Below are 142,183 nucleotides of genomic sequence, written 5' to 3'. Positions count from 1 at the left end.
TTAAGAAGATCCAAGTTTGGTCTCACTAACTAATAAGTAATAAACTATCTTGTTTCCCTCCTGCTCTCTGAGATTGTCAAAGTTCACCAAATCTACAACAACCCACCCTGGCTCACAATTAAAGTATTTTAATATTGCACAAAGTTTAATACCTGTTGCTGGACCTATAATGCAGTATAAATTAAAAACACTGAAAAACTAAACATTATAAAAGTAACATAAACCAAGAGCTGCAACAACAAAACTACATACTAAAAGTGTTCAATGTAAAGCATCAATCCTCTCATTCCACCTGCACAATATTCACAACAATAGTATTGATACCTTCATTTGCAAAAGGAAAACAAACCTTTTGTTTTTATGGCACAGAGGATTCATCAGGATTACTAATAGAAGGAAACCAAGAGAGACCTGGTTTCTCATGGTTGATATGATAAAAACAATATCATTTAAATGACAGATTCATAACAGTATATAATAAAGTATGGAGTCTAATTTTGTGTGAGCAGAAACAACAGTGATGTTGAACACATTCACATAAATATGCAGATGAATAGGTTACATGAAATGGTTGGAAAGATATTTGGTCTTGCTCTAGAGTGCATGCTCTTTAAATCAGCAATATATACTGATATGTTTCTGACTAAAAGAAAACAGCTCTGTTGTTCTGTTTCCACTTTGGACTCTAAAGCACTTTCAGTAACAATAACGAGTAAGTAATTTGGCCTCAACAGTAAACATTAGTTTTTTCATATTTTGAAAAGAAACTCAGTTAGCTGTATTTGACACTACATTTATCTGGCAGAAAGGACCATGACCAGTAAATGTGTGAAAGACGCACACTGCTCACAGTCACACAATGGCTTTAAAAGTCACACTCTAGTTCTTTTTACAGACTGTCACTGCAATAACACCAGCAACATTAATTACTATACACACAACAAAAGAGCGGATCAAAGAGGTGTTAGGAACCCTTTTAAGTCAATAAGATGTAAGTGCTAATGAGAGAACTCACCATTCATCTAAACCAACCCAGGTAGCAGTGATACACAAACCGCTGCAAATCTACAAAAGCCACTTCACAGCACCAAGTGATACAAAGCTGTCTATCCATATTAAAAGCTGCAAGAATACAAACAACTTGATTGTGTGTGTTTGGTTTCATAAATATGTGGATACAATAAGTGTATGTACATTCTTCATGTTGGTGGCTTCACATTGTATTTAACAGGAGATTTAAGAAGGCAGCTGAAGCCTTCGTTACCCTGTGTGAGTCCATTGTGCTTTAATATCCCTCTATATAAAATATGGGCAGGTTATAAAGCCTGTGTTTAAAGGGACTACATTAAAATATGGCTGTAAAATACATTTTGAATTCTCATCAAAATAGTACACGGTCAGTGTTTCAATTTATTATACTTTTAATTTCAGATAACTTCTATAAAGAGTCTGTTCTACCCTGTAAAATGTGTCTTATTGTAAATATTTAAATTGATTTATATAAAAAATACAGGGAATTTCATAGTTTGGTCAGTTAACATCCTGAATGTGACAGTGAAACATATTTAGAAGCTAAGAATTGATCAATGCCGCTCTCTAGTCTACATGTATTTAAACATCAGGGGCGGAAGGCAGTTATGGCTTTATTTCTGTATTTTTGTCTGCATTCACCCTGATGTAAGTACCTCTGCTAACCTTTGTTTGTGTCCTATCGAGAGCGAGCAGAGAAGCAGCGCATGTACTCAGTGAGCCACGGGTTGTATTCCTGTTGAACCAATTTTCTAGACTTGTTCGGATCAGCAGACTTGGCCCTCCGTCGCTCGGCCCTCTGGGTCTGGATCTGACGCTCCACCTCTCGCCTGGTCTTGGCGCGCAGGGCGGAGTCATGGATCTACCAGGAGAAAATACGCTATTCACTCCTGTTGTCATAACACAGCCTGTACAAATACAGATCTACAAGAGGACAGGGAGACATTACCTCATTAGTGGAAGCTGCAGGGCCAACATTGTGGGTCTTCCTGCTTGCCATGTCTGCATCCTTCTCTCCTGAACCGTACAGAGCGAAAGGATGTCTCGACTCCTTAGTGTCCTCTTCTGGCTTCCGGGGTGGTGCAGGCCGCACACGCTCGGCACGCCATGTTTGCTTTGAGGGTTTACTCTTCTGTCGTCCTCCAGTGTCTTTCACTAGAAATAGAAAAGAAAATCAGGTTAAAACTGCACCAAAAACCAAAAAAACAGAAGAGTCTGTTGTGGCTGTTACACACTCATCTCTTCGGCAACGAGCTGAGCAATCCAGTGATGAGCCTGCTGTCAGCACTATAAATCAATATATAGTGACGCTGCACCAGTTCATTCTGCCCACACAGTTTGGTATGCTGTATTGTACTTACTTAAGACGACAGTAAAAATATTTGATTGCAGTCATTTTGTAGCACCTCGATATTCAATTCATTTTTCCATGATGATTGAATCAAACCAAAAACATCCTCCCAAGGATTACCTATAGTTTCAATACCCTACTTTGAGGTTTACAAATATGTTTTATCCTAAATATATAACAAGTGAAATAAAACTGAATATTAAGTTCTGTCTAAACACAAGCAGCACTTCAACACAATAGAATAGAATAGATCAACCTTTATAGATCCCACAACAGGGACATTTTCAGTGTTACAAATAGGAAAGAGAAGAAGCACACAGCGCACAATAAATATTAAACACTAGAAAATACAATACAGTGCACAAAATGGTTGATGTGGAAATGCACATTGCAAGTATTATTGCAGATGAGTATTGTGTTTTTTAATATATGTATCGCACCTGATAACAGAACAGAGATTATTTTCAGTTTGGGTGTGTGCTTTTATTCTTCTACTGGGAGCAGGCTTGGCAGGCAATAATACAGTCTAAATCCGGCTTCAGCAGTCATTTGATAATTGATGAAAGGAATAATAAACTAGAGTAGAATCTGACTAAGCATCTAATGCCATATTTAGTGACATGGCAGGTTGTCATACTTGGTGTGTTTGAGAAGGAACTTAAAAAGGACTCAGATGTAATACTCAGTCCTGTTCCCTTCTTTTCATTCCCACCCTATCACATTGTTGATTATAACTTTTATATTTCAATCAATATCAAGAAGCTGACAAGCCATTGTTTGATGAAATACATATGATACCTTAAAAAGTAATGCCTAGCACTGTATGTTTTACTATGTTTTTGTTTTTCCTCTTAAGGTGGAAGTGGCTGGAATCTCTGTCATTGCAGACTACATTTTTTGTACTTCCTTTCATACCCTACCACATATACAACACCACCCAAGGGATTATGCAAATTAGCAAGGCACCGAAGAATGCACAACAGCTACAGTCAGTATTGATCTATTTGAATTACCTCTGTTTTGTCCCCTGTGAGGGAGTGTTTTCTGTTTGCTGCCTTGACTGCTGGCTCTCTCCTCCTCTGGTACTCCTGTCTCTCTGGCACCTTCAAGCTGTGAGCCTGACAGACGTGACAGCCATGATGCAGTATAGTGAGGAACAATGCTACATACTAATATGTTTTACAATCTTTCTATCAAATGTAATTCCTTTTTACCATGGTCTGCAGACTCCTGTTCCTCCTGAAGAGGCAGCCTGGGTACAGGCTCTGTGTTTCTGCTCTGCTGCTCCTGCTCTCTGTCCTTCCTCGCCCCCTCACACTCCTCCAGCTCAGCCTCCGTCCTGTCTCCGCAGGGCTCAGTCTGTACCTGGTTCTTACTGGGAGGAGGTGGAGGAGGTGGGCTTCTTCCTGCGGAGTCGGAATCACTGTCGGAGCCAGCCCAGAACCAGGGGTTGTGTGTGTGCTCCAGCAGCCTGCGGGTCAGCCTGTACTTCAGCATCTCCTCGTAACACTTAGTGTAGGTTTCCCATTTGGGGTCTTTGAACTTCTTCATGTACTCCGAGCGGATCCTCTTAGTCACCATCATGTCAGTTTTGAAACTCTTTGATCTGAAACCCCCAAAATAGAAGCTGAAAAACGTATCAAATGCTAGCGTTGTTGAACACGCATAACATTTCTGTGACTACATTACAAAACATTGTGTCGTTCGCCTAACCAAAGCCCTCACAAACGTATTTTCCTCATATTTAGGTTGAGGTTTGGCATCACCGCCAGACATTTAAACCATAACGTGAAGACCGTTAGAGCCAATGGCAGAGCAGCTACAAGGCTTCCCCCGGCTTTAGGATCCGCCTACTATCTCTCCTTACCCAGGGAAAGTTCACCTTTCTGAACCGGGGGTGAGGATAAAAAGTTAAGTTTAAAGGAAATTACTACATTTGATATCTTCTTAATAAACTCAATCCGGATTTTACAATAAAAATGGCCTCAGGTGGAAATGTTATGACCGAATCGCTAATGGGTAGTAACGGCTAAAAGTGATGACGTAACGTGGTCTCCACCTCTGATTGGCTCGAGTCTTCTAAACGTCTTTAGAGTACTACAAATTAAAGGTCAGCTGCAATCACTGTATCAAAACAATCGATTGGCTAAGCATTACCCCATATTGATGACGTAGTGACTTTGTATCTCATTGCTTCGAAATAAGACGATATTAAATCATCATCTCGGACTGAAAAACTGAATAACAAGCTATTACAGCGTTAAAATGAGGCGATTAATAATGTAATCGTTGCCCTAATCTCTATCAGTACGACAAATGAGTCTGTGTTGTTAATAGAAGTCTGTTAATCATAAGGTATTATGGGGTGCAGATAATCGCCTGTCATTGCTCGCACATATAGCCTGAACGTAAGACCTCAGTGTCAATCTATCTAATCTCACCCATACTACAACAGTGCAAGGCTTGACAGCAGCAGTGATTCAGGGCTGTAAGAGTCTAAATTTGTGTACAGTAAATATACTTACACTGGGGTCGGATTTCACGGAAGCAGAGAAGAACAGATGGCGTTCACGCTGCAGCCGAATGTAATCACAGGCTGCGTCTCTTAGCTCCGCCCGCTCGAGGACGTTTTTAAAAAGCCAAACACACCCGCAACAGGTGGCCAGGGCAGGAATGCGGTCAGGGTGGTTATCCATGCGGTTGATGATGGTTTCCATCAGACGGTAAAAGAGGATAAAAAAGACAATTTGTACATTGTGTCTACACGCTTAAACACATAAAACCCCCAATTGAGTAGCTAGTTGCCTGGTAAATTAGGCCACACAGTGCGTAGCCATTGGTTCCTCGTATAAGTAGCCAATGCCCAGCTGAATATATCCACATTTGCTCTAAAGTCTGGGTGAAAAAATGAAAACGGCTGTCATTATGTCAAAAATGTCTTATTATAGGTTATTACATTGTAGGGGTGTTGGGATGGTGCGCGCTCCAGACGAGCCCAGCGCACTCCTTTGTGCTTTAAGCCCACACCCGGATAACCTGACGGCCTTCTATGCATATAAGGTAGGAACCACTGTACGCACAGGGGTCTGGTTTTGTCTAAACATGGTCCTGGTCCGGGGCTGCGCGTCAAGACGCACAGGGCAGGCGGCCTAACAGGATTCATACCCAGGTATCGGATGTCCCATACCAATGATCCGCTCGGTCCAAAGCGGAGCTGCTGCTGCTGCACAGGCACATTCCTGGCAAGTCAAACTCCGACTGTCGGAGCCTGAAGGCGTGTCTTTCTCTACCTCTGTCACCCTGCAGCCCCCAATCAGAGACAGACACCCTGTCTCATCCCTCTCACCCATCCAACTGTCATCCAAGGTGCAGTGCCAAAACCCCTCGACCTCTATGAACTCCCCCTTATAACTGAGCCGTTTTGCTAAAGGGATTGCTGTAGTGTGTGTTATACAGTGGCTTAATTTGTGTGTCAATTACGCTTCTGCAGGGCTGTTAGGGTGATTTCAGGTATTCGTCCTAATCTTCCCCCTACTACTGCCGGATTCCTTAATATTGTATCTTAAGATTACATTGTTTTTGCATGGGTATTCAAGCAAATGGAACCCTTTAAATTGTAGAAATCATCTAAATTATTTCCACTTCATTTTCCCAAAAGCTTTAGTTTTTCGTTCTGTCCCACTATCCTCCCTCTGATAGAAAAACAAGGCAGGGGTCCAAAATACCAAATAATGGACTTTAATAAATTATCAATATGTATATACACTTACATTCACATGTGTTGGGCAACATGTTGTTCTTATTTTTTTATTAAAGTTTTTTTTGGATGGATGCATGGTTCAGTGGGTGTTTTCACAGCCTCTCTCCGTGCAACACAGACAACATACAGCTTTTAAAATATGCACATTTTAAATTGATGAAAAATGCATATGAATGTCAACAGCGCAGACAGAAAGTCCATTGACAGAAGATTGTTGCTGTGCCGCAGAGGTCGATCCTCCTTCTCGCATGATCTCCAGATAGCTGGTGGTGTAAAGGATGGAGATGATGGAGAAGCTGGAGAAGAAGATGGAGGATTTAGAAGCACTTCCTGTGGACAATGCTGGGGCCTGCCTCGTCGTACTCCTGCTTGGAGATCCACATCTGCTGGAAGGTGGACAGGGAAGCCAGGATGGAGCCACCGATCCAGACGGAGTACTTCCTCTCGGGGGGAGCAATGATCTAGAGGGGAGGGAGGGGGAGAGAGAGAGGATCAGTCAGGTGCCAAAGTAGCTTCCTGTGCGTAATCATTTTGAGAAGTATTGAAAAAAGGGGATAAGTTTTTGTTTTCATATGATTTACCTTGATCTTCATGGTGCTGGGGGCCAGGGCGGTGATCTCCTTCTGCATACGGTCAGCAATACCAGGGTACATGGTGGTACCACCGGAGAGCACATTGTTGGCGTACAGGTCCTTACGGATGTCAATGTCGCACTTCATGATGCTGTTGTAGGCGGTCTCATGGATACCAGCAGACTCCATACCTGGTCAGGTGAGAGAGACAAGTGTTTAGAGGAGGTGGGGGGCTATATAAAGAGCTGTTCGTAATGAGAGAAGATGAAGGATGAGCTGACGTACCAATGAAGGAAGGCTGGAAGAGGGTCTCAGGGCAACGGAACCTCTCGTTACCGATGGTGATGACCTGACCGTCGGGAAGCTCGTAGCTCTTCTCCAGAGAGGAGGAGGAGGCAGCGGTGGCCATCTCGTTCTCGAAGTCCAGAGCCACATAGCAAAGCTTCTCCTTGATGTCGCGCACGATCTCACGCTCGGCTGTGTGGGGACAAGTTGATAAGATTTTAATCAGAGAGACAAACAGCGGAGACCGCAGACATCGTGCGTAATGGCAGACTAATTAGGTGGCTTACACTGCGAATGTTACTCTGAGTAACAGAAATGTCTGTGGCTGAAAAATGAATTACTTCCTTCTACTCAACACACAGCTTCACCCGCTTTTTACAGTGGATGTCAACACATTTTAATTATTTAAGCGTAGATTTTAGGTCCAATATTATTAATTGGTGCATGAAGCTTTGCTGTTGTTGGTCAGATTGTTGTAATGTTGAGATATGTATAGCTAATTTGTCCAAAACTGCATGTTGAATAATAATTGAAGTGATGATATTAATTAAGGCTCATATCCTGATGTTTGTTCTTTCTTTGAGGTGTTGTTGGAGTAGGCAAAGTTCCTCACCGGTGGTGACGAAGGAGTAGCCACGCTCAGTCAGGATCTTCATCAGGTAGTCGGTCAGATCGCGACCAGCCAGGTCCAGACGCATGATGGCGTGGGGCAGGGCGTAACCCTCATAGACTGGGACGTTGTGGGTCACACCATCACCAGCATCCAGCACAATACCTGGAGAGAGGTAAAGCGAGAGTTTAGTAAAGTCCAGCCGAGAAAATACACCTTAAAGATTTAATGTTTGTGCGTAAAAGTGCAGATAACGTGGGCGCATGAGGGATGATTTACAAACACACACTGAATGTGTGTATCAAATGTGTCATAAAAAGCATAAACAGTCCCAGTAAGGCTGGTTGACTATGCGTAAAAGTTGTGCGTAAAATGGGATTTCTTCTGTTATAACTATGTGTTGCTTTTGTTTAAATGTGTCACCAGTGACATTTGTCTTTAACATTAAAAGGCTTGTGTGTCTTTGTGTTTTGTTTAGGCAGCTGCGCATGTGTTGTGAGTGGCAGCTGTTTGTTGTCGTCAGTCTTACCGGTGGTACGACCGGAAGCGTACAGGGACAGCACAGCCTGGATGGCCACATACATGGCTGGGACGTTGAAGGTCTCAAACATGATCTGGGTCATCTTCTCTCTGTTGGCCTTGGGGTTCAGGGGGGCCTCAGTGAGCAGGGTGGGGTGCTCCTCGGGGGCAACTCTCAGCTCGTTGTAGAAGGTGTGATGCCAGATCTTCTCCATGTCGTCCCAGTTGGTGATGATGCCGTGCTCGATGGGGTACTTCAGAGTCAGGATACCTCTCTTGCTCTGAGCCTCGTCGCCGACGTAGGAATCCTTCTGACCCATACCGACCATGACACCCTGAAGGTGGGAGAGAGGGCAAGATGATGGAAAGGTTACTTTAAATAATCCAAACAGAGGTTGTGACCTTCTTCTGGTCAGATTAAAGTCTTTACTGTGCGGTGCACAAGGCACGTTGACCATTGCGTAAATGTGCCAAATGGCGTGGGGCACAGAGACAGACACAGTGCAATTATGCAACTGTCAGTTCATCTGTGACTAATTTAGTCTCAAAGAGTTAAAGGCCACATTTCTGGTGGCAAAGGGAGCCAAAGGGACATTGCCCAGGTTACATAACCCCACGCTGTTATCGCCGAATAGTTGCTAATTTTACAAAACAACGAAATTGTAACACTAAAGTAGTTAAATATATATTATTAGATCCATTAGGGTACTTCTGCCAAAAGAGTGAAGGCTCCATTTGTCTGATAGAAAGGCCAATTTTTGTCTACATTTGTAAAAACTCTATTTGGCAATAATTTGGCTGAAGTTTAGTTATAACAATAATTTTGAAATTGTTTTTTGATAACCTACATCTAAGGCTTTCAATTAGCCTCTCCTATTATTCTTTGGGTATTTTCTCCGCTGTTTACCTGGTGACGGGGGCGGCCGACGATGGAGGGGAAGACGGCCCTGGGGGCATCGTCTCCGGCAAAGCCAGCCTTCACCAGGCCGGAGCCGTTGTCGCACACAAGGGCGGTAGTTTCCTCGTCGTCACACATGTTGGCTTCTGTAAAAGAGGAGGGGGAGAGAGAGGTCAGATCCACGTGGCGACACAAAGCTGTATGTGACAGAAATTACTTCAAAAGTAAAACTGTGGCTCAGTCTTTTGTTGCTCCTGAGCTCACACCAGGTGTCTTAAATATTTAGACTAAAGTTGTTGGTAACATTTACTGGAGCATGAAGATGATCAGGTCCTTGCCTTGCGCTAAATGTTTCAATGGCACACTGACACCGGGCCATTACGCATGACGCATAGGCCAGTATAAACCTATGAAAATCACATTACAAGTCAACAACACAAAACTAAAGTTCCCCTCATCTATCTGGATTTGATAAGTTTCAATTTATCACCTGTTCTTTGTATTTTCTAATTTTGAGCGCGTAAATCTGTGAGTTGTAAAGCAAAATCAAACATTAAAGATGTGCTAAAATTCAGGTTAATCTAGCAGAATTCTCCGTCTCACTATCACCTGTCTCAGGTAAACAATCCTGGCTTTTAATTAGTCTGAAGGCGCATATCGTTTGGCTGCATCAGCACCTTTCCAGGAGTCAGTATTGATCCTGTGAACATGCTGAAGTAAACCTGTTTCTTATCTATCAATTTAGCTTTGTCCAATTTCTAGACCTGAAAGCACAGATGAGAGCTTCTCCTCTCCAGCTCTGTAACCTATCAGTCTACTTTCACAGCTCTACTGCTTCTTCCTCAGTCTCAGGCCTCTGCTACAGTCTACTCTATCCTCCAGTGGAGTTGCCCATGTTGCCTCCAGTAGTATCTGGTCCTGTGCGTCCTGTCCCTGGCAGTCCTGCCTAACTTCAGCTCCAGTAGATGCTCCGGTGTTTCTCTGCTCAAGGCCTAAAGTCTGGTGTCCGAACCCGGGTGTGAGTCTTCAGGAGTTGTCGGTCCCAGCAGGGTCTTACCTTGTGGGGGGGAGTGTCTGCGGCTCGGAGAGAAAGACCCAACTAGTGCTGCTGCTGAACCAGCTACGTTCTTCTGCTCTGCAGGTCCAGCTTATATACCCGACCTCCACCATTCACAAACCTCAGCACTGGCCCCCATCCCGGCCCTCTGCCATATTAGGACGCTGACAGGCCGAGGAGGAGGAGTAGGAGAAGGGGGTGCAGCAAGGAGGCGCGCCCCGCAAAGGGACGCAGGCAGCTCCATCCATCAGGCTTCAGGAGAGGATCAGGAGTGACGCTGCGCGTCCCCGACATGGAGAGAGCGCGCGCCATATATGGAACTGTCGCTTTGACCTCCCATCGAGCTACGCGGTCCCACCTAGAGGGCCGTATAAGGAGCGCGCGGGCCGCAGGAGTTTTCTAGGGGAGACGCCAGTTGCTACCAACCAGGGTTATAGATTTGCTGCTAGTAGGCCTCATCCAGCCTTAAAATGGGAAAATGCTGCTCTCATCTGAACAGATTTAGACCTCAGAGAGAGCCAGGGTCCAAACCTCTGACTGACAGGTCAACCAGGAACTGAGCTGCAGCCCGAGAGAGCCAATTAACAGTTTAATTGACATCATGGTGATCAGCACAAGATAACACAGAACAATGTGTTAAAAGCTAAGGAGTATCTGTGGGTGAAGAGAGACACATGTGTGCTCCATCATTTCTGTCAGCAGATTTCAGTCATAAAATTCCAAGAAGCTTATTTATAACTGATTGCATTAAATGCTGCAGACAGGTTGCATAAAGCTGAGCCCAATATAGAAACATGAGGAGGAACTGGAGGCCTTTTTGCATCTATACATTATAAGTGTATTTTTCCCTTGGTTGTGATAAAAGCGCTCATCACTGAAATTATCAGTGAGGGTGCAGAGACGATCTTTGCCAACTGGTACTGCTTCTCCCGATTACATAACACGTGTACACTCACATTAACATTTAGTTCAATTCAACATCTTCTTCTCTGCAGACCACATGGCCTGACATTCACACAGATCTGAGACAGACATGTTGAATCAAAAAGGAGAGAAGCTCCCAAACAGCCAACAGCTGAAACCTTATCTGCAGGAGCTACTCTGCTCAGTCACTGGAGCAGATGGATTAATTATAACTCTGATGGAGGAGGGGAGCGAGTGCACGTGTGCACGTCAGAGTGAGAGACCCAGCGTGTGTACATGTGTGTTTTTCTGTGTTGTGGCATGAGAGACAAGATGTAGATCAAGATAAGGTGCCAAGGAGGTTATGATAAAGGCAAAGACGATGGAGGATTGACAGGGGAACATGGAGGAATGTAGATAATAAAGATGAGATAAAATGGGCTTGATTTGGTGACTAATGAGCAGAGGCTGTGAGGAGAAAAACACAGAACTGGCAACTCCAATGACACATGCTGACAGCTGGGGATTCCCTGTTCTAATGTTTGAATGACATGAAAGGAGACTAAATGAATAAGGAACTTTGGCAATCATACATAACAAGAAGTGGGAAAAGGGCACTTTTTAGTCCATATAATCTTAGTTACAAAAGCCACACTACTTGTATTGTGCTCTCGTATCACAACCCTAAAGCAAGATAAATATGGGAGCAAATACATGTTAACGTATAGCCTTTCATGACCTGTATTCTCCTTTTAGGAGCAACAGAAAGCTTCGTATGGATATCATGTGGTTGGAAATGAGCCACAGGATTTACTCGCTGTGTAAACATGGATTTATGGAGAGGGACAAGTGGAAGATAAAAGGGAATAAAAACTGAGGCCCTCATGTGTCCTGTAAGTCTTCAGAAAATATTGTTTCTTCACTTGAAATAAAAAGTCAACACTTTGGAGATTCAACCTGCTCATTAAAGTGTCAATAAAATCAGGCGAGGAAGAGGGAGGGAGGAAAATCTTAGAAGTCTGCAGCCCCAATGCTGCTAGTGTGTGTGTGTGTTGTTGGGGGAGGACGGGGGTGTGGGTGGAGGGAGGGTGGAGGGGCTGCACAGCAAGGTACAGCTACTTTTATGCACTTGTTGTGAGCCATTCTGGATCCGAGGGGTCTGAGAAACGCCTAAAATGTAAAGGAGCTGGCAGTTGTCGTGAGGGGAGGGGAGGTCAGAGGGGCTGAGGGGGAGGAGAGCGGAGGGAGTCTCCTGGAGAGTCTACTCGGGGAAGGGGAGGAGAAAGAGGGAGGTGAAAGGGCGCGTGGGCAGCAGGTGGCAGAAAGAATGAGTCCAGTTTGTCAGAAGAAATGTCACGCAGCCAGCTGAAGGAGACACTCTGGACGAGGAGAGGATTTTTATATAGCAGAGATCACATCTTAGCGAGTTAGATAAAAGGGCAGAGAGGAGGACAGGTAGACTAAATGGATCTTTTTGTTTTTAGTTAATGTGTGAGCATGCTCAGTTATCTACCTTTACTACTCATTCAGTCAGATCTGTATTTCAGTCCACACAGCCGCTCTCTCTTACACTCTCCGGAGAGCACAGAGGGTGAGAGTGTCAGTGTGAAAGTGTAAGAATAGCAACAAGCCTCGGCATTCAATCGCTGGAACCAATACACTCGCTGTACATGAGGGTCCTACCTTTTTAAGTGTGGCTGTGGGCTGCATGTACAGAGACAGGCAGACAGAGAGAGACAGAGAGCAGGCAGGAGGCTGGTTGGAGATGTGAGTTAGTGTTTCTATCTCAGGTGTAACAGCAAAGGATACTGAGGATGTTGTAAAGGGGCAGGTAAAGGTGCTTTAAAGGATAGTTTCACTTTTTTAAAAGTTTGTCCTAAAACAAGAGTCACGCTGAAACTGTCTCTGTTTTAAGACAGACTCTTCCATCCTTGAATAACTTTACAAGAGCAGGCCAGAGTACATCAGTGAACTTAAAACACCTTACTGTCCAAAAAGGCATCTTAGATCTGCAGGGTTAGGTTTGCTAGCTGTTCCACTGTTCCAGGTACATGCACCTAAGCTTTGGAACTGTTCAATCTGAATTCAATCTTTTTAATGATCTAGATGTAAATTTCAGTTCTACGGTGTTTTAAATTGTGAGCCTGACTTTAGCTGTTTGTGTGTGTTTTTGAATGTATATGTGGTTGTTTTGTGTGCCCTCGTTGTAAAGCACTTTATACTCCTAGCTTGAAAAGTGCTATTCAAATAAAATAATCATTTTATTTGTTCAAACTGTGTGATCGGATCTCATAAAGTGTCAGGATACGTTCCTCCTCATTTTGTTAGCCATGTGCTGCACAGGTCAGTTATCTGCCGAGTGTGCACTGCTCTCGAAGGCTGCTTTCTAATGAGGACGCTGCCTTCCCAAAACAATCCATCTCCTAATGTTAAAACGTGTTTTAATTGTAATAGAAAGTGTTTGGTCTCTGCATCATGGCTGACATGAAAACAAGAAGGGGACAGTGTTTTAATACTGGGGGAAATCATAGAAAACACCAGTGTGTGTGTGTTTTAAAGTAGTGCCTCATATTGACAGTCAGTGTTACTTTAATAATCTGCTTAATGAGACTCAACACTCTCTCCATGTGTTAACTGCTGCATGGCTGAGCTTAACGTTTTACTATCATATTCTCTTTCCTCTCAAACGGACAAATAAGGCTTTGTTTTTCCAAGGCATTTTGTTGCGTAAGGCCAAAAAAGGGTCAGAACCTCAGTTCCTCTCGTTCCTCAAATAGCCCGGGGGTAGATACAGAGAAAAGAGAGGGGAGCCGCAGCACATGGAGCTGGAATTAGAAACCATCGCAGGGCTGCGCAGCACCTGGTCAGAGCCAGCTGAGCCGTCCTCTGCTGGACAGGAGAACACAAGTGGTGCCTCTGCTGGAGGCCGCGACCTACTGCTGGGACAAGAGTGAATGATCGCAGAGCGTGTTCAAACTTTCTGAGGGAAGATGGTGAACAGAGTCTAAAGACTTTACAGATATACTCCCACTAAAGGTCACAAATAAATCACTCTTCTATCATATCAAATATCGGCTAAACATTGTTGTAAATATCTAACCTTCTTGCTTGAACAATGCTTGATTAATCTCGACAGGCTCGAGTGCAACAACCCCTTAGAATAGAGGTTAAATCAACTGGTTGTATTGGCTTGTGCCTGTGCCAGGAGCTGTGAGTGTGCCAGCAGATGAGACAATGAGCAGAGTCTATTTGCATGAGGAGCTCAGCACACTGTCAACACCACCTGCCAGCAGCTGCAAACACATTACTCATATCAGAGCCACAAGGTTTTATTTAGGTCTGATGGACTCGACGACGAGCATTGATCCTGCAGTGTGAGAGGTGAAGGCCTCCGAGCCCGCTTGCAGCTCAGAGTATGAAGCAACAGCTCCACCTGCTGACAGCCCGACACACTGCAGGGGTCATACAAACTGACTCAGTGAGTTGTTTATGTAATATGACAGGATGTAAAGAGTATGTTCAGCCAAAACTTAAGAAGACAATCTTCCCATTAAATGAAAATTTATAATAATATTTCACTTTATTTTCCTTTACATAGACATATAATAATAATTTAACAATCACAAAAAACATTAAAAATCTATCATACATCATTTAGGTCATATTATTTATAACTCATAACATACAAAAAGTAAATAATCAGTCTTCTGTGCAGCCTTCAAGCATGTTTACTTTATCAAGCTTCTTTCTGTTTCACTTTTACAGGCAGGGCTGGTAAACAATGAGCCGCTTCTTCCTTGCACAGGAACCACAACACAACTCTGGATGTGTCAGAGACGCTAACCTTCAAGGCAACTGTGTGATGAAGACTTACATGTTGTGAGGATGTTGAATATGTGGTGAGCCGTGTAAAAACAACCTGCCTTTTGGCTGATGTAACAGGAAGCATCGCTACAAGACAACGAAGAACAAAAAAAAAATCATCTTGTATTCAATATATTCATTTAGAGAGAGATCAGTGCTCTGGTGCTATACAGTCTGTACACAGTAAAAATGTATAAATCATCTACATTTGCACTATAAAACATAGACAATAATAGTCAGCTATTCAAACAGCTAGTTACCAATGATCAATGCATAGATTGATTGATCCTGCCAGCATCCCTTTAAGTAATATAAAGACTATTTTATTTAAACTTCTGCTGTGGGCCTGCAGACTCTTAAAGCCTCACTGCCTTCAGAGTTTGAATGAAGTTACATTCATAATGATTGTGTGTCTAACCACTGTCAAAAAAACAAAAACATACAAATGAAAAAACTATCTGACATAATGCAAGTGGATAGATTTCTGTGTATCAGTGTTGCTTGTTTCTTAGGGGCAGAACATACATCATAGTTCAGCTTGTCAGTCATTAGCGCTGTTTAACCAAACTGAAAAGTTGATTTAAAATGATAGCAGATCATTTCCTATTTACCAACTGTGGTATTGAGCCACAAATGTGCCTGTAGAGTTTGTCACAGCTCAGTCTACAAGCTCTTTAGGGCTGTCATAAAATAAAGCTATGTGGGTCTGGCGTAATAAGACACAGAAATCCTTCTGAATCACTCTGGACTGAGCTCCCTCTGAGCAGTGAAGTGGGCATTTAACATCTAAATATTTACTGAAGAGAGTCATTACCTCCTAGTCAGGCTCTCAAAGCCAGCTATAATATTTAGCAGGCTCAACAGCGCTGTGGTTTTTAGGGATGTTTAAGTAGGATTTAATGCTGGCCGAGTGCACATCCTGTAAACACCTACAGCAGTGAGCAGCAAACAGCCAGAAGTATTGTACAGTTGTAATGTAGGTTTCTGTTTTCTGATCATTTAAAGATTAGACACAGAAGGATGACTTGGATTTGATTTTGTTTGCACTACTGTGTTGCTTTTTGGAAACGTTTAGCAGTTTTGGGGCTCTCAGTCTAATCCAAAGAAAACTGAATTAAACATTTGCAAAGAAATCCTAGTTTAAATATGAGACCAAATCCTTGTGAAAAAATCCTTGTTTTAGGATGTGTATCACCTCAGCTGTGAGGTTTTTTTTCATAATGTTGAGCCCTGTTTTACAACACAGTGTAGACAACAAAAACAGCCTTTTCATTTGGCGTGTTTAATGCTCTGTATGCAAATTTCAAGTTGAAATAGGTCAGTAATAAATAGACACAAATTCATGAAAATAAGCAGTTTTGTAGACATCATTCTGGACTGTTTTTGGTCTGCTTTTGAAAAATAGAATCAGTTGGACATTTTCTCCCTTGCGCCCAAACTCTATAAAACAGCATTTGAGCTTTCCCCCTAAATGATGCAAAATGAAGGTGGTGATTTAAGAACGCTTTCTGTGTGTCGAGTGTTTCACTTTCACTCCCAGTTTCTTGTTTTGTCCTCTTCTTTCAGTGTGAAATTAAATATTCAAAATAAAGTCTCTGTTGGAAGTCTCTGATCCACATTTCAGCTCTCAGGTCTTCACCGTGGTTCACCCTGTCTGTGATGCTACATTATCATTCCAGCAGTGAAAGGACTCCCTGCTTTCTTCAGCTTTTATCCACTTTCAGGCAGAACCTTGCATGTCCTCTGCCCTCAACACCCTTTGGGAGCAAAGTTACTATTTCCCAGGCATTGACCTCACCTCATTATTTCTCCCTCTTCCTCCTCCTCCACTCGTCCGCTCAGCGCAGCGCTTGTTTCTGCACTTCTTGTAGGAACGCCTGTTTCTCCATCAGTTTCCTGAACAGTCCCTGCCTGTTGCCCAGCAGCTCTGTGTGCCGGCCACACTCGGCTATACGCTGCTGGTCAAGGACAGCAACCGTGTTCGCATTCTGGATGGTGGAAAGGCGGTGAGCGATGATCACGACTGTCCTCCCTGATGATAATGTGAAGGGCAGGAAATGATGGACAAAGAGAAATAAAGTATTAAAGAAGAACAGAAAAACAATCAAAACACCACCAGCTTTATTCTTCATAAAGACAAAGATGTTTACCTTCCATCAAACGCTCCAAGGCTTCCTGGACCAGGAACTCATTTTCAGCATCCAAGGCACTGAGGAAACACGGCTGTTTAGAATTTCTTTTAACAAAAGATCTAAAGATGTTTTTCTATCCAGCACAATAAAAAGATGTTTCTGAAGGTTGTAGCTGTCAGCATAATGAATATTACTATTATCAACACATGTACAGCCAAACACAAAAAAGGAAGTGAAAGTATGACAATAAAAGCAGTTCTTTTGACTGATTTCTGCAACAACTCTTGAATCACGTCTCTCACCTTGTAGCCTCGTCTAAAAGTAGGATCTTCGGATCCTGTGGGGAGAGAACAAATTGTAATATTCAGCACATACTCATTAAGAGTTGTACAGGTGACAGGTATGAAAGTTTGGCTCTCTTTCTGATGAAATGAATATACAATAAATTAACCATGTTGCTTAGCTCACCTTAAGCAGAGCTCTGGCTATGGCTATCCTCTGCTTCTGACCACCTGAGAACAAACACACACGTTAAAGACGTACACGCACACATTAAGAGGTTTGCCTCAAGGGCCCCATTTGACTCCTGTAAGCACAGAGACATGATAGTTAACTGAATAGTTTTAAAAGCTTTACAAAAAATCTACTATGTGACAAAAAATATAATAAACACTTCATACAAAAGTCAGAGGATCACTTCTGAAAAAGCCTTTGAGATGAAAGTTTTAAACAGAAGGCTTTTTTTTCTTCTTCATTCAGATTTAAAACACTTCACACGTATCTAAAATCAGATTGGGAATGTACCTAATGTGCCAATGGCTCATATGGAAAGTAAAAGCAAACTGTTGTGATCAACATGTTACCATAACTTACCAGACAAGAGCACGCCCTTCTCCCCCACCACAGTGTCAAAGCCTTCTGGAAAATCCTGGATGAAGTTATAGGCATTGGCCACTCTGGCTGCTCGGTAGATTTCCTCTGAGGTGACAGCCTCCGGGTCGACTGCACCGTAAGCTATATTATCTCTGATGGAGCAGGAGAACAGCACCGGCTCCTGGGAGAGGGGGAAAGAGGAGGGAGAGAATGTGAAGGCAGAGTCGAACAGTCGAAGGCTCTCAATATTTACAGTTCATAGGAAATGCACATGTTGTTGTAGTTTGTCTGCATGTTTTATGTGTTTGTTGTGAGAGGTTAACATTCATTTATTACCTGGCTGACTGTTCCAATGTGACTCCTGAGCCAATAGGGATTTAGATCCCTAATGTCATGACCATCTACAGTGATGATACCTGGAGGAAAGAGGTCATTCGTATTGATTAAACAACAATCTGATAGACTTATTGTTGTAAGAGTGTCTAATAACTAAGCTAATATGTAACTGAGAAAGAGAGAGGACAAAAAACGAGCTTGTTCTCACCAGCATCAGCATCGTACAGCCTGAGCAGCAAAGAGACCAGGCTGGACTTTCCAGACCCACTGGGACCCACCACAGCCATAATGGTACCGGCTGGGACCAGCAGACTGAGGTTCTGGAAAATAGGAGCCTCCTTACGGGTGGGGTAGGCAAAGGAGACATCGCAGAACTCCAGCCGACCCTTCAGCTGGTCTGCAGGGAGCACGAGGCCTTCTGTGGAGGAGCAGAGAAAGAGGGACACAATATTTACTGATAGAAATATTGTTTTTTTCATTCATGTGGTGAAGTAATACTCTTCTGCCTGTGAGTGTACGAGTTAGAGGTCTTCACAGGTCCTAAATGACCAACTAAACCCTGATACGCCTAGGAATTTCCAAAAGGACCTGATCATTTTTTAAATAAATACATTTACAGTACATACAGTTTTGGCCTGGAATATTACAGACACAACCCAGACCCAAGACAAGGGACAGGTCTAATCTAATAATAGACATGTCTTTCACCTACTTTTTGTCTTGTATTCTGATCCTGAGTAGGCGTATTATCACGCTTGTTACGTACACAGAGCTTGTTTCTCTCGTGATCAGCGCTAATCAATGGTTTTCTCAATCCATCTTGGTTTTAAACAGACCCAGGACCTGTTTTCTTAAATTATGGGTCCTGGATCGGGTTTAAATAGACCCCTAAAGACCTCTTGTGTGTGAATGTGTGTACTCACCATTTAGTGGAAACTCTGGCTTTCTGTCCAGCAGCTCCCACAGTCTGGATCCTGCTCCGAAACCCTTCATCAGCTCAGAGTAGAATGAGCTAAGACCTATTCATCAAGCAGACAAACACCAGGCAATGAGCCATCACACAGTCAGTGCTTACAAATGTAAACGGTACAGAAATCATATAGTAGGAAAGAGCACATGCAGCTCAGTATGTGTGCATTACCTGCAACACTGATGCCCACCCAGAAGGTGTACATGAGGAAGGAGGAGAGCTCTCCCACGGTCATGTGCTGGCTGGCCATCAGAAGGCCTCCTTTGTACAGCACTGACAGGATCATTATGTTACCACTGAGCCCAGTCTGAAACACACACACACACCGCCCAATTATTTAATTACTAAATCATCTGACATCACTGCTACTCCCTGACACAGCACTGATTACAGTCCCTCTGAGCAGCTGCTGGAAAACTAACTGCTGCCAGGCACTCTCTCTGTATCTGTTGGTGTTGCAGCACAGTGTGGAGACTGATACACTTGAATATTATTGACCTGATAACATCAAGAGCTTGTTTTTCCTTTAAAGACTGAGTTGCCAGGTTCTATATCTGAACTACTGTCCCCTTATAAACCAGTGCGAGCGGGAGATCCTCATGCAGGAACCTCCTCACAGTCCCTGCGTCACACTTACAGACTAAAAGAGACCGAGCGTTCGGTGTTAGGGCTCCTCGGCTGTGGCACAACCTACCTGAGGAATTCTGGCTCCAGACATCTTGTAATTTAAATATTTTATCCATGGCGCTTCATTTATTTATTGTTTTTTTAGTCAACCCTTGTTATGCATCGTTCCTCTTATTTTATGTAAGTTTTCCTTTTTTATTCCTACAGTGTTGTGTATTTTATTGTTGGGTTTTTATGTTTTGTAAAACACTTTGTAGAAGTTATTTTCTTTATTACACCAAAACAGAAAGCACATTTTGCAAGTTTTCACATTATTTTTTAGGAGGTGCTGATTTTCAGGCGAGTCTGATAAATATCTGTTTGGTTCTTTGATCTCTGCTGGTAAAAAAGCGATCACAAGGTGCTGGTTGCTTCCTTAAAAATGTGTGGATGGCAGGGGAACTAGAACTGCTTTGTATTGATGCACTGTAATATATATACTGTCGTCCCAAGATAAGGGCTAAAAGAAAAAACACATTGTAAAGCTGGTTTTGATAAGTGCCATACAAAAAAGCTTTAATATTTATTTAATATTAGACACACCTAGCTAAATCTTACCCAATACAATGTGTTTACAATGAATGATACCTTATCATGCAGCTTTTTTGCTGACACTGTTGATTATGGCCATTTTGATGAATTGCATCTCATGATATCGAAAGTGCTCATATTTTGTTTATCACCATGGACCAATAAAGATTCACTTCCTCTTACCTTTGGGACTACTTAACATAAAATGAATGCATGGGTGTCCAGAAAATACAATTAAAACACAATTAAAACATTAACAGGAGAACCTGTTTAAGAGCTTTAAGGCCTGCCAAGTTGTTTCACTGAGTTGTTTCAACACTCCCTTAACCTTTCAAAAGTACAGAGTGGTTTATGTCTGACCTGAAAGAGGATTGGAAGATCGTTTTTTTAATGGTGAAACATCCTTTAAAAACAGACATGTCCTGTACTGCGGTATTCTATAAACCCTGACATGCAGGAAAGCAGAAGCTTCTATGCAACACTTTCCTAACGTTGGATTTTGGTTTGCACTACGGACACACAAACACAAACTTACCACTCCGAAGAAGCCAGCTCTTAGTACAGCCTCCTTCCTGGCCAGGCTTAAAACGTAGTCTGTCTTCTGTGTGTATGTGTTGACCTCAGATAGCTCTTTGCCAAAAGCTCTGACTGTCCGCAGGTTGCTGATACGCTCCTCTGCCAACTATACAAACAAAGATTTATAAGTACTTTATCTGTTGGCAAGCAGGTTATCAAAACAGCAAATTTACTCTGTCTGCAAATTGAATTAAAGCTACCAGAGGCAGCGCTGCATTGTGAATCAGATATAGGCAACACTAAGGGAATAGACAAACAGTGCTGATTAACTGTTTTCACTGTGCAGCTTAACTAAAATCAATACTTCCTTCTTTTAAATATCCACATCCTCAAATTATATGTTATAAATCTCTACTACATCTCCGTTAGCTCTTTAGTCTGTATGTTTGTGTGCACTGCACCTGTGTGGCCTGTGCGAGTGCGTCCTGTGTGCGCTTGGAGATGGAGCGCAGGTATCTGCCGTAGACTATGGCAAGACCGACCATAGGAGGAACAATCATCAACACAAAGGTCGCCAAACTTGGGGAGACATAAAACTGGAAATGGAAAGAGAGAAGAAGCAATTAATGAGGGTAAGAGGAAAGGAAAAAAGGGTGGCAGGAAAGGTTTCTTTGAAGGTTCAGTACACCAGGAAATCACTTTAATTCCTTGTAAAAAAAAAACTTGTCTTGAGCATGTGATGTGTTTTATGATTTTCTGTAACACAGCTGTTTAAGATGGAAACAGGAAAAGGACGCCTTGGTTAACAGACCTGTTGGACAACAAATCTGTCATGCATGAATACTAAAACATGAAGAAATTACAGTTGAGACTTGCTACAGAATATAATCAGATGAGTGTTATTCAGATTAATAGCAGATAAGTAGCACATTTAGGCAACCTTTTCCAAACATACAATGCTTTGTGCATGCATCTACCTGAGATTGGCCCGGGTGTGGCTCATTCAACATAATCTACCCATTTCTTTGAATGGATCTGAGGTGCTTAAGTAAACCTGTTTCCCAACATCCTGGATTCTATAAACAGTACCATGCAGGGAAACTAGTGTCAGCTCACATAACTATAGAACTACTTCCTTATACTGAACAATACCATGCTAAACATGCTCATACCTCACTCGAGTGTTAAATGACAGCAGGGTTATTTAAAGGAACACTCACAAGAAGATTTTTCTGTATTCAGTGCCCCATGCAGCTACCTAAACCTAAAAGTATCTCAGACGTATCCGTAACACAGAACGTAGTACATTCATTCCAAAAGATATGTAACATTAAGGATACCTGTTAATTCATCCTTGACTACTCTGAGAGACGTACTCACCATCATACTGACACCAGCAACAGCCTGGGCCACAGCCCTCAGTCCGTCTGACAGGTTGTCTGTGATGGAGTTGCCCACCACAGACGTGTCGGCAGAGAGGCGGTTGATGAGCTCGCCGGTCCTATTCCCATCAAAAAATGCCACTTCCTGTCTGAGGATAGAGGAGAAGACGCCGGCACGGAGATTACGAATAATCTGTTCGCCTGAAGAGGAGGAGAGACATTGGAGAGAAGATATGTTAGTGATGAAGAAACACAGCTAGCCTGACTTTGACCGAGATCAACAATACACCTTCCTGCATCTCTTAAGCTCACTAATTATAACATGCTGTATCTCATGTGTAATAATCCATACACAAACAGAGATGTCCTCTCTGTAAGGTTGCCACCAAGTCACTGCCTAGCTACTGGCCACCAAGACATTATTGAAGCCCCAACATGTTGTTTGCACATCTCTGCTCGTGTACGGATTAAACAAACAAGACAAATCTTGTTATTAAGAGCGCTTCAGAGTAGCCAGGACAGAGGCAGGCTACTAGTTTCTCCTGCTTCCGGTATTAAGGCCAAGCTAAACCAAACATGTCCTGGCTCCAGCTTTATATTCAACATAATTTAATGGTCAAGAAATATATAGAATGCACTGATATTGAATGCAGAAAATTATTGTTTTTTATTCTTTCCTGAACAGGGACATTAAATATCTGGAGGAGAGACAAAAGAGTTTAGTCGTAGATGCATGTGTTGTGTGGTGTGATTTTTCGGATCCTGTCTGTCTGTGTGTGTCTGTTTTCTTCATGTGTAGTGCTGTAATCTCTGTCCTCAGCTCACCCGAGATCTGCATGAGGTAGACTCTGGCAGCATTGGCTGCCCCTCCACATAGGAACACTCCAGTCAGCATGATGCATAACGATGTCAAGGAGGCCGTCATGGTCTCAGCCTCTGCTCCAGTGGTGTAAATGGTGTCAATCACTCTACCCAGGAAGAACGGAGCGGACATGGTTACTGCACTGGAGAAAGTTAGGAAGCCAACAGCAGCTGGGATGGATCGAGGGAAAGACAGAAAAACAGAGAAAGATCAGCATCAAAAATTAAGATACACATCAACAATGATAGTAGAAAGAAAAGCCAGGGCATCACTCTTTGTGAAACACTGAATTAGAAAAGAATTATACAGGTTAAACGGAGTAAAGGTTTTTCAAACCTCAAAAGACTTTTGAGAACTCGCAATGAATACCACAAACAGCTGAGAAGCAAAACAGGAAATGAATATAATTTGACAACTGTAGAAATGACTACTGAAGGATAACCTGTCTCCAAACAAGGTCAGAGCAGGTTTCAATGCGACTCCCTTCCACTGAAGAGGCATAATTGCAAACATAAACATACATAAAATATGTGGTAGGAGAGGCAGGCTTAATAACACTAGCAGTGTCCTCATATGAGTGTGTATTTTTTTTACTATTTAAATTATAAACAATGCATAGTCTTTACAACATTGTCTTTTTTCAGTCCAAATAAGAGCTGAAACATGTTGTGCAGATAATTTCCACCTTATCCTTCAAGTGGAATCATAATTAAAAGGTAAACGTCCTATTAAATGTAAGCCTCTTTAACAAGTAGGCACTCTGTCTTGTATCAGGGAAGCACCTAATGGCAATTTAGTCCAAACATTAACGACGAGTTAACGACTTTTGGAGATGTGTTGTGGATGAATAGATACTCTTTTGTTATGGATATGTTTATGTAAGGGGTCAGGTAAATGTCAGGTGACTCACAGAAACACATTAACACACAGTTTACCTGCCAGTCTCCATCTCTCCGGGTGAGCAAGTCGCAAAATCCGTTTAACCTCCTCCAGAGAGATCGTGGTCGGTGTTTGCTCTCTGTCCTTCAATGATCCGGCGGGAGACGGTGTAGAGGTGGCAGAAGAGCTAGCAAAGGCAACAGGTGCGTATGTGGCTGTCCTTGCTCGGCCTGTCGGTGTGTTTGAGCAGAGGATAGAGAGACCTCTGATCGGACAGCGAGACAGGACGGACATGAAGGGCCTGGGAGAGAAGGCAGGTGACGGATGGAGCGATGACCTGACCCCGGTTAACTGTCTCTTCCTCCGGAGGGCAGCGGAGAGGGTGAGACGGGGCTCCAGCAACAGCATCCTCGGCTGTGTTAGCTTATGTTTAGTCAAATGCACTCCATGTGTGCACCTTGACATACGCAATAACAGCCGCATTGTCAGAGTTGTCAGTTTGTGCCTAGATACAACCTAAATTTGACAAAAAGTAAATTGAAAGTATTCCAGTCCTATGAGTGATAGTGTAAAGGTGTTTCTTGTTGAGTTAAGTCCACCTGGGGAAACATTTTACTCCCTACGCCGTTATGTCAACATGCCGTATCCATAGCCGAGCTGTCGTCGAGTTTCTTGTTGCTACATTATAATGTTCCGACCGTTATTGTCCGTTTTATCTGCGCGTGACAGTCGCACTGCCCCAGTTTATCTCTTATCACTTTAAAGCGACCAACACCCCGCCTGTCACTGTCATCTGTCGCCGAATATTTTGTTGGCGGGCGGGTGAAGCGGAAACACAGGCTACCGTAAACCGACAAACACCAACTCCACTCTGTACAGTAAACCCAATTTTACAGGAAACAGTCTATAAAGGCAGAATAAGCAAAGGTGACCCTGGTTAGGTTCACAAGTGGCGTTACACACGATTTCTCCTCCTCCTTCTCACCGACGGGGAATTCAATGGCTGATGATGTAAGCAAACTTTCCCAGACATAATCAATCAAACCGTGTTTCCTGAATCGCCAAAGGGATGCAAAACGATATAAATGAATGCATTTGTACACATAAAATGAATATATTATTTTTTAAATAATTCATACAAACATACAAATGTTACCTAAAAATATGGTTACATTTGATTAGCTTAGTTATTTTCTCGACGAAGAAATTTTTAATTCTTCACGAACAGCGTTTTAACAAATTATTAAATCAATAGAATTTATAAGCATCCGATAAACCTTCAATTGAAAATTATTTCTACCAGAGCCTCTGCTGAGGGAGATTGAAAACGTGAATACTAATTTAGATCTACTCTCGATTGCTTCTGCCTGGCCGCAGTTCAAAGTTCAAAGTTCGTCCACATCTGAAAACAGGAGACACGTGCAGATTGTAAAGTCGTAAGTCTTATTAAACTTATCACAGGCGCTCGTGAACTAATCTTAAACATGTAACATAGAAGCTCAAGGATGGTTTGCTTTGTGTGCAGACCAGAAGCAGCTACAGAATCAGCTAACTTTAGCAAGAATGTGCTATGTAGCTAGTTGTCGTTAGCTGAAACATTCTCCCACAGTCTTTATCAAATTGTAAAAGTAAGATTTAAAATGTTTACACTGTTTACAAGTTCTTGTAGAAATGTGTTTCCAACATTTATATTCGTAGGTGTTGGGCTCAGAGCTTAAAATGAAGGTATCTGTCAATACCTAAAATATAAATACGATCCAGATCTGGTGTGGGTGTTTTGGTCCATAAACAAATGGCTTGATGACCTGAGATCTGTCAGATCTGTAGTGGATGTAGAATTATTGTAGTTGGGTGTTTGCACGTGCATTTAAACGTAAGTCACCAACAGCTGTGTCACCCACGTAGTTTGTGATTGTTAAATTAAATGAATACCTTTCATTTCTTTACTTCTTTATGTTTTGGTCTTTCCTTCTGGTCCTGGCTCTTCTCTTCCTTCTCTTCATGCCTTTTCAGCAGCAGCCCCAGCAGCAGTGATGGCTGCCATCTACTCAGGTATCCATCTGAAACTGAAGAGTCCTCAGACTCCTTGGGAGGACAAATTAAAGCTGGCACGTTTTGCCTGGATCTCCACTCAGTGCCTGCTGCCCAACAAGGAACAGGTAACAGCTGTGGCCGTGTCATAAGATGTTTGTGTCTTCATAGAATGATTGTTTAATGTGGAGTATTAGGTTTTTGTTAATTATTTGTTTAGAATGGTCTGTAAATCTATTTTCCCTAGCATTTTGATTGTTTGTTTGTTTTTTTTCTCACTTGTTGATTGTTGTTAATTTATTCTTTCATCCACTTTTCTTTTGCAATGCAGGTGCTGTTGGACTGGTGCACCCATGCTCTGACAGGCTGGCACAATCAGAAGGTGGAGTTTCCTGAGAAAGTTCTTGAAGGACTGTGGTGTTATTTGGATGATTTGCTTCACAGCCGCAAGCTCCACTCTCTTCTCAAGCAGGGCAAGACCATTAGCCTGCGGCTCAACATGGCACAGGTGTGTTGGGAACACCTAAACGTGCAAATCTAGAGTAATGTTTTTAACGCAACAACAACTATATTTAAAAATTCTCTTGTTGTGATGGTCTACTGCATCAATATCAAATACTGGATTAATGCTTTGGCTGTAGCTCATTCTTACTCTAGAAAGGGAGTGTGTTGACATGGACATATATAGGTTTTTATGACACCTCTTTTCTCTGTTTGCCTCCAGCTGCTGCTTGACCGTCTCCAGGAGCATGCACGTGTTGACCCTAAGTCGCCGGTGTGTTTCTCCACCGTACTGAGTGTCTTTCAGGGACTTCTTTCTGCTCCTGCACTCTCATCTGTCTTTACCACCAAGTATGAGCTCCTGGTTGATCTCTTGGCAAAGTTCTGCACTCTGGCCTGCCGCGAGCTACTGCTGCCATTGCCTGCAGACCCCCTAAAGACTGAGTCTGTCACATGTCAAGATGAGGTGTTGACAGAGGGTCCTAAAACTCAGCCTACTAGCGATTTGGATGGTTCCCAGAATAAGCCGATGACGGAAAGTCCTTCAGATCCCCCAAAGTTGGATGCTAATAAATCGCCTCTAAATCCAAAAGACAACCTCCGTTCAGCTAATCTGTTTGAGGTGTTGCTTCAGGTTGTGTCCTGTTATTTGTCAGTTCAGCGACAACAAGCCAACCCTAACAGAGTTTTCACAATGGTAACCAACCAGCTGATCCAGCCATTAGTCCTACTCAGACACCTGCTGACACCTGGGGAGTTTTCACCTGCTCACACACATCTGCGTCTCCGTCAGCAACTGTGCAGAGACATCCGGGTCAAAATAGACTCCATCCTTCATTCAGCTCTCTTCCCCTCAGAGCACCTGACCTCGTACAAGGATGAGCTCCTTCCATCTAAAGAGGATTCTGGAAAACGTGGTCCTGGCGGGGCAAAAGGCCCCTTGAAGCCAGTCAGTGCCGTGCTTTCCAAACTGAGCACTCCGGGATACTGTGATCCAGCTCTGCACTACTCTGTGAAGTCCAACACATTGTCTCTGCTGTTTAAGTTCTTCCTGGAAAGCTACGGCAAAGGGAGAGGAGACAGTGAGGAAGCACACAGGATGCTGTGTTTCTATTTCCTCACCAAATTGGTCCCTGTTTTGGACGTAGGTCTTGATGGACCCTCGCTCTCACCTGCCAAAGAAAAGGAGCTGATCTCTGTTTCCCCTGGGAAAGAATCTCCCCCATCCTCCCCCTGTTCCCCAGAGAGCTGGAGCCTGGCTCTGCTGGCTGTGGAGTCCCTGCTCAGCCAGGCTCTGTCCGCTGATATTTATAATGTAGCAGCAGACAGGATCAGACATGGAGAGGTCCAGTTCAACTTTTACAGAGCCCTGGGGCAAATGCTTTTCAACCAGGCCCAGCCAAGGTAAAAACACTCTCTGAAATATTTCATTTTATTTTAAAGGTTTTTAACATTCAGAATTACTGAAAGGGCTTTTTTGAGTGCCCCTTCTATTAGTCCTATGATTAACTTATTCTTGTCTTTCAGTATCCCGGCATGGTATCGCTGTCTAAAGGTGCTGTTGAGTCTCAACCATCTGATTCTGGAGCCAGACCTGGACCAGCTTCTATCTTCAGCCTGGGTCAATTCTGAATGCATGGAAGCACGAGTGCAACGTGCCCGACAGGTCTGATTACATTGTTTTATTTGTTTTAATTCCACCTGTATTTAACCAGGATGGAGATGGAAATATCTTTCTGGCCCAGCCAGAACCACAGTTAGTTTAAAATACAAATATATTATTATAGACAGAGGAAACAGACTTCAAGCACAATAGGAAATTTTATAATCTAGGTCTAAAAGGCAATTGCATCGTTCAGTGAAGTCGACTTAAATATGTAGTAAATAAATATCTAATTGTGATTATTTTGATTTATATTGCGACTTCGATATGATTTGCGATTTTAAATTGAATGATAAGTTTTACCTAATTGTTCTAATTTTCATTGAAAAACATGTTTATGGTGTGTTTTCTGCAGGGATCTGTACCAAATATATTTGATACTTACGTCTGTGTCTGATGTGTTGGCCAGAACATCTCTGGAGCACAATATTTAAATTAAAATGTTTTTTTGACACATATTTAACCTTTTAATAAATAATGCGCCTCCTGCGATTCGAAAATTGCAGCAGGCTATATCGTGATTTCGATTACATTTTGATTCATTGTTCAGCCCTAAGTTCTATCATGCCATTATGGTAGGAAAAAAATTCAATTTCGCTCTGTGCCTTTAGAGGACGATATCTGCTTCTCCAATGGGCCCTGGAAAACCTCCTACTACGTAAAACATGTCATTTGTGGAGGCCAGGGAGCTCGCTAAACTACACTTCCTCAATCTAGGACGGCCGCCTCCGATGTCACGTCTCGTTTAACATGAGGTTTGAAATGTAGACTGCAGACCTGAAGACGATCCACCGGTATTTTCTCGTCATATTTCTGTTTCTGTCCCGCTCTGAGCCGTTGCCTGCAACAAAACGGTCACATTTCACTCCAGCGTCTCTCGCTGGGCCGTTCCTGTCAGAGCACGCTGGGTGTTGTAGGAATGTAGAATGGGCGAAACTTCGAGCTGTTTGTACAACTTTCTCCACAGCTATGGCGCCAATTTAAAATACTATTGCTTCTATCGATTACAGAGAACAACAGCTTTGACTGACAGTGGCTTTTTCCAGGGGCCAATTGCTCCTTTAAGAGCAGGCTTTTTTTCCCCCAGCCCTTGCAACCTGGTATAAAAGCCGCCTAGTGGAACATAGCTTAAAACTTGAGGTCTGGGTCAAAATATTACATTTGTATGAGGGCAGTTTTCCCAGTTTTGTATATTTCAGCCTAAAATGCCCACTTACAAGTATTAGATTCAGCTTGTCTGAGACAAATGTTTCCTTCCCCAACAGCTCATGGTGTGCAGCCTCCTCGAGACCTACACAAAGCTTCGTCAGCTGCCCCGTCTCTTCTCTGAGCTCCTGTCTGTGATCTGTCAGCCGGCCCTGGATGCCCTCCGCCCTCCTCTGCTGTCTGAGGGCGTCTCCTCCTCCCTGACTACTTGTCTGCTGGACGCTCCCCCCTCACAGGGCCTCGAGATCTGCTCATTAGTGTTGGAGAGCATCAGGAAATATATACTACCGGACCTGGTGAAGGAGGACAGAGAGGCAGAGAAGATGGAGATTGATGGGGATAAAGAAATACAGGTGGAGCAGGAGAGAGGGGATGCATCTCTGAAACTGTTCTCCCTGAGTCAGCTGCTTCATGTTGTCATGTTTAGTCTGAAGACTCTGGACAATTCCTCTCCTCTTCCCGTGGTGAGGAAGAGTCAGGGGCTGATGGAGGAGATGCAACAGGTAGTGAAGGAGTTGCTAAATCTATGGTCAAGAGAAGAAAGATTTGTAAAAACAAACATGGGTTCAGTTCAAAAGATGCCAAAAAAAGGCAAGAAGAATGTGGATCACAAAGGCTCAGAGTCTAAAATATGGACAGTTTGGGAACAAAAGACCCAGGAGGCCACGCTCCTCCTCAGATACACCTGGGTGGAGGTGGACACGCTCTTCTTTATCCACTGCAGCAAATACACACCTCTTGACTCGGCACATTTAACAGCATCAAGTGAGACTGAAGACCTCGCTCCAGCCCTGACTCGTATAGAAAGTCTCCTCTCTGGTGACATCTTTCCTGCACGTCTTCAACCATCCTGCAGCCCAATGAACTGTCTCCTGGTGAAACACCTCACTTTGCAACAGATGAAGAAAGTTCTGTTAGATACCTCCTTACTCTCTGAACCGAGCACTGCTGCTCTGCTGAACAGGGCAGCCCAGTTTATATCAGCTTCATCAGAGTTTAAGGCGAGTCTTGGGGGAGAGCAGGTTTGGGACGGGCAGATCGGGAGTGTGAATGCCGGCTCCTACCTTGTCGCACACTGGTATCTTGTCACCTCCAATTTGCCTTTGATAGCTCCCTACCTGAGCAGAGAAGACATGGGCTGCATAGCAGATACACTTGTCAGTTCGCTCATTAGCAGACAGACAGGAGGAGGAAAGGTCCCGCCGCTCGGCTCTCTGACTGCCTCCCTTGTATCTTCGCAGCTTCTCCAAAGCTCCGTTCTTGCTGAGTTGCCTTCACTGTTCTCTGCCACAGTCAGCTCCCTCACACAAAGGATTATTGGTGTTCTCAAAGCAGCACATTTACCAAAGGCTTGTCCTGCACTCCTAAAGTGTCAAGAGAAAGGAACAGAATCTAGCTGTACACTTGTGAAAACAGAAAGTATGGTAGAGGATATTTTGGCTTCCTTGAAGACGGGGCAGGTGTCTGTTTTGCTCACTGACACACAGAGCAAAGAGCTGGTAATCCTCCTCCAAATCTTATCAAACCTCAACCCAGATGGGATGAACCCTGAGGATCTGTCCTCTCTTTTCCTCCTCCTTTTCTTCATGCTCACCTCCACCTCCGGTCAGTCACACCAGACGGCCATGGACCCTCCTGAACCTGAAGATGACGCTGTATTCCTGGTGAAGCTGCTCCAGATTCTGACTTGTCTCCTGGAGGGTAGAAACTTCCAGAGTGTTTTGAAACTGATCCATGGTGGCACTCTGCTGCAGGCCGCTGTGTCGTCTCTCCTTTGGCAAAGCAACAAGGGAAGATTTGGAGCCACAAGCAGCCCTAATTGGTCGGAGTTAATCAAAGCAGTGCAAAGCTTCATCAGGTGCTTGGTGCAGCTGATTATAGCCCGAAACAGCAGCGTGAGGCTCAACCTGGACCAGTTTGCCTCCTATCTTATGGAAATTGCACCAAGTTCAGGGGCGGCTTCAGGTAAACCAGATCCAGAATCCTCCATTATGTCTGTTCATCTCCTCCTGGCGTCGCTGACCTCTTTCTCCCAGGCGATGACCTCTAACCTGGGCAGGAGTAAACCAATGGATCAAACGTTAACCCAAATGCTAACAAGAACGACTGCTGCACTTGGACCTGCCGTAGAGTCTGTGCTGAAGCCTCAGACCACCTGTCAGTCGGTCATCCAGCCCGCCAGCACCCTCGGTCAAGCCTTCGTAGTAGAAGTTGTTACGGTCATGCTGCAGTGTGAGCTGTCCGCCCTGTCAGTGGAGGGAGAGGAGAAGAAGAAGCTCACCCTGACTCACATGAGCCTCTATCAGAGCTTCTGCCAGCAGATCCTCAAGGAAATAACTTCCGCCCACAGGCCCATGGACTTCCTGGTTTCCTCTCTCCGTTTCCTGTCTGCTTTCTACAAAGCAGTGAAGAAGACGGGAGAAGAGGGAGAGGAGGAGGAAGGAAGAAAGGAGGAGGATGAGCTGTACATGCAGATGCTGCAGACTGTGCACAGGCTGCTCACAGGTACACAGGTTTTCAGTATGTGCCAAATGCAGATGTAATTAATGATAGAACGTTTTCCAAGATTGTAATGTTTATTCCTTCCAGCTGTTTTGGATGAGAAGTGTTTAAATAGCCAAGAAATCTGAGACATCAAACAAGTCTCATCCTAGAGCAGCACTTACTTTGGGGCTTCAGATCAGCTTTATTCAGTATATTAGAATGTGTATATAATTATTAATGATTCTGCGTCTGTTTATGGGGTGGACAAACTAATGGAAACGCCTTTCAATACAATGCAGTCCAAGAGAAAACCAATGCAAACTACAACCTCACTTATAAACCTGTAGTTAAATCATACCTCTTACAAAGTGTCAATTAAAATGCAAATAATAATAATAAACAAATATCTTTAAAAAAAAAAAAAGTTGCTGATTAATTAAATTGTGAAGAACTTATAGACGAATTGATGTTGCTGAACAAGATCAAGGTGTATCTAAAAAAAGTGGTCTATTAGTGGACCCATACACATTGATACATTTATCACTGTGTATTTGTAATGCATGATTATTATAGTAAATGTGTCACTTTCACTTTGCTTTCAGCCTCTTGGCTGTCCTCAAAGGATGTTTGTGAGCTGGAGCCGGCTGTGCAGGAGCTGCTGCGCCCCCTGGTGGAGAAGAGCACCACAGGTCAGCTGAACCTGCTGCTGCTGATGATCAAAGAGGGACTGGACTGTGGCAAGCTGAGGGCAGGAAGCTACAGGGTGAGGCCCGCATCAATCCTCACAACTTGATCACTTCTGCTGTACACATGTTAAGATCTGACTCTTTGTTTGAATTTTGTCTAGCTTCATTTATTTAATGGCTTTTATTTTTTACTAAAAAAATCTCCGTCTTAACAGAGATCTGCTGTTTGTTAGCTCTATGACGAATCATATTTGCTGTGAGATTAAAAATCTCTCTAATGAACTGCTCTCTCTCTTCTTCCTCCTCTTCTGTTCTGCAGGAGGTGCTATCTGCAGTCATTAGCACTAAGCTGCTGTCCTGTTGTCAGTTACCGGAGCCCTGCTCTAAAGCGCTGTGGCTCATTGCACCACAGATTATATCAGCTATGGTGGTGAGAAAAACACACACACACACACACACACACACACGCTGTCAAATGCAGCAAGCGAAATCATGCAAGAATGTGCTTCAGTGAGTGCACACACACACACAGACAGACACACACATGCGCTTGTGCAAAGGTTTCTGATATTGCAAGATATTGTTTGAGTATTTCCAACATTTTTAAACGTGCGTTTAAATAGTCAGATGAGACCTCCAAACTTCGGGAGCGTTGGCAGTATTTGAGGATGAGCTTCAAATTACATTTTCTGATTGTAGTTTCTTTGGCAGCCTGGCAGGTGGAGCTGCCTTCCAATCTAAAATACATTGCGTTTGTTCATTAAGTGTGTGCTATGTTTGCAAATGCCCCTCTCACAAAGGCTTACCGCTTTTTAACATATCTTGTTCAACATCACTGGAATGAGGTTTTCTCACCCCTCTGAGCCAAGTGGCACTAACGTCGCTCTCAGTACATTTGATTTTCTAATAAATGTTCTACATAGGTGTATGAAAGGAAAATTCTAAAGCCAGACTTCTGAGTATAACTTTCACAGGAATGTTAGGACAAGCTGGGGACAGTCCCACGCTGAGTGTATTTTACTGTCTGCTCTTTAGCCCTGCGTCAGTAATAATTAAAGTGACAGTGAGCTGGACGCACATGCGACAGCTGTCTTGAGTGACTCAGCAGCCAAATGACAATCACAGTCTGCTGATTTCCGCAGGAGGGCCTGTTCTTTGTAATTTCCTCTTTAAGTCAATGTGTTTTTCATCAGGCCTGCTGGGTGGAGCAGGCAGACAACACGGCAATCTGCTTAACCATACTGCAGACACACACACACACACACACACACACACACACACACACACACACACACACACACACACACACAAGCACTGTACTTGAATATGCTAACCATGCTGTTCTGTCTCTGTTACCCACTCTCACTGTGTCCATATGTCTGTCATCTGACTGATCTGGTGTTTGCATATTTCCTCCAGCTTTTCCCTTTAGACGGTGTCAGAGGAGGAAGCCTTAAATCATCCAAACTTAATGCCTGTAAAATATTCATGTTTTAAAAGCAGTAGAAGATCTTTAAAAGTCATTTTTCACAACATGTCCCTGCACAGCATGGTTTGTGAATATTAAATGAGTAAAAGTAGTAAAATTGCCCCCAAAATAGCTTTGTCATGGTTTGTTCCAACATGTCTGTATGAAAAGCACATTAATAAACCGTAACCCACTGCTTCACTTTCAGGGCACCGCTGTCATAGCTGTGTTTTATCTCTCTAACTCTCTGCGTGCAAATCTTCTGTGTTACAGTTCTTGGTGAGATCATCCAGTCAGGACGTCTCTCTGACCCTTCCTTTTACTGTTCCCACGGTGACCTCAATGACATCACTCCTGCGTCAGGGCGAGGGGCGCATCAACAACCCTCATCACGTGATCCTGGTCCTCGGGGCGCTTCAGCAGGTGCCCCTCGACCACTTGACCCCACTCGTGTACCAGTCGGCGTTCCTGGCTGTTCATGAGGCGCTGTTTGCCATCATCCAGTGTCATCCTCAGGTATGAACAGGCGGACAGGTGGGGGTGGGTGGAGGGAGTGAATAGTTTCAGAAGAAAATGTTTTAAAAAAGAACATAATAATACCTTTGAGTGGCAATAATGATAGCTTTCAGAAGAGCGATATAAAAGAGCAGGCTTTAATTGAGTTTAATTTTACTCCTGTAACAAGATGTGGGAATATATTCAGAGGCAAAGAAGAACATCCAGTGGGAGTTGCTTTAATGCAATCCCTCAATTAAAGATGATGCAGTTATAGACAGTGCTCTGTGTGGTTAAATGTATAGCTCAGATTTTGCGAGTGTACTGCAGTAGATGCCGATCAGCACTGCCCATGTTCAGAGAAGCTGGAGACATGTAAGCTAAGCTATGTAACACTGTGGAAAGGGGTGTAGCTTAAGGACTTTAGCCAGCTCAAACAAGTCCCACCTGAAAGACCAATTTTAGTGCATGCTTTATTTTGAATATTACCACCGCTCTGACTTGCTCTCAGAAAGCTCTTTCCTTTTGGCACTTTGTCTTTCTCAAACGCACACAACGTCTGTATTCCTACGCTTACCAAATCACTCAGCAGTACACAGTAAAATCTTTACCGTGACCAGGACACTCTTTGTTTGAACAGCTTTAGTTTGAGCTTGCATGTCACTTTCTGCTACACTTTTGCCTTTATTATATAGGGCAGCTGAAGAGAGTCAGGAAATGTGGGGAGTGGGGGAAGACATGAACCAAATGATCAGCAGACCAAGAGTCAAACCTGCGATCAGTGCGTCTCGGGCTGCAGCATCTGTACATGGGGCAACTGAGCTAAACTAGCACCTCATATAACATAAACTTGCACTTTATTTCAGGTGGGAATTTTTGTTAGCTTAGCTGCTATGTTGATTTTCTGGCCGGCTTCTCCAAACGGGGTTGTGTTGATTGACATCTACTGTAGCTGATCAACTGACTATCCCTTTGAGTCAGAATAAAGAAATATTTAGTGAGGTTAAGGTTCATTGTTAATATCGGACGTGATAGTTTGAACTTAACATCAAACTATTTTTATAAAACATGATATTTATCAAACTTTATCAGGGGAGTACACTACGAAGAAGGATTAGCGGTTATGAGGTTACTTCAGGGTTAACTCTGAGTTTTCAGTACTACGAAGCTCTGAAGCAGGATATGTCTGAGATAAGAGATCAACTTGATGAGTACACACACCACCTACTGACCAATCAGGTCTCTTGATCCAGGAGTTCTGTGAGCAGATCGTGAGAGGGAGCAGGTAGAGAGGCCGGTAAAACACTTCCTCTTTACCGTCGTTACCAAAAGATATTCATTGTTCTTTACTGATACTAACACCTGATTAAAACACTGAAGCCTGACGTTGACTTATCGCGTTGATAACCTGCATTGTGTGACCGCATAGCGTGATTGCCTTTTGTTAGCTTAAGAGAAGCCAGATCAGGAAAAGATACCCTGGGTATGTTGAACTTGCTTCGTAGTATAGTCCCCTGTTCTTTAAAGGATATTTTGCAACCATACACCAAGTAGTATGTACATCAAACCAAGTAGGTTTACACATACAAGGAATACAAATAAATAAAAGCTATTTAACAGTAGTACTCCTGTCAGTCAACTTCAATAGATTGAGATAAAAAATTGACAATAAGAATAAGATGTAAGAAAGCAATAAAATACTAAATATGTACACCATGTGTAATTAAAGAGCTGTACAGATGTGCAGGTTTGTGCAAGATGATGGTAGTGCAAATATTTAACAGTATCAAATTAAAAACAATGCAATGCAAACATACAGTATGTAGCTCATAAATCTGAGTTAAAGACTTTAGTGTGATGTTAAGTGAGGACGAGAGTCCATGTCATTCCAAGGCCGGGTCCCTCTTGTTTGCAAGATTATTAAGAAGATAGTTTTATTTATGAAACCAAAACTACACCCTCATAGTTCAAGGCTGCTTGTGTGACTCCTTGATTTAAATAAATTGTGGTCCATGCTTTAAACTCGCCGCTGAGTTCACAGGATGCCCCGGAGGACCGCATCGCTCGCTTTGAACAAAAGGATATTGCAGCTCAGTCCTGCTGCAGCTGCACGAAAACTCATAACGTCCCAATGTTCAGCTTTTTCTGTCTCGATCCCAAAGTTAAAAACATGTTTTTTCTACAGAAGGACTTTTTACTAGAAATGTAAAACTTGCCATACAAGGCCTTTTTGTTTGGTGTTAATGTGATAATTTTTTTGTTTCTCGCCTTCTAAAAGAATGACTTTTTGTCAGACACGATGACAAAGTGTGACCGAAATGGGGCAGCTGCATTCAATAAAGCGGCAAAAACCAGCTAACTGATATCAGATGTTTGTGAGGACAAAACACAGCAGGGAAGGGGGGAGGTAAAACTGAGACCAGAGTGGAGGCAAGGGAGGAAGAGAGAGTACTTTTATAGAGGAAGAGAGGGGAATCAAAAAACAAGTGATAAAGACATAAGAGAGGAAGCATTAGACGGAGAACAAAAGCCTTTGATGTGATTTGAATGCGATGCACGAGGGAAGTCTCCGGACAAATTAGAAAAGAGGGGAGGGAGCTGGAGAAAGGAGGTGTGATAGGGCAGAGAGGGGGAGGTGGAGAGAAGAGGTAGGGGAGCTGGCATGTGGCGTCGGTTGGCATGGAGCTGGTACAAGTAGATGGAAACCATTACTGAGCTCCATCCAGAGCTGGTGACATCACCTCCTCCTCTCCCTCGTCGTCCTCGCTCAGTCCAACGTCGGCCTTGAATAATGAACAGAGAGAGAGTACGGGCAGAAATGCGTAGCTCTTTAGTGAATCCAACTTTTACCTCAGAAATGTTTTGGACAGTGAGTTTACGAGCTGCTGTGTTATGACTCAACCTGTGAAAATGATGTGATGGATGGATATTGCAGGACCGCTTTGTCCCGATTTAAAAAGGTCTCTCTGTTCAACTCCTAAGAGCCTTAAAGGTTTAATTTCCCTTTCAAATTTACCGTAAGCCGCTCTAAACTTCGTGAACATACAAGTGGTTCTGTGAGTGGTAACCCACATGTTTACTGGCTGTACCAGCACATTCAGCTTCAGTGCATTTAAACAGCATTTATACAACCGTTCGTTCAGACCAAGTAATCTGATTGGATAAGAGGCCTTACATGAGTGCTGATTTAGAGAACAACATCACTGGGACTTTTCACTCTGTGTATCCCTCCGCCTCAGCCAGGTGTTCTGAATACTGTTAATTAACATTACAGCAGACTGTGTGTCTACGTTGATCAAGCTGGTGCCTCTGAATCACACAGCAGACTCTTATTTCACTGGTTGATGATCAATTAAAACAAAGAGATAAATGTACATGATAAAAACAGCTGATCTGTGGTGACCTGTAGACGCAGTGCAGCAGAATGTTTGGGTTGCTTGGCAACAAAAGTCAAGTTTCAGTTAAGTTGTGAAACTGTTTACTACTATTTCCCGTTTGTATAACTGATGTATAAAAACAACATCACACTCGAGGTAGTGACGTTGTTCTGAATATCATCATGGCTGTGATTATCTACAACCGAATCACAGCCGTGCTGATATTTAGTTCAACTTCACAACCTTGTGTGTGATATTGCTTAAGTAATGGCTGTTTAAAGTTTTTAATACTCTGAGTGCAGGTAGATTCTACCTCCTAATCTGACAAACATTTGACTCTATAAACATATTAATGACATATCCTTGTGTGTCCAGGTGATGTTGAACGCAGCTCCGTCGTTCTTAAACATCTTCCATCGTCTGCTGGCATCCATCATGCAGGAGGGTCGGCAGAGAGGAGACAGCGACACAGGTAACACAAACAGACTCGGACAGGAAAACTTTTCAAATAAAAAACACATTTGTGCAAATATTTGTGTTTGAAAAAAGAGGAGGGTGAGATTTTTAAATTATGAGTGCATGCTAAACAGTAATATCAGTAATGAGTAAGAGGAGAGTTTTAAAAGATCCGAGGTCCTGAAGGAATTAACCTTATTAATGTTATATTCCAAACATGTTTCTGAATTGGTCTTCAAAAAAGACCCTGGTTCATTGTATATGCAATGTACCAAAATATAACAAATAAAGTTTTGATGCTGAATTGTGTTTTAAAGCTCCTGTGAGGAACTTTTGGTTTGTGTTGATTTTGGCGCCCCCTGTGGACAAAGCTGTACCTCTAATCTCTGATGTTGTCCTGTACATTCTTAAGTGGTGATTTTTAACACAAAATCCCATCCTGCTTTCTTTAACAGTCTTAAGCCCTTTTCACACATGCACTCCTGACATTTTCCTGACAATTTCAGGACCCAGGTTACCCAGACATTACCCATTGCCCTTTCACACATGTCCCTCACAGCGGGAGATTTTTACCTGTTGGACGAGGAGGGGGGCGGGGAGGGGGGCAAGTATATTTGGCGACTGATTCTATCATATGTCTTAATATATCTGTCAAAAAGATCGTCATCCACAATCGATTAACTTACTGGACACTCAGCCCTCGCGTTCTGTCTCTCCCATACCTGCAGCAATGTTTCCCACATGCTCATCAGAAATCACACACACACACCCACAGACGTTGGCTGGTCCCTCCTGTAAATGCATTGATTGAGGTGCAATGTTTTCTGTTAAATACTGACCACCTTATTCTGTTTTTAAAGATAAGTGCAGCTGTGTAATGTCTGTCTCATTTGTCGGGTTTGATTGTTTCCACACGTAACAATGAGCCTCCTTCATGCGCGGTCACCTGCTGCTGTGAAAACGAGATCGCCGGTGAAAAAAATACAAAACACGAGTTTTGTTTTTTGGGCGAGTTTCAAAAAACGTGCAGCTCATGATGGATGTAAACAGAGCAGACAGTAAGGGAGAGAGACACAGAAAGAGCCGCTGTGTGCAGGTAGAGCAGGTGAAGGTGTGTGCGGAGAAATAACTGAAGAGAAGCAAGGTGAGCAGATTAAAGTTTGTGAACAAACACTAAGATATGGTGGAGAAGAATGAAGCACAGTTATAATGGAATTACGACATAACTTTCTTGAAATAGACGATGTATTGTTCGCTGCAAACCCCCCCCGCCCCCTCCCTTCCCTCCCTTCCCTCATCACTCGCTCGCAGTGAATGTTCCTGAGTATTTCCTGCTGCGTTCACACATCGGCCGACCCAGACTTTCTCCCGACACGATGCTAGGTCGCTGGCAGGAGAAAGTCAGGGTAATGTCGGGGTCAAAAGATCGTCCGTTTGCGTTCACACATGTGGCCCGCCCGGGTAACGTCAGGACATGTTCAGGAGTGCAGTACATGTGTGAAAGAGGCTTTCGTATCACTCACTTTAAATTTTTGCCCTGGAAATTGTTAACAGAAGCAGCGAGCAGTTAATTGCTTCGTCTGACACCTACCCCCCGCCAGCAGTTTCAGGCATTGAAAATAACTACATAGAAATAATCAATCTTGTCGCTGATGGTCTGGTTTGCTTTTGTAGGTCATATCGAGTAATCAGAATTAATTTCAGTCTGTTTCATACCCAGAGAAAAACTCCTCACAGGAGCTTTAAAGAGGAAATGTGTCTTTGTATACTTTTTCTCTTACTGGAAGCTTCTGGAAATGTTGGGACTTGGCATCAGGTCCAAGCCACACTGTTTCACAGATTCTGATATTTACCAAACAGCCTTCCAGGAATAGAGTAATTCTAAGCCAGGGAGTGTTTACAATCGCGTCTTAAATTGCCTGTCACTGTAGATTTCTGTGGCAAAGCTTTGCTTAGTCAACAAGGAAGAAACTGTTATTTACAAGCCAGTGGCTCAAAACTAAGCAATAAATACTTAAAGAAGAAATGTCATTGTGTTCAATTTTTCCCTACTTCTCTGCTCTTTTTCTGTAACATCCTCATGTATTCATGACAAAACAAACATTTGAAGCCTTAATGGTGTAATCAAAGTTGTTGAAAAAGTCGCACCTGGAAAAACCCAACTGAAGAAGTGTGCCACACAACTAAACTTTTCCAGCTGCAAATTGGATCCAAACCACTTAGACTTGGGTATAATGTCCTCTGTATGTCTGGAAATAATGTAAAAATAGACTTTTTAGACAAATTTATAATAAATTAAAACATAATTCTCTGTTTTTTCAGGGGCAGACAGTGACGTGTATCTGCAGTGCTCCCGACTGATAGAGAGGATGTACTCTCACATTGCTACCACGGCTGAGAGCTTCACCACACTGTCAGCCTTCATGGTGGCTCAGTACGTCACAGAGCTGCAGAAGGTACACACACACACACACACACACACACACACAAAGTCATGGCATCATACAGAGTCAACATACTTCTACATCCAAACCCATCTGTCATCCCTGGAGAGTTTCTACAGCTGTGAGTGAAACAGTTGCATGCTCACACACACACACACACACACACACGTATGAACGAGGATCTCAGCTGATCCTTTGATCCAGTCTAGTTTGTCGTTGAGCCGGCGTGATTCAGCCGAGCAGAGTGACGGGGATGCTGACGCTTAGAAGCAGAGGGGGGGGGGTGTTGCCATTGGCCGGATGGTGGATGTTCAGAGATCTGAGCGAGCAGCTCCAGGATTACTGTAACTCCGTGTGCTGGATGAAGCTTCAGGCTGGATGTTCCCTCCAAGCAGTGACTCACGTCTGGCTTGTGAACGCCGCTCCTCTCCGCCACCAGACTGTATTTAACGTGGCGCCAACCTGACTCAGCAGTTTCCAGCAGAGTCGCGCGTTGAGAGAAAGACAGGCAGGCAGACAGAGCGAGACAGAAGTAGTAAGAAAGAGGTGTTTTGGATCCTCTTGAGCCCTGTGTGACTCATCTAATAATCCTGAAATTGGATTTAAATAGTGCTTTTAATGGGTCTTTTCAGAAAGATGGCCCTCTTTGTAAATCAGAAGTCATTTAGTCGTCTCTGTGTCAGAACTGTCTCTATTGGCTCTCAGCTGAATCTGAACTATCCGTGCTTCAGACAGGCGTTATTAGAAAATTACAGGTTTAGTTCTGGTTTGTGAACATAAGCACTTGTCTAAGTATTCAACAGTTCCACATTTCTATTCTATTAAAAATCTTATTAGAGGAGATCTCCACAGAATAAACTTGGCACTTCTTCTAAATGAACACATGGGCTAATGTGGCCTACAGCAGTGATGAGGAGAAGGCTAGTAGTCTGGGGTCTTTGTTAGACTTTGTGCATCTCCCCCTGTACTGTATACAACTGACCACAACTGTGTAGGTCTGAAACTTACAATCATTTTCAATTCCAATTAATCTGTTGTTAATTTTCTCTATTAAAGAAGGGGTTATTATGCTGTTTCACATTTTAAGACATAAAATGTTACAATGTTGGATGTCCAGACTAAACGTGGGTGAAGTCTCAAATCTGTAGGTAAAAGTATGTTGGAGTAATCCCCAGGCTTCTCAGCTCAGTCTGCAGGCTGCTGTGAACGCCAGGTTTCACACAGGTTTTTTCTACATGCTACACTTTGTGATGTCACAAAGTGCAGCATGTACGGCCAATCAGAAGAAAGTGGGATTTTAGGGGCGGGGTTTCTTAAAGGGACACAGCTGAGTCGTTTCAGGCAGAGGCTGTAAGAGGGCCTGCACAGAGCAACAATGTGAGAAAAGTGATGAGTAAATTATGCTAAGCTACTCCACGGGTATCACAGAGTGAAATATGAAGCTTGAAATTAGCTTAATACCCCCCTTTTAATCCGTTGTTTGGTCTATAAAATATTAAAAAAACGATCTTTTGTTTACAGTCATAGAGATGTAAGAAAACAAAAAAAGAAATCAATTCAAGAAGCTAATTTTAAGAAGCTAGTATTGTAATCATTTACGACTAATCTATTAATGATTGCAGCTCTACAGTTTGCATGAAGTATGAAATCAATGACCTAAATGTAACTTTAATTATACATGACAATTCAATGGAAGTTAAACACGTGTCACTTGTTCCCTCAAAAATGTGAAGCCTGTTATCAGGTGAGGGAGGTTTATTTAACAGGTGCAGTCACACTTTTACAGTCTTGGTAATAATGTGTGTGAAAGGTCTGAGGACTCAACAGGTCACCGTGAGTACCACCTGTGTACCTGCGGGGTTATCATGTGACAGGGTTACATGTTATATGAATAACAGATTACTGAAGTAGTTTGTCGTGCGTGTGTGTGTTCATGTGTGTGGTGATGGACATAAAGTGTGTTTCAACATCCTTTTAACAGTATTAAGGCATGCAGACTGGATCAGGTTGTATGAGTCTGGATCACATGACTGTATTAGGTTTCACATTTTAATTTGAAGGGGTTACAGTGTACCATGACCATATACCATGCAGTACAGTAGACTGAAATATAGGACAATAACTTATGTCATTATATTTTATTGATTTCCGTGAGGACATTTTTTCTTCCAATCCACTCAGGTATTCAAATCTTTATATCCAACCCTCCACAACATTTGCTTCTTTTAGTATTTGCTCTCAGTAAATAATTAATTTTCAGGGACAGTTTGCCCTTTTTGTAATCTGCCTTTTAACATTTGCATTGACAAAAGTTTTGCCAAGAAGGATTATGTTGCGTGTCCTTTGATGAAATAATAAACGAATTGTTGTCGGATATTGTCCCTCAGGCTTGAGTTGACAAAAAAACTTGTGTTAAAGAAAGGGACAAACATGCTGTTGTTAAATAGCATGAGTGAAACGAGGAAGCAGAGATGTGAAACAGGAAGGATCATCGCTGCCTGGTGTAACTGAGCCTAAATATGATATTTTGAACCATGTCCAACGTCTGATTCTTCTGCCATACATTTGCCATTTTTTAACTTCCTCTCTTTCCTCCATTAGTCTCTTCTTCTGTCTCCTAATTCTCAACCGTCTTCTTATTTGTCTGCCCAGGTTACTCTACGGCCAGACATCAAGCAGCATCTGACAGAGGGCATCTATCGGATACTGGACCTGTGTATGGAGCAGGATATCAAGTTTCTGACGGCCGGCCTGCAGATGGGAGTCAGGGAGGTGTTCAATGAGCTGTACGGCAGCTACACACACTACCACAAAGCACAGAGGCAGGGAGAGGACAAATACACTGTGTGAACTGCCATAACGAGCACTGTCAACTTTAAGTGTAGTTTTCAATTAGACTCCATATTTTTCTATGGAAGGACTGTTTATGTCTCATTTCTTATTTGAAATGAGACTTTTTTTTTGTTATTGCTGCATTGCTTTGAGTCCAGTGCCTTAACAAATCACAATAATGAATATACAGTCAGCAGCTAAGCTGCATGCCTTGTCTTTTTGAGTATTTACCGGTTAAGCTGAAAATAGTTCAAAGGAGGGATTGGAAACTGCTCCAGAACAGCCTGAGCAGGGTTATGACTGGTCATACCACAGACCACAGGCAGTAAGAATACACTCACACTGCCTGATAGCCAGATATATTCATTGAGTATATCTACAGTAGCTGTTGAATATTTGTTGTCTGCAAACACAGGGCTTTATACAGGCGGATAACTGTGGTTACACCCTGTACCGTAAACATAAAGCATACGGCTGACTGGAGGAACTAAAGAGGCACACAGACTTGTTGGAGGTTTACTGTGATAGAGGAGACAAAGGAAGTGTGTATGAAAAACTGAAGTGTTACTTCTCATTGCAGCCACAAAAATGATGTGTATAATGCTCCTATCCTCATTTAAAGAACTAAAACTTGATTTCCATTTCATTTAAATGCTACAGAAAATATTGAAATACTGTGTGTGAATTATTCTTTACTATATTGCTATATGGGTTTTTTTTGTTATTTTTTTTTACCAAAAAAAACAGGTAGATTTGATTACATTGCTGTCAAAAATGTTTGTTTTCTATGTAAATAAAATGTTTTGATGTGCATTTTGCCTTATTTAAGTCGGATGTACTGTTGTTTGTCGTGGGTATTTTAGTGGTTGAAAAAAACAGATGAATGGACTTTATAGACTCCAAACAAGACATGAATGAAGACTTTCTAATACAGTCATAGAGGTGTAACTGTAAAATAGATAAAGGAAATGATAGTCAGAATCAGGTTTATTGCAAATTTGGTTTTCGCATACAAGGAATTTGACTTGCTGTTTAGGTGCGGAACAAACACACAGGTAGAATTTTAATTTTTTTTTTTTTAAGTAGGTAGCTATGAGCAGCTGTACCCCTACTATCGGGGAACTTAAATAGAATAATATGAGAATAAGCAATAAAAAATAAGAATATAAAAATGATATAATACAAAATAACAATTAATGAAAGAAAGAGCTGTACAGATGTGCAGGTTTGTGCAAAATGAGTGCAAATTAGGGATGCACGATATTGTTTTTTTTCCTATATTTTCCAACCCTGTATGCCGATTTTGATACGGATATATTAGGCACATGTTTTTTCCACCTAATTGCAGAGAACTTCAAGTCTCCCCTGTAGTGGAATTGATATCATGTCTACTCTTATTGTAGTGGCCCACTGGCAGATACAGAAATAACATAATACAGTGCTTTAAAAAATGTACACATTCACTACTTAAACTTAGGTTATGTACAAAATGCCATATTTATTTACATGTAACATTTTCTTTTCTTTTTTTAGAGAATCATCGAGCATTTAGGCATAATTAAAGCGTTGTTTTATCGGCAGAAGAATGACATATCTGCCAATGCTGATATGTCATTAATATTAATATGTCATCAAGCCATTTTCTGCAGATACCAATAACGTGCCAATAATGTCGTGCATCCCTAGTGCAAATATCTGACAGTATATAATTAAAAACAGTACAATGCAAGCAGACAGTATATAAGTCCAGTGTGCGTTAATGTAAAATTAATCTGAATTGCATTACATACATTAACAAATACGTTACATACATTAATAAATAAGGTTTAGAGAAGTCAGAGAGACTCCATGGGTCTTTAGACCTTTTCATTTTGACAAATTAAGAGATCAAGCAGAACAAGAAACATTTGTTTCTGTTACTACATCTCTCATTTGAACACACTGATTCCTAGAGAAGCTATAACATTCCTGTGTGTGTTTTGTGTTTTAGTAACTGCAGATGGGCACAGGTAAAGTCTACTGTAATGTTGTGGATTAACTGCACATCACAAACAATGAATCTAAAGCTCTTCTATTCACTAATGAGAGTGTGTCAAGTCTACTGTAAGTGCGTCGCTGTGCAACACACTTGGTAACTAGTGTTTTTAGGATTAAAATAAATTGAGCTGGCAGTTTTATGTTGTTTTCATCAATCGACAGAGCTGTTAATTGAAAGGCCTGCAGTCAGACCGCTCAAGGTTTCCAGACTTTGAATTGATCATTTAAAGTGACATTGTTTGTAAACATTAATTTAAAATAGTCACCCGAAAAACAAGTAAGCCCTCTAAGCATCTACAAAGATTCCCATCACTGCTGTACTCAGTGAAGTAAATAATGATCTGGGCATTTGATGTACTGAATGCACTGAAGATGAAAGTCCACGTTAAACACGTTTATTCCGGATTTCAGTGCAGAAAGAGGGTTTGTGGAAATGCATGAAAACAAGAAAAACAACAGTATTACAGCCAATGAAATGGATAACTGTTTATAAAACTCTGTCACTCAAAGAGCCTTTTTACCTCAGTATAAGCTTCACAAATGAGGCTTTAGTTGACAGGAAATGGTTTGAACACATGTCCTCTACTCTACTTCAGCAGGTCTGAGAAATGTTGGACACATGTTTGGGTTATTTTTCTGACTCCTCTCTCCCCTGTGTGTTGTTTTAAAACCTCTGTAGGACTGAACAGGTCTGTAGTTGACCTCTAACTCTCCCTTTCCAGTGTCTTCAGAGAGTTTAGGCTCATTTAGGGGTTACTTGCCATGTGCAAAATGAATACGTTTAGTGCTCTATAGCTGAAGTTATGAAGATAGACCGTCCATGCCTTCTGCTCAGAGAAAACAGAGAAATACTTGACTTGTGGAGGAGTTAGTGAAGCCCGTAGTTTGTTTCCTGTTACCTAAGTGATCCATTATACTGCTTGTGTGTGTCCCAGTTGGAGGTCTGTGCTGTAGCAGCCACGCTGGAGCTGCCAGCAGAGCAGCCTCAGATATTACGTCATACTTCCATGACAGCTTGAAAAATGCACGCCTTTGTTGGCAGCAGTACATCAAGTTAAGCAACTTTTACACAATCCTCACTGCTCAGCTGATGTTGAAACTCCTGTGCTTTGATTGGCCTGGCTTGTATCTCACTGGCACGTCACCGTGAGTTTATAAAATGTGTGATTTGAATTGATTCATTCTTTTATTCTGAGGCCGGACGCCTCCATCAGGCCATGTGATCATCTCTGCCACAGCTGTTTGCTCTTTACTGAACTCAGTGTATTTTCCTCTCTTTTAAAGAATAACAAACTTCTGAGCATGATTCATATATATGTAGTGATAACAGAAACACACATGGTAAATGTAATGCACACAAAAAGAGGAATGAAGAAGGACATAAGTCATGGAAATGTCACGACATGTGAGGGTTGAAGTCTGTTGTACAGTCTTCACAGCTTTTTTAGCTTCGATTTATTCATGGCCACATTTTTCTTTGATTATTTCTTTGTGGGGATACTTAAAATAATAAACTTTCACTCCGATTTTTGGAGCTTAATTGGTTTTACTTACTCAGCTGGTGTCTATTATCTGTCCTCATGTTTAAATATGACCAATGCATGAGGCCTCTTTGGAGCCTTTAGTGCAGATGTTGAAGCTAACCCTCCTCTTAGTTTGGCTGATGTTTCAACTCAATTCAATAAATGTTCAAGATATTTGATGGAAAGGTTGCAGAATATGGAATGTAAGCATGTTTAGATTAACTCTTCAGCTTAACATGGTTGACAAGCTCACAGCCGAGGACTTGTTGCCTCTCCCCTCTATTTCTGGCCGAGGTCTTGGAAGCCAAACTGACCCACTTCAGGGGTAATTTGAGACCCTCGTAGCAGTTATTCAGGACATCCGCGGCAAAGGGCGAAAGATAAAACCCCCTTTTACCTCTGTGCTGCTAAATTTGCACATCTGTTTCTCTGCTTCTTACTCCTCCACCTCTCTCTCTCTCTCTCTCTCTAACTGCAGTTTGACTTCCATCCATCCGTGCTCCAACACAACTGTAGGTAACATAAACACACTGAACCTCTCTTCAGACCACCGTAGCAAGAGCAGCGATGAATAAATGTGTGTGTGTAATACTACTGGGACACTCCTTAGAGGCACAGCACAAAGTGTGTATTGAGAGCATTTTTTTTACCTGGACTGTGGGGCATTTTGCTCCCAGTTAGAATCTCATTTTGTCACAGTTAAAGTGAAGCTGAAGTACAGCCGATGGTGTTCCAGCTGAGCTCTATCCACGAGAGAGTTTATCTGAATGCCACAGACCATGAAACCATCTATTTGAACTGTTTATTCAACAATTATTTTCTCAAATGTCTCATGGACATTTAAAGATTTTAATATTCACCAGTTAAATAGAAGATGGGTGGATATTTAGGTTATTTCTTTCTATTTTTTAATTTTCTTAGAGTGAAATGAAAGAAGGGAGGAAGGAGGGATACAGGAATGAAGGAAGGAACCAAGGGAGAAAAGAGGAAGGAAGGGAACAAGGGAGGAAGAAATGACTGAACCCAGAGGGAAGGGAAATAAGGGAGGAAGGGAGATGGAAGGCAACAAGGGAGGAAAGGAGGGAAAAAACTAGGAAAACTAGGAAGGAAGCATGAAACGGAGTAAGGAAGGAAGGAGAAAAGGAAGCATGGAATCAAGGGAAGACAAGAGGAATGAAGGAAGAAGGCAAGAAAGAACCAAGTGAGGAAAAAAGGAAGGGAGGAGGTGAGGAAGCAGGAGGGAAGGAGCCAAGGACAGGACGGAGTAAAGCAGGAAGGAAGGAAGGAAGGAAGGAAGAAAAGAAAAGGGTTAAGGGGGTAAAGTGACAGCCTTGTAGGCCTCTCGTGATGTGTCCCTCTACTTTTGCTTAGCTGGCTCTGAACCAGAGAGAAAGCAGCTTCTGTTTTCTCAGTTTAACCCGGGTAAAAGTGTCTCTAGCGCCCCTGGCGTCTCCTCGCAGCACGTGCAGCTTTCAGCAGACAGACAGTGAAATCATGTAGCATGATGATGAGCACATATCCTCTCTCTCAGCTCCCAGAGCCACACAACTGATATTCAACTACAATCATTTGCTTCAGGGACTGACCCCACCCCCTCTGCTCGGCTTTAGCACGGAACCGCACGGCACGGCTCGGCTCGACTCGCTGCCAGCGCCGGCCCTCCTCCAGGGCTGCCTGAGCCGGTGTTTGATTGGATTAGAGTATGCTAGCCTTTGCCCTCTAACCCCGCTGATGTTGGCTGGCTGCTTCCTGCTCCCACCGCTCCCCCTGACCGACTGACGAATCCTGCAGAAGCCGCACGGAGAAGCGCCCTGCACGGACACAGCCGACCGGGACGAGCCGCTGCTACAGCCAGACCGGAGCAGAGCAGAGCCACAGAGCGCGCAGGCAGGCGGAGGGAAAACGGGACAGCCATGCGGAGGAAATCGAGGATATTGTTGTGTTTTGCGGTGCTATGGGTGCTGGGGATAGCCTACTACTTCTACTCGGGGACAGCGATGAGTCGAAAGGTAGGATTTCCGTTCCTCGACTGCTTTTTCTGGCCGCTCGGTCGGTGTCGGTGTCCGTGTGGATGTTTTCTTCCAGGACAAAGCGAAGATGGGGCGCCGTGATTTGACGCTCGTCTGCTTTTCTGGGCACGGTTTTGCGGCTCTACCGATGCTGTGGGGAACGCGATAAAGGGCCTGCTAGTATCAGTGGGCAGGCATTGATTTGGTGGAGATGAGTGTGGACAAGGGCAGCAGGGTGGCGGGGCTGGCCGGTCGGCGTGCACAGACCTCCCGCTGTGCCGGTGATTGCCTTCCAGTGGCAGCGGGAGCGGAGCACGTCCACACCGGGCAGCCTGGTGACCACTTTAACGTGTCGGTGCCGGTTAATGTGAGAGCTGAATAAAGGTGTAAGCATGCACAGGGGTTGTTGTTAATATGAGGCTGCTGGCCTGGCTCACAGGGCCGGGGGTGGTGGTGGTGAGGGGGGGGTGAGCCTGTAGAGCACGTCAGCACAAGTTGCTGCTGCTGCTCCTCCGAGAAATGAGCAGAGATCAGGAAGTGTGCAGTTAACATTGAGTTAAAGCACTGATAGACCATGCTGTCAGGACGTGATATCTTTTTTAGAAGAGGCTATTAACATTTTCCACTGTTGGATCAAACTAGGTTCAGTTTAACTTGGCTGTTGTGTCAAACATGTTATGCCTGTTAATGATGTTCAAGATGAACATTGAGATTTAACTTCATGTTTCTGATTTTATACATACCCAGTTAAAAAAGACATAGGCTACAATAAATATGAGAAACTAGAGCTGAAACAATCATTTGTTGACTGACAGATAATGTGATTGTCATGTAATCAATGAAGTAGTTTCTTAGGCAAAGAAGGCCATACTTGTTCTCAATGCTCTAATGATGAAACATCCTGCTTTAACTTACTAACAATAGAGTAAATATTTTGGTCAAACTTAGAGTGGTCTGATACCAGTATCAGTATTGGCTTTCGATACTGCCTAAAATGTGATATCGGTGGGCATGTCAGTCAATGCACTAATCCGATACGATAACCAATAAGCCCCCAAATTAACTGTTTCAGGTGAATAATTGTTTGACGATAAACAAAAGTGTGATCCTAGCAGAGACTTTAATGTCAGACAAAGCTAGCAAAATGTCAGCAATTAATGTTTATCCACCAATATTCCATCCATCCATTATCTATACCGCTTATCCTGTTCAGGGCTGCAGAGCGGCTGGAGCCTATCCCAGTTGGCATTGGAGCGAGAGGTGGGCTACACCCCTGACTGGTCGCCAGCGAATCGCAGGGCTCCACCAATGTTATTTATATTAGTTGAGTTGCAATATTATCGTAAAGTAACTCGTCCATGTATCTGTATAAAAACATCTATAGCTAATAAAATGACAAGAGATGAGAACGAGACATTTTGATGACAGGCCTTTTTGACAATTCTCTGATGTTTTAAAAGCCAAATGATAAACGGATAAATCATCTGGCAGATCAGTGAATATTGAAAATGGTTACACGTAGCAGCCCTAGTAGTTAGTAACACCTCTTAGTATAACCCAAAACAATACATCAGCAACACCATCTGCAGCCTCCAAATTGACCACGAAGTTGAATGAACGAGCGATTGTGTGAACGCCATTCCTTTATGCTGAAACACAACATTTATCATGACAGGTCGTTTTTCTCCTGTGTGTGTTGTGTATATGGTTGGTTTATAAACTCATAGAACTACTAGTGGTGTTTAGTAACAGCTTGTTGTTGTAATGAACGGTGAGGCTGACCCTGTGTGTGTGTGTGGAGGCAGGGATTCCATTCATAATATCCCAGGCCTGTACATGCAGTAGTATGCCATGCATGAAATGTAAATTAAATATCCTCCAGGTGCAGAAGAAGACTTCTTTCCATTGTACACACCTATCATAGTGTGTGTGTGTGTGTGTGTGTGTGTGTGTGTGTGTGTGTGTGTGTGTGTGTGTGTGTGTGTGCGCGTGCGTGTGTGTGCGCGTGCGTGTGTGTGCGTGTGCGTGTGTGCGTGCGTGCGTGTGTGCGTGCGTGTGTGTGTGTGTGCGTGCGTGTGTGTGTGCGCGACTGAGCACAGATACTTTATTGTGTTGGGAACATCCAGGGTGCTCTAACTGTGTGTGTGTGTCTGCCTGTGCTGATGTGGTGCACTGTATCCTGCTGTTAGTGTGTGTATGAGGTGCCCTGCGTGGGTGGTTGTGTGCACAATACACTGCCTCTATTACCCCTCTAGTTGTGTGTGTGTGTGTCTGTGTGTGTGTGTGAGAACGCCCCGTGTGTATTCCACCTGTCTGTTGTCTTGTCCTATCTGTCTCCCTGTGTTTGCTTTGCTCCAGTCAACCAGAGAAGCCCTTTTACTTTTCCATTAGGCTGATAGCTCTCTGTGTGTGTGAGTGTGTGTGAGTGTGTGTGTGTGTGTGAATGTGAGTGTGTGTGTGTGTGTGTGTGTGTGTTTGTGGTTGTCAGGGGGGTCAGAGTGGCACTCCATGATAAGCAACTTTCTCTGGAGTTGGATTGCAGGCTGCATTAATATGGAGCCTGGATGATGGGCTACACCTGGCTGCTGTCTTTACACAGAGGCAGATCTAATCTGTTTAAACAAAGGTGGTGCTGCGCTGGTAAAGTGTAGTTTTCCCTCACACCATCCTTCCCTTTGAAGGAGACGAGGTGCTTAATAACTTCTCATGCTGTCATGAAACAAAGTTTGTAGCTGTGGGTTTGTATATTTTTCAAAAGCTCTCATAGCTCACATACAGACTTGAAAGCCAGAGAAGGCAATTTATTTTAGAAGCACTTTTTATTGTATTAGTTTTTGCAGGGCTGTAACATGTAACACATTTGTCATTGGGTATGACCAAAGCCTCCCTGAGGCTTAAACCAGCAAGCTAGTCACACAGGAGCTGCTGAGATATTAAGTTTGATAAAGTTTTTCTTTTGGTTGAACACTTTCAAAAGCGTTTCTTCCATTTCTTTTGCCTCCATCAAAGCTGAAAAAAGGACTAAATCTTCATTGATGATTCCTTCTTTTAAACATGTTGGAAATTCAAATCTTTTACTGGTGCAAGAGAGACCAAAAGATAGTTGAAGCGCAGCCCGATCTTTACATTTTAGATGTTGGGACTGAAGGATAACTTTCTTAATAAATCACTCATTATAAGTCGATTTATAATGTAAATACTTTGAGATTAATATTCTGCAAATCGACTAATCCTTTCAGTTCTTGTGCCCGTGCCAGCAACTCCCATTAATGTCATAAAACGTTCCTTACTGGTCCCCCACTGTTGCTTTACCTTTGTGCTCTTTCTTCTCTTGGCAACAGTTGGGTCAAATGGAAAATTTGCGTTTTAATTACGTAAAAGTGTTGAAAGGTTTCCAAACATGGACAAAAGCTTCTCCCTGGGAGTTATGTCTAAGGTATGAATCATGAGCCTGTGTGTTCATTCATTCATTAGTCAGACTCTACATAATGGTGACTTGCAGATGTCAGGAGTGTGTTTAGCAGTGCAGAGAAAATCAGAAAATTACCAAGCAAATTATTCAAAGTGACAATAACAGAGATAACTTAAATAGATCACACAATTTAACCCATCTGACTGTTCACAGATAGCATCCAACATTACCAATCACATGTTGTGTCATTGTGGTTAACTCAGAGTCCAGCAGCTGTGTGTCTGCCATCATAAGCAGGACTCCGACTATCACGACAGCTGATTCAAAAACCACCTCTGAATAATCTGTAATGATCGGAAATCCTACAATAAGAAATACTTTAACTGGTTTCTCCTGCTCTGTCATGCTCCCTTGATTCTTTCGCTCTTACTGCCAAAGAACTCCCCAAGCAGCTTTTAGCTTTGCTATTATAAGTTCAATAGAGCACTATACTAAACTGTCCCTTTTGTTGGACTCTGTATGGCAGTTTAAACTGAACACAGTGTCAGTTCTACGGAGTGTTTACAGTCCTCTGTGGAGAAATGTCTGAAGATGTTGAAAGCTAATCTTTAAGGTTCCTTTTATCTTTGATCATAAACTTGCAGCTGTGTCACTGTGAAAGTTTGACTTGTATGAGTGTACACACTCATAATAACTGTTCGTGAGTATTTCTCAGGTTTACTGGCCTTAATGACGCCAACTTACAGATGAAATTAGGACAAGAGCTCAAGCTTGAGGCTGAGCGTTACATGAGGTTTACCTTCTTGTGATCAATGTGAAACTTAATTTTTGTGGTTCCAAAACTGAGGATGATTAAATGTGTTTAATCTTACCATCATTAAAGGAGCAGTTCACCCCTGGAAAAAGCCACTGTCAGTCAAAGCTGGTGTTCTCTGTAAACGATAGAAGCAATAATATTTGAAATTGGCGCCATAGCTGTGGAGAAAGTTGTACAAACAGCTCGTGGTTTCGCACATTCTACATTCCTACAACTCCCAGCATGCATTGTGCCCCTCCCTTTGAAAGAGATGCTGGAGTGAAATACTACCGTTTCGCTGCAGGCAATGGTTCAGAGTGGAACAGAATCGTCAATACGACGAGAATATACCGGTGGATCATCTAAAAAATCTTCGGGTCTGCAGTCTACATTTCAAACCTGACGATGTTGAACGAGACGTGACATCAGAGGCGGGCATCCTAGATTGAGGAAGTGTAGTTTAGCGAGCTCCCTGGCCTCCGCCGGATGACGTATTTTACGTAGTCTGGCGGAGGTTTTCCAGGGCACATTGGAGAAGTGGAGAAGTGGATAGCGTCCTCCAAAGGCACAGAGCCAAATTGCGTTTTTTTTTCTACCATAAGCTCCCCATAATAGCATGATAGGACTTGGTTGAAAATTGGCGAACTGGCCCTTTTAAACAACTTCAACACAGGCCCACAGTGACCTATAAGTCTCCCCCAAAATGGGCCTATTGACATGTTTCTGCATTTGATGATATATGTGCTATTCCTGTGGGTGTAGTTTACAGATGAAAGTGAAGTTTCCTCGCTTCCACTTCCGGCCATATACGGCACACATTCTGTAGAATGACAGGAAACTTTGGTAAACACCCAGCAGCGAGACGCCTCACAAACCTATATGTTCATTGTTGCACACACAGCCTGCTCACTCACCAGCATGCCCCTTTAAAGTCTCCCTTGTTGGACAGACCTCAGAGGTCGTTTTAGAAACCAGCGCCTTTCAGCGTCTTCTTTCCTGCTAATCAGCGGTGTGAGAGGGGAGCTAAATGGCAGATAGCGAGAGTGGCTCCAAACCGCAGGAAAAGCCAACAAAAACTCAGTTCAGCATGTGTCACAAGACTCTTAAAAACTGTAATAAATGCTAAATTCACATTTATATTCATGTGATAAACAGTGTGTGCAGGGGGGAGATGACTGTGCGAGAGCAAATCACAGTCACATGTGCTTAACACAGTCCAGCCTTATTGACTCACGCTCACTTTGTCCAGTGTTGACAGGAAGCTCAGCTCTCACCCAAAGGTGGATCACTGCAACTATTTGTCAGTGTGTTGTGATTTTAGCTGGAGGAGTAGATTAGCTTGTAGTAGGTGGTGGAGGATTCAGAAGTGAGTGCAGTGCTTTTCTTCCAGGAAACTGCGGAGACAGGAGCACATATAAATTGGCTCAGCAGCGGGGATCCTGGGAGCTTTTAAGGCCGGCCGGTCCAGGAGTGTAGTGTGAAAGGTTCGTCCGCTGTTATCTGCAGCTCTAGGCGTTCAGACTCTGTCTGTGCATGCTTCTAACTTCAGCTTTATCAATACATCTGTCTGTCATCGCAGGCTGTGTGACTTCACCGGCTCTTCAGGAAATGTAGGAGAAAATGGAGCAGTAGCACGTCACACTCTGAGTGAGGATGGAGGTGATGATTTTGCATTATTGATGTCTATTATAGGGCCTGTCATTTGGTGGATAGTCTGCACAGCAAAGGGGCCTGCATTGTCTGCTGGAGGACAACACACACACCCAGCAGTGTATCTGTAATCTTTAAGGTCATATCTCCCCTATATATGCAGGCTGTTGAACACACACTGTTTTACCTCATAAGACTGATCACATGTGTTAGACGTCCTGCTGTTGTGTAACTACAGCACAGTCATCTAACTAACACACCTGTGGCTTCAAAACCATTTGAGGCCTCAGCAGTTCGATATGTTTATGTCACCAGAATGCAGTGTAATTTCAGCCAGAGAGCACATCCATTACTTAACTAACTAAATGCTTTTCCACAGAGAAAGCACTAAATCGATAAAAGGCTGAAATGAAGCTGTGGGTACAGAATCCTTCTCAGATATACAGCTTTTGTCTGAAGTATTGACTGTGTGCGTGTGTCTCTCCTAAGTAATGATCACTTCTGACGGATGTTGGCATGATTCAGAGAGCAAATAGAGACACAGAGTAGCCACAGATGTGTCACTGTTGTTTTTTAAGGAGTGATTTTCTGAGGGGAGAGTTAAATAAAAACAGTCCTTTGAACCAAGAAGCTGCGTCACGGTCACATTAGAGTTACACAACTTCTTAGCTGGGAGTCCCAGGAGAGAGACAGTGTTCTGTTGGAGGAGCTCCACTTGTGTGTGTGTGTGTGTGTGTTTGAGGGGGAGGGGGTGCCTTGCTCAATGGACGGCTGACAGTAGACTACACGTAGGAGGAAAGAGTTAGTTACTGCTTCATCCGGCCCCTTGAGATTTCCCACCTTGATGTGAGGAATCAACAGTTCCTTAAATCCCTTCCCCAAACGGAGACTGTCCAATCACAGCTTGGAGACCGTTGCTAGGCACAGCAGTCCTGTCAAGCTTTGGATTTCTCCTCATGTTGAAGCTTTGGCCATGAGGCTGTTATAAGAGCAGTAGCTGCATTTTAAAGAGCTTAGGGAGGTATTTATTTTTTTGTTAGCCTTTACAAAACCACAGAATTAGAAAAAAAAAGTGTAAGGAGCGGTGTACATAGTGTGTTTAACTGCTCTAATCCAAGGCACAGTTGTTAGCATATTTGGCTGACTAACTATAGCAATAACTTAGCATTACTTTCAAGGGCAACAAGCATTTCATACTACATTATTTTGTGGGGTTTCAGGTTATTTTATGAAATGAAGCCCAGCATTGCCATTGTGTGAAAGCTAGTCCTGGATGCTACTTTACAGCATAGCTAACGTTAGCCACTCAGTACTGCTAAGGAGGCAAACAGGGTTATGTTCAAACAAACTAACAGTCTGATCGCATATTTTTCCTTCTTATACTTACTTATTTATCACACTAGGGCTAGACAGCTTAACACTGCATAACAAGACCAATGCTGTCTCTTTATTTCCATGTCTTCTACACGCTATCATCAGCTAGCAAGGACTTTATTTCCGGGGCACACGGCTTAAGCCTCAGGCTTTCAGCACAGTATCACATTAGTAGCCATCAAGTGCATATCTAAGACCCTTTTAAAGAAGACTTGTGTAGAACGAGTCAGCTGGAAACAAAGTAAAGGTTAGCCAGAGATGGAGGTTTCAACCAGCTCTTGCTGCTAACGTTAGCTTAATTAGCAAGCGTGCTGCGGCTGATAAATCCTTGACAGTTTTCCATTCATCAGACAGCATAATGTGCCATGCGAGAACAGAAAGCTTGACAGGCGTAGTGACTGTAAAGAAGGGCAGGACTTAGGAAATGGTCAGTTAAACTACTTACTGTAATTTAGACACAAAAAGATGGGTTGATGGTGGAAAAATGACGGAAGAAGGATGGAAACAGTGACTGGATCCAAACAGGAGGATGGTGGGTTGTGTCTGGGTTTGGCAGCTTTTGTTTCCAGGACCTGGTTTTGATCTGCCAGCCCCGAAACCCAATGACTGACAGGCTGCGGTGAACAAACAGACAGCTGTGTAGATAAAGGAGACATCGCCAAGAAAGAAGGAAAATATGCTAGTTTATAGCTGGGTGTTTAAGGAGCAGTTTGTGTATATTGATATCAAACTGTCATGTATCTGCCAGGCGATAGTTTCACTTCCTGACCTGTGGCATGAGAACCCCAGTTTGTATTTACTGCATGTATTTTTTCTCTCTTTCTATCCACCCCTCTCTGTCATTGGTAGGCTCCTTGTGGTTAAACAACACAACATGTTGCATCTGTGAGACTGATCCAAGCGGGATTATTTTCCTCCTGTGTTGATTTTCTTCCCTGGCAGGCGACCGAGCATTCATGGAAAAAGTTGAAAGAGAGGAGGGTATCTATTGTTCATGAGACCAGCGCTGAGACGAGAGCTTTTCACAGATCTGTTTTTTATTCCAGCAGCAAGAGAAAACAGAGCAGCCCTCTTTTATTCAATTTGTCACTGAGAGGCAAACTATTGTATCTGTGTTACAATGCTGACGTCTTAAGAACTTAGCAGAGAACAGGCAGGTCAGGAGTAAATCTGTGTTCCTGTTATCGTTCTAAACTATTCAAATAGGCCTGATAAGGAGCGCAGCTGCTGGAAGATTTGCCTATTCACAGTTTGTGGTAAGGGCATTCAAACCACTCAGTAAATGACAAGTATTACACGTCTAACTGCAACAACCAGCCATGAAATTTCATGGTGCACTTCCAGGCCCTGATACTGGATATGACAATGCACAATGGAGATGAAGCACTCAGTTTTTATGTGTAATGGAGTTATGAAAAGGATGGGTGTAACACTTTATATGTCACTTATGTATGTATTTCACACCTGTATTTTGTAAATGGTAAAAGGTAGGGATGGGCATTTCCAGTAATCTCAATATTCGAGTAATCTAACTACCTTATGAACGAGTAATCGAGTACTCGCAAATAATATATTTTTTTACCCTTAAAAAATCATACGTCGGACACGGACCTCCCGGCCCGGGAATAGTAGGCTATATGCCTGTAAGAGAACATTACTATCTAACACTTTTACATTCATGTAAATAAATAGCCAACAATAGAAAGCAAGTGCAATTTCAAATGTATTTCAGTTAATGTTGTTGTAACAGTCCGTTGTCAAACGTCACAGTGTAACTCTAAATCAACAGCCTAGTCGTTCATTCCAAGTTAAAATAAATATTGAATTACGTGATGGTGGCTTGTACTCTGGCTCAACAAACGCATCAGCTCAAAGAAGTCTTCTCCTTCCACAACACTTACTGGGAGCATATCTGCAGTCACCATGTTTGTTATTAGCAGGCTAATCTTCTCCGCTCTGGTATCATCACAACTGCGTGTGCTAACAGGGCTAGCACATGATGTGATGCGAGACTGCCTGTTGTCTGTCTCCGCTGGCTTCTCCTCGTGCTTTAAGCGCATGTGTTTAAACATTGAATTATTATTTCTATGATATACAAGTTTAACACCACATATCTTGCACAGCACGTCATCTTCCAGACATCACTTTTCCTGACATGGTGCATGTAAGCTAACTGAGTTAAACTACTTTAATATGCGCAGGTGCGCGAGTAGAATAACGTTACTCGAATAATGACGTCAACAAGTACTCAAGTACTCGAGTATACGTCCCCATCCCTAGTAAATGGACTATACTTATATAGCTTTTCTAGTCCCCTCAAAGCGCTCATGTCACATTCACCCTTTCACACACATGGCTACGTAAAGTGCACAACTGTCAATCATTACCAATACCATTCATACTTGATGGCCATGCCACCGGGAGCAATTTGGGGTTCAATGTCTTGCCCAAGGACACATCGATGTGTAGCCTGAGGGATCAAACCACCAGCCTTCCGACCCAGAGACGACCGACTCCACCACGGAGTCACAGCTGCCCTATTTTGTACTGTAGCTTTGGAGCAATCTGGCTCTAGAATGTCCTTCAGGATAAATTAAGTTCTATCTTATCTTATCTTGAGAAGAAATGATCAGGAAATGGCATAAAAATGCTGCCTGTCAAATGCAAATTTTTTGCCGTTAGTATTTTGATGGAGCTGCAGTTGCAAATCAGCCGAATTGGATTTGAATATTTGACTTTTGTGCACCTAAAGCTGAAAGTTCTGCACTTCATCATACCAGATGGCTCAGAGACGCTTCATTTGTGACGTTCCTGTTTTTTGAAGTCAGGACAAAACATAACTTCTACCTTTTACTTGCTTTTCAAGAGTGCTTTGATCTGAATTCTTTATTTGTTAACCTCTGACATATTTAAAATTTCAGCCAATAACCGCCTGTATCCGATGTTTAAGGTCTGAAGAGAATATTTTCACTGTCTTTTAAAGGATTCCAAATCTGCGTCTGGATTTTCCATCTGCACCGCTCTGAGCTGTTTGTTGCAGCCGACTTTCAAATCGAATTTAACGCAGGGCGGGTTGAGGTACATGAAACCGTCATCCCGGCCTCCCACCTCATCCTGAAACATTCACGGTCGATGTGTGTGGATCTGCCACATTTGGGTCATGATGATGTTGATATTGTGCCTCTTCCTCAAACTCGAATGAGCTGCAGACATTTCTTCCTTTTCTGAAAAGAAATCTTGTCAGTTATGGGAAATGGCTAGCAACCAATAATGAAAAGAAATCAGTGTTTAGTGTCTAATGTGCTGCCAACTTGGCAAATCATGTTGAAAATTAAATATCCTATCTAAAGCGCAAGTCAAGACATAAGATTCTCTCATTTATTTCAGATGTTTTAAGAGATTTAAGTATCACAACATGGTTCACGAAAGATTAGACTGAATTATTGCTAATTCTACTAAATTATTCTCCATGATGCCTTCTCCATAATTACTTCTTAGTCAATGAGGAAGCATTATAGAGAAATGGCATGGACGAAGGCCGGTCTATTAGATGTGTCGTATGCAGAACAGCTTCATTATCAGCACAGCAAGGGCCTCTCTACATGTGTTGGTACCGAGCAGCAGAGGTAACTGGTTTTTAGAAGAAATGTCCAAATAATGAGTGGCCATCTGCCAAAGTGGTGGGTAGATAGATTCTTCAACACTGGCTTGGTGGGAGGTGTTAATTTCTCACCCTGCATTACATCATGGCTATTCAATAATGAACCAGCGTTTGTTTTTAGCCGCTCGGTTAATATGCGATCCTGTAAGATAATTCAACCAGAAACACTGATTCTCACTTCTACACACACTCACTCCTTCTGTTTAAAACCAACTATTAGAGTAGCACCTCGTCGTTCAGATGTTCCCTCAATTAATGCTTGTGCTTTAATATGGGCTTTTATTTTATGCTTTTATTGTCTTGTTACTATTTCATCTCGGTTTGGCAATGCTCAGCACCAACTGCAGCTCTGACTGTTTAATGATGATAAGGGCTACACAAACCTGATGTGACCCCTGCCTCAAATTTGGCATAAACATCCACCTGGACTCAAAGACAGGCTGATTAGATATGGGTGGTTGAAGGCCGCTGTGACCTCTCAAAACAGTTCCTGCTATAACTGAACAATTCATGGGCTTATTTTGACACAATTTCACACAAATATCTTACAGGACTTTTTTAATACAAAAGGTCAAAGCTCAGGTTCACTTTTCTGGCCATTGTTCAGGGTCCTTACTTTCTATGTAATATTACTTTTGACCACAATGTAAAGGACATCAGGAAGAACCTGTGGAAGTCTCAGCTGTCGTAACAAACTAACTAAGTAACTAGCTAGTAGAAAAACTTTATATTACACAGCACTTCATCACAAAGATGTGGTGGATGGTCAAGTTTTTTCTCTTTTTCTCCATTATGTAATCAGGCTGTTGTTGTTACTGATGTCAAATATATACCTTCATCAGTAACTGGAGGCAGCGGTCTAACATCTTTACTATCTATGCAGCTGTCACAGTCAGCAGGAGACACTGAGTTTTTCACAACAGTAATAACAGGCAAATTGGTCGCCAGATTTTTCTAAAGCACATTCTTTGGAATACACTGATGTATGTAAAGAGCCACTAGCACTTTGTACTCTGGTATAAAACTGTTTGAATGAATGAGAAGGCTTTTAATCCTCCCATGTTACCATTTTGCAATAATTGTCAAAGATTGTAAAGGTGGAAGAACATGAAGACTGAACGTATTACTCCACTGACAGAGTCAATCTAACAAGATGCAATGCAGTAAACTTAAGACGTGTTTTATCGAAGTGCGACATGCAGTTTCCTCAACTGGAACAGCAGACATGCTCTTTTGAGGTTGGATAAATAACCTCTGGGAAATGTAGGAAATAAGTAACCTAAGTAGAGTAGAAAAAGCAGGTTGAGGAAAATAAGATGAGGAAAAAGGCATTTAATATTTAAACATAAGTCATGTTATGTGTAGAAGGACTGTTGACAGACTACTTTTGTTGGAAATGATTGAATCCAACTACTTTAAGACTGACTCTTCCTTCTGCTGCTGCTATGACCCCACACACTGCTATAACACTCAGGAGGAACACCCATAAAATAGTCCAGGGTCCACCGTAAAGTTTGTAATGCTATTGGAAATACTGTTAAAGGGGAGGAAGCTTGTAAAGAGTCGTTTTACAGTATGTTGAAATGGGTTTCAGGAGGTAGAGCTGCTGACTCGACTCCACTGGCTTCTTCTGGTTTGAAATAAGGAAGAATCACAGGAAATGACTGCCTAACAGGATCGTTCTTTGGTTGTTTCAATGACTAGCTGACTGTCCAAAGTCAGAATGATCACTGGTGACTAAAGTGAGCAGTTTATACCACAGTGTGTCTATATTTACAGCCTGTTAGAGCTGCAGATGACAGTATATAAAGAGTTCTGAAAACAATGGATGAAGTGAATAATTAGAGAGCGTTGGTTAGTGTCTCGGTTTGTCTTTGCCCACATGTTTTCCCATGCCGCTGGCTTTTCCTGTGGGCGAGTCTCTCCTCTTAAGGACACGTCAGCAGATTCTGGACTTTTGTGTCTCAGTCTAAAGTAAAATAAAGTAAAACATTACTTTATACACCAACTTATTACGCAATTTTGTGCAACAGAAACCTTTTTTCCAGTCCTTCCCTCAAGTTAAATTGCTGTGTCTGAGCTGGGTGGTACAAAAAATGCTGTGAAGAAGAAGCTTGAACGCAGCATGAAAGGGAGTCATCTTTCCAAGTGGTTGAAATTCCGAGGGAAAAAACTGAAAATCCATCGTTCCCTAAAAAAAGACTCCTTAGACTGAAAAGCTACTGTGGTATTAAGACAGACTGCTACTGTAAGGCATAATTCTCCTGTGACAGAAGAAGTATGCCTTACAGGATGTCAGCTCTGTAAAAATAGACGGGTGCATTTATACCTTTTAACATGATTTTTAAAGTATGGCTCTGTATAAACATAAACCATCCATTCAACATCTTAGGTTCCTATCAGCAGTGCTTTATAATGCGTCTGTCAATGTCAGTGTGGTTCTGCTGCCTCAGGAATATACTGTCTCTGCCAGTTGTAATTGTATGAGTTCATGTACAGTGATTTATGGTCGGAAAGTCTTTGTTTCTCTAAATAAGCTGCTGCACCCATCAGCTCCAGTCAGGATTACCAGCGCTGCCAGTAAACTGTTTGTAACTGAGCGGCAAACATTGAATCAGATTTAAGGCTCATGTTTTGCTGGAGTGGAAAACTTCCAGAAATGTTAAGGTCCCCTTTATTAATATGAATCAATGATTTGGTAAACCCCCACCACCACAAGAGCAGTAGTGTATGAATGGAGTGTGTCTGTGTGCTCTGATGTAAGCTGCAACAAATAGCATTTTAAGCTAACTAGCTTACTAGCTACGGTAGAAAACCCAGCCCAGCATTACCTCCAAGGCTTGGGTCAATTCTACTGTATTTTTGTGGGGTTAAGGGATATTTTTTAACAGTCCCATTCAAAGTAAGACAATTATGTGCAGTATTGTGGGAGCTGGTCCTGGGCATGGCTTTATCAGAGTTTAGGCTAACGTTAGCATCTTTGTACTTCTTGGATTCGTTGAAGTTTACACTTAAGCGACACTAGCCAAACTCTTAATGTGAGATAGTATTTCATTTGGGTAACGCATAGGTTAGTCTTAATCTGATAGCTGTCTCTTTTCAAGGGAATTGAAAAAATGGAAAATAAAACATAAAATATAGGCTAGGTCTAATGTCTGTGCTGCATTGCCAAGTAGCATGCTAACTAGCTAAAAAAAAAGGTTAATATTGTTTACATCAAAGTCTAAACTTGCTTTTTTCCCTCATCATTCCAAGAATTGGACAAGTTATCTTTAATTTGCAAACAAGATCAACGTTTTTTCTTTACATCCATGTCATTAACGCTGAGAAGACAGTGACTAATAATCACAATCAATAAGGGTCCTTCTTTTAAAACCGGTCAGACTGAAACATATAAAATGAGGACTGACTTTCTGAAAGAGCCTTTGTCTACATTGTCACGACAGAATTTCACATTGAGTTGTAGCTTGAGAAAGATATAAGGAAGCAGGAGGAGTGTTATTTCATCAGGGAACAAGTACACAACATGTACAGGACAGGATTATCATAAAGATAAGACACTGCTTTGGTTGTTGTCAGAGTGCGTGTGTGAGTGAGAATTGGTCTATTGTCCTCATCTATGGATTTTATCGGATAAATTATCACTTTGTGTGTCCGTGTGTGTCTGTTTGTTTAGCATTGCTTCTTCCCCTGACTCAGGCAGTATTTCTGTGTGCGATGATGCTAAACTCTTCGGTTTCCCTCCAACAGACCATATGGTAATGCACTCTCTTCCCTCTGTGGTCTCTCCTGGTTATTTGCTGTCTTTGCTTTTCTTTCTTGCACAAATAGACTTTTCCCTGCTCTCATGCATGCTTATTTAGTTTGTTTGTTCCTCTGCAGTATGCCAGAATGTAGTCGGCCTGAGAGAAAAACTATGAATGTACAGACCCACCTGAAGCAGACCTGTGACCCACTTCGGGCTCTAACCCTGAGCTTTATAACCCACCTTTAAAAAGGGGGTAAGAGAATATCCTGAGCTCTTGGGTCAGTAAGCTCCACGCCTTGCGTTTCTGCCTTAAAAGGGAGGTGTAATTTATTTGTGCCCTCAGCTTGGTGGGGGTGGAACAGATGTGATTGTGTCAGACTCCATGAAGACAGGCTAAGAATAGCTAAAACCACCTCGCACCTTTGTTTGATCTGCAATGGGTTGTTTCACACCTTCCATGATGCATGTTATTATGCTGTGCATCTAACATCCTGTTGGAGAGGAGGCCAAGTCTCCTGCTAACGTGCGGTTTACAGACCCAGGTAGCGCTAGCTGAGGCCAAACTCAGGGAAGTTGGATCACAAGTGTTTGGATAGTGTACTCCTTGTTAAATGTTAGGGCTGTGTGCTTGCACTGTCTTCTAGAAGAGTACAGTCTGTTGTCTGTCTTAACACAGCCTCCCTCTCTTCTCTACTATCACTCTTCTTCTGCTGTTCCTGACGTTCATTAACAACATGGCAGCCTGCAGATCGTGTGATGTTCTCGCAGGTCAGAGCTCACTGTCCCTCTATGCCTGTGAATGATTGACCCTGCAGTGTGGAGGTAGCGCATGATCTGCAGCCATAAACACTGAGCAGAGATGGCCCTGTGTGCATGTTAACTGACTTAATTGAAATGTATGAGCACAGCTAAATGAAGTTAAACTTTCAAAGCTGTAATGGCAGGAGAAAGATAGATAGCGGCACCAGAGAATTTGAATTATGCCTGGACTGATGTCTGTGCTGTTTCTGTTGTTGGCAGATTACTGAGCTCTCTCTGTCTATCACTCATCCTTCTCACAGTTTGTAAAAACAGCAGCCACGGTTGAAAAATGTTCCTGAATAAATGTCTGTATACCTACTGTTTGAATACAGTTTGTAGCCAAACGTTAAGACAGGACTCTCTCTCCTCTCACCGCTTCTGATTCTTCTAGATGGATTCTTCTAAAACATTATAATCAGGGTCAACAAGGGAAATAAACCACACACATGCAGCCCCAAGGACACGTTTTAAAACATATTGGTGACAACTTGCAGATGATTGTCTGTTGAGAATCTGTGTTGAATCATTTTAATCAGTTCAGCCATGAAAAACAGCCTGGTGACCCGAGCCAGTTCAATGCTTCGTTATACTCTTGAGGCTGGGCTTCGTCTAAAGGAGTTTCAAAATCCTAACTGATTTAGAAATCTGGTTGCATCACATGGATGAACCTTAACCAATATTTTTTCTCTCCAATCTAAAACACATGCACATTCTACAAGATATGAAAATGATGGTGATTCACACACTGCAGGATGTTCAAGAGGAAGAGCAATTTACTATCTCATGGATCTCATGATCTCACGCGATCTTACTTGAAAGCGGATATATACAAAAGGGAGATGGACTACAACCTGCTGTAGTAATTCTTTGCAGTGAGATAATTTAAAATAAAATATAAATAAATGTTTGAAATAAACAGGATGGCCCCTTTGTGTTTGTGAGCCCTTCGGTGGATTAAAGACTGGATCTATAAAACCCTCACATTGCCAGATAATCTGGTCTGAACATGGATACCGACCAAGATCTCAGATCAATTTTCTACTCTGATTGTTAAGAGGTTAGCATCAGGCTTAAAGTGGCTGAAAACTCCTGTTGTCTGAGCCTGGCCTGAAGTATATTGCTGCTTTTACTTGTTGTGACACATTGTGACAGGAGCTCAGATTCTTCAGCGTCATAGTTGGGAGCTCAAGCTCAAACTTCTCGATTATATGATCAAACAAAGCGTGCATGAGAAGTTATATTTTATTAAGTGAACAAAGAAAAATACAGTGTTTACCGACCTGTGCCTATAAAAGCGGCATCTGCTTTCACTGTCCATCTGTTGGACTGTTTGAGGCCTTCATGTGTCGCTTGTGTAAAGTAATGATAAGGACTCCTCCAGCTGTACTTTAAAATGGGCCATGGCCAAATATTTCTGACAACACGCCCTAAAGAAGTACACACCCCAAAACAGTCAGACCAGTTCATAAAAAGAATTGATTAAAGTCTGTAATGTGTCACTGCCTGCTAACTGAAACTGTAGGTCATAACTCATAACGAGACGTATCCCTTTCCCCGGGGAGAGCAGCATGATGGGAGTAGCAATTTGTTTCAAAGGGCCTGTATCTCATTACAGAAGAAATTCTCCTTCGTGTGCCAGAAAAGTAACAGAACCACAGTTGTAGTGTGTAATTAGCCTTTGTTAAAAGCCTCACATGTGCTCCCCTTCTGTACTTCAGCCCAGTGAACATGTCTGAATTTTAAGATGATACAAGAGGGAGTCGTCATCCCGGGGTGTTTATGACTTAAAGGCTGTGTGCTCAGTGTCCTAACACACAGAAACACATGCACACACATCAATGGGCCTCGTTAGGAACTGAATGAATAATGCACAAAAAAATATAACACTATATGCTGAAAGAAATGCTAATTATGTAATAAGAATATGTCATGAGAGCGCCTCTCTGTATTGTACACACTGCAGACTTTAAAGGGGAAGTCTATCAAACATTACACACAGAAAGATCAGTTTACTCACCATGGTTAGCCTATGAAAACAGAGCTTTTGCTGATGATGTCATGGTGATGTCACCAGCGTCGTCTTATCCAGGTTATGGAAACTACAGATTTAAAACAGACAGCTGCGGGTGAAAGTAGCAAACTGGAGGCGTGGCGTGAAAGATGTGAATGGCTACAAGCTGGAAGGGTCTGATGAACAGGACAGGTTTGAGTTGCATCATGGGAGTTGTAGGATCCAGTGTTTTTGTAGCTTCAGACATGTTCAGAACTGGGCTCTCAGGCTCTGCTGCTTTGACTTTAACCATTTTCTTTTTAAATTCTGTCTCTTCGTCCCCAACATTTTCAAAGTACAACACTTAACCCACCGACACCCCCTTCAGTGACTGAGTGATTCAGGTATGTTGTGAAGTGAGGGGTAACCAAAGGACTTGATCTTGAAAGAGCAGCTTTTATTAGTAATGGCAAACTGTTGCATCTTGTTGCACTTATTGTGCGTTAAAGTTGAAATTACACCCATTGGAGTGGACCTGATGATGTCATCAGGGGGCTCAATATACAGCACTTGGTCATGGCTATGTGTCAAGGCTGCTTTAAGGACGTTATTGGTGTCGGGCCAAAGACAGAAACAGTCTGGTTTGTGTCAGGAGTGTGTCGACATCCATTAATACACAACAGTGAGACTTGCAAGGTTGCTTCATGTGTGTATTACAAGGACAAATGTCATTTTTTCTTCTGGAGTAAAAGTTATACGTTTCTACATTTGGTATTGAATCCGCACGAAAGATGTATGCAGCACAGACATGACATCATGACTGCAGACAGCTTGGCTTTGGTTCAGCATAAACACACACAGAGCAACGTACACACATGACCCACCACCACCACCACCACTACTGCTCACATACATCTGATACCCATTGACAGAAACACACCTTCCCCTGCTGACCTACAGAAAAGTTTTCTCCTTGTATGGGAAAGAAAACATTTATAGGCTTAAAGCTACACACACATACTCTTGCACACTCCTATGGTATGAGGTAACACGTGCTGTGTTTTCCATTTCAGTCTGTCAGTCTGTAACATTCATGACCTCAGCATCTCTTACTGTAACTTCATACAAATCCTGCTGCAGCTTCTTGCAGCTTTGATCTGTTTTTAAAGCTCAACCCCTCATTATATTCTCCATTATATTCTCTTTAAAAAGCACCAGGAGCTGTAATTTCCACAAATCACAATCATTTCTTCCGTACTAAACAAAGTAATAAAAGCACTTTTCCAGCACGCAGATATGACTTACAGCAAGAAGGAACGCTTTCGGTAGAAGTAATCACAGACCACCGCTGTGGTCGAGGAGGGGACAATCATTTACTGTTAGCAGGGAGGAGGAGGAGGAGGAGGGGAGGAGGAGGGGGAGCATCAAAGAAGGCCTGGAGGAAGAGAGGGGGGGGTGCAGGGAAAGAAAAGAGAGGAAGCAAGTGGCTGATGAAAGAGTTTCTACAACTGAACCGTCCCCACCCTCTGCACCCCACCGCCCTGGCCTACTTTTCCCTCAGCTGACACACTCAGATGATTCAGCACTTCGCTCCGTCTACCCCCCCAGCTCCATGTTCATCCTCACGCTCCCAACCGTCCTCTCCTGCTCCCTCTTGGATTCCCTCTTTCGGTATGTCTCCAGCTTCTCTCTCTCTCCGCTTCCCATGTACATTTTTATTCAGATTGCTGTCAGTGTTTGACCCTCGGATGGCCTCAGAAGGGGGTTTTATGACCACTGGCTGCTTCAGGCTCAACACTTAAAGCATCATGTTTAGATTCAGGTAGGCGGATGAAAACCACAAAGTTTTACATCCACTGCTTGGGTCCAGTGTCGTGTCCCATCGCTCCTCCTTCCCTGCCCTCTTGTTTCTCACCCTCACAGATCTTTTCCCTGCTTCTGTCATCATCTGTGAATCAACTCTCCTGCTTTCTTTTCTGCATTCTTTCTCACTTTTTATCGCCCGCTTTTTGAGGCTCTTTCATGTCCTCCTTCAGTCCTGGACAGAAACACAGAGGGTCCTGTCTCTGACCCCTCTCACTCAGGATGAAAAGACTTCAGTGTTGGTGTGTGTGTGTGTGTGTGTGTGTGTGTGTGTCCGTCCAAAGGCATCATTACAGTGCTCTCACAGTAGAGGTAACGGACACCATGACACCATGAACCTGAGCTCTGTTTATTGTTTCTGTTGGACCATCACTGACAGGCCGGGGATGGATGACAGACGGCTTGTTGTAAAGGAATACAGCGAGTGTTTGGGAGATTAGTTCATGTTTAATGAGAAGCTGCAGAGTGTGAGTTAGGGGTGGGTGATATGACCTAAAATTTATATCACGGTATTTTTTTGCGAGTCGGCAACAGTACACAACTCATGTTTTGAATTTCGGTTTTACAGCAGCAGGTGAGCCGCGTGCGAAGGAGGCTCGTCGTCAAAGATGTTGCGTGTCAAAACGAACAAAACCGATAAATGACACGACAACTGCAAAGCTGCACTTTAAAGCTTTTGAATTAGTGGCATAAGAAGGTCAACATTTAACACGGACGTACAGGAACTCCTCTCTCTCTCTGTATGTTTCTCTGACGAGCATGTGTGGAGACGCTGCTCGCAACAGGTAGCCTCCTGCAGGGGCAGTATAAGGGGATGGTTTTTAGTAATCATTTAATCATAGATGAAGATCTCGGACAGATAAAATAAGAAACATGATGGAATTAGTCGACAAATATACTTGAGAGTCCCGACAAGTTAAGCCACTTTCCCACTGGTCAAAAAACCCGGTAACAGCCGGCTTTTTTGCTTAGTGGGAAAGGTTACAATCGGCATTCAGACCCGGGTCAAATGACTCTGCAGTAGACCCGGGTAATTATTGCCTCGGCTCCGATCGGCAATGATGGTAACACACTCCTAGCTCGACATGCTAATCTCCACCCACTTTCCGGCGCGATGCTATGACGCGCATTGACGTTCTGGCCGTTGAGGCGTAAATACAGAAGAACAACATACAACGGCGAATTTGTTTAGCGCAAGATGCAGCAACACTGGCAAGACAGCGAGGTGAGCGAGCTTCCTCTGATCCGAGGGGAATTTTGTTGTTCCCCCCTGTTTCCGGCGCGTGTGACATCAGACGGCGGTGACGCAGCAGAAAAGAGACAATCGGCATTTATTAACAGGTCTGAAAAAACCTGCGTCAACGCTCTAACTTTGGTTGGAAAGAGGTACAAGAGTCTATATGTGGGAAACACGGGAAAGCAAATCTCCCTTGTGTGCTTTAAAACCAAAACGTGTGTGTTTTATCGCAGTAATGAAGGTATTGCAAAATCCATGTCGTGTCAGAACGTGACACCAGTGATGGTATTGAAACCGGTGTACCGCCGCCCACCCCTCGTATGAGTGTATCGAGCTAGGGGTTGGGGTCAACCATCGTTATTGAAAACCATAGCTTAGCACATTCCCTGCATCTCCAGGTTCCTTACTCACAGTGTTCTGATTGTGAATTGTATGATCAGGGGTTAAAGACTAAAACACATTGCATTCTGGGAAATTGTAAAGGTTATCAGGCAATTAGTTGATATAACAAATACTTAAGAGCTGTGTGTATAATTTAAAAAATCTGTTCTAAGCAAATAAATTGCTTTGATTAACATCAGTTATATTATAGCCTCAACAAACTACGTCAACTAGTGATAAATGGAGCCGTGTTGTAACTCACATGCTCTGTACACCCTCCGGTAATGTATGTTTACGGCCGACAACGCTCAACAGGCGGGACACACGTACAGTCAGAAATGTTACTTCCTCTACTTCGCAGCTTCCTCCTGTATTAGCATTTTGTTGCACATAAATTAGCATGTCTGTGTCGAAGTTGCTCAGATTTTGCAGAGCCATAAACCTAAATTGAAGGATTTATTTTTGAGCCTGTAAATTGTCCAAAAAATGTGAGAATTTCCCATCACAATGAATTGAAGTTTGTTTGTCTTTAAATGTCCTCTCCAAGTATAACATTCAGAAAAACCTCAAGCACATTCCTACGTGAGGCTGTAACAAGGCCTTTTTGTCTGATAACGTAAACAATGAAATGATTATCAGACTTAAAGTCTCAGGTTGTGTAAAAATATAGCTCCTGGTGTCGAGCAGGAGCCAGTGATCCTCCCTCTTCTCTCCGCTGTCACTGAGCTGCAGCTGTGCAGGATCACTGCAGCTGAAAGCTCAAACACTTCAATCTACATCTCACCCCTGGGAAATGATTTCCACTTGGTGGATGAGATTCTGCACTGAGAGCACATTTGTCTTCCTTACCATTAAAGATTTTAAAACGGCAGTGTGAGATGCCGAAGTGTGTGTCTATCCTGAAAACTATGCGCGTGTGTGAGAGCAACAGGTAGAGAGGAAGAGGTGAGAGTTAACGCTTATCGTCATTTGAGCTCATTCAGATGTTTCACCAGCTCAGAAACCCACAGACTGAAGATAATTAGTTTGATCTTTGTTTTGTGTGCGTGCGCTCACTATTGCGTGTGTACTTGCATGTGTATTTTTGCGTGTGTGTGTGTGTGTGTGTGTGTGTGTGTGTGTGTTTGTAGGATGCAGATGGGGTTTTGGGAAGGAGGCCAGCAGACACAATTGCTCCATTGAGCCGTCTCACATCCCCAAAGACTCTCTCTCTCTCTCTCCCTCTTTCTCTTTCACTCACTCGCATAAACCCACACACACACACACACACACACACACACACACACACACACACACCCTAGTGAGACTTGTCACAGTTTGCTCAGTGCAGTCTGAATTCTCAACCGAGTGAAGTCAAAGGGGCTCGATCTTGTAGATTTTACTCCCCTCTTTTTTGTTGTCCCACCCTCTCTCTCTGTCTCTCTCTCTCTGTCTCTCTCTCTCTCTCTCTCTCTCTCTCTCTCTCTCTCTCTCTCTCTCTCCCTTCATTTCACAGTTACACACCCCCTAATGAGCCCCTGAAAGTGTTTGAAGCACAGTTAGTATTTTTCCCACAGCTGTACATCAGCAGGGTGTGTGTGTTTGTTTCTGTGTGTATGTGAGTATGAGAGAGTGTAACACACTTCTGATACTCCTGTGATGTTTGGATAACTTTCCCCCTCTGTCATGGCTTATTAAACATCAGAGACACACAGAGCGGTGGTTGACTGAACAACTCATAGCTACACTGCGTGTGTGTGTGTGTGTGTATTACAGTAGTGTTTCTCACACTCACTAGCACACCCCATTTGATTTTTTTTAAACATATTTTCTTGCGGTGCTCCGTATCCATGTAAATGCTGGGGAATTTGTGCCCTGCAGGAAAAAGCACAAAGTTAGGAAAGGATTCCAAACGAGCTTTAAAACTTGTTGGTGATTTGGTTGTTCAATATCAAAACTGTCTTTAAACAAACAAACTTGAACATGATTCCATTAATTACGACATTATTACATAAAATGTGGGTTATCAAAGTTATTGCACTTGTTATATTTTAATTACTTTATCAATTATTCATGACTAATATTTTTCATATTTAAAGCCCCTGTGAGGAGTTTTTCTCTGGTTATGAAACTGAAATTAATTCTGATTACTCTATATGACCTAAAAAGCAAACGAGACCATCAGCATCAAGACTCGTTATTTCTATATAGTTATTTTTAATGCCTGAAACTGCTGGTGGGGGGTAGGTGTCAGATGAAGCGATTAACTGCACGCTGCCTTTGTTTACATTTTCCAGGACAAAAATGTAAAGTGAATGAAACATATGACTGTTAGAGAAAGCAGGTGAGATTTTTTTATTAAAAACCAACACTTAAGCATGTACAGGACAAAACCAGCAAAGAGATGAGAGGTATGGCTTTGTCCACAGGGGGCGCCAGAATCAACACAAATCAAAGGTTCCTCACAGGAGCTTTAAATTAAAAGACAAATCTTCATCTACCTCCGTCAGTGCTCTAGAGATACTCATTCAAACTTTTGAGAAACACTGAAGCCCCTTTTACACTACCAGTTCATGCAGTTACGCCTCATCTTCTATGTAGAACGCACAGAGGCGTAATGGTGGAAAGCTCAGGTAGATCTGTCCTCTGACCCGTCCTCACTCACTCGTTTCCTTATTATTGTTTCTTTTTAATCGTACAGATTTCAGTATACTAAAGTAAACAGGCAGCCTTCTAAGTAACGCAGTGAATCTTGACAGCTTAATTACTGCTGACAATGACTGGTGTCACTACCATGCATTGTTTTGTTGTGTTGGAGTAGTTTACATTTGCATAAGCAGCAATGTGCCAGCTCTTCCCCCTGAGTGGAGCAGATTATAAAGAGACAGCTGATTTGTCTTTCTGCTAAAAGCTTCTTTGTGAATCATAAAACTGTCAGTAATCTTTAAAGAAACCACACATACATCAAGTTAAACGGGGACATCTGAGTCCACTGTGTTTTAATGACTCACTCGTTTTATGTGAGGAAACAAATTATAGTGTGAACATGTACAAACACAACCATGAAGGGAACGTGTGAGGCTGCATATGAGGTGTTTCTAGAGTTAGAGACACAAAAGCCATCATCCTGTGACTGGACTCATTGATGTGGTGTTATCACCTGCTGGACATTAGTGGAGAAATGTGTTTATAATGTCAGATTAAATATCTGGATTTAAATGCGGTAGTTTGACCTTTGTGATGTGGATTTTACCTCCCACACGCCGACGATTGCATCCTTTTGCTCTGCTATCTGATCTCTGTAGCCCTTTTCTAATTCTGCCCCTCTTGTGCTCTTGTACAGGGATGTTCTAGCTTGACTGTAATCATGTATAAAAAAACATTAGTTTTCCCTTCAGCAGTATTTTACAAGAGCAGTTAAATTAAATATTTCAGAGATGTAGCCTCAAATACAGTTCCTGAAAAGTGTTCCCAAACCCAAAGCATCATGGTCTCTTGACTTGAAGTACTGTCACCCAAAGGAGCATTAAGCAAGGTGTCAGTATGTGCAAGCTTGCAATACTGCAATACTGTACTATTCCAGGCTAATTTTCTTAATGTGTCGAGGGATTTTTGCTGCTGTATGGTGAGTAGGGAGGAGCAACATGGATGAAATAACCAAACCCAGATTCGACATTTTAAGACTGAAGAAGAAAAATGAGGAGATGGGAGGAGAAAGTGTGAGATGAGGCAGCGATCAGAGGAGGGAAGAGGAGATGGGAGGGGAAGTGAGATGAGATGCATTAAAATTAAATGAAGTTAGGAGAATTTGAAGCGGGGGGGAGTCCGCGGGTGAAGAGTTCAGTCGTATGTAATTGGACAGTTTTATTCCAAAGTTTGCAGCTGCAGAGGCAAAAAAAACAGTTAGTTACAGCAGATTGAACTTCAAAACTGTATTTCTGGAAAGCTCCGCTGGGAGGCAAAACAAAATGACCGCAAATGTCAAAACCCTCCGTCTGCATCCCCCCCACCCCCTTATCTAACTGCACCCCCTCCTGTGTGTAATGACATCCCAGTTATAGCTGTTTTTAGATGAGTGGCTCCCAGCAACAAGCTTCTTTCACGGCTTTCTCTGCTTTCATGTCGAACTTCTGCCTGAAGATAGTGTGCACGTGCACGCTTGTGTGTGTGTGTGTGTGTGTGTGTGTGTGTGTGTGTGTGTGTGTGTGTGTGTGTGTGTGTGTGTGTGTGTGTGTGTGGCCTGAGGACACAGAGCTGTGATTAAAAACGAGGGGGAAAATGTGACTTGTTCTAGATTCTTTGTTCTCCTGGATAAACAGCCCTCAGTGTAGAGCCGGAGAGGAGAGCATCGCTGCAGGGAGACTCAATCAGGGATGTGAACACTGTGACAATGTGAACTCCTGCAGTCTTGACGGAGATGTCGCATTTTTGTGCTAAATACCATGTCCCCAATTATATTTCCCTTCTACAATATTTGGGGTGAGGAGGTTAACATGGAGACAGAGATGATGGGCTGCAATGTGATTTTGTTTTCTTACTTGTCGGGTTCCTTGTTACAAACACAGTACTCATTGTTTCCACTGATTGGTCCTCTGACAGACGTTCACTCACATCCATACAGGCTCGTATGAGAACTTCAAAGTAAAGGAAAGTCCCTTGAGCGAGTTTGATTTTTTTTATACTGCTTTGCATGAACTGTGAAGATTAGACACATTAGGAGAAACTAATTTGAAAAGTGGTGTTTCTGTGGTCTTTACATTTTTTATAATCCTGTTTGATCTTCTTAAACGTCTCGTACTGTATTACTCTCTGTTCTGTTCTTGTGTTTTCAACCATGCTAGCAGTAAAGCTCTCGCAATGGAATATTAATACTTAGTGCTCCTTAACATTAATTAAAAAAGTATAGCATACCTAATTATTGATGAAATGTCTTTTAGTCTGAGCTGCACTTCAAGTTCAGTGATAAAATCATATCCTGACAAGCTAACACGCTAAACTAAGATGGTGAACATGATTAGCATTACAACTGATATACATCAGCATGTTAGAATTGTCATTGTATTAGCATGCTAAGGATAGCATTTAGCTAGTTTTGATTAACATCAGCATGTTAGAATTGTCATTGTATTAGCATGCTAAGGATAGCATTTAGCTAGTTTTGATTAATATTAGCATGTTACAATTGTCATTGTATTAGCATGCTAATGATGGCATTTAGCTAGTATTGACTAACATCAGCATTTTCAAAATGTCATTGTATTAGCATGCTATGGATAGCATTTAGCTAGTTTTGATTAACATCAGCATGTTACAACTGTCATTGTATTAGCATGCTAAGGATAGCATTTAGCTAGTTTTGATTAACATTAGCATGTTACAATTGTCATTATATTAGCATGCTATGGATAGCATTTAGCTAGTTTTAATTAACATCAGCATGTTACAATTGTCATTGTATTAACATGCTTAAAATAGCATTTAGCTAGTATTGACTAACATCAGCATTTTAGAAATGTCATTGTATTAGCATGCTAAGGATAGCATTTAGCTAGTTTATCCTCACAGAGCTGCTAGCATAGCATTTGGCTCTTTGGCTTTAGCAATAATGCAAATGTGTAACAACCAAATTCAGAGTGTGTATGATGAATTCCACCGCTCAGATTATATAAAGATAAATACATGTGAAACTGTTTTCAATGACTTCATTATGAAACACAAGTTAGTTCCTCCTCCTTTCTCTTCTTCTGTGGTAAATTGTTGGTTGACTCCAGTTTCTGTTCTTGTTTCTTGAAGCTTAGTAAACAATGTCAGTTCATTTCTAGGTCAGGTCTGGAGATATTAAAAGCAGCCTCACAGCCAGCTTCGGGTGAAGTCATTCCTCTGACATTTTTTATGTTTATCTGACCAGACAGGCAGGTTAACAAGACTTCCTCTCATTGAGACTAAAGGCATCAGTAACCTTTTATTTTGAAAAGCCTCTCTTGTCTATACAGGAAGAATGTGGATGGATTCCCTCTGTTTCAACCAGCACTGTATATGATCATCTATATGTGTCCGTGATATCGCTCTGAACCCCTGTGGAGACTCTTCTGTTCTCTCCTCGGGCAGGTCAAAGGTCAGACCCAGCACCTCATCTGGTGTGGAGCTCGATCCCGCGTCTTGCTTCAGGACACTTCAGCAGGACAGATGCTGGCTGTCACTTGAACCTTAGCCGTCCTCTTGAAGGACATTTCCTCTAATCACTAACAGCACACGCTGCTGCGTGTCGCCCTCTGGGTGAAATCTGAACCATGTGGCCTTTGTTACACAGAAAAACACTCCAGCAACACACTTTCTGTTCACTCAGAAGTGTGTCTCTTCTGATGTATTTTTATTCATGCTAGCGGCATGGCTGCAGGGATCAGGTAGTTTGTTCACCACGCTGGGTCAGACTCAAGCTTTGTTTCCACTGATGAACTTTCCCCAGGACGAGGAACCTTTGGAGGAAATCAGTTTGGGGGAACCTATTGGACTTGCTATAAAGTCCTTGCTCAGGGAGGGGAGTACTTTCCAAAAGTACAGGAACTTTTGGGCTAGCTTTGCAGCATTGAACATTTGTGTTAACATAAGTTCTTGCAGCATCTTGTTTTAACTTTGATGTCAGAAGCAGTCAGTTATTCATACTTCAGAGGACTAGTCTGCCTAGTCGTCACAGGTTTTTAGACTGCTGTGGAAACACAGGTAACAGTGGACAGGACCTTATGGTTTATGGGACTTAAAGTTCCAGGTATTTTAGGTGGAAATCCACATTTCATTATCTCAACAACTCTTTTATCTTCTAACTGTGATCTGTAGGGCACACCGATCAGTGGATCATTTTGACTGTCCAAAACGTTGGTTAATGACCAAATTACCTAGAAAACTAATGACATTCCCATTAGCCTTTGCTGTACTATGCTAAATAACATGATAAAATGATAAATGTAAACAGTTAACCTGTATACCTGTTTAGTATCATGATAGCATTCTGAACATGTTAGCATCCACACAGAAGCACCGCTGTGCTAAAGTAGAGCACAGCCTGTAGCCGTGTTAAATTAAGTCACTTATTAGATTATATTTAGCAAGAACCATTCACAACTCAGAGGCATTAGGCCTGTTTCTAATACAATTTCAGCCTTCTCTCTGTGTGCACAAGCAACACAATATATAACAGGATAATTAAAAAACAGAGTGAACAATTTAATTAATTAATTAATTAAGCTGGTTTTTCAGTAATGACAAAGATCAGCAGTGTATTGTAGCATTAGTGTGTTTCATTACCTCCTCTCTCTGCCGCTCTGATGCCTGATAGACTGAACTGCACTGCACTGATGACTCTTGGAGGGATTTTGTGAACTGCTTGTTGTTACCGAAACTTTAATCTGGAGTCCCACTGTGTTAGCAACCACTTTTGGCTTAAGTCTGAAGTTATTGCAGAGAAACAGTCCCGTGTTAACTTGAATTTTATCACAAGAGGAGCAAAGATGTTTTCACACACAGTTCAAATATATATGTGCGACTGGGCATGTTATTAATGTATGACTTCTATTTGTGTTCATGCATGAAGTTGAGAGAAATACACTGTGTTTGTGCGTGATCGCAAACTCTTGGCTCCTTTCGGAATCAATCTATCAGTGGATGTGATCAGATTACTCTGGATTATTCTCTGTCTGTGAGAGCATGACCAAGACCAGATCAAACCCACACACATCGACTCAAAGACAGATCACCAGATTGAGACACTAATGCATTCAAGCTCACAAACCCCCACATAAACAAACATGAGCTGTTAAGACACTCTCACGCATGCTTGGTCTGTTGGGGGCTTTAAGTCTATCCCATTATCAGGGAAGCAGGTGTAAGAGCTCTATTGTACATCCTTCTGTTGAGGAGAAAGGATTATTAGGACTGGTAATTGCTTGTAAAAAATGCTATCTGACTAATGAATTGACTAAAAATGGAGGAAAGCGACCAAAGATTTAAATTTGTAATGTATTCTGCAGAGCCATGCATGCACTCAGTATAATCGCTGTAAATGGAAGATAGAGATTGCTTTGTTTTGAGGTTTGCATCGTGCACATTAAGGCTCCAATTTTCACTTTTTTTTCCCACATTAGATGGAAATTAAATATCTAAATTAGTTAAGTGTTGTTTCTCACCATCACTGCGTTGTAGCATGACACAAAACATCTTAAATAGTCCTTCTTTTCTTAAAACTAATTTGCTCTGTGTGCAGTTAGCTGCTTCATTCTGCCCTGCATAAACCAACAACACAGCACAGAGATAAACACGCACCGCGGGGACACCAACACCCATGAGAGTTGTTAGGTGGCTCAAACCAGGAAAACAAACCGACTGCCACAGGAGAAATATCCTGAAAAGGCAGATGAAACATGTCTGAAAGATCGCAAAACAAAACATAAAGGAGCTGTAGCTTGCAGATATTTAAAACCTGCGTTACCTCCATTTTTATAAAGAACAACAAAAGGCATGTTAAGTGTTTTATAATGTAAAACATAGTTATTTTTTGGTTTCACATGGTGACAGACACAAATCAAATGTCCTCCCCTGAATGAGCTGCGTGTGTGTTTGTGTTTTGGTATTTTTACATTTTTGCATCTATGTGTCATGACCATCTGTCAGACGACAGACTTAAAAATCTGTAGTCAAAGTGACACTGCAGAGGAGAGAAGATGAGGTGAGAGACAGACAGACAGGGGGGGAGATAGTAGAGAGATTTAAACAGGGAGAAAGATGCAGGCAGGGAGAGGATTAAGAGGGAGAACATGTCAAAATATGGGACATTTCCCCAGAGCCCAGAAGACGAGGTACTTTTATTTTGAAAGGATTTCACCCTCTCCTTACAAACTCATGCTGTGCAGTCAAACTCTCATTCAAACTCACAGAACATTAATTTAATTTCTAGTGGTAATCTCAAATAGTGTATAATTGTACACAAGACATTTCCTTGTGCGCTGAAGTGTGTGCTGTCCCTCTTAATGTGTGAGCAGAGTTTGAATCAATCATATCTCTGTGTGGAGGAGAGGCCGATTCAGACTGCCGGGGCCATTTTCACTAAGAGGTTTTTTTTAAGCCATTCATGTGAGTCTTAAAAATAGCTCTGCAACATCTGCTCTCCACTTACCCTTTAAATCATGTTGCAATCAGTGGAAAGTCATATTTATAGCAATCACTTGCTGATAAATCATGTGAAATGGTCCTTAAGCACTGCATTGTTCTCGTTGTCTCCTAATGCGTTCTGTCTGGGAGCGATATGTGATGGACTGCGATTCCCATAAATCATGGGGCTTTTTTCTTTTTTTAAGGAAGCACAGATGCAGCTGGAGCGTTGTACTTTGTCTTGCATTACTTCTCTCCAGCTCACTCTTTCTTCTGTCGCCTCTTTCTCCTTTACTGTCTGCTCGTTATTGAAAAGGAAAACGATGGATTTCTAAAAACAAGCAATCGTGGAACCTTGAACAGCAGTCATAAAATCAATAGTTGGCATTTATAAGCACAGCAGGTTCTGTTTACAGCTCCGACTCTACAGGTCGGGGTTATAAAAGCATACAAAGCTGAGGGACGTGAAGCAGGTTTTTCTTCCCACATAGAATATGAACGTTGTTTAAAACACATCAATGTGAAGTTCTGTGCAGTCAAGAAGAAGGCAGAAGAGAGGCATCGCTTTATTTTGAAATTTTCTCAACACATTCAGCGGTAGATGTTCAGCAGGCTGTGCTTGTGTTTTTTATTGTCTGTTGCTTGTTCAGCCAGCTGACTGTCAATGAAACAGTCTTCCTATAAACTGATTGCACATTGAAAACAGCTGCTCAAACCATCATATCCATCAGAGGCTTTTGGTCGACTGGCAGCACGTTGCAGTTAAACAGAGCTGCTGCTACGGACGTACAGTTAGGTTGTTGAAATGAAGGTAAATGAAAATAGCATTTGACATAATGTGATAATAGTTTGTCTAAGACTTTACTTCTCAATTTAAAGGGTAACTAATAATGCCAATTACGGCTGTGTTACATTAACATGTGCCAGCTACAGGGTTGCAAAAACAGCTCTTTAAAGTGATAATCTCGAAGATCTCAGTTTCGTTTTCTTTGGCGACACCTTTGGTGATGATCAGTAATTTCTGGAGCACACTTCCCAGACATCCAGACAGTGTTGCATGTGTGACGTCCACGGTTGGCTCTGGTTGTAACTCTTGATTTACCTCGCTGATGGTCGCTTTCCTCTTTAGACTGTTTGCTTCATCTGAGCGTCGAATTTGTTTCTTTTTCTTTGGATTTTCACTTATTGTTGAAGTTGTATCTGTAGTCATCGATCTTTTCTTTGTTTGCTCAGCCATAGTAGATTACTGTTTACTCGCAACACTTGCAGAGACCAGAAAAGCAGCCGCTTAGCTCCGCCTACCCTCTCTGGCAGACCAACCACTGCTGGCTGATGGAAAACGCGTCACTAACTGGGAGCCGCTTGTGATTTTTTTTGTGAAAGTCGCCACAGACACCCAGTCTGTGATAATACTATATACTGCAAATGCAAAGGCTTTCATCAGTGGGCCATAGGCTCAGTCACCATTGTGTTACCTCATTGGGCGATAGATAGTGATTTAACTGACATTTATTTACATGAAAATCTTTGAGATTATTACTCAAATCATAGAAGACGTTTTGACCTGTCAGAGGAGGAAAAACACTGCTGTAAATTCACCAGTGGCTGAATTCCATTTAGGTGCTTCAGTTTTTGCATCCTGGTTTGTTTGCTCACTGTCACACCCTCATGAGTTATTGGGACTCTTGTTGTGAGTTATATTAGTGCTTCACAGCTCTGAGACACTTAGAAATACACGAAAAGTGTGCAGGAAGTGATGTCACACTTGTTCCACAGAGTTAGCAGCTGGACTGTAAATTTTATACGGCTTTGGGCTTGTTGAAAAGTCAAATGATGAAAGTATGAATTTTTTAACGCAGACTGTTCTCCTGTCTGGGCTGCAGGCCTCGTAAAGTGCTGCAGACGTGTGTGTGTGTATGTGTGTGTGTGTGTGTGTGTGTGTGCACAGCCTTTTAGGAATAATAAGTCACATTTTACGGTTAAAATGTCCACATATGACAAGAAATATGTTTGATATGTTTTCAAACAATGATCACTGTCATTTTTTGAAGGTAATACTCATTTTATTTGGTTGCCTGTCTGTCAGAGAAACATTACGACTACAGGGGACTTTTTACCTGAGCTAACCTTTCTTTCAGCTTCCTAATAATAATGAAATAAAGTGTAAACTTTGTTATGTTACCTAACAATAGATGTTGTTTCATGCAATGGTGGTTGTTTAATATAAAGACAACTAACCCCAAGATCCCGCGCGACTTCACCATGTCATCAAACGATGATCGATTGAAAGACCCCATGGGGCTGATGTGTCTCAGGTAGGATGTCCTGACCATCCTCGACATCTCTGTATCGTATCTCAGATCTACTTTGCACATTTGTTGTTGCACATGATCACAGATGAATTCATAGGTCTCCTCCCCTGAGACGCAGGGTTTCCACAACATGTTTTCTAGATGTCCCTGATCTGTGGACCTCGAGGCGGCCAGGCGTGTGAAGAGAAGCTGAGTATTTGCTTGCGTTGGTGAAGCTCAGAGGAGACAGAGGGCATGATGGATATGATCAACAGAAATACACACGTTAGATGACTTCATTAGGTGTCTGTTGACGCTAAAGAGTCTCATTATTAAGTTAAGAAATGTCATAGAGGGAAACAGGTTCCTCCTGTTTTTAAACTTTAATGATCAGCCTTAAAAGTGGAAGAAAAAAACCCATATAGAGCGATCTTAAAATATCAAAGACAAAACAGCACAAGAAAACTAAAGTGAGATGCCAATTTGAAGCCTATTTTACCTGAAAATGTGTCGTGCCTTCTCCCTCTGATCGTGTCACACAGTATTTCTGCAGGGAGCTCACTGCCAGCCTTGTTTTCATCCTACACTGAGCATTACAGCCTGACTGTGCACACACTGGGCTGTTGTGAACACTTATAGAAATTGATTTTCTATAGGACTTTTTATAGTAGTTGTTGTGGGTGTCTGACAGTCTAATCTTCTTTCAGCGTCTGTAAAACGTGTATAGTTTAAGCCCAGATTGACGCAGCGTCCCCAGCAGATGAAAGGAGAAGCTGGCACAGAGTGAAATGATGCTGAGAGTCACACAAAACAACAGCAGGTATTTTGCAACCACAAATGCAAAGGGCCTGAAAAGCATAAAACATTGAAAAACAGTGTGAAAAATCTCCTTTCATGTCTCCTCTCAGGTGTAGAAATAAACAGTTAAATACTGTTTGTTGTGGTCTGAAACGTCACACAGCCGCCGGCCGTCCCGAGGCGATAAAGAAAACAGATCAATAAAGCATTTTGGAGAGGCTGGAGGTGAAAGAGAGCCGCAGAGCAATAAGACAGCAGGACGACAGTTTTCTAAATTCAAGGGTGAAGGCCTGGACAGGGAATGAAAGGTTGCTAATTGCTGTGCCTGCTGGTGTATTGATCCGGTGGGTTTTAATGGCAACAGAGATGGACACAAGGAGGAGAAGGAGCCCTCTGTCGGTCTGAGTAAATGGTGAGGGCATTATGATGACTGTTTCTCAAAGCTCTGAGTAGGTCAGCAAGGATGGAAGAATGAATGAAAACGAACATGTTCAGCTGCTTTTTATGAATGGAAATAGCCGGTCAGTCGGATTGTAAGGCTGTGGATGCCTAAATAAGTGCATGAGTGGACTGATGATTGAAAAGAGTCTATGGACTGAACATGTATTAAGTGATTTGCTGGATGGCCACTTTGTAGTTCGGCCTAAAGAATCATATTTGCTGGACATCCTGTTGTGTTTTCCTGCTCCGCCCAGTCGTGACAGATGGCTGTTCACCATGAGTCTGGTTCTGCTCGAGGTCTCTGACTGTTAAAAGGAAGTTTATCAAAGCCACTGTTGCAAAGTGCCTGCTCATGGTGGATTCATGTCGGGTCTCTCTAAATAATAGAACAAAGAGGACGGTCTAGACCTGCTCTCTTTGTAAAGTGTCGAAATAACTTTTATGGTTTTGGTGCTAGAAAATTAAAAATTGATTGAGTGACTGACTAAATGGACTGCTTAGTTAATTTGTTAAGTTAAAACACTTTAATACACGGTTTAAATGTGATGTCCTGAATTGTATTGTACAAGATTGTGTAGTTCAGTACATCACCACCTTTCATGTGATATTGCTTTTATACAACAGTTATACAAGCAGCAAAAAGTAGTTTTAAGTAATAATTAACAACCGATTATTATTTGCTCCACCAACTCAACTAGTTCCACAACTAAACTGAAACTGGACTGTTGTCGCCAAGCAACCCAAACATTCTCCTGCGCTCTTTGTCTCCAGGTTACCACAGATTTTATCATCTACATTTATTTGTTTGTTTTAATTTATCATCAACCAGTGAAATAAGAGTCTGCTGTGTGATTCAGAGGTACCAGCTTGATCAACGTAGACATACACAGTCTGCTGTAATGTTATTTAACAGTATTCAGAACACTGAATAGTCCCATCGATGTTGTTCTGTATATCGGCACTCATTAAATGCCTCTTATCCAATCAGATGACTTGTCGGGAACTAACTGTTTAAAACAGTTTTTAAAAGATGAGAACTCAAACATTTGTTTTGTCTTTTGTGGAATTAAATGCAGATGCGGATTAAGCTGTACTCACCGTGTCCGATTCAATACCTTCATATTTTGTGTCCATGCATTGCTCATATTAAAAACACAAACTCCCCATCTGCCTTAAAAATGTGAGTTAATGGAAATTAGGTTGAATGCAGTTCAAAGTTGTTTTATGGGTCATATAATTATTGATCTGATATTTGAGATGAGTCATTCATTAAACGTAAAATGTTAAGGTAAACAACTGTTCTTCATTTGCTGTCGCTGCTGTTGGAGCCGTTTTGTACCACAGTTATTCCACTGACAACAGGCCAAGATGTCTCATGTGACCTTGTTCATAATTATTGTTAATAAGCGTAAGGCCGTAGGGACTGAATTCAATACTCAACTTTATTGCAGTTGTTTTTCATTATTACAAAAAGAAACAACCAGTACTTCTCTTAAAGAGACAGAGCACATTTCAAACTACGAGCAACAGTTTAAGTCAAATTAGTTTAAGTTACATCCAACAGAAATACTTGTGTCTCGACTTCGAGACAATCCTATTTGACAACCTAAATACACTGATTAGTATCCCCAGTCTTGTTTAAGGTAGCTAATCTCCTGTTTGCTTGTTGTCAGATTAAACTGTGCGTCCCTGCTAATGTCTGTGTGTGTGTGTGACGAGTCTGACTGTTTGTTTTGTTTGTTTCAGGATGATTGGGGCTCCAGCGACTTGTCCAGGAGGGCCAAAGCTCACAGTTCTGACGACAAGTCTCACAGTGTGGAGACCCTGCCCCCAGGTAGGAAACTTCACTTACCATCATGCACTGCAGCCACACTGTGTCTAAATGACATGACTTTATGATGATGCCAGGAACGGATAAAAACTTGATAGTTACATTTAATGAAAGAGGAAGAGGTAATGTGTTTTGCATCTTAAAGAACCCTTTGAAATAGATCTCTTCATATTCAGAGCCAGCATGTTTGACAGGATCTCCCTCAGGATCCAGAGAAAGTTCAGTATCTCACTGTCTCAGGACAAATATGTCCCAGCTGTAAAGCATGTGCCTAACAGACACCGAACACCACAGTCATGTTTCCAGAAAGTTCTCCACATCATGTTCCCACAACCAAAACCATTTCCCTTCAGAAATGTGGTAACACGGTGGCTTAGCTGTTGAGTTTTATTACCAGCTGAACATGAACAACCTCAGCCTCTTTAACCTTCCTGTTTAAAAACAACCACAGAGGAAGAGGAGACAATTCAGCCCAGCCAGCAAACTGATGCACATTTCAAATGCTGGAGCTGCAAGATTATCCAAAATAATTCAAGGATCCGTTTTAATCGCGCCGCAAACCCAGCTATGCGTCTCCACCCAGACTCTGAGAGACAATGTTTCCAGCAGTGTTGGAGCAGCAGCAGGCGCATCAGAGCGATTTCTCATTCAGCTCTCATCCTCAGCCCCTCCCCTCACAGAGCTGTGACCCGCCAGAGCTGAACACACACTCTCTTATCTGATCCGCAAGTGGGAATGCAATCCAATTTGAATTTTTGAAGTGGGGGCATTTCAACTTCAGGGTGACTTTACACGATAGCAAAGATGGCAGCGTATCACAACATCACCCACAAACGAGAACACACAAGAGGAGGAGAAGGAAGGCGAGAGGTAGGGATACAACAGGAACAGGGGAGAAGGAGAGTGTGAGAGTAAGGACTGACGAGAGACCGGAGATAATGAAGAGGACTTCATGAAGAATGTGTGAGCTCAGGTTGTTTAGATGTTGTCTCTCTAAAACATGAAGGAGCACTCAGTAAACTTTATTATAGTGAATATTTCAGGAAGTGTTTTTGTCTGAGTGCTTTCTTTCCGAAGGTTTTTTTTTTAGTTTGTTGTCCTTTTTATTCCGGGAAGTTGACTGAACATGTTTTCCCCTGTAGAAAAAGATACTGCGTGTTAGGATAACACATATGATTCATGTTGATACCACAGATAAACAGACCAATCCCTATACATCTCTAAAACCCTTCTAGTCAAAATCACAGGGAAATCTGTTTACAGGGCCAAATATTTGTAAATTAAAATATGTGTATTTGGCGCCAGCTTATCAGAAATCGTATAGCACCAGTCAGGACGACGATTTATTGCTGTATCGATATTTTGTCCCACCCCGAGTATTTTTTTGGCCTTTGCCTTTTTTGACAGTGCAATGAGTGCAATGTGGGGAAGAAGAGAGAGTGGGGATGACATGCATCAAAGGGCCGAGGTCAGAGTTGAACCAGCAGCCGATGCGGCGAGGACTTTGCCTCTGTATATGGAAGGCCTGCTCGACTAAGCTAAACCACCACCCCTGTTTTTATTGTTTTATAATAAATACCGTAAATTATGGAATATAAATTGCACCGGAGTAAAAGACATGTATCCCAAAGGGAAAAGGTTTTCTATCACTATCTATTAATAAAAACGTATATACAAGTTATTTCAACACTATGTCATCTTTATTTGAAACTGATTCAAAACCAACATATTATAGATGACCATCTGTTTTTCCATGTTGGGTTTGCAATCCTGTGAGCTACCGGTGCAGTAGTTGAGTTCAGCCTACGGTAACGCTGATTGTTGTGAGGGTGGTGGCTGCACCGGCAATCATCACAGTGCATGTCCACGACGAAGCTTTAGCTAGAATCGTCTGGATAACGTAACGCACTAAAATACCTCTCTCTGCATTTTATACTGGTATAATGGTTGCACCGGTATATAGGAAGCAGCCCACTTTTTAGATGGAAAAAAAAAGGACTGTTTAATATGTTTACAGAATACACAAAAGAAAAGGAATCAAATTCTTAAATTAGAGACACTGGCAGCAGAGAAGGTAAGATTAGAAGATTTATCAGCTTTCAGACTACTTGCTGATTCTTAATTAGTCGATACTAATCAATTACTTAGCAATCAGCTGTTAGCGTGTTAAGATTGTTTAGTCAGAGTTTTATTTCAATTTAAATTCATCCACCTAAAGTCTGCAACACCTGAAAGTCCTGTTTTTGCTGACCTGCAGTGATGTAGAAGCGTGCTCCAGGACTCTGTGACATCACTGTCAGGCGTGGCTACATGAGCAGAAAAACACACTTCATTGCAAAATAACGATCCAAATAAAGCCTCAAGAGTAACTCAACTCTAGGTTAAAAAAGCATCATTGATCAAATAAGACGAGTGTGTGTTCGGAGCGTTGGCGTTCTCTGAGCTGGTAGGTGGAGGGTTCATGGTTCAGCACAGATTAAGGGAGCAGCTCTGAGTGTGAGTCCTGCCTGCCAGTTATCATCAGTTGGAACCCTGACAGCGTCGAGGGATTTCCAGAAGCTGTTGCAACAAACAAAAACAAGCAGTCAGCAGCTGTGGGTGTAAACCGCTCGGTGACGTGAGGTCGGGGCAGAGTGAATCCTGTGCAGACCAACAGACCATCAGCTGGGTGTAGATGACTGTACCTGCTGAATGAGTCCAAGAGCAGGTTGGAAAAGTGTCAGCTGGATGAGCTGAGACAGTGAGACAGTGAGACAGTGAGACGGTGGACGGTTAATCTGCTCTGAGGGAACACAAAGAAACAGGATTGAGAGACGAAGATTACCGAAGCCCGAGCTTAAGACTTTCAAAGCAGGAAGTTGAGACTTTCGTTTAACTTCACCACATTAATTACTCACTGACACTAAACAGAGATATCAGCAAGGACATCACACACACTGACACTCAGCAGCGTCTCAGAGGTGCTGTTTTACAGTCGCAGCCAGATCATTGAGAGCTTTAGCTAATTAGCATGCCAGACACTTTCACATGCTGTCAGGGCACACACATGAACACAAACGCTGGCTCCTTCCTCCTCTCCAGGCTCTCTCTCTCTCTGCCTGCCTGCCTGTCTGTCTGTCTGTCTGTCTGTCTCTCTCTCTCTGTCTGTCATGCACACTCCCATCCATACTGAGAGATAGTGTAATCTCACGCTGCCATATGCTTAACACAGGTCATTAGCATAGCAGCTGCACCAGGCTAATTAGTGGCATTATTATTCGCGTGTGTCTGTGTCTCAGTAGTCAGCGATAAACTGTGAAATGAAACATGACAACTTTCTCTGTTTAGTGCGCAATGATCTCAATAATCTGGTCGGACAGACACAATGTACTCTGTGTGTGTGTGTGTGTGTGTGTGTGTGCGTGTAGGTTTGATATCATTAATATTCAGACTCATGTTTTAGGCTGCAGCAAATAGCTAAATTTAGTATGATTGTTCCTTTCTTACTCGGTGCAGTGAATAATAAATGCTCCTTTGTGTTTTCTAGTTTAGCTAAAGTATTCTCACCCTGTCCCCTTTATTCTGCTCTGCATATTTTCTAATATATATACAGCAGCATAAATCTCATGTCAGCTTTCCTCCGTGCCGTGTTGCCGCCTTGTCAAGCAGCAGCTTGAAGCGGCGAGCTTTCCTTCCTGTCAGTCGTGAAGGATTCTTGCATCAGCCAGGCTGCTGCCTTCGTTTCACATTCCCACTGATGATTAATCCCATTCACTCCTGAGACACATTTTCAGCCTTTGTCAAGGTTTAAACTTTATCTTTTTTGGCAGCTTTTATTTTTGGATATGCCCCGTGTTTATTTAACACATATTTCGGCAGCATTGGGAATATGTTATTAAAACTTGGACCCACAACTTTATTCTACCGTGGTTTAGTGTTTCTTTTTAATAAAGTGATAATCTGTCGATAAAATGTCTGTTAAGTCTCTTTCTATCGCTGAATGAGCTAACACAATGGTGAATGAGCCTATGGCCCACTGATGTTGGTAACGTGTTTTCCATCACCCAGCAGTGGTTGGTCTGCCAGAGAGGGTAGGCGGAGCTAAGCGGCTGCTTTTCCGGTCTCTGCAAGTGTTGCGGGTAAACAGTTATCTACTATGTCTGAACAAACAAAGAAAAGATCGATGACTACAGATACAACTTATATTTTATCAAATAAGTGAAATTCGAAAGAAAAAGAAACAAATTTGACGCTCAGATGAAGGCAAACTGTCTAAAAAGGAAAGCGACCATCAGCGAGGAAAATCAAGCCAACCATGGACGTCACCCATGCAACACTCTCTGGATATCTGGGAAGTGTGCTCCTGCAATTATCGTTTATCACCATAGGTGCCGCCAAAGAGAACGAAACTAAGATCTTTGAGATTACCACTTTAAAGTTGGAACATTTTTTAATCTCTTTCAATCTTCGTCCATATTAGAGCTTTTCACATTTAACAAAACAAAATATATAAATTAACCTGTAAACATGGTTCAGCAGCGTGTTCTTGTTCACCCAATCTCTTAGAGAAATACATGGATTTTATTTTAACATTTTCAAGCCGCTCCCTCCATATTTCCACCTACCACTTCAGTTACAATTCTTCTATTAATGTTTATATGTGTGTGCGTGTGTGTGTGTGTGCAGGTAAGGTACGCTGGCAGGATTTCGACCAGGACCTGTACGTTGGAGCCACCGTGGTCCGGCCGGGTCAGGATCCGTACGCCAGAAACAAATTCAACCAGGTGGAGAGCGACAAACTCCGTATGGACAGAGCTGTGCCTGATACAAGACATGACCAGTATGTATCTCTGCTGTAACACAGAGCGTCTACATTATAAACAAACACACAAAATACAGTATGATGTGACTGTTATCGCTACGTGTGTAATTGCCGGTGTCGTTTGTGTACATGCCTTCCTTTCTGCTGCCTGTCTGTTTGACTAATTGGTACAAGGTCGATAAGATCTGTTGGAAACTCCCTCTATTGTAGTCTATCAGATGAAAACAGGAAGTGGCAGCACTGTCTGCTCCATTCATAACACAAAGCTCTGCTAATGGCTGCTGATTGTTCTGCCTGTTAAATAGACAAGGAGACTAAAATAACTCATGGCACCGTATCTGTAAGATCCTCTTATTAGAATAATATTATGATTAAGTGAGCTTGATACTGAGTAATTAATCTACAGGATGTGGGTCAGACACCAAAAATAAGCTGGGCAGTGTTTCAGAATAAAAGCCTGCAACTAAACATTCATGGAAAGGGACCGGACCTGATGTGTGAGTTGGATGTTGAACTATTATAGTTACTTTTTACTGAGGTCTCCAAGTGAGAGATTGATGTCTCACCTGCTGAGAACCTGTTCTCAGATAACATATTTAACATATTTCCTCGCTCTAGTGGTCTTTTGTTTCCTGGCTGTGCCTCAGCCAGACAGACGAGAACATTATGCAGCTGTCTGATCTAAAAGATCATTTTGAGGGTGTTTGAAGTCATCTTTTACATTCATCTCACCTTGTAATCGTTGGGAAATACGTAGTAATCACTTGAGTGTTTAAACAGAAGGGTTAATAACAGTGTCACCGCTGTTCCTGCCTTCCAGTAAATTGTAATTAATTATTGAAGTGATAATGAGCTTGATTTTGTAGTCATCTTAACAAACACAACCGACCTCATGCTGGAACAAGTGCGGAGTAGTACAGACCTGTTGTTTTAGTCTTGTGCTGATATTCTGCCTTTTTTCATAAGGACAAAAACAAACACATTTGACCTGAAGTCTTGGTCTTGATGTAAGTATGATGGAACCAATGACTGTATATACAGATAGACTATGCGTCTCTATCTGCTCCCATTGTATGAAATTGAAGCCAAAATAGCCCCCATGATGGGCGCTGCCATTTTGTGCTGCTGACGTCATTTGGAGCCAGAGCTGCTCAGTAGAGATCGGCGGGCGAAGCCGCTGTAGCCACTTCCACTAACCAAACACACACTTAACTTACCTAAATAGAAACATCAAGGATCCCGCAAATCAACATGTTTAACAGCAGAACAGCTTCTTGTGTTGGTCTGAGGTTAACGTTCACAGATATGTAAACGACTGTAGTGATTGTTTTAGTTACGTCTCCTCTCAGCGTTCCTCCTCTACTCTGTTAATCCAGAACAGATTGGCCGCAGGAGCCGGATTTATCAACAGAGCTGTCAATCATCCTTTTTACATCAAATAACTAATTAAAACTAAACTTGTCAGAAAAATGAAGACTTGGACGTAAATCAGCATGATAAGAACTAACTATAATGACAGAAACCATGTTTGAGAAAAATGTATTAGACTTGTATTTTGATTTTATAGTTTGAATCATGTCCCATCTGTTAACATGGAGGAGGCGGGCTTTATGACCTATACTGCAGCCAGTCAGCAGGGGGCGACAGATTTTTTTGGCTTCAATTTTGGGGAGCTGTCATGTCGTCCATCTTTTAAACAGTCCAGTTGTTAAGATTTTTGGGAATGAACCTTGTCCAACCAGAGCTGAACACATGTCCTTTAATTCATTGTTAATAATGAAATCTTACTTACAAATGCCTCCTTCATGACCTGGTAGCAAGAACTAATCAGTTTTTCCAGTTAAAGGAAATTGGTAAATCTGCCTTGGATCATTCCTCAGAGCAAACCAGACAGAAAAAAGTGTGAGAAGGCCCCTGTGATTTTTAGTGTAGCTTGTAAACTCAAGACACAAAGGCGGGGAAAACACCTCCATCTTTTAACACTACATCGTAGTATGTCAGTAAAGCTGCTTTCCCACTGGTCAAAAAAAAATAAGCGGGTCTTCCCAGGTCTGAAAAACCTGCTTCAACACTCTAAATTTAGGTGGGAAAGGGGAATAAGTGGTGTCAACCCTGCAGTATCTGTGGGGTCCAAAGACTATTTTATAAAGGTGGCAGCAGTTTGGCCTCACTGATATATTGACATAACTTAGACAGCTCGGGCCATTAGTCTACTAAAAGAGCAGGGATGTGTCTTCCATTGATCTCATAGTGATGCGTCATTTGCACAGCAGGCAGCCGCACTGATTGTGAAGGTTGTCCAGAAAAATAAGAGTCTGGATGGATTTTTTCAGGCAAGGGGGCGCCTCATCAGAGCTTTCAACACAGGATCAAAAGAATTTCTATAGCTTTAAAACAAACACACGCACACACACACACATACACACACACACACACACACACACACACACACACACACACACACACACATCAAATAAAGTTTGAAGTGAGTACAAGAAATCTAAAAGATGTTGATTAAAGTTTGAAGCAGCTGCATATTGACTGTTTCCAGGTGACGCTGCTCTGACAGACATGCTACACGACAGCTTAAATCACACACGCACACACACAAACACACAGTTCAATGACTGTGTGTGCTGTACATTCAATATGTGACATACTTCTTAAATGGTTTGTCCTGTACATCCGGTCTGTGTTTAACCTTCTTACATTAGGAAACATTTTTGTTGGCAGGAAGAGTCATAAATTATAGGTGTAAGTTAATTCCTTGAACACACACCACACAGATAAGTACATACAGTGTGTCTGAATGTATGTACAAAGGGTGTATAGTGAGTTCTGTTGCGTGATAACGGTCTCAGACTGCGGTAGTTAACATGTATATGCACAACGCTTCACATGCAACAGAGACAACTCCACGTCATCTTCTAAAGATGATGTCAAACCACCTCCAAATAAGACACTCGCTGAAGAGCACTACTGTACCCAACCATTACTAATCACCTCTCTCTCCTTCGGTCTGACTCTGCAAAACTCTGTTCTCTGGTTCATAAAAGTATCCTCAATCCAGTCAATCACTTTTATTTTTACATAAACCACTGAGCTAACCAGCTTATCTGATACAGTGCAAGCCGTGCCTAGAAACACAGCTGTTTTATGCTCCAAAATACTTAGTGCTGAAGTAAAGGGCCGTCTGAAATCAGGGTGAAGCTGTGAAAATGATCAAAATGTAGCTTGCAATTAGATCGATACTGATTTAAGTTTTTGGTTTGGACTTTTTAAAGTGGTTAAAACACTTAGCTTCTCTGTCAGTACTCCAGCCAGCTTTTCCAAACAGAGGCCGTGCTGACCGGCATCTACTATATGTAATACACTGACTATTGATAAGTGCCTCATACAACCCCTCTTAACAACATGAACTATCCTGAAGGACAAAGGTGTGAAAGAGGCTTTTTCATAGTAGCAACTTCCTCATTTTGTCCTCCTCATCCTCTCCTTGGTTCCTTTGCTCATGTCGTGTTCCTCACTTTATCTCAGAGTTACATTTGGACAATCGCTGTTGGACACACACACACACACATTTGTTTGTATTTTGCCATGTGGTTTGCATTGCACATTCAGCTGTACGCTCACGTGTGCATTTGTACACATGAAGGCATTTATATCCTGTGTTTTTTTCCTGTTTGTCTATCATTCTTTTTGTGTGTTTAGTTGCAGACATAAACAGTGGCAGTCAGAGCTGCCGGCCTCCAGCGTCGTCATCACCTTCCATAATGAAGCTCGCTCTGCTCTGCTGAGGACTGTGGTCAGGTAGGTGAATGGTGTGTGTGTTGTACACTTCAATAACCTTTCTATTTTGATTTGTTGGCTGAAATTCTATTTTAAAAATACTTTTAATCCTCCTATAAATTTCCCCCTTTTTCTCTGTTTAGTGTGCTGAAGAAAAGTCCTGCACATTTGGTTAAAGAGATCATTCTGGTGGACGACTACAGTGATAACCGTGAGTGTAGAAGAATGAGATTAGTGTGTAAATGCATGAAATTGGTGTAATATCTCAGTGTAACCTGGTTTGTGTGTGTTTCAGCGGAGGACGGGGCGCTGCTGGGGAAGATTGAAAAAGTGCGTGTGTTGAGAAACGACCGCAGAGAAGGTAATTTTAAAGAGATGGAAAGAGCGTTATTGTAGCCCAAAAGAACAAGAACAATGTTTTTTCATTTTAATCTGTTTAGAAGCTAAAATCTGTCTTTTTGTACTTCCTTCAGGGCTGATGCGTTCGAGGGTTCGAGGTGCGGACGCCGCTACAGCACCAGTCCTTACCTTCTTAGACTCTCACTGTGAATGTAACGACCACTGGCTGGAGCCTCTACTGGAGAGGGTGGCTGAGGTAAACACACACACCTTTATCCATTAATAAAGCATATTATCATCATTATTCACTCTTCCTCATACACATGCCAAAAGGTTAAAAGATGAACAAGTTCAACCAGAAAAACTGTCAACACATCCTGTCGAGCAGCTTGAGGAAGTTCTTACCAGGGTATATTTTGACATAAAGAACGAGTTTATTACTTTATTTCTTATTTTAAAAAAGAAAATTTAAGAGATATAGCTAATTCCATCTGCCATTCCTGTTCAAGTACACACAACTAAATACAACATATGCAACATGTATCACTAAATTAATTGCAGAATATTCAGTTTGACATGTTTGGTATCGTCAGTCTCCCTAAGCAGAGTTTCTGCTCTAAATGGGTGAAAAAACGAACAACCTAACCCCATTTAAACTGTTATGTATAAATGGATATAAACCCAGCTATCAAATGCTCCAGGAAGAGCCACTCACACAATGGACACATTGTTTTAAAGATGAGCTGTATCACAGTGATCAAAGCTGCTTCACAGCAGTCATAATGTTATTCATATCTCCAGGGGGATTTTCTCCTTCTTCTTTCACACAGAGGTCAAAGGTAAGCCACAAAGCAGCCATCCTGAAGCTGGTAGTCAATCACTAACTCATAAACATTCATGTGACAAACACAACACGTCCTCGGTAACAAAGGGATGTTTCGACCCTTCAGTATAAATCATATTTTCATAGCGGCAGAATTTAAATTGTCTTTTTCTGATCCGACAGGATGAAAAAAATATTTATATTCAAATGAAACTCTGAGGTTCAGGTCAGAAATAATAAAAGAAAGTGATTCAGTGGATCAGACGCTGCTTTAATGCAGTATTTAACTTCAACAAGAGAGAAGGCAAACAGTCTGTAACTGTCTCTGAAGCTGGGAATAAAACCTCCCTGTCATTGTCCAAAGAGAGACAGTTTTCCATCCCGGACACTGAGTGTATTTGATATTAAGAGACAGGCTCTCACAGGTTTATGTTCCCTTAAATTCTACCCACAGCGAGCTGTAAAAGAGGAATCTCTTCTCAAACATAAACTGAGCTCCATTACAGATTAAAAGTGTGTTGATATTTGCTCCAAAGTTTTTACTGTCGACTTGTGAAGAAAGTCTTTGATTAAACGTGGTGTCAGTCTGAAGTGGGGCAGTGTTTGTAAAATGGAGGTCGTTCTTTAAATATTTATCTGATAAGTTCTGATTTTGCATTTGATCCTCCCAAATGCTGCATTTTGTCATTCCCAAGTTTATCGTTGCCTGGAGCCAAATGTGAAACATTTTGCTGTCACAGTAATTGACTTTGCGTTTCTTCGCTTCAGAACACCCCTAAATAATAAATCACTCAATCCAAAACAGAAAGAAGGAGAAATGCAATCTGTGTGGGTGAAACCTCGTGTGTCATATCAGATGTCTCGGCGCAGAACAAATAAACTCAGTCGGTACCCCGAGGCTTGTTTCTGTTATTGTCATTCTGGCCACTTGAGTAATCCTTCCTCTAAACTACTGTACGATGTGGCTCTGTGGGTTTCAGCTCAGTTTGATCTGAAAAAACAGGAAGAATACAGAGCAGCTCTGCTTTTAGATCTGCTTTATAAACACAACGGACATGAACTAAGCATGTGAATCACTGTTTTTTTAAGGGGAGTATTTACTTCTGCTCTAAATAAGACTGTAAGTGATATTTATTAATGAGCCAGATTTCCTGTTAATCCAGTTCTCAGCTAGTCGGGGGCTTACAGAGAGCTCTAATTGATTATTTTGTCTTTTCCTTTCTTTTCAGGACAAAACCAGAGTAGTTTCTCCCATCATTGATGTCATCAACATGGACAACTTCCAGTACGTAGGAGCCTCGGCTGATCTGAAAGGAGGTACGGTGCACAAGTAGAGATGCTGTTGTGTTACCAGCAGCATTAAAAGCTGTTGTTTTGGCATCCAGGACTCTTCTGTTTTCACTTGAGGCAACTGTTGCTGTTTCTCACACCAAGACAAGCACTCTGCCAAATTAATACCTAACATGTTTAGTTTGAGGGCCTGTGTCCACTTATGCAGTTTTGTGTGCTGGCAGCTCCATTTTCTTTACAAAACCAACGCATTTCAGCATTTTCAGCCCTCAACGTCCTCGGTGTAAAACCGCCCTCTGCGTCAGCTTTTTTTTGTCATTGTGCTCACAGCTCTCAGTTGAAATAGTTCAACTTTTCACTTCTCCCTCACCGACCAAAATCAAGAAGGAGCTTCCAATATCAACTTTGTCAACAACAATCGCAGGGGAGAAGCAAATCCTTTCGTTTTTTGGAAGGCACAATTTCCAGGTGTAGAGCTGCTGCTAACGCCAGGACACGATTCCTTTACATCGTTTTTTAAGTTTTCTTTGTAACATTTCCTTGAATAAAAACAAATATTAGAATTTTAAACAGACTTAACCGTCACTACCGAGTGAAGCGGAAGTGCGGCCTGACAACTTTCGTAACCTAGCAACAGTAAGAGCTGGTGAGAAGCGCTCTGAAATTCAGGTTGTGGGCGCTGCCAGCGCGAAAAACGCTGTTAGCGGACACAGGCCCTTACTGGACAGATCTAAGTCTTCTAACTGGATTTTGAGTATGTCGGACATTCATATTAATACATTAACTTCACTCATGTCAAAGTATACAGAGTATAGTATATTTGATTTTATGCTAGGTGTGTTGATGGACATGGCTTGATTGACATCAGTTTACACATCTAGTGTCATTTCCTTTTCCTTTCCTGAGTACAAAAAAGTGTATAAATGGTGTACAGCACTGTGCATGTTAGTTTATGGTGTAAAATGCTGCTCTCAGCACAGTTTCTGCATTTGCAGGTAATTTACTACTTTTTTTTGGTACTCTGCACTTTCATTTATGCATTGCAGCATTATTGTACTCCGTTTATTCTACACACACCTCTATGAATGCATATATATTTATATAGATAGATAGATAGATAGATAGATAGATAGATAGATGGATTTAACTAATGTATGTCCTATAGCATTACATCCTATGCAGTTTCTAGTGTTAGTGTAACGTGTTAACTGCGGACGCATCGTCAGGTTTTGAGTTTGCCCTCTCTCTGAACACAGACAAACAAGTGAAACCAGACAGCTGCTGATGTGTCCAGACACCTAACATGAACCTGCCAAATCTAATTATATAACCAGTCTGCTTCTTAATCCCAAAATTATGGTCCTGATGGTTTTGTTTTTGTCCTCTGTGTGTTTATTTCGGCAGGTTTTGACTGGAATTTGGTGTTTAAATGGGACTACATGACCTTGGACCAGAGAAGGGCCAGACAAGGCAATCCCATCGCCCCCATAAAGTGAGACAGATTAATGAACGCATCCACTCAAGTGATACACACATCTGACACACTCCAAATACTAATGTAACTCTTTGTCTCTGCCCCCTGCAGGACTCCTATGATAGCAGGGGGGCTGTTCGTCATGGATAAGGAATACTTCGAGCAGCTGGGGAAGTACGACATGATGATGGATGTTTGGGGAGGAGAGAACCTGGGTGAGTGCTGAGATAATTTAGCAGAGTCACAGTGGAGCTCAGAGTCAGTAGAGTCACAGAAGCTTTTACTTAGACTTCACTGCTGAGTCTTTAACTGACTACCAGCCTGTATGAACGAGTGAAAGAGGCCTCGGGAGTATGCTACAGCCAGTTAGCTTAGCTTAGACTTGAAATTGGGGGAAATAGACAGCTTTCCTTCATCCAATGGTAGCAAATCCTGCCTACTAGCATCTCCAAAGCTCTTTATTGTGTTACAACTTATGTGTTTAATCTGAACAGTAATGGGTTATGTGCCAAACAATTTTTTCGTCCGGGGTTGATGGACGGTCTTTGTGACCTTTGGACAAAGGATGGCTAGCTGCTTCCCTCTGTTTCCCTCCGGTCTGTATGCTTAGCTAAGCTAACCCACTGCTAGCTGTCGCTTCATATATAAACACATCTTCTCATCTAATTCTCAGCTAGAACGCAACATGAAATAAAATATAGAACAGCTTTTTAAGTCTACAATATTTGTTTTGAAGTCCTGAGTTAGGCATTTTGGCTCACCAGCTTGAATTTTTGAAACCAGAAGTGACCATATTTGGATGACACGATGGATATACATGTCTCTATTCTGATAGACAGGGTGCAGTGGTAGCATATTGTCAATCACAGGTGGCCAAACTCTAAAACATACCCTGCTTTATCATCTATTTTAATCCAAATGGGACCATAATTTACCAAATTAACATCAAGTGTTAAATACGATTTGAGACAATAAGCTCATTATAAAAGTGTTAACTGAAGATGTGATTTAATTTAGAAGTATGGTCTATTTTCCTATATGGCTTGATACATCCATCCATCCATTATCTATACCACTTTGCGGGGGCTGGAGCCTATCCCAGCTGTCATTGGCAGGAGGTGGGGTACACCCTGGACTGATCTCCAGTCAGTTACATTGCTGACACATAGAGACAGACAACCATTTACACTCACACCTACCGCCAATTTAGAGTCACCAATGAACCTAAGGAGCATGTCTTTGGACGTGTGGGAGGAAGCTGGAGTACCTGGAGGGAACCCACACATGTAGGGGGGGAACATGCAAACTCCACACACACACAGAAAGGCCCCTTCTAGCTGTGAGGCAACAGCGCTAACCACTGCACCACCGTGCAGCATATTGAAAGCAGTGGAGTCTCCCCCTGCTGGCCATTAGAAACAATGCAGGTTTAAGGCACTTCCACTGTGGCTTTACTTTGAAACCAGAGGATACATCTGCTTCTTATGAACAGCCTGTGGTCTTTAAATTTAACATTTAGAGGTTCTTATCTCCTCTCCATCACAAATGATATTCTTCTGGCATGAATAAGGAACAGATTTCTGCTCTGGTTTAAAATCTGCTCTCTCTCTTTGAGATTTCTTCCTAAAGTAGCGCCGATGATGTGCCTCACGCTGTGATCAGCTCATGAGCTCATTCAGGGTTTCCATGCCAAGAACAGAAAATCCTTTGGTGTCGTATCTGGGTAAAAAAATCTCCAGATGACAGTTGATCTTAGAAAATTACAGTGATAATGTGATAATGATTACAGTCAGTGTTGAGTGAAGATAGCCGAAGTGTACACAATATAGATCGTTTGAAAACAGTGCAATGATATAATAACAGCTGTGTCTCCCTGTTGCTTTGTCTGAATTCAGCAGGGACATCTTTGAGAATAAACAGAATGATTCATGCGCCTCTGGAGACAAAGCAGTGATTCAGAGCAGGATTGACATTCAGACTCTGGTTTACATGTGCGCTCATTTAGAAACACTTATTCAAATACAGAAACCAGGCAGTATCAACACACTCAAAACAGCTATGAGATAGACTTCTTACGTGCTGCTTATGATAAGTAACTGCACTGTTTTTATAGGGATTGTTTGTTGGATCTGACCCGTGTGTGTGTGTGTGTGTGTGTGTTTCAGAGATCTCATTTCGTGTGTGGCAGTGTGGTGGCAGTCTGGAGATCATCCCCTGCAGCAGAGTCGGCCACGTCTTCAGAAAACAACATCCATACACGTTCCCTGGAGGCAGCGGTACAGTGTTTGCAAGGTAACACACACACACACACACACAAACCAAGATGGAACACTCCTTACTTTTGAATGCTCCTCCTATCATTGATTTATTGAAGAATTAATTCCCCATTCACACATGTTGCCTTCCCACCGTTTGTGTAGTCTACTCTGGGTATCTTGCATGTAGAAAAACCTGTGTGAGACCTGGCGTTCACAGCAGCCTGCAGACTGAGCTGAGAAGCCTGGGGATTACTCCAACATACTTTCACCTACAGATTTGAAACTTCACACATGTTTAGTCTGGACATCCAACATTGTAACATTATACACATGTCTTAAAATGTGAAACAGCATAATACCCCCTCTTTAAATTGGACCTCTCATACCTTGTGTTAGAAAGGGTTCCTGGCAGAAAGTGGCAGCAAATGTGCTTTTATACGAGAAGATGGGAATGAAGATGGGCTGGTTATTAATGGGCTTCTGTGACTCAGCAGATATAGCTGATTGTTCAGTAATCGCAGGTCTACATTACAACAATTTTCCCCAAAATGTCCCACAAATTGGTTTTAGAAAAAAACTGGGCATGAACAATTTAATGCATGTGATCGAAAGCACAGAACAGTTCAAACAATGAACAATGGATCTTCTCATTTAAAGCTGTTCCTTAATGGTGTTATAGCAACAACCCCAGCTGGCATCTAATCTAATATAAATGTGTTCATATATAACGCAGCCAATAATAACTTCTTTTTGGGACATATTGTGATGAGGATTTTCTTGGCTAATTGTTTTCATTTGGGTTGATTACTTTCTCTCCATACAACGCTCTTTAAACTTAATTTTAAACAGAAATTGTTTCTGATTGTGAAGCTAATGCTTTTGTAAACACTTGAACATCCATTATTGAGTTTAACTACAGCTTTGAGAATTAAACAGTGTTGTACCATTAAATCTAAGCGCTGAAAATTAAAAGACAATCAAACAGCAATCGGAGGGAAAATTACTTTCTCATTTGGAAAGAGCGCTTTTCTTTAATATAGAAGATCTGTAAGCCGATACATCCAACCACATAATCACTGAATGAACATCAACAATGGGGAACGTGATACATGGAAAGATATGGATCTGTGCTTTGAAACAGGCTCAAACCACAAGCATCCACTCCTGGAAGAGAGCCCAACAAGCCCTCACAGCCCTGATTAACAACTCCAACACATACATCACAGGGAACTCAGTGTGGCTGTGGTTCCTCTGGACAAAACACAGAAAAAAAAACAAGAAATGAAGGGAATAATAGACCCTTGTGTGGAGTATCTTTGGAATCAGCTCGTCACTATTTTGGGTAATTGTCTGAAACAGTGATATTTGTGATGCCTCTTCAAAGTAAAATCCAGTCTGTCAGCCGTGGATGAAAATGACTAAATGTTCCCTGATGGCTGCGAACAATAAAGATGTAGGAAACAAAAGAGAGTCAAACCCCCTGGGATCTCAATGACACTTAGAAACTCACTTAGATGTACAAACTTGGGAACAATAGACTTCATAATACCATGTTGGCTGTAGGTGTGACTGCCACTTCAGTTCAGACACCTCCCGTACACCATATTCCCAGTGTGCTTCTGTCAGTTACATAAAACTTCAATATAGTCTCTAAAGTAGTTGCATAACCCTCTCCAACAATTCAAGATATCATTAATTAATTAATTAATTTGATGGCTGCAGAAGTGTTCTCACGTATCGGCTTCAAATATGGAGACTTGCAGAGCAGAGCAGCTTTATCGGCGAGCTCAGGTTCAGCTCAGTTCAGCGCCTTGCCCTTCAGTCTGGATAAAAGCCCCAGATACCCTCTCTGTGCCGGCTGCCTGTGACCCTGGGGAGCCGCGAGGCTGTGCCTGTTATGTCTGCTTGGATGACATTATAATTGTTCAGGGAGCAGCTTTTCCCTAATATCCAAGTTGTGTATACTAGCCATGTAGAGACAGGACTATCAATGTGAAAAAAGCCCCTTTAGAGCCCATTAAGAGCTCCCTAGGGTACATTGTCTCTGTGGCTGGATCAGGATGAAACAGAGATTTCTGTAGAGGGCGAGCTTGCTGCTAAAATATAGTTAAACTGGTAGCATCTGGTGGTGTGTGAATTTAAAGTTCACTCATCTTCAGGTGCCATTCTTGATGTGTAGTTAATTTAAAATTGTTTGGCCTTTTTGTCTTTATTGATACTCTAAAGATAGACAGGAAATGTGGAGAGAGGAGACTAGGGAGGACATGCACAAAAGGGCCAGGGTTAGAGTCGAACCAGCGGCTAATACAGCAAGGACTTTGCGTCTGTATATGGGGTGCCTGCTCTACTAATTGAGCTAAACCAGCGCCCTGGTAGAGTCCTGTCTAAGGCAGAACTACTTGTTTACTGGCTTGTTACAAAAAGCAATACAAAAAGACTTAATGCAACGCTGTAGTAACTTATTTGTCCAGTGTCCAAGAAAAAAAGCAGTAAAGCAGCTCTCCCTGATCTCATGTCACCATAGAGCCAAGAGATTCACAGGTACCTTGTTTGTACCTGTTTGGAACATATTTAATCAATATCACATGAGAGGGAAAGATGTTGTAGGCAACAACAGATTATTATTTGCTCCACCAACTGAACTAGTTCCACAACTTAACTGAAAACTGGACTGTTGTTGCCAAGCAACCCAAACATTCTCCTGCACTCTGTGTCTGCTGGTCACCACAGATCAGCTGTTTTTCATCATGTACATTTATCTGTTTGATTTTATTTATCATCAACCAGTGAAATAAGAGTCTGCTGTGTGATTCAGAGGTACCAGCTGGATCAATGTAGACACACACGGTCTGCTGTAATGTTAATTAACAGTATTCAGAACACCTGACTGAGGTGGAGCCATACACAGAGTGAAAAGTCCTGGTGATGTTGTTCCCTATATCATGACTCATGGAAGGCCTCTTGTCAAATCAGATTACTTGGTTGGAACCAACTGTTACAGTATATAACTACTGTATGTTTGATGAATTAAAGACTTTCCATACACAACTTCTTAAAACAGACAGGGTGGGGCCCGTCTCATGATGCAGGATAAATAAAGCTGAAGGTGGCAACTAACTGTAATTTTCATCATCAATCATCTTACAATTACTTCCTTGTTAAATCAGTCAGAAAATGCACATGGTAATTGACTAAGGCTTATTATCATCATCACAAAAGACAAAACAAGTTCAGAGGGAGAAATGACGTGTGAGGTCAAAGGGACAGGCCTCGCTGATTTGGCCCCGTTACCAACACAGTCAACAGCTGCAGCAGAGGATGTTTTTACTCACTAGTCATGAGGCTATTAAGATAGTTACTGGAAAAATCTACACAGCCACGTTTGTCTGTTTAGCCAGAGGAACTCTGCCCTCTAATGGCTGCACAGATAAATGAGCAACTGAGAGGTGAGAGCAGGAGAGAGTGTGTGCTTCCTCGTCTCTCTAGTGCCACGTATCTTTGACAACACACACACTCGGGCACACACAAAGCTTGTCCAGCCTGAATATGACTGCCCATGTCTGGGCACATCTCTCATGCAACTTTGATACAGTCTGCCACGTCTGTAATCCTGAATCTGTCTCTCTGTCCCTTTTCTCCCCGTCTCACTTTTTCTGATTTCATTTCCCTCTCCATCCTCACTTTTGCTCATCTGCTCTCTGTCTTCCTTTCATCCAATTTCATTTCTCCTCATTTCTGCCTTCCATCACACTGCTCCTCTTTCATTTTCTCCCTCCCCTCCATTTGTCTTCGTCTCCCCACTCTCTCAGGAACACGAGGAGAGCAGCAGAGGTGTGGATGGATGAGTTTAAAAACTTCTACTATGCTGCCGTCCCCTCGGCGAGAAATGTGCCCTATGGAAAGTGAGTACCATGAAGCCCTGTAGGAGTGTGAGACAGCATAATGAAGCTGGATTAGGCAGCCACATGAATGGGCATATTAATTACATTGCCAATTAGCAGTATGTCAGCTGTAAAGAAGTCAGTTACCCGTTTTATAGATGTGACATGAGGCAGCTAATGTGGCTTAAAAAAGGGCAAACAGTCAGAGCCTGATCTGCACTGATCAGAAGGCTGCCATAATATTTGACATGCTTGAAGGGATTAGTGTTAGATTATGACGGCATGCCGAAAAGTAAAAGAACATGATGGACAGACACGTTATCTGTAGAGAGGAGGAGGGATCTGATGGCTAAACTCCAGGAATAACGGAGGAAATAGTGATTAAACAGGCTTAAGATGTACTTTTTTTAAATATTTGCCATTTTGAATTTGTGTCAGGGAGCCTTAAGTTTATTGTGAGAGTAAAACATACTTTGAAAAGGAGTAAAATAAGTGCTAGAAGACAATTGTTAGCATGCTAACAGGCTAAACCAAACACGTGAACATCACATTATAATGTTGAAATGCTAAAATTTCATTTAGCACATGCTTTTGTCTAAAGCAACGTACATCTGAGAGTTAATGCAACACAAGCAAGTCTATAGACAGGAAGGAACATTAGCATTTAGCTTAAAGCCTTGCTAAGCTAAGGGAGCAGCTAACAATGCTGTAGACTCTCAGTCATGCTAGGAACATCTTGCTAATGAGACATATATTTTGGTATTTAATGTTTATCTATTTCACTTAATCACACAGTCCGTCTCCTGCATATTGCATATCCACACTTTTCCACCATTCTCAGATTTGGCCACGCAGCAATAAACACTCTCACATTCATACTGTGTAGCTCGACAAAATGCTTATTATGCGACCTTGTGGGAGCGCTCTCGGCCTCCCCCTCCAGTGCACGCCTAAGCAGTTATTTTCCCCCAAAGGATGCAGCCTCAGACGTGCCCTAGGCCTCTACTTTCTGCCCTCACAGGCTGGCAAAATAGGGAGGCAGTGATTCAATCAGTGTCTGGAAGCGTTGAGATCACAACCTCTGAGCCCTCTAATACTCCGCCGTGTCTTTCTCGCTCTCAGCATCCAGAGTCGTTTGGAGATGAAGAAGAGATTAGGCTGCCATCCATTCAAATGGTACCTGGAGAACGTCTACCCTGAACTGCGGTGAGAAAATTAGGGCATTTTGTGTAATATGATAGGGTACATGGTATGACACTATAATGTTACGTAATGAACTTTAATTACACACAGGAACAACTCCCACCTGAATTACAGTTGCAGTATTACGAGACCACAGCTCTGCTAGGAGAAGCAGTATGGCTGTGATCTCCTGTGTGCTATGATCTAATGTTTTAAACATATACCTATAGATTTGATTCAAGAATAAAATACTTATTATAGAATTTGTGTGTGTGTGTGTGTTCAGAGTCCCAGATCATCAGGACATAGCGTTTGGAGCCCTGCAGCAGGGAGGAAACTGTCTGGACACCCTGGGTCATTTTGCTGACGGGGTGGTTGGCGTCTATGAATGCCACAACGCAGGGGGGAACCAGGTAGCGTTGCCGCGAAGACACACACAGGTCAGCTTATAAAATCCTGCTCTAAAGACAGGTGGTGGCACTGGTGGTGAGAGCACAGGGAGGATGAGGAGTCAAATATGTGACAACCAATGTGGATTATTTAAGTAAGACTGTAGTAACTAAAATGTGTTCTTCTATATACATTATATTTATAGAATATATAAAAATACGACCTTCCAGCTGAAATCACAACGTGTAGACTGAAGCCTTAACTTGGGTAATACTTGGAAGTATTGTAACATTTTATTTGTAGGAAGTTTGAGTGTTTTCTGACAAATTTTAGGGACTACTTTGATATAAAAATCCAGTTAATTGAGGGGAAAGAGCCCCTATATGAAAAAACGAATTTCTGGGTTAGGCAAGTGTCCAGGATATTAATGTAAACCTATATTGTGTCTCCGATAGTGACCTAACTAAACGTGTGCGCGTGTGTGTGTGTGTGTTAGTGTGTGTGTGTGGTTTCTCAAAGAGTATATTCCTAAAATAGAACGACAGGTGTGAAGGTCTTACTCAGAAAACTGGTGACATTTGAGTTAAAGAGCGACCATCTGCCTCACACACCTGTTTACCCCCAATCATTCTGCAGTAAAACACAACTTCCTACACAAATAGATTTCAGTTTTAAAGCCTAATACAACAGCCTTAGAAATAAATCGCATCATTAGCTAACAGACACGCTTTATTTAATGATGTCAAACATAGTCCAGCTCTCAAGGTTTGCTACGAGGGGGGGGACGTCTTGGTGGGCACTCAGTTGTTCCTGTGGGTGTCAGTTATAGAGGACAGAACAGATACTGAAATGAAATCACTCGACCCGACAGCTGCTATCTATTACAGCCTTTGTGTGATACATCAGTGCTGCCAGACTTTAGTAATAGATAGTAATAGTAACAGAACAACGTGTAAAGAGGGTACAACTGCTCTGCCTGACACTTTAATCTCATCAAAAATAAAACAGCCTCACACACATTTGATATTTAAAGCTGATACCAATTTCTAAGGGATCTCCTGAATGTCAGTATGTCGGCCGGATTACAAAAGACCTTTTCTACGTGGGTTGAGCACCAATATAACTAATCAAATGTACTCAGAACTATACTTTGTCAACCAACTCTATTGTGGAGCACAGTCTGCTCAGCTCTGATGCTGTGCTGAGAGGATAAACTATGGAGTCAGAGCAGGCTCTACTGTACACACTGTATGATGACACCATTTCATAATCAATCATAGCATTGTTTTCATATTGGCGCTCATTTGAATAACATATCTTTCGGGTTCTAATAAATAAGTGTGAAGACTTTAGACTAAAGTGTGTATGCTTTAAAGCTTACGGTGTTTCTACTCTCTAAAGGAGTGGGCCCTGACTAAAGATAAGTCAGTCAAACACATGGACTTGTGTCTGACGGTGGTGGACAGAACAGCCGGCTCCCTCATCAAACTACAAGGCTGTCGAGAGAACGACAGCAGACAGGTGATGTACACTGCAACAGAGCTGCTCTCATTTGTAGAATCTCTGCACTCTAAATGTTAACTCTTTCATGACACCGTTGTGTCTCAACAGAAATGGGAGCAGGTCGACTCCAACTCGAAGCTCCGTCACCTGGGCAGTAACCTCTGCCTGGACAGCCGCAGTGCCAGGATGGGCGGACTCACTGTGGAGGTCTGCAGCACGAGCCTCAACCAGCAGTGGAAGTTCACCCTGAATTTACAATCATAGGGGGCGCTAGAGACCCTGAGAAAGGATATCTGATAGAGACACTAACAGACTCTGAGACACAGATGAAGAGATGAGAAAGACAAACTTGATGGATTAATGGATCCCTCTCGCTCCTCCTCCTCCTCCTCAGAGGTGCAGCCAATCACGTCTATACACCTCTCCCCCACCTAACCCCTCCCAAAAAACAAAGAGCCACACCCACGGGGGGAGGGGCTTGTAGACCATAGAGGAGTAAACAGCAAGCTGACTGTATTTGGTGGAAGGATGATGATCACAGTGAGGATAAAGTGATGAAGGGGCTTTCCATCCAAACAACATACCTCAGTGTTTTCCATTGATGGTTCAGGAGGCAAACGAGTGAATTCTTTCTGTTCTTTTACTTTCTTAAATGCTGGTGAAAAGGAACTCATTGACATTTTTACTTTGTAATAATTTTATTTTCCTATTAATATTTTTTATTTCTTGCTGGTAATTCTCTACTGAAGTTCGCAGGAGTTTTTTGTTCTTGAAAAATCAGATTATGGGTGTCGTTGCTCCTCTCCGGTGCTCTCTCTTTGTTTGTACCACATCGAGCTCGAGCCTGTAACGGCAGACGGAGGCTTCAGGTTGTGGTTTTCAGCATAGAGTGATGTAAAAGGAGGAAAAGGACTCGATGCATTGAGCTTTTCCTTCAGTTTACTCTCATTGGTTTACAGGAATCTACGAGAAGTGGAGAGATGAATGCTCTGTGTTCTACCTAGGGTTGTGTTGGGAGGAGGAATGGGGTCCTGAGTGGAGCTTCTCTGCTGTGGAGGGGGGCCTGACACCAGTTGTAGGCCGGAAGTGCAGTTCCTGAAACCAGGAAGTGTCTTGAAGCCCCGCCCTCAGGATATGCTCTTCAGGCTGTAGCACTGGCTGCTGCAGCATCTTCACTTCTTACACCATTATGTCTCTAAAGAAACAAAACAGAATCTCTTTTCCGTCTTATTTTATTTGCTTTTGTCTAAAAAACAACAAATGGAACCAAATTTCAAATGGATGTTTTGTGTTAAAGGAATTCAGGGGAGCGATTAAACGAGTTTTTCTTCACACACAGTGCTGCTCTCTAACTGCTCTCTATGGAGCGATTCAGCTTCTTCTGTTCTGCACGGATCATTTCCTCTGCCTGTGTCCATATTCACATTGTAGGAAGGTTACTGTCTAATAATGTCACCAAACTTGATTTGATGTTGCAGCTTTTCCGCGACAGCTAACAGGTGCTCACTGCAACAAAATAATACTTACCAGATCAGCGAGCACAGACATCATTTAGATATTTGTTTCTTTCTGCGCTTGCACGGCAACAGAGGGAAACATCAGAGCTCATTCTGCCCTTGACATAAGAGGTCTCCTGTGTTTGCTGACAAAGTAAAACCTTGTTTATTGCAGCCTGAGAACAGATGCACGAAGAAAAGGGTCGAAAAGTCATGGCTGCAGTCACACAGCATAAACTTTGCATACACGTGTTCTGAGAAGCTGCATGTGTCGTCAACAGTTTCCCACAGTTCCACTCGGTCACTTGTGTTTTCCATCATCTCATTTAGTTTTCTGCGTTGTGTCGCTTACATGAGCCATCTGCTCAGGAGTTTAAAACGGCGATAAACAAGGTTTTCCTGTTTGTTTTCTTTCTGTCCTGCTGGAGGTGAGCAGACTCTTCTTAATTGCACATGCAAATGAGAAATGCAAATGAGGACACTGATTTTGGCGAGCTGCTTCATTCTGCAGAACAATATGTCACCAAACAGAGTGATGTCACCTTTGTTACCTGATAGTGTTACTGATGCTGTTTACAGTACATGCGTCTCACATCAGGCCCATTACCTGGTGCCTGTTGTGTTTCTCTCCGTAGATTCAACTACAGCTCATCTTCACCGCTCTAACCCATCCTACTGTGAGTCATTGATGAGTAATGATGGTGCAAGTTGGGGAAATTTGGTTTTGATTGAATTCGGAGTGACTCATCGCTCGGCAGCTTCAAAGCATAGACACCAAACATCTTTGAACGTAAATACTGTACGGCAGCAATTCCCATAAAAATCATGTTTTTGCTCATTTGTTTTCGAGAGAAGCGGCAGCCTCAAGTGTTCTTTAATGTCAAATATCTCCTTTGATACTCAACATGACTCTCGTTCTCTCAAACAAACATTCACATTCTTACTTCCTCCGATTTTTCTTTCTTTTTTCTGAGTAACCAAAACCGACAAAGACAGCTGGTCGTGTTGTCTGTGTTGTCTGATACTTTTCCTCCTATGTTCCAACGCTTTGTTTGTCTTCCTTCAATTTGTTCCTTGTCCCTGATGTTTGCCTTGTCTTAATCATTCATTATAACTGTTAGCAGAGTGAGAGGAGAAGGTCAGCTGAAGCTGCAGCTGGTGGAAAAGCCTATCCTGTGACTTGACAGGTTGCTGCGTTGTGCTGCTCAACTGCAGGACCCTGCAGCTGTTGAGGCCAGACCCCGAGGGCCAGCCTAGATGTGAGAGCTATGATGACCAGACTCTAGGGCCCAATCTGATGTAGGGTTAGATTTCGTGTCAATCAGGACGTGGATTTACTTGCAATTCAATAATTATAACTGTGGCTGATTGGACTATCATTTTTATTAATTTTCAGCATCCAAACTGTCTGCAGTCAAATCAGAGGCTTAGCGAAACACAGTTTTGGACACTATGACATACTTTTTTGCTTTTCAGGCATGTCTTTACACACGTGGTGTTTTTTGTTTTGGGGTATAATTCACAGGGTGGGTGTGAAGTTAAAGACTTCTTCAGATAAGCTCGCTGCAGGTACGATCATTTTAAATTAATTAATCTCTCACGTGTATGATAAAAGAGCTGTCAGGTTTTGATCGGTTGATTGGGTCGATATAAAAATGTAGCCTCCTAATTTGATTTAATTCTGCAATTAAGTATTAACGTGTCATAAAATATTGACCTTTAATTATGTTATGGGTGGTGTATAGCGCCCTCTAGTGTCACGCCTCTGTTGGGCAACAAGTAGAAACCAGAAGAGGAAAGAAAAAGGGACTCAAGCTAGTAAACTTCTGATGCACAATGCACCAACAAACAGTTTTTTTTCTTAATCACATTTTCTTGATCTTTGGTTCTTCCTGTCGTTAAACCTCCATGAATATGCAGGCAGCGGTAACTGAACAGGCAGACTGCACACACCTGAGTGACCATGGCTACACTGTCTGCTACAGCGGTGCTGATGTGTTTAAAGCCTTTTTCTTTTTAAACTAGTCTTACTCTTGTGAAGATGAAAGATTATTATTTTATTTTGTATTATGTTGTGTGATGTACAAACAGAGGAGAACGACTGTATTAATTTAGTAGTGCAGCGCCTCACTTTGATTGGATGATTAAATGTTTACATCTTTAGCACACTGTGCCAAAGTTACTTCCTGTTTTCACTGTATGAGGAAGAATGAGACCGAGTGAAAGTCTTTGGAAACGAGTTGCAGGGAAATTGTTCAGTGTTGGGTGCACTTTTGCCTCCAGTATGTTGTGCATTTCCTTTTGTTTTTTTCTAAGCTCAACCTGCAGGACGCGGCGGGGGGGATTATTGCTCTTAGCTGCTGATTTGGTGTCAGTTTTACAAGGACGGGGAGTCAAAACGACGCTTACTTTGTCTTTAATTTGATGTTTGTCATTTGTTTGTGTTTTAAACTTTTGGAAAAGCTCAGAGGAAGAAAATCATCTTAATTAGCATTAAAAGGGGGCTGAACACCAGTCAGTGAACAAGAGCGTCCTCCCCACTGAGCCAGCAGGACTTCATTCATACTCGCTGTGTTTTCGAGGGCAACAATCAAACGGTTACTTGATGGAGTTTAAGAAGAAATGATGAGTGAAGGTCAGGTGTTCGTGCTCTCTCAGTTTTGTCACCATGTGTCCTATCCAGAGGGATGTCTTACCCCTTCAGCCCACCTTAAATACCCCCTGAGGATTAACAGGAGAACAGCCCTCTCTAACGTGAGAAGCCCCGCTGAGACATCGAGCTCAGGACTGCTTAAGCTTCTCTATCTTCTGCTACGAGTGGCAGCAAGAGTGTGTCAGGGCATAAGAGGGGCTTAACATGCACATACGACACTATACTGTACAAGTCTCATCAACCAGTAATGACCTACAAAGAACCAATAGTAATCAATAGGGAGGAGTTTGAATCAATGGGGTATTAATGAGTTTTCTAACAGGAATGTGGCGTCATTGAATGACAGAGGTTGTTGGTGTTATGGCACGAGGGGGTCACACATGTAAAAGTGTATATTTTTGTATATACCTACATCAGTGTGTGTACAGTATGTACATATATACACAGTGTACTCAGCCGCGGTTCCTAGTTTTGTTGTCTGACTGTACAGCGCTTCTAACTGTTCCCTGTTTTATAGATACTGCAGAAAATTCAACTTTGACTGAGGAGAAATGATTAACTTAAATAAATGCATTTATATATATAAACTAAACTGTGTCGAGTATGTTGCTCTGCTTCTGTCTCAGAAGATACAAAACCACACAAACACCGAGATGTAAAGTATAGTTAGGTTTCTGTTGCAGTTTTTACAGGTATGCAGCAAAGGATCTGGACTGTCTGCAAAAACCTTCACAGTACAAGACAATATGGCAGCTGCACATGAATTTTGCATGTCTTCTGAAACTTTAATATTTAAGAAGGGGCTTCTGCCATCCATCAGTGAAATGCTGTTACCTGGGTTTGGATTTTATTTTGTAGAAATGTGAGCCTGAGTCTTTTCAAATAATTACGTGGTAACATTTAGTGGTCCTAACAATTACATAATACAAATAATGTTTCCTGTTATGGCGGATCTCTGCAGGCCTAAGAGCTGCCTGGAAATAAACCAAGCCTCCAATGTCAGAACAATGCAGATGGATAATATTTCCCCCAGCACAGATGGGTAACTGGAGCAAACAGTCAGGTTAATTACGTTTATAATGAAGGTAATCTGCGTTGCACGGTCAAATAACTGAGGTTTAGTCCCAAATTGCATTTTATAGCAACTGAAGAAAATAGTTCCTTGTTCCATGTTTTTCTGCGATTCTTCAACATGAAAAACAAAGGTATTCGAGGCTGCTGCATGTCTTTGACCTCATTTCCAAACCATGGGCGGTTATATGCTGCTAAAATGGTCTTTAATCTTCTGGGGAAGTTTTCTATAAAAACCTGGCTGCAGAGGTTTGCTCAGCCAGGATGTACAGTAAGCTTTTACACTGTTCTGTGAAAAAGGAGCAGCTCACAGTCATTGGTCAGACTTAACCCAGAGGTTTTGAAGGAGGTTAAAACTCTCAGTAGGTCATTTAAGATCTTTAAACTCAATTCTTTATGAGCCTGGCTTTTCTGGGGAGAACCTCCCTCAAACTTCTCTCTCTATCCATTTATGCTGTTGCATTAATACTTTTCTTTTGTTACAACAAGGAGTCTAACCTAAACCATGTTAAACAGCCTTAGGGCTTACAAGACACTACAAACAAAACAAACAAGAGCAGCGATACAATGAGAACACAAGAACAGCTACACCTCAAACAATGTCAAATAAAGTATGAAAAAAACAATCCTTCTCCTTAAACATAACTTGAGCGCTACTTGCACAGACTGTACCTTTTACCTAAAATCAAACATAAAGCATCATACTACGCTGTTGAAAAGCATTTAACACAAAGTTAGCCAACTGAAATACTTTGTGTGTGAAGAGGCACTGAAGTCTGCATTCATCAGACATACGAAACAAAACAGGACACTCTGCAGGCATGTTGCTGAAAATGAGACATCTGAAATTATGATATAAAGGACAGTAAAACAAAAAGTGCATTTCATTACTCTTTAATGTGTCATAGCCATCCTGCTGGAGCATGCACCGTCATTTTGAATGTAGGACTTTTTTTTGTAAAAGAGTTGTTTTTTTTGAGTTATTGCTACTTTGAGTTATTGCTACTTTGACTATGGTGGAGCATTAGTATTACACTGTATTGTGTGTGTGTGTGTGTGTGTGTGTGTGTGTGTGTGTGTGTGTGTGTGTCTCTGTGTTTTCGCCTCTCCAGCAGGGGGCGGTAAGAGCCACACACCGCGCACCCAGAGGACCGCAGAGGAAGAAGGAGCTCAGGCAGGCAGAAGCTGATTACAGCGCCCAGCATACACAGGTGGTGGTGCTGGTCGGTAGTATCTGACCGAAGAACCGTAACCAGAACAAACCATGAAGAACGAAGGCATAGAGGGGACGGAGAGGTTCCTGAGCCCGGACAGAGGCAGAGGCCTGCGGGCGGTGAGGCACTTCGCGGTGGGGGAGCTGGTGTTCGCTTGCCCTGCTTACTCCTACGTGTTGACAGTGAATGAGAGAGGAGCGCACTGTGAGAACTGCTTCACCAGGTAACATCTCACCTACCTGTGTGAGACAGCTGATAAAACACTGCGACAACTGTCACCTTCAGCCTCGTAGCATATTTACGAGTTGAACCAAACTAAGTGGGTGGTCTGTCTGTTCAACGTTAGCTAACGGTGTGACCTAGCTAGGTTAGCATGTAAACCTCTGGACACCTACCCAGCTGGTGCAGGCTTATATGGGTCAGTGCGGTGAGGCAGCTCACCTGACACTGCAGCACTTAATTGTGACACTGCAGAGACAGGAGAGTCTATTATAAATGCTTACATTCACGTACAACAGCCTTACTTAGTTTTTAAAGCCAACATTTAAAAAAGCAGGCTTTAACGTGAGCTTATTTACATACTAACACAGTTATGTTGCTCATACTTACAGTTAGTGTATCCAGTTACAGGCGCAGGCTTTTCTTTATGTCATAGTGAGACATTTCTGATTGTATAAAGACAGCCTCTGTTTATCCCAACATACCATACACCTGCTTTTATGCACCTAGAAGGAAACACGAGGTCTTCTTGATATCACACTCTGTTATGATTATTTCTGGTTAAGATTTAAAGTTTGCCTTCTGCAAATTGATGTTTAAATGTATCGTCACTGGATGTATGTGCTAGAGTCTGCCTCTATGATACATCAAATATACCATGTGTTCTTGGATCCTGGAAGCAAAAATATATGCATGCCAGGTACCAAACTTCAAAATTATCAAAAATTGAAATTACAAAAAGTAACTTTATGAGTGAAATAAAAACGTATTATGAATCTGAGTCTTGTGTTGGTAGTTTTTAGCCCATGCTTGCACGGTGTAGGATGTGGAGTGGTTTGAAAGGCCGGCCTACAACATTCATACAGTATTGACATGTGTGGGTGTGTGTAGGCATACTGTCGAAAACTTACAGGAAGGTTAATCTGCTACTTTATTTTGAGGTTTACCAGTCTAGGTTGCTTCCTTATCTAATTGAAATAAAATGCAAAATGCATTTAACAGTCTTTGAGAAACTCTGTGGCTGTCTCGCCCTGTCACCCACTCACTTTCAAGGCCTGGCCGAGCTGCCCCTAAGGTTTGTAGAGCAGTAAAAGGTTAAGGTGCTAAATATAGTTGTCCATTTGTCCCAAGAGAGGAGGAGCCAAGGGATGAGAAGGACAGGGGTGTGTGTGTGTGTGTGTGGAAATGGACGTGTGTGTTTGTGTGTCTGCTCTTTGTGCACAGTCAGAAACACAGCAAGACATACAACTTTGTGGTTGTGTCCCCTGCTGTAATAGTGATCTTTAATCGCTTTGCAAAGTGACCCTTTTTTGTTTTGGACAATTGGCAAAGGACTTAACTGAAACTTGTTACTGTAATGCATTTATTTGAAACTTTCATAAGTAAAAATAAAGTTTTGGCAACAACCTTTCTTCTGTTGGTGCGGGAGCTGATGCGTTTTCATCTGTGCTTCTCACCTTTTGTCACAGGACTAAAACAAACAAATCTCATTCAACAATGAATATACCAAATATCTAAACGTCGTAGGTGAAATGATATCTCCCCAGATTAAGGTGCACACTGTTTCATTATGTGCAGATGTATACAAATGAATCCTGCAGTGCAGACTAAATGTCACACCACTGCCACTTATCACAGCGGTAGTGGAGTAAACTGTTGTGTCTACATGTCATTACAGGAGAGAAGACCTTTTTAAGTGTGGCAAATGTAAGCAGGCCTACTACTGCAATGTGGACTGTCAGGTGAGAGTGCCTTCTGCTTCATTTTGTGCTTTGTCATGCTTCCTTGTTTTTTCTGTCTGACAGAATCTGTGATCTAACAATTAATGTTTTATCAGCCTTCGTTTGTTCTGGCCAGTTTGAGCCTTTTGTGTGCATCTGTGCGGGCGACAACACACACACACACACACACACACACACACACACACACACACACACACACACACACACCACAGAATAGATTAAAGGAACTAAATTTACTGCTCTTGTGCCTCACCAATGGGACTTTGGACCAAACATTGAGAACCGCTTCGGCAGAGCTCCATGCAGGCAGCAGCCCGCAAGTAATATAGAGAGCACACGCTTACACTGCTGTTGCTATGACAATTCAATCTTTCCTCCAAATGTATCTGTCTAGTTTAACGTTTAAGGCACAAAAACACACTCAGTGCTCTGCAGTAAAACTGAGGAGTGTCTGTGTGTGTGTGTGTGTGTGTGTGTGTGTGTGTGTGTGTGTGTGTGTGTGTGTGTGTGTGTGTGTGTGTGTGTGTGTGTGTGTGTGTGTGTGTGTGTGTGTGTGTGTGTGTGTGTGTGTGTGTGTGTGTGTGTGTGTGTGAGAGAGAGAGAGAGATTGTGTTGTAAGTGCCTGGACTAATAATTTATGGATGATTTCCTGTCTAGCTTATACAAATTGCTGTTAAATAGTTTATGGATAAGTACATTGTATACAAGTCTCTTTTTTGTCTCACCTTCCTGCTTCTCAGTCTCTGGACGTTCTACCATGTTTTGTGCTCTTGAATGGGGTAACTTCCTGTAACAATGGAGGGTTACCAACTGTTTCTGTTTTTCTCTCTCCCTGTGTGAATACATGCAGAGAGGAGACTGGGCCATGCATAAGCTGGAGTGTGTAGCTATGGTGGCCTATGGGGAAAACTGGTGTCCGTCAGAGACTGTCAGACTGGTGGCGAGGCTCATCGTGAAACAGGTGAAATGACACCTAAATACTTGACAAATAAAAAGTACTGAGTTTCTGTTGTCGCTTGGGCTGAGCCTGAGTCCTTTTCTGCACGTTAATGTCCATGTTGATAAACAGCGCCTCCCTCTATGGTTCGCTCCAGGTTTAAGGATGCAAGGATTAGAACGTAAAGCGCTCTCAAAATGTTGTAAAAGAGCCATAAAGCAGTTCAGCTGCTGGTTTTGTGACGTCAAGATTGAGACGATATAGAAAAACACAAACGATAGAGATTTTGATATTGTTTTAACAATATATATTGGCATATTGCCCAACCCTATTTGGAACAATGTGGATGTCTCTGCAGGAAAGGATTTCAACATTAACAGCAATGTAAAAGCAAGCAGAGGAGTTAGATGTGAGATTATAAGAATGTCTGAATTAATTTAGTATAATCGATACAAACTTGAAATACGTGAAAATTTAAGGGAACATATTTTGTCTTATCTTAAAGCAGCAACGCTTTTGACACTGAGATAAACTAGACTAATGCAAAAAGAGCTGTGAGAGATTTTGACGACATAGTTTGTAACATTTAAACAAATTTTAAACTAAGATAAAGAGTCAGATATAAAAGTGGCCTGTTTTAATTTGCAGTTGGTTTTATGAGCGTGGTCATCTTTTATCCAACAAACCACCTGTAATTCAACTGTTTAATTTGTATACTTTTACATGAGTCGCAGATAGGAGTGTGAAGGTGTTAAGTCTTGGCTATTCATTTATTGTAGTTCAGAGAGTTGACTCATCGGACATGAGGCGTTTAACATTACAAGCAAAATATACAAATGCACTGCAAACATAGGTTTGGCAAGTTGAAGTTTCACCTCAGTGTTTAAATCAAACAGTCGGTCCCACGTCAAAGATCCTGGAACCAGTTCTGCCATCATGCAGTTAGACTCAGCTGAGTCAGCTTAGACATACGTATTTATTCGACATACTAATGTATTGAAAAATAACTTTATGATGAGTTTTATATTGCATGATGTAGCTTCTTTAACCTCATGTGTCTGGACTGTGTTTTATTTTGCAGAGAGTCACAACAGAGCGCACCCCCTCAGAAAGACTGCTGCTGCTCAAAGAGTTCGAATCACGTAAGCAGATGTGTGTGTGAATATATGTGTGTGTATGAGTAGTTACATTTGCAGCAATGTTAGTTACATGCAGTGTGTGTGTGTGATCTTTCTGTGTCTGTAGTAGTAGCAGTGTGTCTATTAATATCCTCAGCTGTAGCCTCCAGTCCTGGTTCTGTCTCTTTTCATTCACTGTAGTGTGCACAGCGCTGGGACTCAAATCCCAAGCTCCTGGGTTCTGTAATTTCATGTTCTCTCCTCTCCTTTGAAATAACACTGCCACTGTGCTTGTGAGAAAGAGCCTTAAACCCTCTTCTTTTGGGGACTGTGAGAACGCTAAGCTGCTCTTAGATGTAGTCATATGTTCTCGGGTCAGATTTAACGCATTATTACAGCCATTTGTGTTTTGCTTATTTGATGAAGAGTAATTCAAGTGTGGTGTTACTGAAATAAGTCCTGAACAGTTGAAGCTGCTCACACGCTGTAAAGGGGTTAGAGGGTGTGTGTGTCACAAACAAGACAGTGCTCCCTGTAGCTCCCTGTAGGCGCCCACAAACAGTTTTCAGTGCTCCGTGTAGTAATATCATTTAGTCTGAACTGTTGTTGGCAGCTCAGATGTGTCAGCAGAGGATTGACACAGAATTAACCTTCACACCTGTCTCTCATGCACACAAAGCAAATCAGTGGCCAGCTGCTGCCTGGTGCCACTGGTCTGTGTGTGTGTGTGTGTGTGTGTGTGTGTGTGTGTGACTGACAATGACACATGGCCTACTGCCTCAGCATGTTCTGAACTCCCTTAACACTGAGTGGTTCTACTGGGGAACCATGTGTATGTTACAATGTCATATTTCATCCTTAATCTTTATCATTTACATTTTTATTTACTTATTTTCTGAGCCCTGTCACCAGTGATGCCAATCATAAGCCCCTTTAACAGCCAGTTCAAGGCGGGATTCGGACACCTCTGTTACGTTTCCTCTTCTATGTCAAACGCACAGAGGTGGACTGGTGGGGCAAAGTCGTTCCGCCTCTGACAGACTTAAAGTCTCCTTTCCAGCTGGTGGACCAATGAGGTTGCAGTGTTTATTGCCTTCACTATTGACAGTAGCAAAGTCGTTCTATGGAAAGATCACAATGTGTACAAAGTATGAGATGTTTTGATTGCAAAGTGGACATTTCATCCTGAGGCTAGAGGAACACTCAGGGAGAGGTTATCCTCAGGGGAGCCTCACTGCCCAGTAACATCCATCAAAATGACATTTTAAATCCAGATATGATCAGAATCTGTCTGTCAGGCTAAAGAGCTCCTTAACAGCAAGCAAACTGAACTAATAAACTCCAAACCTTCTACATTTAAGATGGTCTCTTTACGAAGGTCTAGTTTATTTTATTGACAATTTCTCAATTTTTTTCTGTTCATTTCTTTTCTGTCTCTCCTGATGTTTTTTTGTCATGTCTCTCGCTCCAGACTTAGATAAGATGGACAGCGAGAAGGACGAGATGAACCAGGCAGACATAGCAGCACTGCACCACTTCTACTCCAGACACATCAGCGACCTCCCCGACGAGCAGGCTCTCACTGAACTCTTTGCACAGGTAAAGCTGGATAATACTTGTTTAACTAAGCTTTACAAAAAGCTTTTCACAAACGACCAATAATCAACAGGACACACTGTGCCTGATCTTATAGAGATGATGTCCCTCCCAGACCGCTAACATATGACTGTACAGTTTCTGCATCTCTGTTCCTACAAGGAAACAGGATCTTTGTTTGGGTGTGTTTTGTTACCATCGTGTGATTGACATTGATGTTTGAAGGGGCATGCTACGTTACAACACATAACAGTTACATACCATGTGCAAATACGATACGTTTATACTCGCATGCATCATTCCCGGACCTATCACACACCCACTGGTCCTGTGTGTATTACTGCACGGTACTCTTTAATCTGATCCGTCTGTCAGTGCTGACAGGGAGGTGTTACAGCACAGGTGAGTATAGGGTGTTGCAATTTTGTTATTATCATATGACTCACCCCGCTTTTCTCTGTTCCTCCCTCCGTCTGTTTGTGTCTTCCCTTCTTTTCTTTTGCCCTGTCCCCCCCTGTCTTCCTCCAGGTTAACTGTAATGGTTTTACTATAGAGGATGAGGAGCTCTCCCATCTGGGTTCAGCTGTTTTTCCCGAGTAAGTAGCGCATATAGAAGGTTGGGACGATTGGACAAATATACTGCATGTCTATGGAAATAAACCTTTCCCCACACACCAATATAAAGGCAGTTGCTGACTGTTGTGCTGATGGTGCCTGTTTAATGAGCCATCATGAAGTCTCAACATCGTAAAGGTGCTCATTGCAATGCTTTGAGCAGAGTTCTCTAAAGACTCATTTTTGAATTCTCCTCTTGTTTCTTCCTTCCAGTGTAGCACTGATGAACCACAGCTGTAGTCCCAATGTAATAGTGACATATAAAGGCACAGTGGCTGAGGTCAGAGCTGTGAAGGAGATTAACCCTGGAGATGAGGTAAGTCAACACTGGACCCATTTAGCAGCAAAGATACAGCAATTTTATGTCCACATCCACCTGCTAAATGTTTTTTTTCAATCGATCTCCCTCCCTCTCTCTCCGCAGGTGTTTAACAGTTACATAGATCTGCTCTATCCGACAGAGGACAGGAGAGAGAGGTTGTTAGATTCCTACTTCTTCACATGCCAGTGTACTGAGTGCAGCACCAAGTCCAAGGTACAACACCGTGTCTCTCTTTAGCTCACCTTCATTAAGTTTGGATTAAGGCCTTTTTATGCCCTTTTATGTATCAATGTAAAAACAAAAACAAAAAATCTCAATGAACCAGCGTCTGGCAGACATCCCAGTCTGCTTGTGACAGATCAGAGTGAATTACAGTGTGTGTTTACATGCAAGATGATTGACATAGTTCAGCTGTGAAATGCTTTCATGAAGTGTATGAGAGCGCGGCTTTAAGTGTTATCTTGTAAGCCCCGGCGGTCCGTGCACCGTTAGCTGTATAAGTTTAATGAAAAGCAAACTCATATTAATTTGTACACCATTTTTTTTAGTGTAATAATATGATACTGGACGTTGTAGTATCCTCTTGACTTTGGAAAAAGATAACTTTTGGAAAATTTCTTTTTGAAAATGGGATCATTTTATGTTTTCTGTCTCATCAAGTTTGTTATAAATTCCAACTGTGAGCTCCCCTTGTGCGTTTCATCAGGCGACACCAAATCATCTTGATCAAAGTAGATCTATTTAACGTCCCACAACTTTAGATTTGTTTGAGTATATTTAATGTTGTCACTATTCCAACATCAGCATGCTGTGTGCTGGTCAGACTAGTGTGTACAGTTGTATGAAATTGAATCATCTGTTTTAGTTAAACCATTGTACTTCTTACAAAACCTCCTTTGTATCTTGTGTAGTAAATGTAACTGAACAACTGTTTCCTTAATTTGTTTTTAGGACAATGAAAAAATGGAGATCAGGAAGCTGAGTTCTCCACCAGAGCCAGAGGAAATGCGATCCATGGTCCATTACGCCAAAAATGTCATCGAGGAGTTCAGGAGAGCCAAACACTACAAAAATATCCTCCGTCTCTGTTGAAACACTTTCTCTCCCACCTTTCTGTGTCTGATCTGAAGTCATTTCCTGCACAGTCTGTCGGTGCTTTCTTTTTTTTACAGCCTGCACTCTCTCTGCATCGTTTGTGTCTTTATTCCTTGACTCTGTGGCACCCCCCAGTGAGCTGCTGGAGATGTGTGAGCTCAGCCAGGAGAAGATGGGGGCCATATTTGCAGACACCAACGTTTACATGCTTCACATGATGTATCAGGCCATGGGTGTATGTCTCTACATGCAGGACTGGGACGGAGCTATGAGCTATGGAGAGAAGATCATTCACCCATATAGGTAAATAGATCTGCAGGGAGGCTGTGATTGATCCTTGTTAGATAAGTCAAAGTGTTGCACAGCAGCACTATTGTCAGACAGTCCCAGTGTGGAGGCGGACTATGAAGCCCAGTGAATTGAGTGGTTGTGTGGGCTGTCTGTAAGAATTTAATCTCAGTTGTGAAGAGCTTCAGTCTAATTAAGTTTGCAGAGGTGGTAGAAATGTAGCACCGACACAGTGGTTTGTCTTTACTATTCAAATCCTGCTGGGTGAACTTGTATGAAGCAGTGACTGTATATAATGTATAGATGGACGACGTGTCTCCATTTGCTCTCATCGTACGAAATTGATGCCCAAATAGTCCCTAGGCGCTGCTATCTTGCGATGGGGACATCATATGGAGCCAGAGTTGCGCAGTAGAGATCGGCCGGTGGAGCCGCCATAGCCACTTCTGCTAATCAAAACACACGGCAAAGATCCCACACATCAACGTTTTAACAGCAGAACAGCTTCTTGTGTCGGTCTGAAGCAGACGCTCACAGATATGGAAGCTTCAATGACTGTAGTGATTGTTTTAGTCACGTCTCCTCTCACCGTTCCTCCTCTACTCTGTTAATCCAGAACAGATCGGCTGCAGGAGCAGTATTTGTCAACAGAGCTGTCAATCATCCTTTTTACAGCATCAAATAACTGATTAAAAATAAACTTGTCAGAAAAATGCACTTGGACATAAATCCGCATGATAAGAACTAGCTATAATGACAGAAACCATGTTTGAGAAACATTTATTAGATGTGTACATTGATATCATAGTTTGACTCATGTCCCATCTGTCAACATGGAGGAGGCGGGCTTTACTACCTATACTGCAGCCAGTCAGCAGGGGGCGATAGAGAGGGTTTGGCTTCACTTTTAGGGAGCTGTCATGTCGTCCATCTTTTTATACAGTCTGTGGTTTGCACTCGAACAGTAAAGTAGGTATGTGAGCAGGGTGTTTTGCTGTATATTTGTTGTCCCATTTTTCACACCACATCATATTGTAACAAGAGTTTCTCCAGATCTCAGAGTTTTTCGAGACAAAATTCTTCTAAAAATGTGGATTTTAATTCTTATTTTAGAGTTTAACTTTGACCTCATGAATGATAACTGTATTTAAATGTGTCGATGTTTTATTTACTTCTTACTTAGTTATTTTCACATAAAGTGTTCTTTGTCAGACAGAATACACTGCAGCACGTTATATGATGTCCTTTTAGTGTCCTTCCAACCTTGATTATACTAAATGATATTGATATTAATGCACATGATATGTTCTTAACTTGTGTCACACTCCAGCAGAACCAAATGTGACGATGATTATCGATGATATCTTGTTTCCTCTGGAATTCAACGCTTACCTTGATGTGTAAATCACGCTCTCTCTCCACAGTGTTCACTACCCAGCTTACTCTCTGAACGTTGCGTCTATGTATCTGAAACTGGGACGTCTGTATTTGGGGCTGGAGAGGAAGTCACAAGGAGTCAAAGCTCTGAAGAAGGTACGTTTGCACTCTTCTGATCAATGGGCATATTTGTAGGTGACATATTTGGGTCTGTAAATGAAGAGTGTAGTCTAGACCTGCTCTTTTTGTTAAGGTGTCCTGAGATAACTTTCATTATGATTTGATGTATATAAATAAAAATAGATTGATTGAAAGTTTGGTGGAAAATACTGTGGGTTTTTAGAGTCATGACAGAAAATCAAGTACAAGATAAATGAGCTGTTAAAATCAAATGTAGTTTGACTAATAAACATTTAAATATATGAGTAATGCCTGTGCTCAACACTGTACTTCAGTCCAAAGAATATGGCGTCTTTACATGATTCACTGTTTTTTATGTCCACAGGCACTTGCCATCATGGAGGTGGCTCATGGTAAAGATCACTTTTATGTAGCGGAGGTCAAACGAGAGATCGAGGAGCAGAAATAAAGGAGGTTGAGCAGGAGGAGCAAAAAATAGAGAGGCAACAGATTGAGGACCCTCTCTTCAAGCAAAAACAACAACAAGATAACACAACTGCATGCCATGCATCCTATACCTCTCTCACTTCACGTCGCCTACCTGATGTTTTTTCTGGCCTTATTAAGGCTTTTTTTTTCTCTTCACGTCTGCCGTCAGCATATCCTGGATTAGGATGACCATGTTTTTATCTGCAGCGGGACACTTCCTGTCAGACCTGGAGTGAAAAGCACCAGTTCAACAGTTTGAAATGAAGCTCATTCAACAGTCAGCACCCGTTTAACAATCAAAAAAGGATCACATCAGCAGAAAAAGGAAAAACTTTAACACTGCCTTTTTAAAGCTGCCTTTTAGATGAAACAAAGTGTTCAGCGACACAACCTCCGTTTTCTGACTCTGCCCCGCCTTCCTTTCCCAGTGAGTCCGTAACGTTTCACATTGTTCTGTAAACGCATCATCAGATCTTGAATCCCTGTTGTTTATGTCGTTTGCCGCAGTTTAAGCTGCACAGCTGTGCTCCACAGCACTTACTCAATGATTTTGGACTTCTGTACAAACTAGTGAGTAGTTGTTACAGAGGGCATTACGGCTTATCCAAAACCAATGCATTTAAACTACCAAATATTCAGCAGCAGAGTTTCTGACTTCTTTGATTCTTGTTTAAACTGTGAACTGTGACTGACCATGCATCAGGTAGTCCGTAGCAACAGAGAGGAGAAGGCACACAACTATTCCTGAATGAAGACGCAGTGTTTGGATTGGCTTGTCTTACCGTATGATTTGCTTGAACCAGAACAAGTTGCATGTTTATTATTTATCTTGTATTTGTTTTTTTCCATGAGGCTTGTTGACCAAAAGGGCCATGTTACACTGACAAGGAACCAGCTACAATTCTCTCTTCACAGTGTATCCTTAACTAGGGGAGCTGATCTGAGACCTGTTTGTATCTGAAGTCACAGTGAAGACATTGGTACTACGACCTGACCAGTGATCCTGGATCAGAGCCCCTTTGCTCTCAGGAAAACAACGCAACACTGTAGCTTTTGTTGCTTTTGGTCAAGAGATGCATTATTGTACCTTTTTAGTGTTTTCTCAGAAGCATTATGGCATTACTCTGCCAATGATATCACTTTGACAGCAGTGTGCAGAATATCTACTTCTCTATCATCCTCATCATACACTTAATGTTATTATTAAAAAGGGAATGCATCTCCCTTTAATCTGTTTTAGTGCAAAGTTAAACAGATCTAAAGAAAATTGGACTAATGTGGCGTCTTACTATCAAAGCATACATTTCAGCTGAAAAGAAAGTACTCCTAACTAATCCGACAGTGTCACTGATACAGCAGGTTGTGGTACAGCAGGGTTCAGAATCAATATCAGAAGGGTTGCCCATGTGTAATACTTCAAATGACAGCCGCCCCAAACACCCCAACAAGAGGAGGAGCAGTTACAGTCCTAAAACTAGTTTTGTCTAACTGATACAGATTAACTCATTCAATAGAAATGTCACATTAAGGCAACTGAACTTTGTGTCTGTTGTTGCAATTTTACATCTTAAGACTTTGTAAATTGTCTTTTACACACTGCATGCAAAGTTGAAAGTGAAGGGGATGTAAAGATCATCACTAGCGGTTCATATTGCACTCAAAATTTTGTACAGTTTTTATGATAATATGATGTCAAAATGGCAAGCCTGTAAGCACATTTAGTTTCAATGTTGTCAGATTGTGTCACCGAACAGTCGGCCTGCCTTCAGACTTCATACAATGCACCGTCTCAACTAAAGGCGCGGGTCTAATTCCTTTACTTTAACGCCTGTAGCTTCCTCTCCTTTTTTACTATGGATGCAACTGTATGAACCACGTTAATCTGGGTAACTGGGGGTTAGAAAAAGCCCGTTGTCAAGAGTTACCAGTGGTCATATTTGTAGCAACTCCTGCTTTGGTGACTCTTTTTGTCCCCTGCAAACATGCATTGAGAGGGCGCCTGCCTTACAGCTCTGTATATGTAATCAGCAACTCTGGTCCAAATGTTTATTATTGTGAATGTTTTTTAATACACAATGGAAAAAGGTGGTTTGCATAAGCCAAAAAAACATTTAAACCTCTCTTCATTTAATTTTCTGGCCTGACTCAAGAGCATGCATATAATATTTTCTTTTTCTGTGATGTCATTAAAGATGAAAATATGTGGCACAAGGGATGAACTGAAAAAATAACATAGTGCTGCACGTATAAAACCGGAGGAAGGGCACCCATGTGATGTTTTTCTATGTTTCTGTAATGAACTGTTACTTTATCAGGCATGAACGTTATTCTTTTGGAATGCAAAACAAAAACCTGAGCCTCTGATCTCAATAAATGACAGTATGATACTTGCTTTGCTATATATACTTCATTTTATTTTTATCTAACCGGGAATTCTGTTGACATACAAAATCTATTATACAATCAATCATCGAGTTAATGGCATCAATAAATAGATATCACATAGCTGACACAGTGACAGTGACAATCCATTTATTTACAAAAGTCAACCTTTAGCCCAATAAAGACCACCTTAAAGACAGGGGAGAGGTAAATGGACTAATTAAAACATTTCTGACAGGGGCCAGTGACAGCAATGCTTAGAGCCACCAAACCTCAGCTGCTCAGCAACAACACTTATAGACAGGAGACAGTAGACAATAGTGCAACAAACAGTGCAAATGTGCTGAGATAAAGTACCACCTAATACACCTCAGATCATTATTTTGTTTATAAAGTACCTAGAAGACATTGTGACTGTTATACTCCTTGTAGATTGTAAGTACTTAATCATCATACCAGAAAAAAGAATATGCTTACCCTCTGTCAGCTGTGCAAATCTTTAATATCTTTAAGCTGAAAATCTTAACTTGTTTTGTTGCAGTGTGAAGTCGCACACTTGTTTCATTAGCTTCTGGTCCCAGCCTTTAATTTTGTTAATTTGTGATTAGTTTACAAACAGGGTTTGGAGGAATGTCTCTTTCTGTCTGTGACATTACTGTCTATGGCCTGTGGAGGATAGTCAACTGTTTCTTGTGAGCACTTACAAAATCACACCACCTGGTGGCACTGTTGAGGCAGTACCTAGCTAGACTAATAGGACCAATCGTGAGCGTTGTATGACTGACGTCACTGAAAGTAGCCAATGGCCATCGAGCTGAGCGGATTGCGGTTTCCTCCGCTAGAGTTTGAATTTTTCAACGAGATCAACTCAAACAGTGTGTGAGATAAAGAAGCATCGCGCCCAAAGTAAGAGCTACTATGTTTAATCGTTAATTCTTGTATATTAATCTAAGCTTTAAATGAACGTTTGCACATGTGTTATTTCAAATCATATTTTGTCCTTTCCAGCCGTCGATGTTGGTTATTTCAATTTAACGTTAAATTAAAATTGACGTACTTGCAAAAACCATGTTCAGCGCAGCTCGTCCGAATAGATAACTTTATATCCAATACAAGCTGTTTCTGTCAGCCTGGCGTTTAAGTTTCTCTTATAATTACGTTTATTGTTAACAGAAAGTAAATCTAAGACGTGTTTTTATTAAGGGGTAGTTCACTAAATAACATTGAAACTATGGGTTAACATCAACGTTCGTTTACGTTAGATTAGCTACGGCAAAGCTAAACTAGCTTTGCCATCTTCATGCTCGTTTGTTTGTAAATAAACATTTTAAAGTAGCAAACCACAAGGTTTCCATTTACTTTAACGTCTTTTTTTAAATAACGTGATGTTTGACGCCATTATAAGTTAGCAATACTAGTGTTGATGTTTTCTTGTTAGCAACCATTAGCGTTAACCAATTTGCTAACACAAATTCATATCGTAGCTTATGATATATGATTTATTATGGTCTATATGTCATATATGTGGTTAATTTTGGCTTGAATTAGCACTCATCTTTCCCTCTTCACTGTTTTTATTTTTGTTGAAAGAAGATTTGTTTATATCACATGGCAGTTAGTAAGGCACATGTCATTTGCCCTAACATTGCTTGTTGTTTATACGGGTGTCATTAATGAGCCTTTTGTAGATTTGAATTGTTTTCCCCTTTAATGAGTTGATGTCTGCTCAGTCAGGTTATAAACCATGAGCTGGGCGGTGGAGGAGTGGAAGGATGGACTTCCAGGGAAAGCCCTGCAGAAGATCCAGGAGTTGGAGGGCCAGTTGGACAAACTAAAGAAGGAAAGGTCCCAGAAACAGTTTCAGCTGGACTCTCTAGAAGCTGCCCTGCAAAAACAGAAACAAAAGGTTAGTGTCTTGAAATTCTGTAAAAAAAAAAAAAAGCAAAAAAAGAATAAATATTAAACAAGTTGTAGAAATACATCTGTTGATCATGCTCCTCTTCCCTCAGGCGGACAGTGAACGTAGTGAAACCTCTGCTTTGAAAAGAGAGAACCAGTCATTAGTAGAGTCTTGCGACTCTGTGGAGAAAGCCCGTCAAAAGGTCAGCCATGACCTCGGAGTCAAAGAGCAGCAGGTCAGTTTCTGAAGCGAGATTGGGAGAAATGTCTCCTATAGTTTACCGTTTATTGCTGTTTAACATGCTACTTGGGGACAAAGTTATCAATGCACAGATAATCAACAGCGGATATTCATACTTCAAAGATATACTTAAATGTTTCCTTAAGCCATTGTTTTTATCTATTAAATATAAGAACTGTAATGTTATAACATTAACACAATAATAGAAGAGCATCTCTGTCTAACGAAAAAACAAAATGACACAAAGAGAAATGTTTTCCTTTCTTTTATCTTGACTAAATTGCTTCCTAAACCTAGGTGAGCTACCTGGAGGGTCAGCTCACCTCCTGCAGGAAGACCATAGAACGGCTGGAGCAGGAGCTTAAGAAGTGAGTTCACTGTCTGTTGACATTCATATTTACATAAATAAAGAGGGTGGTTTGTTAATATTGTCTTTGCTTTTTTTTTTCAGATACAAAAATGAGCTGGATCGTTCTCAGCCTGCTGGCTCGTCCTCCTTGTCGTCATCCTCTGCTGACCTTCAGCCTTACACCACTCCACAGAAGAGTTTCCCCACCCCAGCTCCTGTCCACGCCTACAGACAGCAAGGTATATCCTCTTTGTATCGTGCTGTATGTATTTTATCAATTCATGCCAGTAGATTTTCCCTCTTGTTTTATGTTTTATAGCTATAAGCTTACCTTTCAGCCTTGTATTATTGCATATTGTCATATTGCTTCTTCTTAACTGCTGGAAATTTCTATGGGCGCCAAAGATATGTATTCAAGTGATTCTGAATGGTTTTGTCAGTTCACTGTTGCATGGCATTTGTGCTCCATAGATAACAGACTGGAGGAGCTTCAGGAGAAATACAGCCAGGAGGTGGAAGAAAGAAAAAGGCTGGAGACTGAGCTCAAAGTTCTGCAGGTCAAGGTGAGTAAATGACTTGTGTTTATTATGGGATTTGTTTTGTTTTTTGCAGCTAATGATCTTAACTTATCTCTTCTCTTTTAGCTGCTGAGTCAGTCCTCAGTCAGTGTAAGCCACAAGGACATCGCTGCCCGCCAAGCTGGATCCTCCATTTTTCCATGGCAGGAGCAGGCGCATAGCCGCCTGTCTCAGGATGCTATGGAAACGCCTCTAAAGAGGCGGGGGACATCCCTCTGGGACGCCCACGAGGAGACGCCTATTAAACCCAGCCAGCGGATGAGTTCTTCCATAGTGATGCAGAGCCCCAGTGGATCGTCCATACAGACGGAGCAGCTAAAGACCATGAACCAAGGTAACTGTTACATATCATTTATGCAACATATAAGGGAGATTTTTATTGTGCACATTGGCTGCTTCTGTAAAGGCTCGCTTTGATTTAGATATCCTGATCATGTTTACTGTGTTATCATCAGAGCTGCGTAGCCGTCTGATGGAGCTGGAGCGGAATCTGTCCAATCAAGAGAAGGAAATTCGTAGTCAAGCCTCCAAGCTTCAGGAACTCCAAACCCAACTGAACCAGACCCGCAAGGAGCTGACCGAGCGGGAAAGAGACGTGGCCAAGACCAGCCATGAGCTGAGTCAGGCTACAGACAAACACCTGCAGGCTGTTTCCAAGGTGGGCCTCTATTGGTGGTAATGTAGGATATATGAGTCTTGCTCTATTTCTGCTCGGTAACTTATTTTATTGTGAGAAAGATAAGTGAAAAATGAAGAAAACATGTCAATGACTGACAAAGAGTCTGCATATTTTCCTCAGTGTTCATCAGTTGAGCAGAAGCTGAAACAAGTGACAGAGGAGATGAACTGTCAGAGGCACAACGCTGAGAGCTGCAGACGAGCCCAGGAGCAAAAACTCAAGGACCAGGAGAGAGACAGTCAAAAGGTCTCACAGGCTGGACCTTTAACTTCATATGACCTTTGATATTCTGAGGTTATTTTCAAACATAAATGAAATGCTTTTTTTTTGTTCTTGTCTAGGAGCTAGCTCAGCTGCAGAGTTCTCACCAGGCTTTGGACCAGCAGCTGAACCAGACCAGAACCAAGTTATCACAAGAGCTCCAACAGGCCAAAAAAGAACACAACGTGCTGCAGGCGGACATGGAGAAGGTACGTTACATCTCAGTCTGGCTCTTTCCTGCTCTACCTTCATGGTAAATTCATTCTTCACCATGCAATCAACTTGTTTAAGTTAACCCTAGTGCAATAGCATCTACTCCAGTTTGCATGCATAGTGTGCAGACTTTTACCTTGCAGATGACATTTGATTAGTGATTGAAGAAGTCAGTCCAGCTGTTTGCATCACCTTCTTCTCTCTATTTAAAAGGGTTTAAGGCATGTGCTCTCAAACTCCTCAGTCCTTCCTACTTCCTTCTTCCCCTTTTAACTCTTCTGTCCTCTTGGTCCTCTCCAGATGAGCTTCCAGAAGAGTCAGATGGAGAGAACTGTGGAGGAGCAGAAACAGAAACTGCTCAGATCAGATCAGAGCCTCCAGGCCAGCCAGACCAAAGAGCAGGACCTCCGCAAGAAGATGGAGGTGGGTTGATTTTATGAGAATATTTACTTACTAAATGATCAAAAATATTTTAACCAAATTCTGCAAATGTAAAGGTGTCATGTATTTATCTCAGTACCAGGAGCACGTCTTCCACATTCAACATTTTATTTACATTCCTGACACGCTCTCTCTACACATGGTCTTCTTGTCTTTCCTCACCTCTCTGTGCTGCCTCTCATGTCCTCTCCACATGTCTTCCTCCCTCCAGGAGCTGCAAAAAGAGAAGAACACTACAACTGTTCAGTTGGACCAGAGCAGCAGGCGTCTGAGTCAGCTGGAGGACGAGAAGAAGAGCGCGGACCAGAGCCTCAAGCGCACCCAGGGATTACTTGATGACATCAAAGGTAAATTTGTAGTAGAAATTACAGAGAGTAGCAGAGAATCATCCAATCTCAGTTTTTAACCTGATTGTGTTTGTGCTTCTCAGCGAAATCAGAAGCACAGGCGGAGGAGGTGAAGAGACTTCAGTCTAAACTGGAGCAGCAGACTCAGGCTTCGGCCCGGGAGCTGGAAAACCTGAAGAAGACGCTTTCTGATGCAGAGACCAAAAATGACAGGTAGCTTTACTTTAGAGAACGAACAAAGACTGCCCTCTATCTGTAATATTTAACTCGCTCTTTAATCATCTACATTCTTATTCCACGTAGATCTCAGAACGATCTGCAGAAACAGAAGCAGGAGACAGAGAAGCTGACCAACAGGTTGACGGTCCTCGAGAAGGAGACCCAAGAGCTCAAATCCAATCTCACCATGAGTCAGAGCGAGTGTAAGGACCTGAAACAAGAACACGACGCTCTGCTGGAGTGGAAGAAAGAAAAGGAGACCCTGATTAATGAGACTGAGGCTGTGCAGAAAGACCTCACTGACAAGATTGGAAACTTGGAGAACAGCGTGACCTCGCTGAATGAGGCTAATGATGGAGTTAAGGTAAGATGGAAATTATGGCTAATTATGGCCCTTTACTTTTGAGATTATTCCATTGAAGTTTTAGATATTTCACTTTCTTCCTGCTATTGATCCTCGACTTGAATATATTTGTCACTATTGTAGAAGCAGCTTGTGAGTTTAGAGGGAGACAAGGCGAGTCTGTCTGCCCTCATCGACTCCTTGAAGGGAGAACTCCTCAACAAGAGCACAGAGTTGGAGGAGAGGGAGCATCAGTACCAGCAGCTCCAGTCGAAGTTCTCAGAGGTTGGACAGAAACACACCAAAGACCTGGAGAACGTTGCCGTGCAAGTGGCTCAGCTTGAAGCTCAGGTGTGTGGTTTTGTCTGTTTCACAATTTAAAAGAAAATGAGTTTGTAGCTAAAAAAAAAAGTAGTTAGACAACAGGAGATTTTTTTTCCTGCATCTAAAACAACATAATAACAGTCACAGATTAAACTGGTTCCTTCTGTTGCCGGGTGCTCTTTTGGTCGAGCAGGTCAAAGATCTGCAGTCACGTCTGCAAAAGGAGACGACTCGAGCGGAGCAGGCCGAGAGGACCAACACAGAGCTGCAGGACGAGCACCAGACAGCCTGCGACCTGGCTCGCTCCAAAGACCAGCTGCTCGAGCTGGGACAGGCAGAGGTCAGCCAGTTGAGAGAGAGCCTCGCTCGAACCACTGCACAGCAGGAGGAGCAAAATGCCAGGTGACATTTTAACTGTTGTTTTCAGATAATTTTGTAAAAAATGATGGTACGTCTGAGAGTCTGATTCCAACTTCCTGTACTGTGGACATGAGACTTTAGGGTTGACTCAAGCTACAGTAAAAATCTTCTATCTTTGGTGTCTCATCCTAACCAGGTTGGCGGAGGAGAAGGCATCCCTGCTGAAGCAGTGTGAGGATAGTGTTTCAGCAAAGGTTGAAGAGGCCGAGCAGCTCCAGCTGAAGTTGGAGGAGGCTCAGCAAGAGCTTCAGCTCACCAAACAACAGGTCTGTTTTTTCTGGACAGTAACAGAGAGTTTTTTAATTGGAACAACTAATGTTTATGTTTTCACATTTGATTGTTTCTTTTGGAGTTGATAAAACTTTGGTGACATTTCTGGATGTATTAAGTAATGCTAACAGTTTAAACACTATGTAACAAATTGTTATTTTTTCCTGTGGTAAAGTAAATCTATTTTGATAACAGATCAACTTTTATCTGAACCAACAGCAGTCATAGTTGAGACTTCTGTTCATGTTTCAGGTCAGTTCTACGGATCAGTTCCTGAAGGTCCAGGAGCAGCTTGGAGCCGAGCTGCAGAAACAGATTAAGAAGCTGACAGACGATGTAGAGGAACACAAGAAGATGAACGACAAGAAATCAGAAGAGCTCAAACAGTTGGAGGAGGAGCTGAAGGATCAGCAGGGCCAAACAGAGGAGAAGGCGGAGCAGCTGAGTGAGGCTGAAGCTCACATTTCGTCTCTGGAGGAAGAAAAGGCTGAGCTGGAAAAGGCAAAGAAGGAGGCTGAGGTAACACTTTACACGTCTTATGTTTGGTTGTTTTATTTTGTTGTGCATATTTTCTCACATTTACTTTACTTCTTAAGAACCTCCAGCAGACTCAGACTGAGAAGATCAACAGCCTTCTGGAGCAGATATCATCCTTAGAGGACGAGGTATCGGCAAGCAGAGAAGCCTTAGAGAAGCTTCCAGTCTTAAAGAATGAACTGGACGCGATCAATGAATCTCATGCTGAGCTTAAGAAGCAACTAGACGCTCTTCAAGAGAGTCTCTCATCAGCTATTGAAGTCAAGTCCAACTTGGAGATCACCCTGGCAGAGAAAGTCAATGTGATCTTTACTTTGGAGACGGAGGTCAAAGAGCTGACAGAGAAGATGAGCAAAGAGTCGGAGAGTCACGCGTTGGAGATTGAAAACGCCCTCAACAAGGAGAAATGCCTGAAAGAGAAGCTTGAAGCAACTAGGAAATCGGTTGCTGCTGTCAAAGCAGAGTCCAGCTCTCGGAGGGAGGAGATCAAAAGCATGAAGGCGACACTGTCTGCTGCTTCACGCGGCTTAGAGGAGAGAGACGGCACGATAAAGAGTCTGAAGGAGAAGCTGAACAAAGCCGAGGCAGAGCAGAGCAAAACCTCGGAGCAGCTGAAGGAGAAGGTGGTCGCCATGAACAAAATCAAGGTTGGTTTTAGATTTGATCAGAAGTGTATAAAAAACAAGTGCGATGAGTCTTTGTTTTACTTACTTTCTGTCTTGATTTATCTTCTCACGTGAAGGTCCAGCTGGAGATGCTGCAGATGGACCTGGAGGACAACGAGACGGTCATGAACTCTTTTGACGGACAGGTGGAGGAGCTGAAGGGAACCATAGAGTCACTGGAGGCTCAGCTGGCCCAAAACCAGATCCAGATGTCTGACATGGAGTCCAGACTGGAGGACAGCAAAGCCCAGGTAGAGCATCTGTCTTTCACACCATAAAATTATTCCACAGCTCAGGCAGCTAATTGGTATCAGCTGCTGTTGGCCTGCAGGGAAGATAACACCCCTAACTGGATTCAATCTGAACTCTTATCTCTCCAGGTGTTGGTCTTGGAAACCCGCTTGGAAGAAGTCCAATCTCAGAACTCTGTGCTGGAGACGCAGTACGTCACAGCGAGGGAGGAGTTGATGGAGAGGAGCTGTGAGCTCAGTCGTCTGGAGGAGGACGCTGTCAAGCTAAGCCAGCTGGAGGAGAGCATTGCAACTTTAGAGTCTAAACTCAGTCAGAGCAAAGAGGAAAACGTCCAGTTAGAGACAGCTCTCAGGCAGATCACCCAGGACAAAGACAACAGCCTTAACCAGCTGTTACAGGAGAGGAACCAGCTTGACAGTACTTTGAAACAGTTAGCAGATGACAAAGAGCAGGTAGAAGCCAAACTTATTCAAGTAAATGCAGAGAAGAAACAGCTGGAGGCCACTGTAGACGAGCTAACTGAGGAGAACAAACAGCTGCAGAGCCGCATTAAAGCGTTAACTGAAGAAAAGACTGCAGAGAAACAAGAAGCTGATACAGCCCTTAGTCAGCTCATGGAGGAGAAAGCCCAACTAGATGTTACTCTCAGTCTGATAAATGAGGAAAAAATCCAACTTGAGGCCAAACTGAGCGAGCTCACATTTGAGATTAATACCTCAAAGCGAGCAGTGGAGGAAAAGCTGCAGCTGGAAGTGAAATACAATCAGCTGACTGAAGAGTACGTCAAGCTACAGTCTAGCTTGGATCAAGTAGCTGAAGAGAAGCTGCAGCTACAAGAAAGCACAGAGAGGTGGGAGGGCGAGGTGGCTTCACTCAGAGAGGAGAAGGAGAGCATGCAGCGCTCCCTCCTGTCCTCGGAGCAGGAGCAGCAGAGCCTGAAGGAGCAGCTGGAGATGAGAGACAAGAGGACTGAGGAGGAGAACAAAGAGAGGTACTGTACAGTATAAGTTTCATGTACTCGTGTTCTGTGCTGTTTATATAAGCTGTAATTATAAGTGACTTATTCATTGTCCCACAGGAGCTCCCAGGCTGAGGCAGTGCTGCATCAGAAGTTGGGGGCCTTACAGACGGAGCTGTCCGTGTTCAAGCAGCAGTACGATTCACTGATGGAGCAGGTGGACCAACAGAGCAGCCTCATACAGCTGCTCTCAGAGTCACAGCCAACTCAGAACCCAGAGGAAAAAATCAGCCACATGGAGTCTGAGGAGACGGAAACTGTTGGTGAGTGTGAACCAAAAGTAGACGCTGCTGCTGCTGCTTCTGTGTGAATATGAATTTAACTGTAATGTTTTCCTCAGCAGAAGCAGCAGGACAGACTGATGCTGAGCCAACACTTGATTCGAGCGTCAGCACCAATACTGAGGCCCTTCCTGTGGGGTCTGAAGTTGGTGAACTTCCCAAGCAGTTGGAAGACGCTTCCAGGTAGCAAAACAAACAAACAAAAATATACATGTCTTTTTGTGTCTTTTTTTGTAGTATTTTTATATTTTGTGATAAATAAATCTCATCTCCCTCAGCCCTGCTAGTGACAAAGAGATGATCCAAGAGCAGTCTGGTGAGGAGAGGGCAGCATGTGTGGCCAGTGAAGATGAAATGGAGCAGCAGCATCAACAGGAGCCTTTAGATCAGGTACACAACAGTGACACTGTGTGCTCTTCTGTCTTTTATTTTATTATTAAGCATTATTAGCAATGTTATGAATGTTTTATTCTCTCGCAGGTTCCTGAAGACATCAGTGGTTCTGGAGATATGCTTCAAAGTAAACCTGAAATCTCTGAGCTTTCTCTTCCATCTCCTTCCCTCGATGAGACGCAACCGTTAGAATCCTCTGGTGCGTAAATAATTACATGCTGCTTATAGCTGTACTTAAAATAACAGTTTCTTGCATTACCTTCATTTTAGGCTGAGCTTCAACTTTAGACTCATTATTTCTTTTTCTGCAAGAAGTATGTTCAGTAATGTTTAAATAATCTGTATATATTCAATAAACAGAGTCGTCCCAGGCACAAGATGACTCCAGCCGCTTCAAGGACACAATCACAAATCAGGAAAATGAGCTCCAGTCGCTGCGCTCAGAGGTTGACCTACTGAAAACAGACCTCGAGCTGAGAATGGAGTTGACCTCTGAACTGGAAGTCCAAGTTCAAAACTTGGAAGAGAAAGTTCAAGCAGCAGAGGAGGAGGCACGTTGTGCAGCTCATAAGCTGAGCGTAAATCAGGAGGAGAAGAAAGGCATCACTGACCAGGTAGGGGGAAGACGTTGCAGCCAAATACCACGAAGATCCTAACTGCAACAGTTACACAGCTGCTTCAGTATAACTGATACTTCTTATGTTTGCTTATTATCAGCTGGCGCAGCTGTCAGATGAGAGAGAGACGTTAACTCTGCAGCTGCAAACTGCTAAATGTCAGCTGGCCGATGTGATGGAGATGCTGGAAGGACTGGAAATGGCCAAAGGTGAATATCGTACTGCATCTGAGAGATTCACTTCTCCAGGGTAGATTATGATGGATGAGGCAGGCTTTAAGGGTTTTTTATTGTGTTGAAACTGATAAGATATTGTCCTGTCTCTGAAGGTGGATGGGACGAGAAATTCCTCCAGCAGGAGAGCGAGCTGAAGAGGGTCCGCTCTGAGAAGGCCAACCTGGAGCAGCACATCCTGGGCATGGAGTCTGAGCTGGAGACGCTGCAGGAGCAGAGAAGCAAACTGAAGGATGAGATGGAGAGCCAGAGGAGGACCTGTTCAGGCATGGAGCAGCAGGTGGACACACTTACGACAGAGGTGAGCACTCCCTCAAAAGCATATTAGCTGGATGTGTAGGGGCTAAATCACTGTGTCTGTATCGCCTGTTTTGAAGCCCACTGGTCAATACATTTCTATTCTAAATCTCACTATTTCTCCAGACCACCCAGCTGAGGTCTGAACTGGTTTCCTGCACAGAGGAGCGAGATGACCTGAACCAGTCTTTGGGCCAGTGGAGAGAGAAAGCTCACAGTCTGGAGAAGACTAACTGTGACACCAGGAACCTGATTTCCATCCTGGAGGACGACATCAGGGCAGGGAGGAAGGAGTACGAAGCCCTGCAAAGCAGCACGGAGAAGGTGAAGACAGAGAGGCAGCAGGTACGTGCAGATAGGCAAGGTGCTTTGAGTGAAGAGTTACTTGACAAATTAGATACAGGTAAAAAAAAAAAAGTATTTTATTGAGAGTTAGCATAGCATAAATAATGTGCACATTGTCATGTTCAAATGTACTGATATAGTATTTAGTAAAGTTTGAGCACTCATCCCATGTTTTTCACCTCAGCTGATGGAGCAGATTAAGGCGCTGGAGCAGGCGATATCCCACCAGAGCGGAGAAAGAGCGGAGCTCATTGGGCAGCTTGACAGGATCAAAGAAGACCACACCTCAGCCAATCACAACACTGAGTCCATGGAGGGCAAGATACAGGTGAGGAGGGGTTTCTTTAGTTTTCATGATGCTCGCTCTCTATCTTGTAAGTGGAACACAAGATAAATTAAAAACTTAGGTGTTTCAGATGCACTTGAGTTTCAGAAGTTGTAGATTTTAAAAACTGTATTCCAGGTATGTTGATAAAAATGTTTTCTCTTTATCTTCCTGTTTTATCCTCCAGGCTCTGGAGGGAGAAGTGTGTCGTCTCTCACAGTCTCTCGAGTCCTCTCTGCTAGAAAAAGGAGAGATTGCCTCCCGTCTGAACTCGACACAAGATGAGGTCCAGCAGATGAGGACCGGTATCGAAAAGCTCCAGGTCCGCATCGAGTCGGACGAGAGGAAGAAAAAGAAGATGGGGGAGCTGCTGAAAGGTGACTTTTAACATCCTTTGAATTGAAAGAACCTCTCGTGGTTTGTGAGTCGGTGTTGACCTTAATGTGACTCTTTTACTTCTCTAGCTGCACAGAGAAAGTCTGACTCACTGCAGGATCGCATCGATGCCCTGGAGCGAGAGAAGGAAGATGAAGAGCAAAGTCTGGAGGAGGCTGTGATGCAGGTATTCTGTGGTGAACGTGCATGTGTCAGAAAAATAACTGAGGCAGCTCATTTCAACCGTTGCAGATAGATGTATATATTTTTTGCTAGAGTGTTTGATAAAAGGTCAACAATCCTCACACTGTATTAAACGAAAATGTGCTGTGTCTTTACACAGGCTGAAACAGCCAAAGCTGAGCTGGAGGAGGAAAGGACAAAGGTACCGTCTTATTAATCCATGTTTGGCTATTTGATGCTCTTTGTGTATCTGATGTTTTTCTACATGATCTGACAGTAACACATGATAGTTGTTAATCAGATTTCTCCTCTTCTATCTATCCTACAAACTCTCCTCTCTGTCTTCAGGTGGAGGAGGAGAAGAGAGACCTCAGCGAGAAACTATCGGAGCTCTCTGCCACGCTGGACGACCTGAGATCTGAGAAAGAACAGATGGAGAGGGAGCTGGAAACAAAAAACAGAGAGATAGAAGAACTAAAGGCTGCTAAGGAGGAGCTGGAGAGGGGGTTGGAGCAGGCAGAGGTAGACAGAAGAGAGGAAGAGGAGAGGCAGAAAAACAGGGTGGAAGAGCTGGAGAAAGGAATGAGAGAGGAAGCAGAGAGGCAAACGAGACGAGTGGGTGACCTCCAGGCGCAGCTGGAAGCCTCTCGGCAGAGAGAGGTCGCTCTCGAGCAAAAGAGTGCGGAAACAGAGAGAGACAAAGAGAGGATGCAGTCTCTGCTGTTAGAGATGGAGAAAGAGAAAACATGTATGCAGACTGAAGGAGAGAGGCTGCGCTCTCAGGGAGAGGAGTGGGAGACAGAGAGAAACAACCTGAGGAGCAGTATTGAGGCTTTGGAGGAAGAAATGAAGGAGCTCAAAACTCTCATAAAATCTAAAGAGCAAGAGAGAGAAGTGTTGGAGAAAGAGAGGGAGAAGGAGGCAGAGCAAAGAGACACCTCTGTTAGATCCCTCTCAGCTCTTATGGCAGATAAAGAACAGATAGAGGAAGAAAAGGAGAAACTCCACTCCACCCTGATTTCAACAGAACAAGAGAGAAATAACCTGCTCTGCACTCTCACATCTGTAGAGGAGGAAAAAGAGAGGCTGGAGCGAGAGAAGGGGCTGTTAGCTGAGGACAAAGAGCTTCAATCTCACCTCTCATCAGTAGAAAAGGAAAATCACGACATGCAACAAACTCTCTCTTCATTAAAGCAAGAGAAGGAAAGAACAGAGGCTGAAAAGCAAGAATTGCAGTCTTCCCTTTCTTTGATTGAAGAAGAGAGCCAGAAGCTGTCTTCATCTCTTTCTTCACTGGAACAAGAGAAGCAAAGAGCAGAAGAGGAGAAGAAGAAACTCTCAGAGGAACAAGCGGCTCTTGTGTCTGCCATCTGTTCTCTGGAGAAAGAGCTGGAAACACACAAGCTGTCTGTCGCACAGCTCAATGAGCAGGTACAACATAACAGAATAATCCATTTTACCTTGTTGCTTGCAAGTTTACTTTTATTTGTTTGTCTCCTTCAATCCTAAAAAAAATTAACTAAATCTTACCTCTTTCTCTCTCCCTGTTACAGACCTCAGAGTTAACGTCTCGTGCCGCTCGTCTGACTAAAGAGAGAGACTCCGCCCTGAGCAAGATGAGTCTGTGGATGAAGACCTGCAAACAGCTGGAGCAGGAGAAGGAAGTGATGCTGAACAGCTCAGGTATGAAAACACTTCCACTTAAGCTTTTAAAAAGATCTGATGAGCAGGTTCTCAGGACCGACTCAAATTCATGAAGCTACTTCCCTATGCTATGATACAGTAGTCCGTTTACCAATGTAATTTGAAAATATAAAAAATAGTAATGTTAATGTTAAGTTAACACATAAATATGAAAGTCTTGTAAACATTTAGTTCCAGGCGGCAGTAAGAGCAGTGAGGAGGTGAAGACTGAGGTGAACCAGCTGAAGATGGAGGAAGAGGTGAGAGACAAGGAGATGGCAGACCTGAAGACGGCCCTGCAGCAGAAGAGCAAGGAGGCAGAGGAAAACACGAAGCAGGTGGAAGAACTGAAGGCTTCTCTCGATGGAAGGAAGAAGGAATTAGAGGAGACAAACACAGAGCTGGAGGAGACGAAGAGCGAGTTGGAAGAACTGAACAAACTTGTGGAGGAGAAAAGCAGGGAGGCAGATGAGAGCATGGATAAATACTGCAGCCTGATGGTTAAAGTCCACAAACTGGAAGAGACCAACGAAGTGCTGACGACACGGCTGGAGCAGCTCACTGCTAGCCAACATGCTAAAGAAGCTAGCATGCACTCTGGCAGTGCTGACGGTGCTCGCCGCCGGCGCTCAACGAGAAAATCTTCCTCCAAACATCAGGGAGACAAACCGGACGACAACACTGAGAACATGGCTCCCTCAACTCCTCAGAGGTCTCCTAAGGGCTCGGGGAAACGAGGTCACCGTGATGTCAGCGATAAAGACAGCGCCCAGGAGGCCCTGCACAACCTGACCAAGAAGATCAAAGCCAACGCAGTGACAACACCCAAACCCAGAACCGAACAGGAGGAGGACGAGTTCAAACCTGAGGGTCTTCCTGAGCTGGTGCAGAGAGGTACGTGTAACAGCTGTGAAAAACAGGACCTATGTTTGTTTCCTGTACAGGTATATTCTTGTGTGAGTTATATTTTAAGCTGCATGGCCTCTCATGTTAGCATGATGAGTTTATAAGTTAGACTGTAGACCCTCCAGCTTTTTGTTTTTAAATTCTTGAGCTCAGCGTCACACAGGTGCAAATTCACAAATGTGATAAATCTCTGGCTGGAATAGTAGCTGGCAGAACAAAGTATTAAATAAAGTCCTTGTATGTGCTCACTCAGGGTTTGCTGATATTCCAATGGGCGAGGCCAGTCCCTTCATCATCAGGAGAACCACAGTGAAGCGCTGCAGTCCTCGGCTGGCTGCCAAACAGACGGTTCCTGCATCTGGACCTGACGGCAAGGTGGGCAGCTGCAACCAGCTTTCTCACACACACGCATGCACACTACACCACAGTAGTCCGCCTGTCCCACCTTCTCTCTTGTCAACACAAATAGCAAGCTTTTCAAACACTGAATCATGTCCCTGGATTACATAAAAGGAGATGGGAGATTAAAGATGTACGGTCAGCTTGACTGGTCAAAAAGAAAAATCAACCTTTGCAGTTATTCTGCTTTGCCAACTTTATTGACAAAAAGTGAAATGACGCAGAGACAGAGCTAAAGTATTAATGATGCATAAAGACCAACGGTGTCATTAACAGCTTTAACAAATATACACCTATCAGGAGGAGCAGACCTGCTAGTTCCTAATAGATTTTAACTGTATTGTATTATTGGGAAAAATGCAGGTCTAAGTTGAAAATCAATGCAAATGGAAAACCATGTCACCATAAAGACAGTGATACATTTCATACACATTGTATCTATGAGGTCACATGCTCGTATCTGAAGGATCTGTTAGAGATGGTTAACCAGAGTCAAAGGCTTAACTAGGTCAACGTGCGTGTGCTCAGTTAGTTTGAGGGGCCCCTTGTATGTCTACAGGATATCCGGACCCTTTCACCTTTACTTAGTTCAGGTCAGCTTCTAATAACTTCAGGTCAGCTGAAGTGAACCGGTGTTGATTTGGAGGATGAAGAAGATTCAGGTCACAGAGGTCAAGAGGAAAGAAGGTCTCACAGTCAGCTGTTCACTTACACACAACTGTTGTTGCATGATGAATTTCAGTTTTTTTTCATTCACAAATGGCATAAATTCTGTTCTGTTGTGTTTTGCTCCTTCTCTCTTCAACTGGTTGTTTGTCTCTCTGTCCCTCTGCAGGCTTTAGGGCCAATACCTCTCCAGAGTCCCTCTGCTGAAAGCTCAAACAGGAAGTGTCTGTCTCCGAGTGGAGAGGAGAAACTGCAGCATCATTCACTAATCGAGCAGAACGAAAGGCAACAATCACAACAAGGCGACAACTGTCACGTTCAGTAGATAGACACAAACACTCTCACACTTTTGCACTTGCGATTTATTTGTAGAAAGATACACATGCGCACTAATGGGCACGAAAAATGATTAACGCTACGATCCACAAAAAGAAGACCGCCAGCCTAAAACCTTTCTTTCTGTGTGTGTCGCTTGAAATATTGTTTCACATCTCAGAAATGTCAGATTTTTGATGAATGAATGAATGAAGCTGGCATTTTTTGTGATGCCCCTGAATGTAAGCTAGCAATATGTTTTTGTTCTCTGTGTTTCTTCATGTCTTTACCACTGACTTACTGCTCACCTGTCCTTGGTGTTTGCCACAAATGCCCTCACCTTTGTACATAGTAGATGATATATACAGCTCTGCTTCATCCATCTATTAGTCCTGTAACATATCACCTGATCGCTAATGGCAGCTAACATTTTTTAGATTTTCAGACATCAATATTTTTTAGATATTTTTATAACTGTCAAGAAAACAAGCATGATGAAAGAAGAATTTTAGTTTAGACTTTTCCTCTTTCTGAACTGCAACATTTTCTAGCAGGTCAATATTGTATCAATTTCTGTGTTTTTATAGGTAAAGATCAAAGTCATTGATCGCTGTAAATAGGTAATGATGCCATATAGTTCAAAATGGCGTTTTTATGTTCATTTTACTAAACCTTTTTTACTGCTTCATCTGTGTGGTCTTTTTGTGTCTTTGTCTCATACATGACTGTTATGTCTCTGATTTTATTCTGACGATAACTTGTAGAAGCACACAGCACACAGTACTCTCTGCCACCACAGGGTGGAGCACCTGAGCCATATGGAGAAAAGATGTTTGTCATGAGGGCGCAGCAGTGTCCAGGGCTGGACACACCTGCAGTTATCTGTCTGGAGGGAATAAGACCTTGTGTGGGACCTTTTGTTTTTCAATAGTTGCTCAGACGTAAAGTTTGAGGTTAAATTGGAACCAGAAACAACTGTGTGTAATGCATGAAACACGTGTTTAGTTTTTTATCAGAAGGTCTACTTTAAAATGTCTTTTATCT

The 142,183-nt window shown here is 42.3% G+C and overlaps 7 protein-coding genes across 8 annotated transcripts in view; 4 read left to right on the top strand and 3 right to left on the bottom strand.

Moving 5' to 3' along the window:
• Positions 1-4,933, bottom strand: part of ccsapb (centriole, cilia and spindle-associated protein b) — a 5,284-nt gene extending 351 nt beyond the window's left edge. The window contains exons 1-5 of the mRNA XM_069658316.1: positions 4,906-4,933; positions 3,595-3,986; positions 3,394-3,498; positions 1,979-2,184; positions 1-1,891 (exon numbers count right to left, since the gene is read on the bottom strand). The exon at positions 1-1,891 is cut by the window's left edge and continues 351 nt beyond it. Coding sequence (XP_069514417.1) covers positions 1,709-1,891; positions 1,979-2,184; positions 3,394-3,498; positions 3,595-3,964 — 864 coding nt within the window. The 5' untranslated portion in view covers positions 3,965-3,986; positions 4,906-4,933 and the 3' untranslated portion in view covers positions 1-1,708. The remainder of the gene's footprint in view (positions 1,892-1,978; positions 2,185-3,393; positions 3,499-3,594; positions 3,987-4,905) is intronic.
• Positions 4,934-6,102: 1,169 nt separating this feature from the next.
• Positions 6,103-10,151, bottom strand: acta1b (actin alpha 1, skeletal muscle b). Its single transcript, XM_069672347.1, has 7 exons — positions 10,082-10,151; positions 9,034-9,170; positions 8,137-8,461; positions 7,611-7,772; positions 6,998-7,189; positions 6,722-6,903; positions 6,103-6,601 (listed from the first exon to the last, which is right to left on the bottom strand). The coding sequence occupies exons 2-7, from the start codon at positions 9,160-9,162 to the stop codon at positions 6,458-6,460; spliced, it is 1,134 nt and encodes a 377-aa protein (XP_069528448.1). The 5' UTR covers positions 9,163-9,170; positions 10,082-10,151; the 3' UTR covers positions 6,103-6,457.
• A 4,388-nt stretch (positions 10,152-14,539) lies between these two features.
• abcb10 (ATP-binding cassette, sub-family B (MDR/TAP), member 10) lies at positions 14,540-24,970 on the bottom strand. 2 transcript variants are annotated; one of them, XM_069663259.1, is made up of 15 exons: positions 24,052-24,970; positions 23,080-23,286; positions 22,253-22,455; positions 21,334-21,468; positions 20,892-21,038; positions 19,331-19,466; positions 19,113-19,208; positions 18,398-18,607; positions 18,190-18,269; positions 17,854-18,034; positions 17,449-17,492; positions 17,283-17,317; positions 16,999-17,057; positions 16,647-16,880; positions 14,540-14,935 (listed from the first exon to the last, which is right to left on the bottom strand). In XM_069663259.1, exons 1-14 carry the CDS (start codon positions 24,476-24,478, stop codon positions 16,687-16,689), a joined length of 2,154 nt encoding a protein of 717 aa, XP_069519360.1. In that variant the 5' UTR covers positions 24,479-24,970; the 3' UTR covers positions 14,540-14,935; positions 16,647-16,686. The 2 variants fall into 2 exon arrangements, with proteins under 2 accessions (XP_069519360.1, XP_069519352.1); XM_069663251.1 differs by having other exon boundaries at positions 14,540-16,880.
• A 421-nt stretch (positions 24,971-25,391) lies between these two features.
• On the top strand, positions 25,392-44,344 carry urb2 (URB2 ribosome biogenesis homolog). The gene is made up of 12 exons (XM_069658967.1): positions 25,392-25,431; positions 26,009-26,154; positions 26,358-26,534; positions 26,751-27,931; positions 28,055-28,193; positions 29,456-31,901; positions 32,483-32,643; positions 32,886-32,996; positions 34,308-34,550; positions 38,282-38,378; positions 40,685-40,818; positions 43,459-44,344. Exons 2-12 carry the CDS (start codon positions 26,029-26,031, stop codon positions 43,654-43,656), a joined length of 5,013 nt encoding a protein of 1,670 aa, XP_069515068.1. The 5' UTR covers positions 25,392-25,431; positions 26,009-26,028; the 3' UTR covers positions 43,657-44,344.
• A 4,470-nt stretch (positions 44,345-48,814) lies between these two features.
• On the top strand, positions 48,815-109,990 carry galnt2 (UDP-N-acetyl-alpha-D-galactosamine:polypeptide N-acetylgalactosaminyltransferase 2). Its single transcript, XM_069657988.1, is given in 17 exon segments — positions 48,815-48,972; positions 48,975-49,207; positions 84,517-84,604; positions 89,267-89,420; positions 93,114-93,212; positions 93,335-93,402; positions 93,487-93,552; positions 93,665-93,786; positions 95,583-95,670; positions 97,048-97,135; positions 97,229-97,332; positions 99,283-99,409; positions 103,185-103,277; positions 104,379-104,462; positions 104,725-104,851; positions 106,230-106,349; positions 106,440-109,990. Coding segments are annotated over 17 exon segments (1,860 nt in total). The 5' UTR covers positions 48,815-48,929; the 3' UTR covers positions 106,596-109,990.
• Positions 109,991-112,740: 2,750 nt separating this feature from the next.
• On the top strand, positions 112,741-125,082 carry smyd2a (SET and MYND domain containing 2a). Its single transcript, XM_069657469.1, has 12 exons — positions 112,741-112,988; positions 114,663-114,726; positions 115,577-115,687; positions 116,745-116,805; positions 118,253-118,380; positions 118,906-118,973; positions 119,206-119,308; positions 119,417-119,527; positions 120,266-120,386; positions 120,538-120,712; positions 122,122-122,230; positions 122,580-125,082. The coding sequence occupies exons 1-12, from the start codon at positions 112,816-112,818 to the stop codon at positions 122,661-122,663; spliced, it is 1,308 nt and encodes a 435-aa protein (XP_069513570.1). The 5' UTR covers positions 112,741-112,815; the 3' UTR covers positions 122,664-125,082.
• An 868-nt stretch (positions 125,083-125,950) lies between these two features.
• cenpf (centromere protein F) lies at positions 125,951-141,805 on the top strand. Its single transcript, XM_069661540.1, has 38 exons — positions 125,951-125,971; positions 126,796-126,971; positions 127,075-127,200; positions 127,503-127,573; positions 127,657-127,793; positions 128,026-128,117; positions 128,199-128,466; positions 128,588-128,790; positions 128,932-129,057; positions 129,153-129,281; positions 129,586-129,708; positions 129,938-130,073; positions 130,157-130,286; positions 130,377-130,656; positions 130,780-130,986; positions 131,153-131,361; positions 131,516-131,645; positions 131,902-132,168; positions 132,246-132,833; positions 132,929-133,102; positions 133,232-134,094; positions 134,182-134,384; positions 134,462-134,585; positions 134,681-134,792; positions 134,883-134,994; positions 135,156-135,409; positions 135,513-135,621; positions 135,741-135,946; positions 136,069-136,287; positions 136,472-136,615; positions 136,800-136,989; positions 137,077-137,174; positions 137,331-137,372; positions 137,519-138,601; positions 138,724-138,853; positions 139,046-139,747; positions 140,013-140,134; positions 140,994-141,805. Exons 2-38 carry the CDS (start codon positions 126,810-126,812, stop codon positions 141,147-141,149), a joined length of 8,427 nt encoding a protein of 2,808 aa, XP_069517641.1. The 5' UTR covers positions 125,951-125,971; positions 126,796-126,809; the 3' UTR covers positions 141,150-141,805.
• Positions 141,806-142,183: the final 378 nt, after the last annotated feature.

Source organism: Semicossyphus pulcher, unplaced genomic scaffold, assembly GCF_022749685.1.
Source record: "Semicossyphus pulcher isolate SPU_LCO1_2020_fin unplaced genomic scaffold, fSemPul1.0.p SCAF_1, whole genome shotgun sequence".
Classification (NCBI taxonomy): domain Eukaryota; kingdom Metazoa; phylum Chordata; class Actinopteri; order Labriformes; family Labridae; genus Semicossyphus; species Semicossyphus pulcher.
The sequence above is the reverse complement of the archived record's forward strand: the minus strand, read 5'-3'. Positions and strand labels throughout refer to the sequence as shown.

Excerpts from the sequence above, each read along its gene's own strand:
- urb2 (XM_069658967.1), top strand. The coding sequence starts at position 26,029 with ATGGCTGCCATCTACTCAGGTATCCATCTGAAACTGAAGAGTCCTCAG. Across the intron at positions 31,902-32,482 it reads TGTGCACAGGCTGCTCACAG|CCTCTTGGCTGTCCTCAAAG; the intron begins GTACACAGGTTT and ends CTTTGCTTTCAG. Across the intron at positions 34,551-38,281 it reads TCATCCAGTGTCATCCTCAG|GTGATGTTGAACGCAGCTCC; the intron begins GTATGAACAGGC and ends TTGTGTGTCCAG.
- smyd2a (XM_069657469.1), top strand. The coding sequence starts at position 112,816 with ATGAAGAACGAAGGCATAGAGGGGACGGAGAGGTTCCTGAGCCCGGAC. Across the intron at positions 119,528-120,265 it reads AGTGCAGCACCAAGTCCAAG|GACAATGAAAAAATGGAGAT; the intron begins GTACAACACCGT and ends ATTTGTTTTTAG. Across the intron at positions 120,387-120,537 it reads GAGAGCCAAACACTACAAAA|CCCCCAGTGAGCTGCTGGAG; the intron begins ATATCCTCCGTC and ends ACTCTGTGGCAC.
- abcb10 (XM_069663251.1), bottom strand. The coding sequence starts at position 24,478 with ATGCGGCTGTTATTGCGTATGTCAAGGTGCACACATGGAGTGCATTTG. Across the intron at positions 18,035-18,189 it reads ACATTGGAACAGTCAGCCAG|GAGCCGGTGCTGTTCTCCTG; the intron begins GTAATAAATGAA and ends CCCCTCTCCCAG. Across the intron at positions 17,058-17,282 it reads CTTTTAGACGAGGCTACAAG|TGCCTTGGATGCTGAAAATG; the intron begins GTGAGAGACGTG and ends GTGTTTCCTCAG.
- cenpf (XM_069661540.1), top strand. The coding sequence starts at position 126,810 with ATGAGCTGGGCGGTGGAGGAGTGGAAGGATGGACTTCCAGGGAAAGCC. Across the intron at positions 126,972-127,074 it reads TGCAAAAACAGAAACAAAAG|GCGGACAGTGAACGTAGTGA; the intron begins GTTAGTGTCTTG and ends CTCTTCCCTCAG. Across the intron at positions 130,657-130,779 it reads AGGCTAATGATGGAGTTAAG|AAGCAGCTTGTGAGTTTAGA; the intron begins GTAAGATGGAAA and ends TCACTATTGTAG.
- acta1b (XM_069672347.1), bottom strand. The coding sequence starts at position 9,162 with ATGTGTGACGACGAGGAAACTACCGCCCTTGTGTGCGACAACGGCTCC. Across the intron at positions 8,462-9,033 it reads TCGGCCGCCCCCGTCACCAG|GGTGTCATGGTCGGTATGGG; the intron begins GTAAACAGCGGA and ends TCCCACCTTCAG. Across the intron at positions 7,190-7,610 it reads CTACTCCTTCGTCACCACCG|CCGAGCGTGAGATCGTGCGC; the intron begins GTGAGGAACTTT and ends GTCCCCACACAG.